The sequence below is a fragment of the Lacerta agilis genome, chromosome 17 (assembly GCF_009819535.1).
Source record: "Lacerta agilis isolate rLacAgi1 chromosome 17, rLacAgi1.pri, whole genome shotgun sequence".
Lineage (NCBI taxonomy): Eukaryota > Metazoa > Chordata > Lepidosauria > Squamata > Lacertidae > Lacerta > Lacerta agilis.
The window spans coordinates 38,138,537-38,282,715 of NC_046328.1; the positions used below are offsets into that span (position 1 = coordinate 38,138,537).

The 144,179-nt window shown below is 45.9% G+C and overlaps 3 protein-coding genes across 3 annotated transcripts in view; 2 read left to right on the forward strand and 1 right to left on the reverse strand.

Annotated features, from left to right (window-relative positions):
• The first annotated feature begins 16,976 nt into the window (after positions 1–16,976).
• LOC117061456 (extensin-1-like) lies at positions 16,977–67,218 on the forward strand. The gene is made up of 3 exons (XM_033174295.1): positions 16,977–17,458; positions 64,540–64,647; positions 66,197–67,218. Exons 1-3 carry the CDS (start codon positions 16,977–16,979, stop codon positions 67,185–67,187), a joined length of 1,581 nt encoding a protein of 526 aa, XP_033030186.1. The 3' UTR covers positions 67,188–67,218.
• Positions 67,219–73,976: 6,758 nt separating this feature from the next.
• LOC117061415 (claw keratin-like) lies at positions 73,977–74,371 on the reverse strand. Its single transcript, XM_033174223.1, has one exon. It carries the CDS (start codon positions 74,355–74,357, stop codon positions 73,977–73,979), a length of 381 nt encoding a protein of 126 aa, XP_033030114.1. The 5' UTR covers positions 74,358–74,371.
• Positions 74,372–139,385: 65,014 nt separating this feature from the next.
• Positions 139,386–144,179, forward strand: part of LOC117061457 (shematrin-like protein 2) — a 12,415-nt gene continuing 7,621 nt past the window's right edge. The window contains exons 1-2 of the mRNA XM_033174296.1: positions 139,386–139,393; positions 141,571–141,895. Of these exons, the coding sequence (XP_033030187.1) occupies positions 141,607–141,895 (289 nt within the window). The 5' untranslated portion in view covers positions 139,386–139,393; positions 141,571–141,606. The remainder of the gene's footprint in view (positions 139,394–141,570; positions 141,896–144,179) is intronic.

The window sequence follows — 144,179 nt, forward strand, 5'->3', positions numbered from 1 at the left end:
ATTTTCCAGATAATGTCCGGAAACCCAAGCTTGACCTGCATTGCATTGGCCACAAAATATTTTGTCTTTGCAGGGCCGGTCCCACCATTAGGCTTCAGGCATCAAACATTGTTGGGTAACAGCATTTGAGCTGGTGCCACAGCACCAAAATATTTGCCTGCTATTAGCAGTGGTGGACTTTGGGCTCTCAAAATTTAGCGGCGCCCCATCTGACGATAAATTGGGTGCCCCCAGAGGTGTAGGAAGCCTCTCGGGCACCCGGAGCAGCAAACGTGATGTGCATCTGGGGGCGGAGTGTCACTACGTAGCACGCATGTGCAGCGTCACTACGTACGACACATGCACGCTACGTAGTGGGCTGCCGCCGCTGCCGCTCCAGCACTGTACGGACGATGCCGGGATCCTCTGCTCGTGGCTGCAGCCGCAAACAGAGGATCCTCTATATGCGTCAAACCGCATGCCTTGTCACCCTCGGAGACGTGGCACTGGGAGCGCCCCGCACCCACCGCACCCACGTTGTTACGCCCCTGGGTGCCCCTCCACCTCTTGCGTCCTGTTCTATGGCATTGTGGCAGCACCCCCTGCAGCATGGTGCCCAGTCTGGACAAAGCAGTTGCCCTACTCTAAAACCACTTCTGATTTTAGCCTTCATGCGTGTGATATAGAACAAACATCCACAAGTATTTGAAATCTGACAAGGGTTTTTATCACCGCGGGTTCTCTCCAACTGAGTCCCAGGCAGAGCAGACCCAATCAAAATAATGAACCTAAGCTAGCCAAGCTCATTAGTTCCAAAGGTTCTACTCAGAGTAGGACTTACAACGTCTACAAACCAAGGTTGTTGCTTTCTTTTTCAGATGATGGCATTTCTCCGCTTCATTTGAAGCCATGGTTGACATCCAAGCGTTGGTGCCTTAGCTTTCTAAACATTTTAAGGAATTGCCAGTCAGTTCATAGGGTTTCTGAAATCACCAGAGACTTAACCAAGAGCTTTCAGTTAGCCTTGAGATTTACTGGTATATTCTGAGATTTCCCACTGGCTTCCCTAAAAAAAGTGGGGGTGGGAAGGCAATAAGCATGAATCTGCTTGGCTTCAGTGAGAACAGGATGCTTGCTAGACAAGATTGGCCATTGGCCTGATCCAGCCTGGCTCTCCTAATGTTCTTAAGCATGAAGCACTATGACATGGCACCTAGAGCATTGGAGAAGGGAGAGCAAGCGTCAGGGACTTACTAAAAACAAACAAAAGCAAAGCTTACTCAGAGACATTGGAGAATTCTTGTAGACTATCCTAACTCATAACATTGATGTGAGGCTAAAAGACGGAAGGACCATTTAAATGCTCCTGATACCATCAGAGGAAGAGGAGTATAAATATCAATTTAAGGAAGTGGAGTATAAATATTCAAATCACCATGTCAACATTCCTTATGGGAAATGAATTGGTCAGAGCAATATTCAGTTGCTAAATGCCCATATGATCTAGGCTTAACATCCAGCAGCATGCTAATTGACCAGGCACTTAAGCCCTGTAAACCAGCAAGCGATCTTAATTTGCTCTCAGTTCAGATACATTGCAATCTTTACCCTGGCACATTAAAATGTTCTTCCAACCATGGCGGTGAAGGAAAATTCCATATTATAAACGTAAATGCCTCTGTGAATCTGGAGAGGTAGAATCAATATATTGTGTTCTTCCTCATTGCTCTCTTGATCGTGATATCCGTAAGAATTTTAGTGAACTCATTTTTAAGTGAAATTCCCAAAACGATTGGATGCATTTTGTGCTTTCCCCTTTCAGATCAAAACACACACATCTCCTCCAGGATGGCTAAAGGTTCTACTGCTACCTTTCAAACTCGCCAAGAACTAATTTTAGTAAACTTATAATTTTGCTTTCCGGTGTTCTATAGAATGAAACACTTCTTAGTAATTTTAGTGTAAGGTAAAGGTAAAGGGACCCCTGACCATTAGGTCCAGGCGCAGATGACTCTGGGGTTGCGACGCTCATCTCGCTCTATAGGCCAAGGGAGCCGGTGTTCGTCTGCAGACAGCTTCTGGGTCATGTGGCTAGCATGACAAAGCCACTTCTGGCAAACCAGAACAGCGCACAGAAACACCGTTTACCTTCCCACTGGAGCGGTACCTATTTATCTACTTGCACTTTGACGTGCTTTTGAAATGCTAGGTGGGCAGGAGCTGGGACCGAGCAACGGGAGCTCACCCTGTCGTGGGGATTTGAACCGCCGACCTTCTGATCGGCAAGCCCTAGGCTCAGTGGTTTAGACCACAGCACCACCTGCGTCCCACAATTTTAGTGTAGTGGTTCTCTATTTTGCTTTGTTTGGTGTTATTGTTGTGGGCTCAGTCTGGATGATGCTCTCTTTCAATTCTTGGGGTCCTGCACTCAAGGAGGTTTAGAATCTAATATGGGAAGTTGACAAATGGGTCAGACAAGTTTCTCTGTAAGACGATGATCTCCACTGGCCACTTAAATGTACTCATCAGCATCACAAAATAATGAGCTAGGTTGCTGAAAGTACAACTAAGTGATGGTTACCTCTAGCCCAGGCACGTCCAACTCCCAAGAGACGATTCCCAATATTAAAAATACTGGCAGTGATCTACCCACAGTTGTTCAGCTTTTTTTGGGGGGGAGGTGCTGAAGCCTACTAAGGTTTCCACAATCATCATCAGCATACTACAATATAGGGCACAATTTATGTGACAGAGAGAGGGGGGCGGGGGCGGAGACAAGAATTCAACAAAAAAAATTTCCACGAGGTCATTATGTAGCCCATGATCGGCAGCGATCGGCCATAATCTTCAGGGGATCTTCCTGTCAATCGCGGTCAACCAGTTGGACATCACTAATCTAGCCTTAATGGCTCAGCCTTTTGTCCCCCACCCACCCAGCTGATAGGTAGTAGAATAATATCCAAGCAGTGTTGGTGACAAAAATCAATATAGTTAAAGCTATGGTTTTCCCAGTCGTGATGTACGGAAGTGAGAGCTGGACCATAAAGAAGGCTGATCGCCGAAGAATTGATGCTTTTGAATTATGGTGCTGGAGGAGACTCTTGAGAGTCCCATGGACTGCAAGAAGATCAAACCTATCCATTCTCAAAGAAATCGGCCCCGAGTGCTCACTAGAAGGACAGATCCTGAAGTTGAGGCTCCAGTACTTTGGCCACCTCATGAGAAGAGAAGACTCCCTGGAAAAGACCCTGATGTTGGGAAAGATGGAGGGCACAAGGAGAAGGGGACGACAGAGGATGAGATGGTTGGACAGTGTTCTTGAAGCTACCAAGTCTGACCAAACTGCGGGAGGCAGTGGAAGACAGGAGTGCCTGGCATGCTCTGGTCCATAGGGTCACAAAGAGGCGGACATGACTAAACATCTAAACAACAACAAGTGTGGCTGAGCTGAGCTGAGATGTGCTTGTTCTGTGTTGCACCCAAAGCTGTGACCAAAGAAGAAGCAAAATCTGTTGGGGTGTTAAGGCTGTGAGACCACCCTATGCCCAGCTTTTATATATGTGTAAATAAAACCATATATTCTAAAGACACCACCATCTCCACCAACCTTCATTCCTAGGAACCCAAACCTGGGTAAGCACCTGGAACAAAATCCGACACTCTATAGATTTGGTGACACGCGACATTATTTTATAAATTTGTTCAAAGGTTCTGTTTGGGTATGGGTCATTGACTGCAGTTAAGAGATAGATTGATTGAATGAATGTCAGCATTCGTTGATTTATTGGGGATTACTGCTAACGCGGCCAATATGTACACCGTTTTGTGATAACCATGAAAGGGAATGTCCAAATTGGTTTGAACATAAGCATCTTCTTTCTCATTTTTTTACATTGATATGTGAATTTTGAGGCAGTGTAGTATAGTGGCTACAGTGCCGGACTAGGACCAAGGAGTCTACGGTTCATATACCCACTAATAAATGGTTTTCTCCTGTGTTCCCATTTCCATGGCATGATATCAAAGAAAATGCATAGGTTAGGTGTGCCACCATAGCCATAAATATAAGTGTCCTGCCCTATGAGAAATATGATGGAGTAATCTATTGGATGGGTTACTCATTCCTGCCCTTAACTAATGGATTGTTTCGTAACTGCTAGGCTGGGAGCCAGCGCATACAGAAAACTCTCAGGTGACTTGCAAATGTACCTACCGGTGAAACAAGATTGGCAAGATGAATTGGGTGGGGCAGCCAAGGCCACCCCTGTTAAGGGCGCCTGGTCAAGCTTCCAACTGAGTGACATCAGCTTCCTAGGGAAATGGGATGCCAGAATGGGGATTGGAACACTTTTTGCTCAGCAGTGGTTGAAGGCGATTAATTTCTGGCAACCCCCAGCAAAGCTGCTGTGTTGGCTGAATTTCGGCTGCTCCAGAGACAATATTCAGGCTCCGTAGAGCAGTGGCAGATTCAGAAGCACAGAGTCCGTTCAGAACAGCGACTGGTGAGAAACCAGTGTGGTGCAGTGGTTAGAGCGTGGGACTAGGACCTGGGAAGAGACCAGGGTTCAAATCCCCTCTCGGTCATGAAACTGTGTGCGACCTAAAGGGACAGCTGCTGCCTCTTAGCCTGACCTACCCTGCAGGGTTGTTGTGGGGGTTTAAATGAGAAGAAGGAAAACCATACATGACACCTTGAGCTCCTTGGAGGAAAAGATGGTAAATAAATACAACAAACAAACAAACAAACAAATGCATTCATTTATTTATTTAACAGACACACACCCTTCTAAGATTATTTAACCTTCCAAGATCATACAATTATCTTATAATTATGCTATTATACAATAATAATAAATGGGGGTTGCATTGCAACACTCAATATAGAACTCCTCGTGTTCCCTTTCTGCTAAATCTGCCATGTTCTGTGCACATTCACGGGCAAACGATTTGGAGTTCTTCAACATCTACTTCTGGAGAGGAGTGACTTCTAGATTTGTGTGGACGTTCCAAAACTTGCACGCCGTTCTCTTGCAGCTGAAGCACCTTGTGTTTCTGCTGTTCCCAAATGCTTAGCTTTGGAGCATACAGAGAATCTGCTCCTTAGCAGCTTTTATCTCCCCCCCCCCTCCACCTGCTCCAGAGTGGCCCTCGGAGCCCATCCTTTGTGGCTGATTCCACTATTTTCAGCTGGATGGGCTCTGATTGGCACAAAGGGCGAGAAGAGTTCCTAGTGGCTAAAAAGGTCCCTTTTCAAGCTGATCTGGTGGCTCTAAGAGAATGGAGACAGGGACCTTGCAACATATACCTCCAGGTATAGGGTATAAATTGAAATAATAATAATAATAATAATAATAATAATAATAATAATAATAATAATAATAACAACAACATAACATGTCTTCAACCCCCTGTGCCCCTCAAACACTGCACTACTGCTCATGATTATTTTGTCTGTCAATGAGAAATGTTATCCTTAGTTGTCTCCAGCTAAGTTCTACCCATTGAACTTAGTTGAAATTAGTCCTGTCTATTAATTTCGGAGTAAGACTGTGGGCTACAACCCAATGTTCCTAACCCTGAAACCTTAACTGAACAATGACCAGTTCTTTCACCCCTGTCATAACCAGTGTGGTGTAGTGGTTAGAGTATCAGACTAGCACTTGGGATACCAGGATGTGAATTATTATTATTATTATTATTATTATTATTATTATTATTATTATTATTATTATTCCCCACCCATCTGGCTGGGTTTCCCCCACTCAGCCATGAAGCTTTCACTCGGGTGGCCTTGGGCCAGTCACTGCCTCTCAGCCTAACCTACCTCACAGGGTTGTTGTGAGATTAAATGAAGAGGGGGAGAACCATGATTTCTCCTTGGAGAAAAAGGTGACATATAGAAGCCCTGAGTGCTCACTGGAAGGGCAGATCCTGAAGTTGAGGCTCCAATACTTTGGCCACCTCATGAGAAGAGAAGACTCCCTAGAAAAGACCCTGATGTTGGGAAAGATGGAGGGCACAGGAAGAAGGGGATGACGGAGGATGAGATGGTTGGACAGTGTTCTCGAAGCTACAAACAGGAGTCTGACCAAACTGCGGGAGGCAGTGGAGGATAGGCGTGCCTGGCGTGCTCTGGTCCATGGGGTCACGAAGAGTCGGACACGACTGAACGACTGAACAACAACAACAAATAGATGCAAAAATAACCAACCAACCATGAGCCAGTGTGGTGTAGTGGTTAAGAGCGGTAGACTCGTAATCTGGGGAACCGGGTTCGCGTCTCCGCTCCTCCACATGCAGCTGCTGGGTGACCTTGGGCTAGTCACAATTCACTGAAGTCTCTCAGCCCCACTCACCTCACAGAGTGTTTGTTGTGGGGGAGGAAGGGAAAGGAGAATGTTAGCCGCTTGGAGACTCCTTCGGGTAGTGAAAAGCGGGATATCAAATCCAAACTCTTCTTCTTCTTCTTCTTTCTGATTTTATGATAGCATGCCATGAGATTCTATGGTGACTCAATAAATACTATTTAAAAATGAGTAACATTTCGGATTTCACTTCTTCTTCCTCCTCCTGCCCCTCCCATGTGGGGACAGAGAAACCAGCTCCCCAGAAGAGCTTAGAGGCCAGCCCTGCTAGTGTTTACTCAGAAGTCAATATCCACTGATTTCTATGGGGCTTACTCTTGAGGTGATGTGTACAGGATTGCATCCATGATAGCATGCTCCACCTCACACACTGAACTCTTTCACCTTCCCCTTGGACAAATCTGGTACCCAGACGCAGACACATAACATTCATGCTCTTGCAGCAGGGTTGCATCAGGCAACAGCCGCCATCTACGGTATTTAGGGCATCAGATCATTCCTGAAGAGTGAAACAATCTTCTTTTTTGATAATGTTATAGGTTTCTAGGTGTTAGCATTTCATCAAGGCTTGAGCGTTAAGGCCGTGTATCAGACGCCCACGTGTTAAAATGTAATTAGCCCCTTTTAATCCTCTGGAATTAGCATGTGTGAAAGGCTGAACAAGCTAGGCACACTTCTTAAACTGTGTACCAGACACATCACTAATCCCTTGGAATCAACATGTGTTAGAAACTAATTAAGTCAGATAATTTCCTTTTGAGGGGTAGCCTGGGGACGAGTCATTTAGGCAACACAAAGGCTCAAGGTGAATCTCATTTGCAAATGAGTGGGTTTCCTTCCTCTCTCACCTGAGAGTTTAGTTTAAAAGACAATGCCAGTGTTTTGGGTGAGAGTTTAGGGATGACAGTGGGGAGTTATGCAAAGGAATAAACAAGCAACAGGCTGGAGAGAGAGCCTGGGACCAATGATGATAGCATAAAGACACCACAGTTTCTGGGAACTCCCTGGAATCTGGGACTGTTGAGATGGTGTGTGTGTGTGTGTGTGTGTGTGTGTGTGTGTATGTGTTGTTGTTGTTGTTATTGTTGTTGTTGTTGTTGCTGCTGCTGTTGTTGGAATCCATCTGTTGCAAGAGACAATGGAAGAGTACACCACCGGGGGGGGGGGCAAATTCGAACCATCTGGAGGTTCCAAAACAATGACAAAAGAGCTTGGCTCCCGAATCAGGCCAAAGTTGTCCCATTTACCGTAGTTGAGCATCTTGTTCTCACAATGGTGAACCAGATACCTAAGTCCAAAAGCAAAACAGGGAATCTCCCCTTTTGTGAATCCCAGCCACTGATATTCAGAGGAATGATGCTTCTGTCGATGGAGGTAGAACAGAAGATGGCCAGAAGATGATGATTTAAATAGTAAGTTTTTTTTTCTCTTTCTAATTCCCCTCAAGATCTCTTCTGGTGTTTTCCGCACAGAGGAGACAGTCTTTACTCTCCATGCTGGTGAGTTTGCTGTTGCAGGCTTTGATCCAGCCAAAAGACCATGTCATGATCAAAGTGTGTGGGTGGGAGAGTGGGGAAGCTCTGGGTGGGTTGGAACACAGAGGCCCACGTCCCAGTTCTCCATGTGGGGAACTCAGAATGGGATCGTTGGGATTCCTTCCATCTCCAAAAGATGCTTTGACACGGCATTTAGCTTGAGCAATCATGGAAAGTTGTGAGAGTTAGACTGGTTCTTCCTTGGAGAACATCTCAGAGGCATCCCTAATTATACCCTCTCATCCAAAAGGGCTTGTCCTGTCATGCATTTTGCAGACAAGCACTCCCTCTGGTTTTTGGAAGCCAGTACTGTATTTATAAAACCCACACAGGCCATGTTTTGATCCGGCTGAGATCCCTGCATTTCAGGGTACCCCTTCCAACTCTACAATTCTATGATTCTATGTTTGAGATAAGTTTGGTTTCTTTGCAGTCACAACGTAATATCTTCCAGGTGCTTGAATTCTAGGTGTGGAGCACCTTACCAATGGGAAAAGTATAGGGAAGTAGAAAGTGGCCTTATCCTGAGTCAGAAGCTTGGTAGCTCAGTATTGTCTACCTTGACAAGCCATGGCTCTCTAGGGTTTCAGGCAAGGGACATTCTCAGCCATGCCTGGAGATGTTCAATACAGGGACTTTCTGCCACTGAGTTACAGCTCTTCCCGGGAACAAAGGAAGCTACCTTATCCTGAGTCAGACCCCCCCCCCCTTTTAAAATCAAGATTCCAAATCTCATGAATCTGGGTGGGAAAGTATGATTTAAATAGGAATCTGCCTTCGATAAAGTCAGGCCATTTCTCAGTCTGGCTTAGAATTGTCTACACTGACTAGCTGTGACTCTCCAGAATTTCAGGCAGGGTTACGGTAATGCAATTATTTTCCAAAAGTTAATTTAATTCATATATATAATTTATTAATTTTTCCATTTTAACAATCCAATAAAAACCACATTAAAACATTCCAAATTATAATACAATAAAAAAGCCAAATATTCAATGCCAAATTATATATCTTTCGGGTGGCTTCCCATGCCCTGAAGTTCCGAATGTTAATTTCACTAATATATTCATTTTAATGAAAACTTCCCACTAATATGAGCATCTTTGTAAGCATTTTTTGTTTAAATTTGAGAACTGCTACGTTCTGCCTCCGCTGTCAGAATTATTCTGAGTACCAATGGCTAGGAATCACAAGTAGAGAAAGCTGCTGTTTTGCCTGCTTGCAGTCTTGCCATCGGGGTATCTGGTTGGCCACCGTGATAACAGGATGCTGGACCAGACGGGCCATTGGCCTGATCCAGCAGCTTCTTCTTTTGTTCTTATATACACACACCAGTGCTTCAAAAATTCATTTTAGAAAGCAATTAGTTCCAGTTCCTTCTGCTCTTAATGTGTGTGTGTTGGCGTGTTTGGGCAAGGACACAGAAGTAGACAGCTGCCAAATCTCCAAGAAAGGTCTCTGCCACAGAAGCTTAATTAAAATGCATGTGGCTTCCTCATGGTCAGGTCCACCTAGTTTTTCTAGGTGCATACAGTGCCAGAGAGAAATGGAATCTGGCCCAAAGGATGAGCCACAGCAGGTGGAATGCAGGTATATGCACCTTGAAGTCATGTTGAACAAATGAGGACGAGAAAGGGTGGAGAGAAGTCAAGGGTAATAATAAAAAGAAGAAGAGGGCAAGCCATAATCAAGTAATCCAGGGTGAGGCGCGCCCTTGAAAATCTCGTTCCACAGCTCCAGATGGTTACGAGGAAGCTCATTCCAGGGCTGGGAGCAACTCAGTCCCTGCCCAGTCCATGGCTTCCCTAAGGGAATGTGGATCTGGAGAGTTCTGCCGAGAAAGAGTGAGAAGGCCCAAAGGAAGTGGAGGCTGGAAGACAACTCGAGTTATGTCACAGGGTTGTTGAGCATGTGTTGCATAGAAAGAATCAGACACACAGAATCGTGGGGAGATTGCCCAAGTCCCATGCATCAACACTAAAGTAGCCTTCCAGGATCAGATCTGGCCCAGATTCTTAGAATCATAGATCACATTCACACTGTACATTTAAAGTGCTGTGATCCCATGTTAAAAGGGTCCCCCCCCCCAGTTCCTAAGTTTATTGTTCCAGCCATAGGTCAAGAGAAGCACCATTAAGCAATAGTATTAATAAAACTAGGTGCATTCGTATTAATAAAACTAGGAACCAAAGAATTGATGCTTTTGAATTATGGTGCTGGAGGAGACTCTCGAGAGTCCCATGGACTGCAAAAAGATCGAACTTATCCATTCTCAAAGAAATCAGCCCTGAGTGCTCACTGGAAGGGCAGATCCTGAAGTTGAGGCTCCAGTACTTTGGCCACCTCATGAGAAGAGAAGACTCCCTGGAAAAGACCCTGATGTTGGGAAAGATGGAGGGCACAAGGAGAAGGGGGCGACAGAGGACGAGATGGTTGGACAGTGTTCTCAAAGCGACTGGCATGAGTTTGGCCAAACTGTGGGAGGCAGTGAAGGATAGGCGTGCCTGGCGTGCTCTGGTCCATGGGGTCACGAAGAGTCGGACATGACTGAACGACTGAACAACAACATTAATAAAGCAATACAAAACTTACATCCATAATATAAAAATCTGTAAAGACTTTGAGTATTAAAATACAGCTTCCCTTGCACATCTCTGACAGCTCCAATTCTAGTACTATTCTGCATTTTAAAAGTCCAATTGCCAACATCCATGTTGTAAGAAAGAAGTTACCAGAGATGCCAACAAACTCAAATCCAGCTTCCTTTCAGATTAAACCTCTGAATCGCCACAACCATTTACAGCAACGTTATCTAGCTCCCTTTTCTTGATTTTTTTCTCCCAGCCAGTACATAGAGGGTAACTCTCTGTGTTACAAAGTTATCATTGCCACTCAAAAGAAAGCAATCTACAGTGGTATCGTGGTTTACAAATTTAACCCGTTCCTGAAGTCCGTTCTTAAACCAAAGCGTTCTTAAACCAAGGCGTGCTTTCCCATGGCAGCGGGAGACTCAATTTACAAATGGAACACACTCAGCAGGAAGCAAAACATGTTCTGTTTCCAAAGCAAAGTTCATAAACTAAAACACCTACTTCTGGGTTTGCAGCGTTCTAAATTCAAGTTGTTCATAAACTAAGCTGTTCTTAAACAAAGGTACCACTGTATTTCTGCTGGGGTGTGCTTGCTTGCTTTGTGTGGACAAGGGTCTCAGAAAGTGATCTACAGTGGTGCCCCGCTAGACGAATGCCTTGCTAGACGAAAAACTCGCTAGACGAAGGCATTCGTCTAGCGGAAGGCAGCCCCGCAAGACGAAAAAGTCTAGGGGGCTGCCTTGCAAGACGAAAATTTTTCGTCTTTTTTTTTCGTCTAGCGAAAGCGCGGCTTGCATTGCCGCTTCGCTAGACAAAAGTTTTCGCAGGACAAATTATTTTCGTCTAGCAGGGCACCACTGTATTAGGTCTCTATACACTCTACATCCTCAGGTTAGGAACTTAATTCGTTCTGGAGGTCTGTTCTTAACCTGAAACTGTTCTTTTTTTAAATATTTTTATTAAAGTTTTTCTTTATTTACAAAGGTAGTGCAATGTCTCTCTCATATTTTTCCATATAACATTTTTACAAATCAGTTTTTGTTGTTGAGACATTAGGAAGAAAAGGGGGGGGAGAGATGGGTGGGACGGGGAGATAGGTGGGGTGGGGTGACGCTGTTTCTTTTTTACTGGATATGACCTGAAACTGTTCTTAACCTGAGGTACCACTTTAGCTAATGGGGCCTCCCGCTGCCGCCACACCGCCGTTGTGCGATTTCTGTTCTCATCCTGAAGCAAAGTTCTTAACCCGAGGTACTATTTCTGGGTTAGCAGAGTCTGTAACCTGAAGCATCTGTAACCCGAAGCGTCTGTAACCCGATGTACCACTGTGTAAGAGGCCAGCTAACAGATGATCATGCCTTCCACCGGAGCTTGACCACAAATACAAAGTCTCTCTGTGCTTCCTGCAACAGACTCTGGGAAGTGCAGTTTGTTGAGAGTCGTTATGCGACCCTTAAACCCCCCCTCAGAAAACTACAATTCCCAGAGCTCCCTGGGAAGAGGGATTGATTGCTAAACCACACAGGGAATTGCAGCTCTGTGAGCGGAAAGGTTTTTGAAGCGATTTAAGAACATAAGAGCCTGCTGGGTCCATCTGGTCCAGCCTCCTGTTCTCACAGTAGCCAACCAGTTGCCCCAATGGGAAGCCCAACATCTCCCAGAAGTTTCAATGAACTATGGTTCCCATAATTCTTTGAGGGAAGCCATGACTCTTTAACATGGTATTATAGGGCTGCAATGGTGTGTTAACTTTATGAAACAAACAAACAAACAAACAAACAAACAAACAGACAAACAAACAAACAAGCCATGATAGTTAAATGGAACCTCCATGGCCAGAGATGGTCTACCTCTGAATACCTTTGAGTGGCGGGTGTTCTTCTGATGTTCTCATGACAAGAATCTCAACTTATTTTTATACTGGTTATTTCTTTCCAGCCTCTTTGAATAATTCAAAATATGTGTGTGTTTTCAAAGAAGATCTAGGATTGTTGGGTGGTTGGTTTTTTTTGGTGGTGGCGGTGGGGAACTTCTGGGTGGGGCGAGGCAGGCTTTTCAAAGGTACAACTCAGAAACATATGTTTTCTAAACATGCCATGCTTGGGAGTTTTCTGTCCTTGGAATGGCCCAAACTGATAATTTGAATGAGCTGACGGGGTTGCAATGCATTCCGAAGTAAAAGGGTATGTTTGACTCACTGAAACGGCACCCCAAACCCCAAACTGTATAAAAAGGATCACTCTCTTATCTTCCCCTCCAGAAACAGCTTTGCGGCGACAAAGGACTCCCAGTTTGACTTGAGGGTTTGGGTAAGAATGATACTATATACCTTTTGCTATTTATTCTAAGGTCAACTTTGGACAACCAAATGGGGAGGAGAAGGAAGAAACCCAACAGGGTGTCATTGCAGCCTGGTGCCCTTCATATCTCCCTGGACTTTGACTTCTGCCAGCCCCTGCCAGCGGGGCCAACACTCAGGGATTCTGGGAGTTGTAGTCCAGTGACATTCGCAGGGCACAAGGTTGCGGAAAGGTGGACTAGACTAGCGCTCTTCAACTTTGGGTCCCCCAAATGATGTTGGACTACAGCTCCCACTATTCCTGACCATTGTCTAGAATAGCTGGGGATGATGGGAGTTGTAGTCCAGCGAGGAGCACACCAGGTTCTGGATGGGTGGGCTAGAGCAGATGTCGGCAACCTAAGGCCCATGCGCCAGTTCCGGCCTGAATGAGTTCTGGATATGGCCCACGGATGGTCCAGAAATCGCCCCATGGTTCTGATTCATATTGTTTGGGCTGTACCATTTTTACTCTGAAAATCGCATCTGCGCAAGCTTGGTTTTCGGCGTCTGTCATGCGCAGATGTGATTTCCGGCGTTGCGCTGCGCTGGCCCGGCCCGTGGATGATCTCCACAGGAATGATCTGGCCCATTCCCGGTAAGCCTTGCTGACCCCTGGGCTGGAGAATGTTCTGCAGTGGGTGGTTGCATCATGTATTGCAAAACCTCTATTGTTCAGCAGTTGCAGTGCAGCCTTCCTCAGCCTGGTGCCTTCCAGATGTTGCTAGACTACAACTCCCATCAACTTCAGCCAGCAGGGACAAGGGTCAGGGAAAACAGAAGTCCAATAAATACCTAGGAGGCACCAGCACAGGCAACAATCATTTTAAGGCTTTCTACTTTGAATGCGTGAAAATTCATTATACCCAAGCTTGGTAGAGAATTTCAAGAGAACATCACCTGCATGGTCAGCCACCCTCTCTACCTTAAAGGTAAAGGTAAAGGGACCGGACCCCTGACCATTAGGTCCAGTCGTGTCCAACTCTGGGGTTGCGGCGCTCATCTCATTCTATAGGCTGAGGGAGCTGGCGTTTGTCCGCAGACAGCTTCTGGGACATGTGACCAGCATGACTAAGCCGCTTCTGGCAAACCACAGCAGCACATGGAAACACTATTTACCTTCCCGTTGGAGTGGTACCTATTTATCTACTTGCACTTTGACATGCTTTCGAACTGCTAGGTGGGCAGGAGCAGGGACTGAGCAACGGGAGATCACCCCATCGTGGGGTTTAACCCACAGTGCCACCCACGTCTGTACCTTAGTTGACCAGTCCCCCTTCTCCTTTCCTAGTGAATGGAGGCAAGTTGTCTTCCCTCTCTCATAGCGCTAGAACTCATGGCAATCCAATGAATCAGAATATCGCTAGATTCAGGACAGATGGACAAAATGACTTCTTAATGCAGAGCATAAACTATGGAACCTGCTCTCACGGAAGCCAGCGATGGCCCCCAACGCAGATAGCTTAACAGGAGGATTAGGCAAATTTGTGGAGGGGAGAGGGCTATCAATGGTTACCAGCCACAATGGCTGTGTTTTATCACCACTGTCAGAAGCAGTAATGCATCTCAAAACCAGTTGCTGGAAATTGTAGAAGAGAAGAATATTGTTGCATGCAGGTCCTACTTGCAGGATTCCCATGGGCATCTGGTTGACCAGATGCTGGACTTGATGGGCCACTGGTCTGCTGATGTTCTTACGGTCCCTTAAACCACATTGAACTGGCTGGGTTAGACTCAGCAACACCCCAGAAGATGGCGGACTCTTCTTCATTGATGGCTCTTAAACAGCCTTTGGGTGCTCACCTGTCAGGGATGCTTCAGCTGAGATTCCTGCTTTTCAGGGCGTTGGACAAGATGACCCTTCCAACTCTGCAACTCTGTGACTCCGTAATTCTAAAAGTAATGGCTCTCCACATGTGTGGTGGGGGAAAGAGGGAGGTCTCTCCTCTCCCCCCCACCCCGAAGCACTGCAGAGCAGTATGCAGAGGACTCAGGAACCTTAGTGGCCCTTGAGAACTGTAAACATCACACTAGCATCCAGGTTAAGGTTAACAGATTCCCCCCCCCCAAAGAATCTGGGGACATGAGAGAGAGAGAGAGAGAGAGAGAGAGAGAGAGAGAGAGAGAGAGGTTATTTTTTAAAAAATCATTTTAAAAAAAGTAATATCGTCTCTTCTGGGTCTCCTCTGTCGCCTTCCTCCGGGCCCCGGTCTGATCTCTTGGAGCGCTAGCCACTGTGGTGTAGGCTTGGATCAGGCCTCGGTTCGGCCACATGTCCTTACCCTCCCGGTGCTCTCCTACCTCTCTTCCTCAGTGGCAAAGCAAGGTCAGGGCTCCCCTCTTTTTTCTCCTTCCTCTTTCTCTCTCTTCCTTCTCCTTCTCCTTCCCTCCTTCTCCCTGAGTCAGCTCCTGGGTTTTTACTGGCCCTGGAGTGCCGCTGGGCAGTCGGCCAGGTGGCCGGGTGCTCTCACTTCCATCTCAATTTGGGTCATGGGGGGGGATCAGCGGTTCCCCCAGTTGACACATCGGGCATCCCCGCTTCTCTCTCAGCAGCGGCAGCAGCAGTTTCAGCAGCCCAGTGCCAGCCTGGTAGCGCAGTTGGCTCTGGCTGTCTTCAGGAGCTGCCCGCTGCCGTGGCGCCCGCCATTTTGCCTCGCCGGAAATCCCCATATGGTGTGTCTTGTGCCGTTGAACCAAAAACGCAACATTCACTCCCTACTAATAAATCTACAGCACTTAAAATATAAATCCGGGGACATTTAAATGAAATCTGGGGACATTCTGGGGACGGATTTTGTACGGGGACCGATTTGTAAATGCGGGGTCTGTCCTCGGGAAACGGGGATGTCTGGTAACCATAATCCAGTTGGCTCTGTTTCTCAGCAACTGAAGTTTCTGAACCACCTTCCAAAGCAACCCCATATCAAGGGCATTACAGCAGTGCACTTGGGAGATAACTAGGGCATGGCTTGAGGCTATAACCATGGGGAAGGGCTGTAGCTCACCGGTCAGACATCTGCCTTGCGCACAAAACGTCACAAGTTCAATCCCTGGTGTCTCCAGGTGTGGCAGGGAAGTGCTCCTTCTCTGAAAGGCCGGGGAGGCACTGCCAGTCAGAGCAGCCGACACTGAGCTGGAGGGACCAAGAGTCTGACTCAGTGTAAATCAGCTTCTTACGGGGAACTGAGGTCAGGTTGGGCTGACCCAGATTGAGTACCTCTAGATATGTCATTGCTCTGCCTAACCAGGTTGGTTGCATGGTACTGTGACATCCCGTTCGTTGTGTGATCCCTGACTAATTGACCTATTAGTCATGTCTGTTAATTTCAGTCAAACAACTCCGAGTGGGACTAGCATTATATTAGATCTATTTTTATCATTTTAATTTTATTTATTTGGTTTTTCGGGGGGGGGCATGACTCCAAGTGACTTATAAAATCATATAAAACATTGAAAATGAGTATAAAAGAAACGCAGAACAAAATGAAAAACTAAAAACACTATAGTGTGTGTGGGGTAGAACACAACTGATCTACAGGTATACGGCAATATGCAAATTTAATAAGTAAAAATGCAAATAAACAAAAATTAAACGATAAGCAAGAAATAGGCTCAGATACTTTCTTTTAGAACAATCCTGATGTCATTTTATTATTGTATTTCCACTTGGTTGCAAATCACTTAGAGATGTTTTGTGGGTATGTTGCCAATGGTGGGAGTGATGTCCACATTTAATAACCTAAACTAAGATCGAAACAAAATAGGAAATTCTTTCCAGTAGCACCTTAGAGACCAACTGAGTTTGTTCTTGGTATGAGCTTTCGTGTGCATGCACACTTCTTCAGATATCTGAAGAAGTGTGCATGCACACGAAAGCTCATACCAAGAACAAACTCAGTTGGTCTCTAAGGTGCTACTGGAAAGAATTTTCTATTTTGTTTCGACTATGGCAGACCAGCACGGCTACCCACCTGTAACTAAACTAAGATGTTGCTATTACAAGTTTTTATCCCCTTAAAAAAAACAGATTTGGAAAATGTCTGGTGCAGCTATCAATGATTTGCACTGCCCTGCTTGCTCATTTTGTGGCAAGATTTATTTATTTTTCACTACCAGTATTTACGAAATGTTGTTGCTGCCTCTTCCAGGTTGAAATAAGAGTTGGAAGATGTCGGCAGAGCAAAGCCATCAGCAGCGGAAGCAGAGCCCTGCCCTGCCCCATGCCCTGAGCAAGATGGTTCCAGATCCCACCCTAGAACCAGAACTGCTCCACAAACCTGAAGAAGACCAGGAACATGACCCCCCAGAAACCAAAGAACCAGAAGATCTGCTCCAGGGAGAGAAGGAGCCCCAAGAAAGGAAGGAGCCATCTGACAAGACTCCAACATCTGACATGGACAAGGAAGATAATCCAGAGTCCAAGCAGGGACTTCCATCACGAAAGGAGAAGGAAGGTCCACCCCAGACTCAACAGGAGCACAAGGATACTCCAGCTTTGCCCCGCGCTCTGAGCCAAGAGTCCCTGAAGCCAACACATCCTCCTCTCCCTTCTCCTAAAGAAGCTGAAGGCCACATCTACACCCAACCTCCTCCTCCTGTGGAACAGCACCAGCACCAGCAGAAGAAGCAGCCATCCCAGTGGCCCCCAAAGTAGTTCTCCTACAAGGGAAGGTCAACGGAGATCCAATATACACATTATGATTTCTGATATGGTTGATTGCCCCTCCTTAGGTGTTCCTTCAACTGTTTTTCTGTTATTGCCATCTTCTTAAGGCAGTGCTGTGGGGTGGGATTTCTGGAAGCTGGTGCTGGGGAAAGAGATTCCATGGACAGACCATTCATGGAGCTGTCCAGTGTATGAAACTCATAGGAAAACCCATACAAGGCAGTGGGTTGTGTGAATCTGATACTAAATGCAAGATTCCACCTTTGGCATACCAAAGTGGAGAACGTTCTCCCCCTCTATTTGATGACTTCTTCTTCTTCTTGTTCTTGTTCTTGTTCTTCTTCTTCCTCTTCCTCTTCCTCTTCCTCTTCCTCTTCCTCTTCCTCTTCCTCTTCCTCCTCTTCTCACCTTTGTTCCAAGGTGCCCAAGGTGGTATACATGTTTTTTCCCTTCCTCATTTAAACCCCCACAACAACCTGTGAGGTAGGTTAGAGAGAGAGGCAGGGCCTGGTCCAAGGTCACTCAGTTGGCTTCATGTAGCCAAGTGGGGATTTGAACCCTGATCTCCCAGGTCCTTGTCACAGCACTCTAACCACTGCACCACACTGGCTCTCCTACACTACAAAAGCTTTCATAATGGGTTCTTTCACAGGATCTTCTCCAAAACTCTCCTCTAGTGGGGAAACTTTACACCAGAACTTGTCTGATATCGCTTTGCTACCTGGTTACCCAACAACCAAAGTAAGTCTCTCTTGAAGAGACCTATGAACGAGGTGGGGTTTGACCTCCCTGACGTTGTTCAGTTCAGAGTGTGATGCGTTATCTCCCTCTAGTGTCCATGGTGGATAAATTTGTATTAGCAGAATCTACTTGTTGAAACTGATCCCATTCAAACAAGTGTATTGCTGCAGGAATGTCTTCTACTATGGGGCGTTACACTACAAATGTAGCAGCAGTAGTGGTGAGAACAATAGAAAATAACAATAGTGAAAACATCTGTTATCACCAATCACAGCTGTTGCAATTGGCTGCTATGCTTCTCTGCTATGTACTTGAACTTTGCATATAAATTGAATAGGCATTAGCCCTTGTCAGGCATTAAATAAATGGGCGAGGGGAGGGCAACAGGGATGTGCAAGCATGCTAACTCTGCCACACTGCTGTTGCAATAGCTCTCCATGATTTGGAGGGTACAGCAGAGACTGATCTTTTAGGACAAATGGGGCACTGACCCACCAATCTCAGTCTGCCCTCATCCAGACCCCACTTGCCTGCCTCCTGCCTTGTGTCCAGTCCAGGAGACAGCACTGCTGCTCACCTTCCTCCTCCTTAGTCTCAGTGTTGCCCTTGGCAGAACTCAGCACCAAGGAGGAGCAGGATGGGGAGAAAACTGCACTTAGTTGGCTTTGCCTGCCATTGGCTCTGGTGCCCTCAACTGTCACACTCCTTTCTCAACACACGATGACTCTTAATTGAAAGTAAGGAAGAGATTTTCAGGTCAATAGGAGCATGGGATGGGCAGCAAGAGCAAGATACAGAAGTCAAGATTCCAAGGAACATGAGCAAGGCAAGAGGTTCATTACTGCAAAGAAGCTACGAAGATGTCCCAACAGTTGACACAGCCCTCCAGCCAAGTTTTTACAGATGAGGGTGAGCTCACTCTCTCGCCTTATGGTCTTGCTGCACACACACACACACACACACACACACACACACACACACGTGCACTCCATCTGGATGGATGCATCTGATCTCACCTACAAAGGTTGCACCAGACTGTGTCCTGGCCCTATTCCCCCAGCTCTGTAGCCACCTTCTCCTCCCTGTCATGAGACTCTGCACAGTGCAGGAGGGGAGATAGAGCATCAGAACATAAGATGAAACTGCTGGCATCCTTTTCTCATGGTGGCTAACTGGATTCCTTTGGAAAACTTGCACAGGGTCCCCCAGAGGGTTCTGTTCTATGTCTCCCATCTTCCCTGGGACTGATGGAGTTCAATGACACATGCAAACGTAATGAAGCCAATGATAAGAGAGTGCTTTAAATTGTTAAACTGGAGCAAGCAGATTCTTAGAATTTCATAAAACACCCTCCACCATCTTCCTCCAGCTCCCCACCCCCATAATACAGAGGCCACACACCAGTTCCTCTCCATTAATCCATCGATCCAGAGTGAGGACTATCAAATGCTGGTTCATGATCCTAAATGTGGCCTACTACAGGGACAGGATATTCTGTGGCTCTGCAGTTATCGTTGGCCTTTGACTCCCAACAGCCTTAGATAGATTGGCCAACTCTTGGACATTTATTTTTTAATTACATGTATATCCCAAAGGAGCCCAGGGCAGCAGCTGTACTTTGCTCCTCTGATCAGCAGGTGGTGCTGAAGATGGGAGCTGCAGTCTAGCAACATCTGGAGGACCACAGGCCTAGAAGAATCCCTGCTTCACATATAAGAATGCCCTATCATGAAGCAGTAGATATATAACCCAGATTTGCAATTACTCCCCGAAGGTACTGGTCCCACAAGTCATTTAGTGGCTCATCCACTCACACCTTCCATTGGTGGCCTGTGTGATTGGTGGTTGCTTGGAGGTGATCTTTGATCTGCATGGTTGACCAAATAAGCATCCATTCACATGCTTAATAGAACCCCCATTTTCAATCACCCTCATTGGCTAGATCCAAAGACCGCCATTGTGACATGGGAGATACTTCCACAGGGTATGTTCTCTGTCTCCCACAACACACTGGGAATAAGTTTACGGAAGAACCTGTACTTGAAGGAGAACTTCCTCCTGGCTCTACCTGCTGGTCAGAGGAGGGAACTACAATCCATTCCATCCAGCAGCCCACAAGTCTTTTTGGTCCTGGGAATCAGGTGCAGTGGGAAAGCCAATTGGATGCAACTGAAGGATTTAAAGACTCACTTATGAAGTAGGCTGTTGTGAGCATACAAGGGGAGCACTGATGGGGAAGGCAATATGCAGTTGGAAGATTTTGACTCCTACAGACCCCAAATCCCCATAATCAAAGAAGCAACACACTCCTGGTTCAGATGATGCCTAATTGAACAGTCCACCCCTCCCCAGATGAAACAAGGTGGACCCCATCGAGCTCCACTGAGATCAATAGAGAACTTCAACATAATAAAATTCGGTACTGCAGTTCTGACCCACTCCTGATGTTCTGTCTGCAGATGTATTTCAACTCTACTAAGTTATCTCAGGATGAACATATGATGACAACATCAGTGCCATCGTCTTTCTTTTCTGTCCAGTGTTATTTGTGGTTTCCAATAAGCGTAATCATAAACCCTGTAATTTAATCTACCCTTCCTTCTGAAAGAATGATCAATAAATCACAGAGTATCCCCTCGTTTCTGGCTCTCTTTGGATGCACTTCATTGCTTTGTGACCCACGGTCGTGCCAAAAGCTTGGGGCTCAAGGTGCAGTTTTGCTCATGTTTCCCTCCCACAAATTGAGACGATACCCAGGGGCAGCTTCATTTGAGCGTCAGAAGATAAAAGTCTGCTTGATCACCTGATGCCACGGTAACCCAGCATCCTATTCTTACAGTGCCCACCCATATGCCTGTGGGAAACCTGCAAGCAAGGCTGATCACAAATGCACTCTTCCCTTCTGTGGTTTCCAGCAACTGGTATTCAGAAGCATTGCTGCCTCCAACGGACGCGCGTGGCGCTGTGGTCTAAGCCACTGAGCCTCTTGGACTTGCCGATCAGAAGGTCGGCTGTTCGAATCCCCACCACGGGGTGAGCTCCTGTTGCTCGGTCCCAGCTCCTGCCAACCTAGCAGTTCAAAAGCATACCAATGCAAGTAGATAAATAGGTACCGCTCCGGCGGGAAGGTAAACAGTGTTTCTGTGCGCTCTGGTTTCTGTCACGGTGTTCTGTTGCGCCAGATGCTGGCCACATGACCCGGAAAGCTGTCTGTGAACCAACTGCGAACCCTCAGCCTGAAAGCGAGATAAGCGCCACAACTTCATAGTCGCCTTTGACTGGACTTGACTGTCCAGGGGTCCTTTACCTTTTACCTTTACTGACTCCATCCATGGAGGCAGATCATAGCCATCATGGCCAGTAGCCATTGATGTTGTTGTTGTTCAGTCGTTCAGTCATTCAGTTGTGTCCGACTCTTCGTGACCCCATGGACCAGAGCACGCCTATCTTTCACTGCCTTCTGCAGTTTGGCCAAACTCATGCTAGTCGCTTCAACCCTTGATAGCTTTTTCAAATGAATTTGTCTAATTTTCTTTTTAATCCCAAGTTTGTGGCCACTCCTACCTCCTGTGGCAGCGAGTTCCATAGTTTAACTCTGTGCTTTCTTTTATATGTCTCGAATCTTCTAACATTCAACTTCATTGGATGCCCAGAAGTTTTAGTGTTGTGGGAGAGGGAGAAAACCTTTTCTTTAGGCACTTTCTGCAGGGATCATTTTTATAAACTTCCACCATATCAACTCCTGGGATCCTTATTTGTTTTTATCTTTTTTATAAAACAACAACAACAACAACAAAACAACAACTACATTTTTAAATTTGGTTTTTAAACAAACACAACAATATTTTTTAAATACTGAAGTTCTTTGGCTCCACCTTCTGTCCAGACCTGGTAGTTGATGCCAGACTGGGATATCCGGATTCCCAAGGTTATGTGGTTGAATCATAATTTTCAATTACTCCAAAGTTGCTGATCCCTTTTTCTCAATTAAAAGGGTGGTGGCAGTTGATGTTCTCAGATCTTGAAGGACATCTCATCACCTTCTGCCACTCCCCTCTCAGGGGCGTTTTCACAGTTCTGCTTCTCATGGTTTGCTCAGAAGCTCAGCTGTGCTTTGATCTGCCTTGTTGTTCAGTCATTCAGTCGTGTCCGCCTCTCCGTGACCCCATGGACAAGAGCACGCCAGGCACGCCTATCCTCCACTGCCTCCCGCAGTTTGGCCAAACTCATGCTAGTCACTTCGAGAACACTGTCCAACCATCTCATCCTCTGTCGTCCTCTTCTCCTTGTGCTCTCCATCTTCCCCAACATCAGGGTCTTTTCCAGGGAGTCTTCTCTTCTCATGAGGTGGCCAAAGTACTGGAGCCTCAACTTCAGGATCTGCCTTACGTTGGCTGATCTCTTTTTCTTTTAGAACTAGCTAAATCCCAACATGCCAGGTTCCACACAGCCACAAAAAGATGTGACAAAACCACAAAATGCACAGGGATTCTTCCCTCTATGGGGAAGGGTCAAAGCTCAGTAGTAAAGCCTTCGCTTTCCGTGAAGAATGTCCCAGGCTCAATCCTGGCACCCCTAGATAGGGCTGGGAGAAACCTCTGAATGAAATCCTGGAGAGGCTGTGTAGAGAATACCTGGAGATACTGGGGATTGAACCTTTGGCCTTCTGCATGCAGTGCAGATGCCGTACCACTGAACTCCAACCTCAATGCTTGCAGCACTCCATCTTCGTCCCTGTCTGCCTCCACTACCGCGGTCCCTAATGCTCGGTAGGGAGATGATATCTTGAGCTGGAAACAAATCTTCTGCCAGTTTCCCAGCTGGTAGAAACATGCTTCTTAGTATTTGTACTGGTTATGTATTTGTTAGAAAATTGACTTTACAAAGAATAAAGTGTACTGGGTAAAAGAGAACCTATGTAATGTAACAGCTGCAAATCTTGTGACTCTAATTAAGGTCACAGAAAGGCTGGATCATTGCGTTGTCAATTTGCTAGCTCTTTTAAAAGTGAGCATGCATGTGTCGTAGGTAGTGATAAGAGGAGTTGGAGTTTGAGGTTGGCTGCTTGTTCTTTTGCAATTGTTTTGCTGAGTGTGGAAACTCCAATAACATGCTGCCTAGAGGTGTTGGTGAGGACAGACAAGCTGTAACTCATGGACTGCTTTGAAGAAGTTTTGGAAGCAAGAAGCAGGAAGACCCTCTCTTGGGCTCAAGGGAGAGAAACACATTGCATTGGACTTGATATGCACATCTGTTAATCTGACCTTAACAGATTAGAGAACTGGGCCAGAGCAAACAAGATGAATTTTAACAGGGAGAAATGCAAAGTACTACACTTGGGCAAAAAAAAATGAAAGGCACAAATACAGGATGGGTGACACCTGGCTTGAGAGCAGTACATGTGAAAAGGATCTAGGAGTCTTGGTAGACCACAAACTTGACATGAGTCAACAGTGTGATGCAGCAGCTAAAAAAGCCAATGCAATTCTGGGCTGCATCAATAGGAGTATAGCGTCTAGATCAAGGGAGGTAATAGTACCACTATATTCTGCTCTGGTCAGACCTCACCTGGAATACTGTGTCCAGTTCTGGGCACCACAGTTCAAGAAGGATACTCACAAGCTGGAACGTGTCCAGAAGAGGGCAACCAAAATGGTCAAAGGCCTGGAAACAATGCCTTATGAGGAATGGCTTAGGGAGCTGGGTATGTTTAGCCTGGAGAAGAGAAGGTTAAGGGGTGATATGATAGCCATCTTCAAATATATAAAAGGATGTCATATAGAGGAGGGAGAAAGGTTGTTTTCTGCTGCTCCAGAGAAGCGGACACGGGGCAATGGGTTCAAACTACAAGAAAGAAGATTCCACCTAAACATTAGGAAGAACTTCCTGACAGTGAGAGCTGTTGGACAGTGGAATTTGCTGCCAAGGGGTGTGGTGGAGTCTCCTTCTTTGGAGGTCTTGAAGCAGAGGCTTGACAGCCATCTGTCAGGAATGCTTTGATGGTGTTTCCTGCTTGGCAGGGGGTTGGACTGGATGGCCCTGGTGGTCTCTTCCAACTCTATGATTCTATGATTCTAAATAACACTGCTTGTAATAGTTGCCGTCCTGCAAGTAAAGAGTCATCGTCCAAGTCTTGTGTGTGGAGCCTTCTTCATCACTAGGGCTTCGGGGGCGAAACGGCTGCATCACTTTGCATGACTCAGAAAAGTAGCCAACACTGCTGACCAAACATGAAGCAGACTTCTGGTTGGACGTGGGGAGTGGCTCTGTGGTAGAGCGTTTGTTTTATATGCAGAAGGTCTCAGTTGCTATCCTTGCCATCTCTGGGTAGGGTTGGGAGAGGCTTTCTGTCTGAGCCACTCCCAACCAGTGTAGGCAGCACTCAGCTAGATGAACCATTGGTCTGATGGTATAAGGTGGCTGACGATGCTCTTGTTCTGAAAGGGTGGCATATCAAGGAGAGAGCAATTTATTCAGCAATGGAACAGTGTAAGCAACAAATTTGCAGGGATGAGCTCGGTGGCACGGCATCTTCTTTACATGCAGAAGATCCTCAAATTCCTGGCTTTTCCAGGTAGGTCTGGTTAGGACTGCTTCTGAAACCTTGGAAAGCAGCTGCAAGTCAGTGTCATAGAATCATAGACTTATAGAAACATAGAAGCATAGAATTGTAGAGTTGGAGGGGACCCCGAGGGTCCCCTAAGTCCAACCCCCTGCAATGCAGGAATCTCAGCTAAATCATACTTAAAAGATGCTTAAACACCTCCAAGAAAGGAGAGCCCACAAACTCCAAAGGGAGTCCGTTCCACTGTCAAACAGCTCTTACTGGTTTTAACATTTAAAGCTCTATATGGCCTAGGACCTGTGGCGTTTGCCCTTCCTAGGGTATACCTATAGGAGAAGGAGTAAGTAAGGGGTTAAGTGGCTGGCCCTAGGCTAACCAATAAACAGAGGGGGGAGGAGCTAGGGGCAGCTGAAGGAGTCAGTTAGAGTTAGAGAGCGAGGAGTTAAGGGAGTTGATGAAGAGCAGTTGATCGAGAGAGTTGGTTGGTGGGTGGTTGTTGATTGTGAGGGTTGGTGGTGAGGTAGAGTGGTGAGCGTAGGCAGGGTTGTAACCATTATCTTAAGTTGTTGAAGTTTTTAAATAAACACTTATTATTTTGTTTAAAATTGCACCCTGACTGTGAAAGTTATTACCAGGGAGGGGATCCTGGTTGGTGGCAGCGAAGCGTGTGGTGGCACAGGGATCAATAGTCCGTCAAACGACCGGGGACCCTGTGTGATCGCCACAAAACTGGCGGCAGCGGCGGGATAAGATCAATACGCCAGCAGGAGACATCAATAAGCCCGTGGAGGGATATTGAAATCGTTGTGCCTGTTCACCACAAAATTGGCAGAAGCAGCTGGGGGTTAAACAAGACACCTGGAAGGGGAAGGGTAAATCTGTGAAGTGATAACCTAGCCCGGGGGGGTGTAGTTGTGGTTACCCAAGGACGCTGCAAGGCTAAGATAACAAAAGGAGAAAAGAGAGCTCACAAATCTGTTCTGGCAGAGGGTTTTGACTTGGGGTCGGGGGAAGTAAGCTTAACGGGTAGAGAGAAGACCCATAGCAGAACTTTGAGACCCGAGTCTGGAGAAACCTAGCCAGGGGGAACAGTGCTGAGAGGAGATTTCTCTTATTTTGTTAATTTAACTGTCAATCCTCAATCACACAATATGCCACCTAAAAAGACAAAGAACCCTGTGAGGGAACCAGCTCAAGATAGCTCTGAAGGGGAGGAAAATGGGAATCCTCTGAGGGAAGAGCAGAGCTTAGAAGATGAAACTAATATTGTACCTGAGGCGAGAGAGCCACAAGTTTCTATAGAATTAGAAAAGTGGAAACTAGAACAACAATATAAATTAGAATTAGAAAAAGAAAGAATTCGAGCTGAGCAGGAAAGCAAAAGGGAGAGCGAAAGAATTCGAGCTGAGCAGGAAAGCAAAAGGGAGAGCGAAAGAATTCGAGCTGAGAGGGAAAGTGAGAGCGAAAGAATGCAATTTCAGTTGGAAATGAAGAAACTAGAATTAGCAGCAATGGAGAATCAAAACAACAGTAATAACACCAGTAGTCAAACAACAGGGAAGGTAGATTTAAAGCGTTTCCCTGAGTTCAAGGAGAAAGATAGCCCAGAGGCTTTTCTGATATCATTTGAGAGAGCCTGTAAAGATTTCCAAGTGAAGGATGAGGAGAAAATGGTGATCTTAAGGGCTAGAATTAGTGGGGTACTGGCAGAAATATACGCCCAAATGACAGAAGAACAGTCAACAGATTTTGAGATGTTTAAACAATTAATTTATACGAGGTTTGGAATTACCTCAGAACAACTAAGAAAAAAATTCAGGAGTGTGACAAAGTTGAGAGAAGAAACGTATGCTCAGTTGGGGGCAAAAATTACGAATTACCTCAAAAAATGGTTAGAGCAGGAGGGTGCGGATTCAATTCAAAAAATCAGAGAGGTTATTGCGTTGGAGCAATTTTATGCCACCATAACTGGGGAGCTGAAATATCTTGTAAAGGAAAGAAGTCCTAAAACCATCCAGGAGGCAGCAACCCTAGCTGACCAAATTAATGAAATTAGGGACCATGGATTTGATAGTCCAAAATTTGGCGGGAAATTGTGGGGGAACCCCAGAAACCAATTTCAATATGCTAAAGGAAGCTCTTCTCCGATAATAAAAAAGGGAAACATACCACAGTCAAAAAGCCCAAGTGACGTGGGTCAAACTAACACCCATACCTCTGAGGTAAAAGAAAATAAATCTAATTATATTGGGGGAAGAGATATGAGGTGCTGGTCGTGCAATAAACTGGGCCACAGAAGCTTTGAATGTAAGACTGGTGAACAAGTTAAATCTGGGAGCACAAACACTCAAAAACACTCTTATTGTATCCACTCAGTAGGGCAGGGTGAGGCTAAGCAGGTTGCCACGGAAACCGAAGCTTTAGCTAGGCCTGAGACAGAGGAGATTCCTGAGGCCTCAGTAATACACTGTTACTTGATTAAACAGAATGATTTGCTCTTGAGAAAGTCAGGAGAAAATATTTGGATTGAAAACAAAAAATATCTAGGGTTAAAAGATACCGGATCCCAAATCACAATTGTTCATCCTGAGATAATCAATCCTGAGAGAATAATTCCAGGAAAAACTATAGAATTAAAAGGAATCGCCAAGGAGCCAGTTAGACTCCAAATGGCTGAGGTAAACATTAAGTTACATGACTGGAGTGGAAAGTGGCAAGTGGCCATTTCAGAGGAAATCCCCACTGCGGTGCTTATCGGTTGGGATCTCCTGGAGCATGTACAGAGTGCGTTTGTTATTACCCGCTCCAAGGGGGGCCAACTGTTAACTGATACTGAGGGAAGTGAAACAGTTGCCAATGAGGGCAGGACTCAAAGTCCTCAAGTTAAAACTTTGAGTGAGCCAGGCTTCCTAATACCTTTTAAAAATACTCAAAAGACTAATTTCTCTCAGGAACAAAAGAATGACATGGGACTAAACAGCTGTTTTGAGGCAGCAAAATCTACTGTTCCATTAACCCCTGATTGCCCAGAGAGGTTCTGCCTAGAGGAGGGGCTGTTATATCGTGAAGCCCTTAGCACACCTTATAAAGGGGGAGGAGGAAACCGCAGACAACTAGTGGTTCCTCACATGTACCGAGAAAAAATCATAAAGCAAGCCCATAATAGTATTTTTGGGGCACATATGGGGATAACTCGGACCAAACGAAGAGTGGCGCAAAATTTCTATTGGCCAGGAATGGGGAAGCAAATTAGAATGTATTGCCAAGCCTGTGACATTTGCCAGAGGCAGGGATCAGGTCAGGACAAAACCAAGGCAAAACTGTGTCCTTTACCTGTAATCTCCACACCAGCCCAGAGTTTAGGACACGACGTGGCACAACCCGTGCCTAGAGCAACCAAAAAGGGGAATGAAATGCAACTAGCCTGGGAGGAACCATCCCAAATCGTGTCCAAAATAAATAATGCAAACTACCTTATCCAGCAGGGGGATGAGGGGCGCAAGGTAGTTCACATAAACATGATTAAGCCTTACCAGAGAAATGAAAGCTGGGCTCTCTGTGCTATCCGAGAGGACCCAGAAGAAGCAGAAATACCATGCTGGGAGGGAAGAGGGGAGCAAGAATGTAATATACAAGAAGTTAAGCTAGCCCCTACCTTAACCCATTCACAGCAGGAGGAAATAAGAAAAATCCTACAAAATTTTGAAACGATTTTCAGTAATACTCCAGGACTAGAAAAAGGGGTAGTCCATCACACTGACACCGGGATTGCAAAGTCTTGTGATTTCATATTTGTTATGCCGTATGATGAACAGAGTCAGATGTGGTCGCAATGCATAGCCAGAGCCAATGCTCCGTATAGCCACACCATAATGGAATATGAAAAATACATTCACATGGGCATTAATCCAAAGAAGATTGTAATGGGTGTTCCATGGTACGGCTATGATTATACCTGTCTAGGCTCAATTAAGGCCCATGTTTGTTCAATTGCAAAAGTTCCTTTCCGAGGGGCTCCATGCAGTGACGTGGCAGGACGTCAGCGCCCATATAAAGTAAACATTGATCTAGTAAACAGTTTTATTTCCGGGATCCTGTGGGATGAGGAACAGGAAGCCCCATATTTAGAATACAAGGTCTTTATGTTTGACATTGGGGGGCAGGCCTGGAAAGCTTATGACTGGTCACATATTACCACAGTGGCGATTTGTGAAAAATATGACCCTGAGCTTATGGGTTATGTCCATTCAAGAGGAGTCAGAGTTGTTTTAAAAAGTGACCTATCTGTGAGATCAGTTAGAACAACTATTCAAAGTTATGATAAAACATTCATCAGTTGGAAATATAGAAAGAAAAACATACTGAAAGTTATAGTTGCCAGGGTGTCCCATCAACTTTCTATGAAAGTGAAAGTGTTTCCTACACTAGAGATTGTGTGGTGGGAAGATGGGTACTCTGCTGCTCATGCAACACAAATAAACGCCCAAGATGAACGTGGTTACACAGCATTAATGTGGCCACCACGTCAAAGACATAAAAAGTAGTCTTCAAATTGCTTGAAGTGGGAACTGATAATTCAATACAGACCGAAGATGGACTGACAGCAAGGGAGATTGCTAACAGCAATAGGCAATCAGAGCTTTTTAGTCTACTTTCATTGAGTAAACACGTTTGTCCAAAAAGCTTCAGCAAGCTGACTAAAAAAGAAGCTATCCACAAACTTCTGAAAGCAGTTCCCAATGAATTCAAAAGCCAGACAACCAGTTCTTATGCAGCTTTTGGTGACATGGAGACGTTTGTACAAGACCTCAGGCTTCAACACTTAACAGAGATCCTGAAGGAGAGAGAGGGTGACCCAAGAGAGCTTTTGACCCTGAGAAACAAAGACTCTACACAGCTTGGAATCCACAATAGTTACAGATGCATCGACTGCAGGGATCGGAGTTGGACTGTGTCAACTTGCATCCAACTTGCATCCACTCACGTGTGGCAGAGAAAAGACTGGTGCCCAGAGAAAGACACTTCTTGTGGCGGTTAAGGACAATAAGGAGCGTGAAAGGATCCTGGACATCGTTGCAGATGCCTTATCACGAAGACCCGAAGGCAAAGATTAAAATGGACAGTTACAAATTTTCTTGCAGTTAACTAAAGGTTTAATATTGCATGATCTATTGTATATAATGTGGAAAAAACAATTATTAAGCCAGTATAAGATGAGGAGTTAAGGTTAGTAAACATAGAAAATGTTTGTTTGAATTTATGTGTCACGCAGTTTGATCAGGAGTATAACTCTGTCCAGTTATCCCTCCTGAATCAAACTTATTTAAGGGGGGAGGTATGTGGCGTTTGCCCTTCCTAGGGTATACCTATAGGAGAAGGAGTAAGTAAGGGGTTAAGTGGCTGGCCCTAGGCTAACCAATAAACAGAGGGGGGAGGAGCTAGGGGCAGCTGAAGGAGTCAGTTAGAGTTAGAGAGCGAGGAGTTAAGGGAGTTGATGAAGAGCAGTTGATCGAGAGAGTTGGTTGGTGGGTGGTTGTTGATTGTGAGGGTTGGTGGTGAGGTAGAGTGGTGAGCGTAGGCAGGGTTGTAACCATTATCTTAAGTTGTTGAAGTTTTTAAATAAACACTTATTATTTTGTTTAAAATTGCACCCTGACTGTGAAAGTTATTACCAGGGAGGGGATCCTGGTTGGTGGCAGCGAAGCGTGTGGTGGCACAGGGATCAATAGTCCGTCAAACGACCGGGGACCCTGTGTGATCGCCACACCATAGCTGTCAACTTTTACCTTTTCTTGCGAGGAATCCTATTCAGAATAAAGGAATTTTCATTTAAAAAGGAGGGGGGGAGTTGACAGCTATGCCTAGGACCCTCGTACCTACAGGACCGCCTCTCCTGGTATGCCCCACGGAGGACCTTACAGTCCACAAATAATAACATCTTGGAGATCCTGGGCATCAGGGAGGTTAGGCTGGCCTCGACCAGGCCTGGTGGAATGCTCTGCCACAAGAGATCGGGGCCCTGCGGGATTTGACATCTTTCTGCAGGGCCTGCAAGTCGGAGTTGTTCCTCCAAGCCTTTGGTCAGGGCTCAGCCTCACTCCCCTTCTCTTCTTGTATAAGAACTAGTGTGAAAGAAAAGGAGTGTAGGAAGGGAGGGGCGGAGGGGGCAGTTCACCCCTGTTCTGCCAAGGGGCAGGGTTCTTATGGGATCTGGATCCAATGAACACACCAATGGAAGAAGAACAAATATGCTTTTATTTCTACATACAATCAACAGCAGACAAATGTAGCATACCTGATAAAAGCCCAAGCACAATCTCCCCTTCTGCCGCCCGGGGCCCCAAAGGAGCGGCGAGAGAGACCCCTCACGCCAGGAAACCCACAGCACCCGGTACCTGGTCTGTGGCGAAGCCCAATCAGTCCCCTCCATTCCTTCGTTTATATAGTTAACTTAATAGGTTTGATTGTTTCCACCTGGCTATCAGGTACCATTCCCGACTGGTCAGGCACCTGGGTGTGGCTTGGCTAAGGCCATAGGCAGCTGAAGGTGTTCTCAACTAATTGTATCTTCCTCACCAGCAACTTTACTTTGCTAATTTCAAGACTGAGGATGGAAAAGGGAGGAGGATATGCAACCTGACTCCTCGTGATTACAAAGATCTTCCTACAGAGTGCGCATGTGCAGCATTCCATACGGAGTATGCACACGCAGGATGCCGCACATGCGCAGCCCGTACGGGCTGCGCCGCCCCGGGTGCCGGAGAGGGTTCCTCCGCCACTGTGAAAGAGGCCTCCCAGCATTCTCACAGGCCCATATAAGAACAGCGTAAACAGTTGGGCCTGATGAGCATTTACTGTTCCCAACCCTAATCCTGCGGAAAGCCATCTAATTAGCTTTTAATTTGACCCTGACTTGTTTTTAGGAGATAATTTAATTTTTGTTTGATTTTATACCAATGTTATATATTTGATGTTAGCTGCCCTGAGCCCGAATTTGGCCGGGGAGGGCGGGATATAAATAAAAGTTGTATCATCATCATCATCATCATCAGAAAGTTTTTCCTGATGTTTAGTCAGAATCTCCTTTCTTGTAACTTGAATCCATTGTTTCAGGTTCCAGCCTCCAGAGCAGGAGAAAATAAGCTGGCTCCATCATCCACGCCACGGCCCTTTAGATATTTGAAGACGTCTATCATATCTCCTCTCAGTCTCCTCTTTTCCAGCCAAACATCCCCAACTCCCTCAACCGTTCCTCATAAGTCTTGGTTTCCAGACCCTTGGTCATCTCGGTCTCCCTCCTCTGCAAAAAGTTCCAGCTTGTCAATATCCTTCTTAAATTGTGGTGCTGGACACAGTGTTCCAGATGCGTCAACAGCTCTGAGCTAGATGGACCAGTTGTTTGACTCACTAAGGCAGCCTCCTATGTTCCTATGAATTTTCAGTGGGAGAAAGAAAAGGCGATTGGGCAATAGGGATAAATGGCCTGAACTTTTTACGTGACTATGTTCCTGGTGTTCACAGCAGCTGCGGCTCTCACCATCTGCCTGTCCCATGGGCTGGTCTCACACATCTCTGTCCCTTTTTGTGTCTGAAGAGGGTGCCGGGGGGGGGGGGCGTGGCAAGCATTCCACAATGTACAGAAGTCACAGGCCCATCAAAACATAAGGGAAAACTGGTGGATCAAGCTGATGGCCCATCTAATCCAGCATCCTCTTACAGTGACCAACCAGATGCCTCTAAGAAGGTCTCAAACAGAGGGCTCATCAACACTTACATTTTATACTGCAATTCTAGGCAAAGCACTGTGTCCAAGTGCCCCCCCTTTTGTTTTGCCATGACACTTCCCCTGCAAAATCCCGCCGTTTAACACTGGACCAGAACAAATGTTAATTCTGGTTTTCTGCACTTTGCTCTGATTCACCTGTAAAAAGCAGGTTTCCATGGGGAAAGTGTTGGGGTGGGGAGTGCTGAGTCACAGTACTTTGAAGCTAGGATCCGGGTCTAGAAATGTGGCACAAAAGGAACTCTGGATGAGCCCGAAGTCATTTTTTTGTTTCAGTGTCCTTGTCATCTACTGGCAAGAAGCTGAAGTGTGTGGGACTGAATGGAATTGCACATTATTTTGCTTCTCTCTTGTTCTCTCCATCCCATCCCTTTGTTGTCACCTAAGAACATCAGAAGAGTCTCAAAGAGGACCTATCTAGTCCAGCATCCGGTTCCCACAGTGACCAACCAGATGTCACTTGGAAGCCCTCGAGCAAGACACAAGTGAAACAGCTCCTGGCTCAAACTGCAGATGTCCCTCAGGTTCATCAGTAGGCTGGTGTAAGAGCTGCAGATCTTAACTGGCAATGTACTCTGTGTGTCAGTGTTGTAATCTGAGCTGATGCAACCTAATGATTTGGTTTGCACCTCCTCACGCCGTGACATGACATAATGGCAGCTCCTGAGCCACGTGGTCCTTGCATTCCAAACCAGAGCATCTTGAGGTGAAGCCATACGGACATGGCAACCATACCACTCAGATAGCATCAATAAGAGGAGGGAGGAAGCGGCCATTTGATTGTGGGTCAACAGCCAAGCACTTCCTTCCCATTCTTCTTCAGAACTATCCTCCATCCGCACCTGTAAAAGCAGTGGTGGTCTAAGCAGTGCCCTGCAGATGTTGTTGGGTGTCTTCAGCTCCAGCCAGTATTGACTAAGGTCAAGGGTGTTGGTAGTTGGGCCCAAAACATCGGACAGTGGGGGGCAGCAATGGTCTCCCCATATGTGTTCTGGACTATAGATTCCTTTTTGAGATGAGTGGTAGAATTTCCAAAGAGAAAGTAAAGGTAAAGGTAAAGGTAAAGGGACCCCTGACCATTAGGTCCAGTCGCGGATGACTCTGGGGGAATGATGGCAGTTAGCCAAGCGTGGTTTTATTCCCCTTCTTGAAAAATTGCTTAACATCCTCATCTGAATACGATATGTGCCAAAAATGGTTGGCGCACAGCAGCACAGCAAATTGATGTCTCCGTATAATTGCCAAGGCACGAAACTCAAGTTGTAACCCCAACTTAGCATACAGAATAATGTCTCTTCAAGGTGGCACAAGATAGTAGCCTAACTACTGTTGCCTGTGCTCTGGTAACCTCAAGGTTAGATTACTGCAATGCGTTATATGTAGGGAACTCCCCAGGGAAGTCCGCCTGGCGCCTTCATTACACACCTTGAGGTGCCAGGCAAAAACGTTCTTTGGTTGATTTGATTGACATCCTATGCCCTTTTAAAATGTGGAGTTTTTTTGCAGGGGGGTTATTGTGTTTTTGTGGTGTGGTGTAGTGGTTAAGAGCGGTAGACTGGTAATCTGGTGAACCGGGTTCGCGTCTCCGCTCCTCCACATGCAACTGCTGGGTGACCTTGGGCTAGTCACACTTCTCTGAAGTCTCTCAGCCCCACTCACCCCACAGAGTGTTTGTTGTGGGGGAGGAAGGGAAAAGGAGAATGTGAGCCGCTTTGAGACTCCTTCGGGTAGTGAAAAGCGGGACGTCAGATCCAAACTCTTTTTGTTCTTTTATTTTGATCATTTTTTTTTTGGTTTTATATTTTGATTTTATTCTGTGGACCACCCTGAGACTTCTGGGTATAGGGTGGTATATAAATTCAAAGAAGGAGGAGGAGGAGGAGGAGGAGGAGGAGGAGGAGGAGGAGGAGAAGAAGAAGAAGAAGAAGAAGAAGAAGAAGAAGAAGAAGAAGAAGAAGAAGAAGAAGAAGAAGAAGAAGAAGAAGAAGAAGAAGATTGCCCTCTCTTTGCTTGCACATGTTTCTTGTAAATTTACCCTGTTGTGCCAATACCAAATATCCTGCCTTTCAGGATGCAAACCATTCAAAGGTATCTATCAAATTAAACTACATTAAAAAAAAGCAACACAATAAACCAGGGGTTGACAATGTGTCAGCTATAGGAGTCAAGGTCGCAGGAAAGAGCGCGAGAGACAGTTTGCTCTTCCTTCTAAGTTCTGCTAATCCATCTGGGAAAGCCTGTCAAAACAGAAAGTATCTTTATCATTTCCAGAAAACACAGATAGTCAGTGCCTGCCATCTCTTGACAGGAACGCTGTTCCATAGAACCAGGGTAGCCACACTCAAAGCCCTGCTGTGAGTTGTTGCATAGTGGGCTTCTGAGACCTTTGGAAACTGCAGGAGAGACTCTCCTGCAGACAGCGGTGATCTACTGGGTGTTTAAAGGATAAGGTGGTCTCTAGGGCAACCACACTCCCATGGGAGTTATTTTCTCACTGGTGGTGGTCATGGCAGTTTCTCAATATTCAAAATATGCCCACCCCACCCAAATTTGCCCCCTGCCACCATATCATAGTGGTTGTATCTACTCAAAGCAGACACGCTGGAATTAATCAACATGGTAAACAAAGGTCCGTTGATTTCAATAGGTCTGTAATAACAGCACTCCTGCTGGATTGGGCCACTGGCCCATAGAGTCCAGCATCCTTTTTTCATAGTGGCCAACCAGGTGCAGATGGGAAGCCCTCAAGAAGGACTTGGGTGCAACAGAAGCTTTCCCCATCTGTGCTTCCCAGCAACGGGCATTCAGAAGCTCACTGCCTCCAACAGCGGAGGTAAAACTTAGCCATCAGGATTAGTAGCCATGGATCTCCTCATCCTTCATGCATTTGTCTCATCCTCTTTTTAAAGCCATCCAAGTTGTGGACCACGTGTAGGGTTGTCTCCAGTTAAGTCCTACTCAGGCTCGACCCCACTCAAACCAATGGGCATCCATCGTTGTCAATGGGTCTGTTCTGAGTAGGACTTACAGAAAGCAATCAATTCTGATAGATAAATATGTAAATTAACCACCGATGTTTGTCTGGGCTGTTTATAGAGTCCCATTGTCTGGAACCCTTTGATCTCCTGCCTCTTCCTCCTGCTAAACAGCTGCAGGGTGTGACCTCCCCAGCACCTGCCAATTAGCCGTGACATGATAATTAACGATAACACAAGTTGGGCTCTACGTTCTCTCCTGGCGAGTCACTGGGTCTACAGCAGCAGGCAAAAATGTCTGTGTAAGGCTGAGAGGAATCCCATTTGCACATGCAGTCATCTCTGCCTCGTGGCCACAAGACCGTTGCAGGAAAGCTGCATAAATTCTCTGCCCCATCACCCTTGCTCCTGTGTTCTGGTCTGTGTGTCCTCCTCTCCTCCTCTCCTCTCCTCTCCACTAAGCAGGGTAAGTGTGATCTTTCCTCTACTCTTAATTGCTCGTCTGCGCCAGGCAGACTGTTGGATGTCAGTGTGGAGCCGTCCAAGTGATTTTCCTGCTCCATTTGACTTTATAATGTCTGTCTGGAGCTGCAATGAGAGTGATGATCGTTTGGGTCTGGCTCCTTATGCACACGCATGCCTTAGACAGAGGTTCCTTCCTCTGGGATAGCCCCGAGCTTCAGGCAAATGAGCTTGTCCAACCGATTATGCATTGGTAGTGGCAAAAAAAGTCCTGTCGCCAGGATGAGTTTTTGTAAACTGAATCGAGTTTTTATGGCAATGGAATATATATATAAGATAAGTAAGTCAATAGGGTGAGTTTGGTGTAAGGATTTGATGCTGCAAAGTTATCTTGAGGATGGGTGCTGCGGGAATACTGTATTTTTCCATGTGTTAGACAAGGTTTTTTGAATAAAAAAATCATGTCAAAAAACGGGGGTTGTCCAATACATGGATAATGGCATGGGGGGGGGATGCCTGCCCGCCCGCCAGTTGGAGGGAGCGCAACTTTCCCTGATGCCACAGCGAGCAGGAAACAATCTAGGGAGTGTTTCCTGCCTGCAGCTTTGGCCCATCTCCCCTCGCTTTCTTAAAATTGAGTTCCCCCAAATAAGGGGGGGGGTCTTATACATGGGAGCGTCTTATAGACGGAAAAATAAGGTAAGTTTTCTGTCTGAACTTGGTGTCTTCAGGCATTAAGAATTGCCTCTCTTCTCTCATCTATATAGCCTGAGTTTTGCTTTTTGGTCACATAGGTGTGTGACAGAATGTTGATAGTTCACTTTCTTTCCTTCTTTCTTTCTTTCTTTCTTTCTTTCTTTCTTTCTTTCTTTCTTTCTTTCTTTCTTTCCTTCCTTCCTTCCTTCCTTCCTTCCTTCCTTCCTTCCTTCCTTCCTTCCTTCCTTCCTTCCCTCTCTCTCTCTCTCTCTCTCTCTCTCTCTCTCTCTCTCACACACACACACACACACACACTTGTTCTCACTTACCCTCCATCATATAATATATTCAACCCAACCACTGGAATTATATTAATATCATTCTTAATTTTTTAGGATGTTATCCACTCAAGTAATACTCAGGGTAGATTTGAAACACAGCCGTACCTTGGTTCTTGAACAGAACCAAAGCACGGCTTCTGATTGGCTGCAGGAGTGTCCTGCAGCCAATCGGAAGCCAGGGAAGCCGCACCGGACGTTCAGCCTCTGAAAATCGTTCAAGAACTGGAACGCTCAGTTCCGGGTTTTGATTGTTCGGGAGTCAATTTGTTTGGGAGCCAAGGCGTTCGGCTTCTAAGGTACCACTGTAAAGGAACTTGTTTCTTAAATAACATGAATTGTTCATTTAACAAATTGTTAATGAACATTAAAGTATTCTAGTTACCAGGCCTGTTTTTTAGTTGGAACTCACTGGAACTCAGTTCCGGCATCTCTCAGGTGGACGCAGTTGCCGTTATAAGAGAACAAGGGCAAGTTCCGGTGCCTTTTTTCCCCTTTTTCTAGAAAAATAGCACTAATTATTACTGTGATCATGATGCTATTACTATACTTCGACGATGATGATTTCTTACAAAAGGTCCCAGGGAGGGTTACAATCTAAAAATAAAACAGTAAAACCAACTATCACAATTTACGTTCTGAAGAATTGGGTGGTTTGGTGCCTTCAGCCCTCTAATTAACCATGCAGTGGGAGGAATGGGGTAGAAATTCTTTTTATATATATATATAAAGATTTTATTATTTTCCATATATAAACAAAAGAAAAATACAAAAATACATAATTAACAATAAACAATAAACAACAACAATAACAATGACAATAACAATAAACATAAGAAAAAACACATATACATACCTAAACATACACATATCTCAATCATCTTCTTTTTTCTCTATCTTCTTTGCATACATTGAGACTTCCCCCGTTCCCCCCACTGCATTCAAAATTAATATATAATTTGGGTGGCTTTGTATCTTTTCCCATAAACCTTCACCATATCTCTCAATAAACTTTAAATTAATTAAACAAATATAGTTTCTCACTTAAACTCAATATCTTTAGATATTCTTAAACATTTATAACATTCTCATCTAAACTTCTTCTACAGGAATGGGGTAGAAATTCATTTTGGTTTTGATGTAAATCCAGATTTTCTGGATTCCTGATTGCGTTGAGGAGTGTTCCTGCTAGAACCCTACTCCAGGATATTCCATTCCTCCTCCCATCCGGTTTTCCATTCCTTGTCATGCAGGGATGGTGTTTCCTGCTTGGCAGGGGGTTGGACTGGATGGCCCTTGGGGTCTCTTCCAACTCTATGATTCTAGGGTGGGGGGACCCTGCCAACAGTCAAATCAGTATCCTGTCACCACTGACCGACTGGCAGGATAGCTCAGTTGGTACAACATTAGATTCTTAATCTCAGGGTTGTGGGTTTGATCCCCAGGTTGGGCAAGAGATTCCTGCCTTGCAGGGGGCTGGACTGGCCTTGTGGCCTTGTGGCTGCTTCCAAGTATACATGTCTATGATTCTATGGACATACTCAGCCTTCATTGGGAGCTATTCTACAGGGAGGGGGTTCTCCAGCAAATCTTGGGGAAAATCTGGAGGCAATTTCTCAAACAAATTCTTTCCCCAGAAATTTGGGCTCTGAAATATACTCAGAGTCGAGTGTGGATTTCATGCTCTTTATTCAAGTCATTGTAGCGGGGAATGCCAGTTTCCCCGAAACGTCTGCTTTATATACACTATTTACACAAGGGGCCCCACGTGATTGGCTAATTCCGGGATACTCCTGTATGCCAATCAGGCTGCGGATTCACTTCCACCTGGAGCTGGATTGGGTGGCTCCTGCGGACCAATCAGTCTGCTGCATTCTGGTTCCTATTGTTCTAGGTCCAATCAGACTACTTCATTCTGGTTCCTATTGTTCTAGGACCAATCAGTCTGCTGCATTCTGGTTCCTATTGTTCTAGGTCCAATCAGACTACTGCATTCTGGTTCCTATTGTTCTAGGACCAATCAGACTGCTGCATTTTGGATCCTATTCAGCTCAGTACATAACAGGCTCACTTCTCACTTGAGCAACAGACCAGAGGACGTGGTGATGGGGGGGGGAGGTAGGAAAGTAAGCATCTGCCTTATACTGAGTCAGAGCATTGGCCCATCAAGCTCAGTATTGTCCACACTGACTGGCAGTAGCTCTTCAGGGTTTCAATGCAAAGTCACAAAAATATGTATCAATCACCAAGGACAAATGCTCCACAATATGGAGTATAGACAAGCAGACAAATATAGACGTATTAATATTAATATTTCCCAAGGGAAGAACAGAAAGAGGCTCTATCTGTTTGTTAGGAAGGCTAACAAACAGAAGGCTGAAGAGCCTCTTTCTATTCGTCCCTTGGGAAATGTTAATACAGGCACAGATTTGTCCAGTTTTCTAAGCTATTGCTTGTTTACTGCTTAGACTTCAGTGGGCAGCTTGATTATTAAGCCCCTTTATGGGAAGAAAAGCTGAGTTTACCGGAACAGCGTCCGGGTCTTGACTTAGGAGTTGAAGTTACTTCTATGAAATACACAAGAGACTGGAAAGAAAAAGACTATGTCTATATTTGTCTGCTTGTCTATACTGTTTATTGTGGTTCTTGGTGATATATTTTCCTGTGACTTTGCAGTGTGGTGTAGTGGTTAAGAGCGGTAGTCCCGTAATCTGGTGAACCAGGTTCGCATCTCCACTCCTCCACATGCAGCTGCTGGGTGACCTTGGGCTAGTCACACTTCTCTGACGTCTCTCAGCCCCACTCACCTCACAGAGTGTTTGTTGTGGGGGAGGAAGGGAAAGGAGAATGTGAGCCGCTTTGAGACTCCTTCAGGTAGTGAAAAGTGGGATATGAAATCCAAACTCTTCCTCCTCCTCCTCCTCCTCTTCTTCTTCTTCTTCTTCTTCTTCTTCTTCTTCTTCTTCCATTGCATTGAACTATTTCAATTGCTTTTGTTTGATTTGCTCATTGCAAATAGCTAGAAGTCTGCCAGTCTTCATAATAAGCCTGAATCATTTCAATTGCAACTGTATGTTCTGAGCATCTCCTGTTTTCTCTCACTCCCAGGTTGCCTGCCGTTGAACCACAAGCCCCTAAGATGTATTGCTATGAGCAGCAATGTAAGCAACCATGCCTACCGCCCCCCATATGCCAACAGAATACTGGCATCAAAGGCACAAAAGGATACAGACCTCAGAGCCAGCAGCCATACATACCGCCATGCCCTCCCCAGTGGCAAGATTCCGGCACACCGGGGTATCTCCAGTCCCCTTATGCTCCACAGAGCCCGCAGAGCTATGCACCAGAATACATACAGCCATGCTCTCCCCAGTCCCAGTCATGCTATGCACCTCAAAGCACACAGTCTTGCTCCCCACAGACCTATGGCACACCATGCATGCCAGTCTGCTGCCCACAGGGCCAGAAGGCTGCGCCACCTCAGTGCATCCAGCCCTGCTATCCGCCACAGCAGAAATCGCTCAGCTCTTCGCCGTGCATCCAGCAGACCTGCTGCCCCCCGTGCAAATCGGCCACTTTTAGCTGCCAGCAGTCATGCACTGCCCAAACCACACAGCAGTGCACCCCGAAAGGCGGAGGGCAGTGGGTTTCCCAGCAGAGCACGATCCAGTGTTCGCCGGCGTGCGCAACGAAAGGAGACTGGCTGTGCACGACCAAAGGGGGCCAACGGTACGCGGGTCAACAGTGCATCCCCAAGGGAGACCCAAGTAGCCAGCAATATTCCAGTCAGTCTTCTTTCACCATGGGGAGCTCTGGCTATGCAAGCAAGGGCCAGCAACAGTGGTCAAGTCAGCAGGGTGTGACGAAGGGAGGGCCGGCCTACTCCACAAAGACCGGCCAGCAGTATTCGAGAAAGGGAGGCCAATCCTTTGGGCCAAAGCAATGCAAAACCCAGGTGAAAATATCGAGCAAGGGTCAGAAATATTGTTCCGCTGGTAAGTGGCCCTTTTAAGCAAAGGCAAGCTGGGAACTTTTTGCAGCCAAAGGAGAAACGTGTTACTATGCACTTGGAAAAGGGCTTGCTCGCCTGACGCATCATTCGCTTGTGGAACTCAACACCACAGGATGTGGTAGCATTCACTGGCTTCAGGGTTGTTGCTGCTTTTAAATAAATGAGTGCAGTGGCACCTCGACTTACGAATTACTCGACATACGAATTTTTCGACTTACGAATGAAAAAAGTGCCCACACGCCTACGAATTTTTCGACATCCAAAGGACATCCGTTGGCGGTTTTAGATGGGGTTTACTCGCCTCATGGATTTTAGATGCAGTTTACTCGACTTACGAATTTTTCCGAATTTTTCATTTCCAATGCATTCCTATGGGGAAATCACTTTTTTCGACTTACGAATTTTTTGACCTATGAATGTGCATTCAGAATGAATTAAATTCGTAAGTCGAGGTACCACTGTTTTTTAATAAAGACTCATGATGTTACAATAGGTTGAAAGCAGCATAAAGTTTATCATTATCATTAAATGTATCATTCTGAAACTTTACAAAAAAATATTTTTGCATAAGCCTGTTAGGCTCGTTTTATATGTATTGTTAGTTTAGCCTAATAAGTATGTTTAGCCTGGAGAAGAGAAGGTTAAGGGGTGATATGATAGCCATGTTCAAATATATCAAAGGATGTCATATAGAGGAGGGAGAAAGGTTGTTTTCTGCTGCTCCAGAGAATAATAATAATAATAATAATAATAATAATAATAATAATAATAATAATAATAATAATAATAATAATAATAATAATATTTATTATTTGTATCCTGCCCATCTGGCTGGATTTCCCCAGCCACTCTGGGCGGCTTCCAACAGAAATCAAATACAAAAATATCAAACATTAAAAACTTCCCTAAAAAGGGCTGCCTTCAGGTTTTTTCTGAATGTCAGGTAGTTGTTTATTTCCTTGACCTCTGATGGGAGGGCGTTCCACAGGGCGGGTGCCACTACCGAGAAGTGGACACGGGGCAAAGGATTCAAACTACAAGAAAGAAGATTCCACCTAAACATTAGGAAGAACTTCCTGACAGTAGGAGCTGTTTGACAGTGGAATTTGCTGCCAAGGAGTGTGGCGGAGTCTCCTTCTTTGGAGGTCTTTAAGCGGAGGCTTGACAGCCATCTGTCAGGAATGCTTTGATGGTGTTTCCTGCTTGGCAGGGGGTTGGACTGGATGGCCCTTGGGGTCTCTTCCAACTCTAGGATTCTAAGATTCTATTCTATGATTCTAGTTTAATCATAGTTACTACAGTTCAGATTTCGATACAGTAGGAGATAGGCTTTGCCAGTTTTTAGCGACCTTAATCTTAGCAGCAGTTATAAGATTAAACACTGCTTCTGACTGGCTTCGGTGGTTTTGACAAGGGATTTGACAAAGTCTTGGAGAGCTTTAAAGGGGAATTAAGCAGATTAAAGGGCACATCTTCATCTCAATTAGTGGAGGTAGTCAAACTGAGCTTCTGTGTTAAAAGGCATGTTACCTTTCATATTCAGGAGATAACAGAGGGGTGAGTTGCCGCTTTCACAACTGGCTTGTGATGTTCCCAGCGGCACCTCTCTCCTCTTATACATACTGTGGCAAGTGGACCTGCGTTAGGAGGGGGAATTATTCCATTGGGCCATGTCAGGTTAGCTCATCGTCTAAACCAATGATGGGGAATTTGTCGTCCTCCATATATTGTTGAAGGGACGTCGTTGGCGCTGTGGGTTAAACCACAGAGCCTAGGGCTTGCTGATAAGAAGGTTGGCGGTTTGAATCCCCACAGCGGGGTGAGCTCCCGTTGCTCAGTCCCTGCTCCTGCCAACCTAGCAGTTCGAAAGCACGGCAAAGTGCAAGTAGATAAATAGGTAACGCTCTAGCGGGAAGGTAAATAGCGTTTCCGAGAGCCAGTGTGGTGTAGTGGTTAAGAGTGGTAGACTCGTAATCTGGGAAACCGGGTTCGCGTCTCCGCTCCTCCACATGCAGCTGCTGGGTGACCTTGGGCTAGTCACACTTCTCTGAAGTCTCTCAGCCCCACTCACCTCACAGAGTGTTTGTTGTGGGGGAGGAAGGGAAAGGAGAATGTGAGCCACTTGGATAGTGATAAAGCAGGATATCAAATCCAAACTCCTCCTCCTCCTCCTCTTCTTCTTCTTCTTCTTCTTCTTCTTCTTCTTCTTCTTCTGCTCTGGTTTGCCAGAAGCGGCTTTGTCATGCTGGCCACATGACCCGGAAGCTGTACGCCGGATCTCTCGGCCAGTAAAGCGAGTTGAGCGCCACAACCCCAGAGTCGTCCGCGACTGGACCTAACCGACAGGGGTCCTTTACCTTTACCTTTAAATACAACATAAACAGTTCCCAGTCTTTTTAAAAGTCTCTGTTGTCCTTGTCTCTGTGTCTACCCTCTCATCCTGTGGTCAAGCAGTTGCTTTCAGGAAACCATAAGAAGGAGACGAGCGACACAGCTTGGGTTCCCGTCTTCAAACTCAACCAAAGTAAAGAGAGCAGGACATCAGCAGATGAACACATATTCTTGGCTGGGGGACGGAGACAGGATCCTCAGTTGAACTTGCTACTACATCAATAGGTTTCTTTTGGCTAGGATATCTGGGTGGTGGACAGCTGCCCATCGAAATGCAGAATGTTACTACTGTATTTTTCCGCCTATAAGACGCCCCCAATTTTGGGGGACTCAGATTTAAGAAAATGGGGGAAGATACATATGTGTGTATAAGACACCCCCCCTAATTTTTGACATTATTTGTAAGGGGGGAAACCTAGTCTTATACAGGGAGAAATACGGTATGTAATTGCTGCTGGACTGAGTTGGGATGGGATGGAAGGTGGAAGGTGGAAGGCAGCCAACCAGCTGATAAAAAACTGATAAAACAGGAAACTGGCACAACACTTAATTTTATTCTGTCAAGAGGCTCATTTTGATAACATTTGTGTAAAGGAAAAGTACATGTATTTGTGTCTGCATTCCTGTTTTGACTTTGACTTTTTTTTCTGTTTGTGTCTCGCCTTTCCGTATTACTTTATGCACTAACAATGTCCAAACCTGTGTTAAATTTAATTTCATTCAAAGCCCATTGTTGTTATTTTTATGTCCCCTCAGAATATAATGTTGACGAAGAGTCTCGGCACCATGTTTGGGGCCCCATTTGTATTATTACTGGATTATTATTATTAGGGTTGTTGTTGTGATGCATCCCATCATTCCATATTCACGCGGGCAAGAGCTTGGGTTGCAAAACACATTCCTTACACACAGATGCTTCCAGGTTTGATCCATGTGATCTTGTTTTTGCCGTTGAACTTACTGTTTTCTTTCCGAACATGTCATTATCATCATTTCACGGTAATGAACTCAGTTGCTCAATTAAACAAGCTGCACAAACTCTGTAGCAATGAGAAAGCGTAACATTTGGCAAATCGCCCTTCTTGAAAACACCTCACCTAAGCTAAAGGGGGCCTGGGGTCAAAGTGACACTTAGACACACACACACACACACAGAGAGAGAGAGAGAGAGAGAGACACACACACACACACACACACACACACACTCACTCACACAAACACACACAAACACAAACACACACAAACACACACACACACACACAAACACACACACACACACACACACACACACAAACACAAACACACACACACACTCACACAAACACAAACACACACACACACAAACACAAACACACACACAGCAGGTAAGGGGCGTATGCCTGTATTTAGCCTAGTCCGGGGGTCTGCAACCTGCGGCTCCGGAGCCGCATGCGGCTCTTTTACACCTTTGCCGCGGCTCCGGGGCTCCGGGGCGGATACGCCTGTCCACTTCTCCAGCTGGCCAGCGGCAGCGGCCGCCCTCCAGCTGGCCGGCGGCCCGCCCTCCGGAGGCTGAGGGTGCTGCTGCTGTGCTGCTCTGCTCATGCGTCGTGCCTCGTTTCTGCCAGCGCAGGCGCAGCAGCAGACAGCAGCAGTTTCCCTCCAGAGGTGTGGAGCTGCTGCTGGCTGCTGCATCGAGGCGACCACGAGGTAGGCAGCTGTGGGCTGGGCCAGGGGCGGCGGGTGGTGGGCGAGGGCGAGGGGGGAAGCCCTCCTTTTAAAAATGGTAAAGGAAGCTGCGCCTGTTTCCCTGCCACTGCCTCCTTCACTCCTGGTTCCGCTCGCAGCCTCAGACCGCGCTCTCGCGGGCGCGCGTCTCTCTCCGCCCCGGAGCAAGGCCGGGACTCGCCCTTGCCCGGGACCCGCTTCTCAGGAGCCAATGGGTGCATGTGTCGCGAGGGGGCTTGGAGGCTCCTAGGAGCCCAAGCACGCACAGCAGGGACGTGGCTGCATCAAAAGGCTGCATGGAGGAAAAGGCAGTTGTGCGTTCTTCCACAGCAGCGTCGAGCGGAGCCGCCGCCGGACCTCACCAGGCAAGGTTAGTCACGTCGCCCCCGCCTTCCAGGGCGCAAAGCTGGGCTGGCTGGGCAGAAACCACCGTCGAGCTCTCTGCCTGCCGTGGGCGGGGGGCTTTGAAACCCCCCAACGAGTCCCTTGGGGTGGGGGACTGGGACTGGGGAGGGGGAGTCCAAGTTGGCCGCCTGCGCCGCGCCCTCCGGCTGTGGCCTCTCCAAAGTGGCCTCTCCAAACGCGCGGCGCAAAGAGCGGCGCCTTGGCTTTGCCCCGGTTTGGTTGGGCAGCCTGTGGCTGGAGGAGATCCGGGGGATTCCTCCTCGGCGGCTGAAAGAGGGGCTTGTTCTCCCGCGCTTTCTTTTCTCCCAGTTCTAGGTCACTCGACCCACAATAGCACTTCTTTAGTCACCTTGCCGCACGCGCTCTGGCAACTTTTCAGGCTCCGGCTTGCGTAAAAACTGGGAAAGCTTTCTCTCGCTTCCTTCCCCCCTCCCCCTCTTATTTCCTTCCCCCCTCCCCCTCCGATGCTGCTCTCCAACCACCTACCTGCTTGTCACAAGTTTTGACCCCCCCCACTCCTTGGAAGGGTTTCATTATTGGAGCTGAGCTTGTCCCCTGCTGAGGTAAATGACTTATTGCTCTGCTTCGACCGGGGTGGGTTGGTAAAGAAAACCAAACCTGAGTAACTTATGCAGAGGCAGAATTTACTAGGTGAGGGAGAAGCCCCTGTCGTGACTTCCAGGTGTTTGGAAGCACGGACAGCCCACCAAAAAGAAAACTTGTGAAAATGCTTCCTTTGCGAGGGCAAGGAGTAATAGGGGTGGAGATGGGCCGAAAGTCCAAAGGAAATGATTTCTTGAAGGGGGAGGATGTACTACGGGAGGCAGAATAAAGGGCTGGTTCTCACAGAGACATGGGTAGGAGAATGACGCCCCAAAAGGTTGCAGTTTTTCCTCTGTCCTGAGTGTGTGTTAGGGGAGCCTTGACAAAGCACTTGTTGGCGTGGAAGAGAGGAGTCCTAACTTGGATCTGTGTTCATGTGCAAAATCTATTGCCATTGTCATTAAGGGGGCAGGGAACTCCCCTAAAAAGGTTTGAACACTACGAACTACTACAGCCACCTGTATGCAAGTCAGCACAAACATCACAGGCTTCTCTGGTGCAATTCTGTGCTTTATTTAGCAAGAGAGGAGGTTGGAAGAGGTGAGCATAGCCTCTGGTCTGGAATATTAAGGGTAAAAGACACTAAGATTATTGTAAAAGCCAGCAGTCTTCAATTAGACATGGGACAAACATTTAACACAAGTGTGCAGTTGAGGACTCATTTTTTAAAAAACCAACAACAAATCAAATATTTGTATGCTGTTGCAACCCACCTTGGATCAGGCTGTGACCTGGTAGTGGTCCCCAGGTTGGATAAAAATGAATGATTTTTAAAAAAAATAATAAAAAATGGATTTTTTAAATTTAAATCAGATTTTTTTATTTAAATCGGATTTTTAAAATTTAAATCGGATTTTTTAAAATAAAATGCAGTGTTATATTTGTCTTAAATGTCGCAGTGGTTTTGCGGCTCCCAGTTTCTTTTTTTTTCTTCAGAAACGGGTCCAAGTGGCTCTTTTTGTCTTAAAGGTTGCAGACCCCTGGCCTAGTCCAAGGTTATTTTTTTAAAATCTTTTTTATTATAAAAAATGGTGGTTGTTGTTACAGATTACTGATAAAAAACAAGAACAGCTAAAAGTAAAAAAAAATCCTATTTCTTTTAATTCAGACTACAGGACCCTTTCCAATTATAGACCACACAGCTTTTCCCTATTGGTATGTTTTATTATTATTAAAATCCAATTAAAAAAATCTGAAAAAAAGAAAAAGTAGAACATTTGTTGTTGTTGTTGTTTTCTGTATGCATTTGGTTGGTTATTCAAAAGAATCCACTGCTCTGCTTCCCTACTCATTTATTTACCTGCGCGCAGATCAATGCTATTTATTTGTCAGTTACAAGCAAAGGCATTCTGACCAGCCAATGTCAAGCCCATGGTATGCTTTCAAGGACTCTAGTTTGGCTGAAGTCTGGAGCATATTTTGAGTGGAAAAATTGACTCCCTCAGTGAATAGGCTTAAGGTAATTGCAAGCAAGATACATTTGTGGGAGGAAAGTCAAATACACAAATCTCTCTCTCTCTCTCTCTCTCTCTCTCTCTCTCTCTCTCTCTCTCTCTCCACATTTACCAACTTCAACTTCTGCATTTCTAACACAGGTTCAGGGTTTCCAGGTCTATGTCTGAATGTTTCTGTTCTGTTCTATTTATTTTTTTATTTTATTTCAGCGCTGAATTGGAGCAAACGGCCACCTGCAGAAAACCCGAATTGCCATTCTCATTCAGTGTTAAATAGTGAGTTTTCCTGGGGGAAATGGCAGGGCAAACCAACCAACACCCAGGCACTGACTGTGAACCTGTGCCTAGAAAGTATGGGATAGAAGATAAGTGAGGAAATTATATTATATTCTTATAAAATCCACTGGATCACTCCCATTTTTTCCCTTTTGTTATTAAGTTGATTGCATCTCTTTCCACTTATCTCTGTGTTAGAGCATTTGTAGTTGTTATTCGAGTCTTCTGTTTGCTAAGAGATGAATCAGGAGTTCGTTGCTGCCTTTCTTAAATGATGGCTCTTAAATAAATCATTGCTGCTTCATTGTGGCAGGAACACTCTTCTATATTTTCATCTGATCTACTTTTTTTAACACTGGTTATGTACTTGAATAAAAAGAGGGCTGCATATCTGCTATTAAATGTTGTCTCCCACACACATCGCCTGCCTCCCAGGAGATATTTTGCTGGGTATTATTCTATATAATAATACCTGGACTGATTTTTCTGGAACATCACAATATCGCACTGCTTCCCTTCTGGCACTTCCTGTTACCTACTCAATATTTATTTACAGCAAACTCCCATCTGAAAGGAGGACAAAATACATAAATGCCTTGCTTGTTGCTTAGGCTCATTGGGTTTACGAGAAAGGAAATTAGCCGGAAGGCCAAGGTTGTTAATTTTGGCAAAATTGCTCTTTACTGAAATGCCAACTGGCTTAGGATGTCTGCTTATCTGACCCACTTTATTTTCTAATGGGAAACAGCCCTGGGGGGATATCTCTCCCATACAGGAGTTTTCACAGGAGGCATTGGGTAGGTCAGGAGGAGATGAATATTATATTTTGTTGGACATAACAGGAAGCTGTTATGGCAATGCCAGGACCATGAATCCCATGAACCAGAGCAGGGAACAGGGGCTGGAAATAAGGTAGGTGCTCACAATCATGAATGAGCACTCACACACTTTATATGTGGGTGTCCTTTGCAGGATCGCACACGGGGCTACAGTTCCCAGGGAACTTGCTAGAAAAGGGGGGCTGGCTTGCTTCTCAGTGTTATTGTTCAGAGGTTCACGCCCAGCCTCAGCGATCAAGTTTCTTGCTGGGAGGTGGTGCCAGTCCCAGTTTAATACAGAGATTCACCCTCCCTACTCTCCCTTTGTTTAATGTTTTATTGTTTGCAAATTAACTTTTTCTTCCTGTTTAGTGGGCGCTGCCGCGGTCTTTGACTGGTTGCTGTTGAAGGACCGGGAAGAAATTTTCATGCATTGGCAGGTTTTGTCTTCCCCATAGCAGGTCGTCACAACTTTAGCTGTTATGGCCTTGGGTGGAATCCTTTAGTCTTTTCTTCCCTACATGGCAGGGTGTGTGTTTGTGAAGTGGTGACTCACCCCCCATGCGGTGGCAATTCCAGGGTCCTGTCTTAAAGGGGTTGTAACATGGGTGTCACTGGCCATACACTGAAAGGTGGTCAGTGAACTACCCTGCGTGCGGGAATATGGGCTCGGCTGCCTGCCTACACTGGCAGAGCACCCCCATATCCCATTTACCCTGTTGTGCCTCAGTTCCCCCGGTTGGGGGGCTGGGAGGGATACACGCCCAAGGCTTAAGCCAAGGTCTTCCTACATTCAGAAGTCTAAATAAAGTTGTGGCCTAATTTTAATTCCATAACACATTGTCAGAGTCTTTATTCCTTTCTTGTGACCCCTGGGGGCTGGGGCTGTCGCACCTGGTCATGCAACGAAGGTCCTGATATGGCATAATCCATTGGAGAAATGACAGCTGGGAGGATTGTAGAGAGAAGAAGCACCATGGTACAGCTGTAGCAGCACATATAGATGCCTTCATCTGCCCCAGCTGCAACAAAACATGTCTCTCCCATATCAGTCCATACAGCCACAGCAGGGGCTGTCACCTTCCAACAGCTTGACCTCACCCCCGAAGGCACACTCCTCCATTACCTCCTGAGACAGACTGATGTCAACAACCAATGGGCGAGGAAGGCGGGCCTGATCTCACCCAACTCTACCCACCTAGATCTACCCACCCATGTAGGACTATGGAAGACCAAGGGGTGGGAAGGTCTCTGTAGGCCATGAGACCTCTCTGTCCATCACCAGGAAATTGTGTCAGGAGGTGGACTGGAGGTCTTCTATCTGCTGCTGTGTGTGTTTGTGAGAGAGAGACAGATTGCCAGTGCTCAGCCTCCATGACTGAATCAGCCTGGAGTATTTCATCGTATGTGGTATTAGAGGATCGGGGGGGGGGGGGACAACAACTATTTTTCTTGGTTAATTCACGATGCGCTCACCCTTCCATTGCCTTAAAGGTTGGCCCAGGACTTAATGGCCTCCAGTGATGACCATGGGGTGAACTTATGTTATCATTGGTCAACCACATAAAGCCAGACATAAGAACAGCGGCAGACTTTGGGCTCTAAAAGTTCAGCAGGGCCCCATGCAACGCTAAAATTTGGGTCTCCCTGCCTCTCACATGCCATCCTACAGCATTCTTGTGGTGACCCCTGCAGCAAGACACTGAGGGCAGCCGCACCAGCCGCGCTACCCGAAAACGGCAGCTACACTGGTGACTGGGAGCGGCCGCCAAGAGCATATAACACCGGTCCTGAAAGACCGAGATTGGCTCCCAGTACGTTTCCAAGCACAATTCAAAGTGTTGGTGCTGACCTTGAAAACCCTAAATGACCTGAAGGAGCATCTTCACCCCCACCAGTAAGCCCGGACACTGAGGTCCTGCTCCAAGGGTCTTCTGGCGGTTCCCTCCCTGTGTAGAAGCAAAGTTACGGGGAACCAGGCAGAGGGCCTTCTCGGTGGTAGCACCCGCCCTGTGGAACGCCCTCCCATCAGATGTCAAGGAAATAAACAACTATCTGACTTTTAGAAGACCTCTGAAGGCAGCCCTGTTTAGGGAAGTATTTTAATGTTTGATGAATTACTGTATTTTAATATTTGCTGGAAGCCACCCAGAGTGGCTGGGGCAACCCAGCCAGATGGGTGGGATATAAATAAATTATTATTATTTGTTGGGCTTTTGGTTTTAACTGGAAAAGCCTCAAAACCAGTTTAGCACTTGGAGTGGTGTCCAGCTACGCTTCCTCTGTGTTTTCCTGCTTCTCTGGTGCTTTTGCAGAGTTGTTCAAACTTCTTCTTGCGCAACGGTATGTGTGCCTTTTGTGCCAGCAATAAATTCCACAAAGTCTGGCTTGTTTCAAGTCAAGCAAGCTTTAATTTAGGTAAAGGGACCCCTGACCATTAGGTCCAGTCGTGTCCGACTCTGGGGTTGCGGTGCTCATCTCGCTCTATAGGCCAAGGGAGCCGGCGTTTGTCCGCAGACAGCTTCCGGGTCATGTGGCCAGCATGACTAAGCTGCTTCTAGCGAACCAGAGCAGCGCACGGAAACGCCGTTTACCTTCCCGCCGGAGCGGTCCCTATTTATCTACTTGCACTTTGATGTGCTTTCGAACTGCTAGGTGGGCAGGAGCTGGGACCGAACAACAGGAGCTCACCCCGTCGCAGGGATTCGAACCGCCGAACTTCTGATCGGCAAGCCCTAGACTCTGTGGTTTAACCCACAGCGCCACCTGGGTCCCTAATTTACAGGCATATAAATCACGGACACTCCCGGGCTGACGGAAGTCATCTCCGCTCCCGCTCCGCTCAAAAGCGAAAGTAAGACTGACCAGGAAATAAACGGTCCATCACATAAATCACAAAGACATTGCATACAGCAGATACCCCGGATATTGTGACACATCCTCCCTGTGGGAGGGGCGTACTGTTGAGCTTATTTAACGCTGAAAGCTCCAAACCTCACATTATTATTATTATTATTAATATTATTATTATTATTACCACCTCTGATAAGAAGAATCTGCTGCATCAGGACCATGGCCCATCTAAACTAGCATCCTGTTCTCTAGATGCAGGACCTGGGCGCAACGGCAATCTCTGCTCCTGTAGTTTCCAGAAACTGCTATGCTCAGAGCATTGCTGCCTCTGACCATGGGGCCAGAGCACAACTGCTATAGCAAGTAGCCAGTCGTATACGCTCAGTTTAGTCTTTCCTCCTATAGCAGAATGGGTGATGCAGTGATAGGGGACTGGACTATCCCAGTTGTCATGGTCAGACCATGAGGAAGTTTGGGTTTGTGGTGGCATTTTCTCCCTGTTGGGATGAGACACCTGTGGGGCGCGGCTCATCTTCCTTCAGGCACCCCAACCAAACTACCTCCTTTTTACATCAAGACCAGCTTTGACCCCGACCGCCCCCCCGTTTAGCCTCTTCCTCCTTAGTCAGAGTGTTGTCCCTTGTGGAACTTGGGGGGGGGGAGGGGGAACTAGAATTCGTAGCCTGTCAGGCTTCAGGGAATCGGCTTCTTCCCCCATGGCCGTAGATAAGCAGAACAAAGGGAAAGGAGTCTTCTTACCAGTTAGAAAATGTAATAATCACAGCTAGAGAACCAAGAACACATCTCTGGGGCTGTCACCTTCCAACAGCTTGACCTCACCCCCGAAGGGACACTCCTTCATTATCTCCTGAGACAGACTGATGTCAACAACCAATGGGCGAGGAAGGCGGGCCTGATCTCACCCAACTCTACCCACCTAGATCTACCCACCCATGTAGCACTATGGCAGACCAAGGGGTGGGGAGGTCTCTGTAGGCCATGAGACCTCTCTGTCCATCACCAGGAGATTGTGTCAGGAGGTGGACTGGAGGTCTTGTATCTGCTGCTGTGTGTGTTTGTGAGAGAGAGACAGATTGCCAGTGCTCATCAGCCTCCATGACTAAACCAGCCTGGAGTATTTCATCGTATGTGGTATTAGAGGATCAGGGGGGGAAACAACAACTATTTTTCTTGGTTAATTCACGATGCCCTCACCCTTCCATTGCCTTAAAGGTTGGCCCAGGACTTAATGGCCTCCAATGATGACCATGGGGCGAACTTATGTTATCATTGGTCAACCACATAAAGCCAGACATAAGAACAGCGGCAGACTTTGGGCTCTAAAAATTCAGCAGGGCCCCGTGCAACGCTAAAATTTGGGTCCCCCTGCCTCTCACGCCATCCTACATCATCCTTGTGGTGCCCCCTGCACCAAGACACTGAGGGCAGCCGCACCAGCCGCACTACCCGAAAACAGCAGCTAGACTGGTGACTGGGAGCGGCCGCCAAGAGCATATAACACCGGTCCTGAAAGACTGAGATTGGCTCCCAGTACGTTTCCAAGCACAATTCAAAGTGTTGGTGCTGACCTTGAAAGCCCTAAATGACCTGAAGGAGCATCTTCACCCCCACCAGTAAGCCCGGACACTGAGGTCCAGCTCCAAGGGTCTTCTGGCGGTTCCCTCCCTGCGTAGAAGCAAAGTTACGGGGAACCAGGCAGAGGGCCTTCTTGGTGGTGGCACCTGCCCTGTGGAACACCCTCCCATCAGATGTCAAGGAAATAAACAACTATCTGACTTTTAGAAGACCTCTGAAGGCAGCCCTGTTTAGGGAAGTATTTTAATGTTTGATGAATTACTGTATTTTAATATTTGCTGGAAGCCACCCAGAGTGGCTGGGGCAACCCAGCCAGATGGGTGGGGTATAAATAAATTATTATTTGTTGGGCTTTTGGTTTTAACTGGAAAAGCCTCAAAACCAGTTTAGCACTTGGAGTGGTGTCCAGCTATGCTTCCTCTGCGTTTTCCTGCTTCTCTGGTGCTTTTGCAGAGTTGTTCAAACTTCAAACTTATTCTTGCGCAACGGTATGTGTGCCTTTTGTGCCAGCAATAAGTTCCACAAAGTCTGGCTTGTTTCAAGTCAAGCAAGCTTTAATTTAGGTAAAGGGACCCCTGACCATTAGGTCCAGTCGTGTCCGACTCTGGGGTTGCGGCGCTCATCTCGCTCTATAGGCCAAGGGAGCCGGCGTTTCTCCGCAGACAGCTTCCGGGTCATGTGGCCAGCATGACTAAGCTGCTTCTGGCGAACCAGAGCAGCGCACGGAAACACCGTTTACCTTCCCGCCGGAGCGGTCCCTATTTATCTACTTGCACTTTGATGTGCTTTCGAACTGCTAGGTGGGCAGGAGCTGGGACCGAACAACAGGAGCTCACCCCGTCGCAGGGATTCGAACCGCCGAACTTCTGATCAGCAAGCCCTAGACTCTGTGGTTTAACCCACAGCGCCACCTGGGTCCCTAATTTACAGGCATATAAATCACGGACACTCCCGGGCTGACGGAAGTCATCTCCGCTCCCGCTCCGCTCAAAAGCGAAAGTAAGACTGACCAGGAAATAAACGGTCCATCACATAAATCACAAAGACATTGCATACAGCAGATACCCCGGATATTGTGACACATCCTCCCTGTGGGAGGGGCGTACTGTTGAGCTTATTTAACGCTGAAAGCTCCAAACCTCACATTATTATTATTATTATTAATATTATTATTATTATTACCACCTCTGATAAGAAGAATCTGCTGCATCAGGACCATGGCCCATCTAAACTAGCATCCTGTTCTCTAGATGCAGGACCTGGGCGCAACGGCAATCTCTGCTCCTGTAGTTTCCAGAAACTGCTATGCTCAGAGCATTGCTGCCTCTGACCATGGGGCCAGAGCACAACTGCTATAGCAAGTAGCCAGTCGTATACGCTCAGTTTAGTCTTTCCTCCTATAGCAGAATGGGTGATGCAGTGATAGGGGACTGGACTATCCCAGTTGTCATGGTCAGACCATGAGGAAGTTTGGGTTTGTGGTGGCATTTTCTCCCTGTTGGGATGAGACACCTGTGGGGCGCGGCTCATCTTCCTTCAGGCACCCCAACCAAACTACCTCCTTTTTACATCAAGACCAGCTTTGACCCCGACCGCCCCCCCCCCCGTTTAGCCTCTTCCTCCTTAGTCAGAGTGTTGTCCCTTGTGGAACTTGGGGGGGGAGGGGGGAACTAGAATTCGTAGCCTGTCAGGCTTCAGGGAATCGGCTTCTTCCCCCATGGCCGTAGATAAGCAGAACAAAGGGAAAGGAGTCTTCTTACCAGTTAGAAAATGTAATAATCACAGCTAGAGAACCAAGAACACATCTCTGGGTAATTGCGGTGCTCCCAATTAAGACGCCCACCCCCTTCGGTCCCTATGAACCTATGTCACTTCTACGTCTCATAATTTGAGCTTGTCCCCTCTGTGCTTTCTGTTCTGCCACTTTCTGAGCCCTTCTCGACTTTGGGGAGGGCAATGGAGGAATAGTGTCTAGAGACTATGAATCTGTTAACCCTCTCCCTTCCAGTGCTTCTTCTGCTAGCTCAGGGGTCAGCAAACTTACCGCGCCTCAGGCCAGTGTCTCCAGCGCCGATCACGCGGCGGGCCAGATGGCAGAGGAGTGCACGCCCATACGCGTGCGCACACACTATTTCCGGCGCGCTTCCGGGTCGGAGGAGCACTGGAAATAGCTTGTGTGCATGTGCATCTGCCTCCTCCGACCCAGATGTGCACCAGAAATAGTGCTTGTACATGCATACAAGCTATTTCCAGTGCTCCTCCGACCCAGAAGTGGGCAACTGCACAGCGCCGTGACAGTAAGAGCGGGTGGTGGCAGCAGGCGGCGGGGGTTGCTGCAGGCCAGATAAATGAGTCCATCAGGCCGTATCAGTTTGGAGACCTCTCCTAGCTGTTCCCCATCCAGTATTTCCTAGCTTCTGCCTTCTGAACTATGCCCCTCTGCAAACCACTGTTCCAAATCTATACTGTCCTCCTGCTCCTGGGAAGATTCAGGACCTGGATTAGGAGCATGGGAGGAGGCTCCCCCCATTCCTTTTCAGTGCACGGTCCCTGACATTGCCTCTTCCTCCCATTGGCACTCTGGCGCCACCTACTGTGGGCCTCCAGGTCTCCCAGCCCACCATCCCCAATGGGCACCAGACACCATTGGCTTCAGTGCTACCCTTGTGGAACTCAGCTGCGAGGAAGAGGATGGGGACAAGACTAGAATTAGCTGGCTCTGGCTCCACCTCCCTGCCTGTCACCCTGCCAATCTGAAGGGGCACCACCCACCATTGTGTATGAGAGCAACCTTTCCCATAGGGCTGACCTGTTTGTCAAATCTATGGGACGCTTCTCCCAGTGCCTGACATTGCTGGCTACCACGACCTCCTACAAAGGCAGCAGTGACATGTAAGGCATAGGAGAAAGGGCGGGAGAGGCAGGGAGAGTGGATCCAGGGCAAACAGGTTGGTGACGCTGGCCTTAACGAAAGCCCAAGTACGCCCTTGTGTTTACTCTCTTCTTGAACGCAGCAAAGGGCTATTTTAATTCCTCCTCCACCTCTTCAAACGAAAGGGCTTGGCCTTCCATTTGGGGCTAGATTTTAATCAAGGGCAAATCAATAGTGCTTGTTTTGTCCTGCTTTTTCATTAAAAAGGGAGGAGGAAGAGAAGGAGGAGGAGGAGGAGGCACCAACCATCCTCCCATTGTCTCCCGGGGTTGGCAGGTACGCAGGTGTAATTTAGTAGTAGTGAGGCTTGAAATTAAATTAGCTCTATCGGAGAGTGGCTACGGGGAACCACTGTTCCTTGAAGAACAATGGAGCTGTCAAGGCTCCACTGTTGGGGAAAAATAAAATACAGATTAGTGGCAGACACCCTGTTACTCTCAGCTGCACAGGGTATTAATAACATCATGGAATCCTAGAGTTTGCAGGGACTTTGAAAACCATCAAATCCAATGTTCTTCAACACTCAATGCTCACCTTGCATGCAGAAGGTCCCATATTCAGTCTCCAGCGTCTTCCAGATAGGGCTGAGGAAAACCCCTGCTCACAAACCTGGAGCGCTGCTGCCAGTCAGTGTCAGCACAACTGACCTAGATGAACCAATGATCTGACTTGGTATAAGGCAGCTTCCCACGGCCCTGTGTCTCAAGGGAAGAGGCACAGTTCACTGGTAGAGGATCTTGCTTGACATGCGGAAAACTTTCCATATAGGAGCTGCCCTCTATGTTCCCTCACTCACTGTCTTCATTGGCCTCCTCTGGAGAACGTTCAAGAGGCATTGTGGCTGGACTTGGTCAATGCGTTCCCTCAGATTATCCATAAACTTTGTCAGTGGGTTGCCTTGGATTACCGTATATTCCGGCGTATAAGACGACTGGGCGTATAAGACGACCCCCAACTTTTCCAGTTAAAATATAGAGTTTGAGATATACTCGGCCACAGATTTTTCCACCCGGCGTATAAGACGACCCCCGACTTTTGAGAAGATTTTCCTGGGTTAAAAAGTAGTCTTATACGCCAGAATATACTGTATATATAATCTCTGTTTAAAGTGTTTTAGAAAGGTTTGGGGGTGGTCTTAGACCATGCTTCTTTCTGTTTTATGTCAAAGAGAACAACAACTAACAGAGTCAAAACAAAATAAAATAAAAAATTCCTTCCAGTAGCACCTTAGAGACCAACTAAGTTTGTTCTTGGTATGAGCTTTCGTGTGCATGCACACTTCTTCAGATACCCTGAAGAAAGCTCATAACAAGAACAAACTTAGTTGGTCTCTAAGGTGCTACTGGAAGGAATTGTTTTTTAATTTTGATCCTGAATTAAATTAAAGGTGCTTCCTGGATCGACATGAATATACATCCCAAGGATTAAGATCTGGATACAATTCCTGCCTTTGTTCTCGAGTAAAAAATGTTCAGATTCACTGGTTCTTATTGTTCCCGTGTTTATACTAATGAGTGAGAGGGGCTTAGTCACCACACTTAATAACATGTCCTGGTTACCCCATGGAGCCTAGGCGAGGTTCTCTGGGATGAAAGGAACTCCTGGGGCTTTCTGAATGTTAATTAAAACCACTTAAATACAAAGCACGATATTATCATGGATGTTAATATCTCTGCATCCTCAGCTGGACCCACGCACCAAGTAAGAACATTATTTAGGGAGGTTTGGGTGCAGGCAAACGTTCATCTCAGCCTTGCTCTGGAATTAGCTGGGGAAAGATTCGTGCCACTATTAGTAAGTTATTTTCCCCAGAGCTGTTTTTGAAAAGCAGAACGAAAACAAAAGGTTTTCCCTCTTGTTGTATCTCCTGTTCCTGGCTGGTCCCAAGTAACTCTGGATACTCTCTCTGTCCCTTCTCTCTAGGCCTGTCTCCAAGGAGTTGGGGTGCCAGACCTCCAGGACTGACCTGGAGCCTTCAAGTGGTCAGTGTACGGCATGAATCTTCAGTAGCTGAGAGCACCTTTAAATATGTATATTTTAAGAAGACTATGCATGCAGCTTGCAAGCTTCTGCCCAGCAGAGCCAGCTGGAAATTAATGCACGGATTGTCTGGGAAATCTGCCCTCTTCCACTCTCCCAATTAATCTGACATCAAGGTGGGCCACCCACATGACATTCCTTAGGTCTCATTCATGGGCCCAGAAATTGCAGGGTCTGGCATGCTTCTGACCTGGCAAGCCTACAAAGAGATGATGAGGACATATGCTTCCTGGACCCTAGGGGGGGGAAATACCCTCTCTCAGTTCCGCCATGAATTATCATTCCAAAATTCTACCCATATAATGCACACCTTGATGGCAGAAAGTGAGGAGGAAATGAAGAACCTTTTAATGAGGGTGAAAGAGGAAAGCGCAAAATATGGTCTGAAGCTCAACATCAAAAAAACTAAGATCATGGCCACTGGTCCCATCACCTCCTGGCAAGTAGAAGGGGAAGAAATGGAGGCAGTGAGAGATTTCACTTTCTTGGGCTCCGTGATCACTGCAGATGGTGACACCAGTCACGAAATTAGAAGACGCCTGCTTCTTGGGAGGAAAGCAATGACAAACCTAGACAGCATCTTAAAAAGCAAAGACATCACCTTGCCGACAAAGGTTAAAGCTATGGTTTTCCCAGTAGTGATGTATGGAAGTGAGAGCTGGACCATAAAGAAGGCTGATCGCCGAAGAATTGATGCTTTTGAATTATGGTGCTGGAGGAGACTCTTGTGAGTCCCATGGACTGCAAGGAGGTCAAACCTATCCATTCTTAAGGAAATCAGTCCTGAGTGCTCACTGGAAGGACAGATCCTGAAGCTGAGGCTCCAGTACTTTGGCCACCTCATGAGAAGAGAAGACTCATTGGAAAAGACCCTGATGTTGGGAAAGATGGAGGGCACAAGGAGAAGGGGACAACAGAGGATGAGGTGGTTGGACAGTGTTCTCGAAGCTACTAACATGAGTTTGGCCAAACTGCGGGAGGCAGTGAAGGATAGGCGTGCCTGGCGTGCTCTGGTCCATGGGGTCACGAAGAGTCGGACACGACTGAATGACTGAACAACAACAACAAATAATGCACAATCTATCTAATTTGTATTTGCTGAAAGAATACATGAACTGAATCACAGCTGTCCTTTGAGTTACAAACTTCTGCAAATCCAATCAAGATATGTGGGAAGCGATGCAAATATTTCATAGCATCATAGAATTGTAGAGTTGGGAGGGGTCTCAAGGTCAATCTAGTCCAATGCATGAACCACAGATGAAGAATCACTGACAGATAGCCATCCAACCTCTGTTTAAAACCTCCATTGCAGGAGAGTCTACCATCTTCCAAGGCCGTCCGTTCCGCTGTCAAACAGCTCCTGCCATCACCAAATTCCAACCTCAGTGGCACCCTTTTCAAATTCTGACTCTTAAAAAGTGTTTGCTAAACTGTTGGGAGTCATTTGTTCAGCTTGTGCTTGAATGAATGAATGAATCTTTGTTTGTGTCAGCCATCAGCCAGAGCGACAAAACAGCAATGCAATATACAAAGAACAGAAATAAAAAGTCGATTACATAAAACATACTTTAGGGTCCTGAATCAGCAGTCAAATAGTGACCCAGCTAAAAACTTTGCAACCTTTGCTGTCACCTGCTCCTCCTGATCTGCCAGGAGAAAGGACACTGTGTCAGTGGTTGGGCAACCCAGAACGGACAACAAGAGAGGGGTGATAATTTCATTCCTCAAGTCTTTATCAAGAGTGCAAGCCAGAAGGGCATGCACCACTGATTTGGTACTGCCATCTCCACAGGGACATAAGCGTTTTTCATGTGGAATCTGTTGGAATCGTCCCTCAAGTACAGCCGAGGGCAATGCATTCAATCTTGCAAGGGTAAAAGAGCGCCTATATTTTGGGAACTTGTGCTTGTTTTCTGTCCTTTCTCAAACAACCCCAGTACCAGCCTTAAAAAAAAAAAAGAATAGATAGATGGCTGTCCATTTGTTTGTTTGTTTGTCTGTTTATTATTACCAATTGGTAACCACAAACCATCAACCATAAGAAGGACTTGATTGGATAGAATGAAAGCCCCTGGAGTTACTCATCTGTACTTTGGGAGAGTTAATCTCCTCTGTAGGGGCCACCAAGTTTGCCAACTTCATATCCCTATGTGCAAAAGCAAAAACTTTATGTCCATCTTAATTTTAAAACATTGTATATTTCAGATGTGTCTAGTATGAAAAGCCATGGAACTACCCTTCTGAAATTTGGCAAGGTGAATCTCCTCTTGAGGGGCTATAAAGGTAAAGGTAAAGGGACCACTGACCATTAGGTCCAGTCGTGTCCGACTCTGGGGTTGCGGAACTCATCTCACGTTACAGCGTCCGGATCATGTGGCCAGCATGACTAAGTCGCTTCTGGCAAACCACAGCAGCGCACAGAAATGCCATTTACCTTCCTGCCAGAGCGGTACCTATTTATCTACTTGAACTTTTGACGTGCTTTTGAACTGCTAGGTAGGCAGGAGCAGGGACCGAGCAACAGGAGCTCACCCCGTCGTGGGGATTCGAACCGCTGACCTTCTGATCAGCAAGTCCTAGGCTCTGTGGTTTAACCCCAATTTCATGTCCCTATGTAACCATCTCCCCAACAAAAACCTCCATCATGTTTTCATTTCACAATGCAGACCAATAGGATTTCTAGAGATTTGTAAGATCCTGATTCAGACCCAGATCAGGTGAGACAGGCTCTGGATCATTCTTGACCAGATTGGTCCTCATCTAGATTTACAAATTTGAGCCACAAATCAGACCAAGGGGTTTAAGCACAGGCATACCCTAAATCCATTTTAGCCTGGGGGGGGGGGGCTATTGGCACAGGTATTGGTAAAAAGAATTCCATACACTAATGATGTATTGCAGTATTTGAAGTGCAGAAAGCTTGCTCTCTTTTGTGCCAGAGGCCATGAAACTGTAGCGAAGCAGATTACGGCGCAAACATTAGGCGCAAACATTAGGCGCAAACATTAGTTTATCCTAAACTTCCAAGACTGAGTGACAGAGGAGAAATCCAATTCAGTTAGCCTTTAAAGGTGAACCTACCTAATTTGGACTTTTCGAAACAACCTGCAAACTGAAAGGCGGGCATCCTTCAAAAATTCTCACGTCTCTGAATGTTGCAAAGCTGCTCTCCAGCCAAGTGACGTGTACAAAAACATGTCTGATGTTGCACAAGAATGCATATATTCGTGAAAACAAAAATTAAAGAATCGAATAACTCTGGGCAGGCGGGAGATCAACTTTAAAGTCTCCAAACAGTTTTATTAATATAGAAGCAAATTCCAGTCAAAATAAATTCCAGGACAAGGCCCTGTTTCGCTAATTCTTCCTCAGCTAGATTTTCATGCTCAGGGTGTACTAAGGGCATACAGAGAATTGGTACACCTTGACCATGAAAATCTAGCTGAGGAAGAATTAGCGAAACAGGGCCTTGTCCTGGAATTTATTCCGACTGAAATTTGCTTCTATATTAATAAAATTGTTTGAAGACTTTAATATTGATCTCCCGCCTGGCCAGAGTTCTTGGATTCTTTAATTTTTGACTTCTGGGTATTACCAAGAACTCCAATTTCTACAATATATTTGTGAAAACGGCATAAGGAAATTTGTGTTGTATTTGGGAAGATTGCATTGCAAAGGAGCATATATTAGTCAAGATTGGGTTTTAAGAACGGGTATATCAGGATAGTGTCTCCTAACCATTCCCCCCACCCCATTCCTCTTGAAAATCACTGAGGGTCTTGGTGGAACACTTAATTATTCTTCTCCCCGTTACAGCAACAGTAATATGCTGTGCTCAGTGCTGCATGGTTTTTACCTGTACAGTGGTACCTTGGTTCTCGAACGGCTTGGCTCCCAAACTAATTGGCTCCCAAATGCCCCAAACCCAGAAGTAAGTGTTCCAGTTTGCTAACATTTTTTGGAAGCCAAACGTCCGAAGTGCAGGAAGCTCCTGCAGCCAATCAGAAGCCGCGCCTTGGTTTTCGAACAGTTCCGGGAGTCGAACAGACTCCTGGAACGGATTAAGTTCGACAACCAAGGCACCACTGTATTTTTATATAGATGCTGCTGACTACCTGAATGAAGCTCGTAGACCACTGGTTGTCCACGGTCTTGGGACACCTGCATTGGGAGAATTTTGCACTGAGATGCTGGTGAATTTTCACGAGACATTAAAAAAGCAAACCCTTGTGAAAATTTGGATATCTTAACTGGAAAAGAAGAAATGGAGGGAAATTGAAACATCTCTAATAAGAGCTTCCAGATGGTGGAAAAGACTGGTGGGATCTCCCTTGCTGAAGACCTTGAAGCAGGAAGTTGCCTTCTGCTCTATAGCCCCTCCAATGTTTGTAGGGTTGACTAGATGACATCTGAAGTACCTTCCAGCTCAATAATGCCATGAATTCGGACCAGCAGGTACAAGCAGCTATTGCTGATCGGTGGCATGCATTTTGCATGAGGCACAGCCCTGCTCGTAAGCTGCAGGACTTCCAATGGACGTCTTTGCAATTTAATTTAATGTTTTAGGAGGAGGAAGAAAACAGCCGTCATTTGGAAGCTTAGCATATTCCTTCAGATCACGATTTGCAGGTTGCCAGTGACGTCGCCCCAGCAGAAGTGGCTCACGTCCCTCGGGGGGATTTTTTAAACCACATAAAAAGCTCTCCTCATCCCAAGCCTTTGCTGACACTTCTGTCCAGACTTGCTTGCGTCTGGAAGTCAGGTAAGTTAGGAACCTGTTTACCCCCTCTCTGTGCACACTCTGCTACTGAATTTCTGGACATTGCTTCGAGACAAACTAAATGGGACATGGATGCCTGAAGGTCTAATCATCTGCATCATCATGAGACTCTCATCCTGAAAAATTTGTCCAAACTGGAGCATTTGATGGAATTTTGCTATTTGTGAAATGTCACATGTTGTGAATTTGGTTGTATCCTTGGCTCTGGGAGGAAAGATCTGAACGATTGCAAAGAAGCGTGTGTGCATCGTGGAAGTTTTCAAGGTGGAATACAAAAGAGGGTCTTTGCATGCTTTTTCTCCCAGCAGAGGATGCTGAGAATGAAATCGGAAGCAATTTTGGATATCTCTTAGGCAACATATCAGTGAGAGAGAAGGTCTGAAGCCCAAATTCTTGGCACAAGCCTCTCAAAATCTCACAAGGGTGTGTGCCTGCCTCTTGCACAATTTTATGTTGTTTGTCAACTGAGCCTAAGGTGACATCCAAAATATTATTTGACATCCTTCCTTGGGGGAAAAAAAACAAACATCTGAGGGATTTCTCAGAAGCCTAAAAGAGATTTGATGAGACTAGCAGTGATGAGTTTTTTCCCCAAGGATTTTGTCCCCGGTGTAAACCTTCGAGGATGGGTCTCAAATACCCTTCTCTGACCTCATTTTCTAGTATGTGGTGGAGGAACAGAGGGGTAGTCAATGGATTGTATCCAACTGAGTCCTACTCAGGGTAGACCTATTGAAATCAATTTATTGAGTCATGGTCATTGAATTCTTCACCAGCTGAATTTTCTGAACCATCTTCAGAGGCAGCCCCAATGTATATAACATGTTGCCGTAGTCTAACCCAGAGGTTAACAGAGCATAGATGACAGATTGTGCTATGATTAGCTGGTGGGATGATTTTATTCCTCTTGATTTTTATTGTTTGGTATTATTATTATTATTATTATTATTATTATTATTATTATTATTATTAGTTTGTCATTTTATTATTGTATTGTTGTTGTAATGTGCCTTTTTGGGTAATTTAAACATTTATCTGTATCATGCCCTGATATCCCCCCCTTTTTGAGAAAGATCCATTTATAGCTTGTAAACAAACAAACAAAGATAATTTGGAACACGGTTCCTATCAGAATTAGGTATTTTGTGGCTTGATATCTTGATTTTATTCTGTGAACCGCCTTGAGACCCCCCGGCTATAGGGTGATATATTATTATTATTATTATTATTATTATTATTATTATTATTATAGGTGGGTAGCCGTGTTGGTCTGCCATAGTCGAAACAAAATAGAAAATTCTTTCCAGTAGCACCTTAGAGACCAACTGAGTTTGTTCTTGGTATGAGCTTTCGTGTGCATGCACACTTCTTCAGATACCAAGAAAGCTCATACCAAGCTCATACCAAGAACAAACTCAGTTGGTCTCTAAGGTGCTACTGGAAAGAATTTTCTATTTTATTATTATTATTATTGTTATTATTATTGGTGATATGTGTGATTTGTGTAGATAGATATACTCAAATAAATAAATGAAGCAGTCAATAAATGTGAGATTTAGTTATGAAAGGGGGGGAAGCAGAGAAGGACTTGGAATTATGGAATTCTGCTACCCACTCACCCCTTTATAATTTCAGGTTGCTACGTAACTTTCCCCCAGTAACTCCCAGTGACTTTGTCTCTGCTCCTGATTTGGTGCACATGGAGGATGCCGCCCCAGGTCTTCCACTGAACTTCTCCCATCGGTAAGCAGGCGTGGCTCTGGGAGACAAAGGGATGAGATCAAGGGAAAGCCAAGCTCTCCAAATCCTGCTCAGCTTCTTCTCTTCTCTTTTTTTTTGCTGTTCAAGATTCGTGATGGTTTTAATTTTGAACACCACATACAGTATCTAACATTTCACTCGGGGTTCGGGAGAGAAAATCCCTTTTCTCAACTTAAAGGTGGGGGGAATGGTGGAATGCAATTAAGCTATTTTTATTTTTGAAATGGATTTTTATTTGATTTTCCAAAACATAAACACACAACAAAATCAATTCCGATCTAGTTATCGAGATTACTCTGAATCTCCTGACTTCCCGTCATCCCTTCCATGGGTCCTATTGATTCTATTTTTAACTGCATATCAATACAGTGGTACCTCGGGTTACGAACTTAATTCGTTCCAGAGGTCCGTTCTTAACCTGAAACTGTTCTTAACTAGAGGCGCGCTTTCGCTAATGGGGCCTCTTGCTGCCGCTGGGCCGCCGGCACACGATTTCCGTTCTCATCCTGGGGCAAAGTTCTCAACTCGAGGTAACTCTTCCAGGTTAGCGGAGTTTGTAACCTGAAGCATTTGTAACTCGAGGTATCACTGTACTTCTCCAATTTTTCATCTTCCTAGATTATCAATACATTCTGTTACATTACAAGTCTGTTTAAAATCCTGCTAGTGTTTTGACCTGTTTACAATAATTTTGTATATACATTACAAACATCTCGCATCCTTAGTTTTGTCGTTTCAGTATAGTCCAGCATCTTGATTTGCCATTCTTCTCTGGTCAGGGTTGTTTCTTTCTTCCATTTCTGGTCTACTAATGTCTGAGCGGCCGTAAAATCCTGCTCAGCTTTCTGACCAAGTTAATTTGCTCCTTGTTATTTTCTTCTTAAAATACTTAGGCCAGGTATTCAGGAGGTATCCTCTGACTCATCACTGAATAGCTGGTATCGGCAGATAGGAACTGATGAAGCTGTCAATCAATTCCTTTCTCTGAAAATAAAAAAAATAATCCATCCAGTAGCACCTTAGAAACCAACTAAGTTTGTTATTGGTGGAGGAGACATGCTCAGTAGCATAGGAAGGGTGGGCCATAGGGGCACTGTGCCCCCGGTTCCAGGGGAGGGGGTGACACTCCCCAGCCCCTCCCCCGCCACCCGGCACCCAGCACCCCATCCGTGCTTCTTTACAGACGGGGCTGCCCAACCCACCGCTCGCTCGCCGGCTTGCAGCAACGCCGGCCGGATCCACTACGCATGCCCGGAAATTCCAGGCATGTGCAGTGCATCCGACGTGTCGTGGCGTCATGACGCACACGCCGTGATGCCCTGCCCCCAGGGGGGTGCCTCCATGCTGCCGCCCCGGGCAGCAGCGAGGTTTCCTCCACCGCTGGACATGCTGTTGTACTCTCTTCTGGTGGGTTTCCCATTGGGGCATTTGGTTGATCACTGTTAAGATGTTGATCTAGGTGGGCCTGATTCAGCTCCAGGACTCTTCCGATGTTCTTAGAGGAGATGACCTTCTCAATTCCTTCTTGCAGGTATCGACGGTCCAGCCAAAAGGTGCCGTATTATGGATACACGTCTGGCCGTCCGTTGCCACCCTTTGTCTCGAAAAGGCTACCCAGGTCTGGCTCACAATACTACCCGTTCTATGGGTCAAGATATCCTGCGTACAAAACCCTTCCACCACGTGGGAAAGCTCCTTGCGCTCAGCTCTACTCTCCTCCTGGTGTGACTGGTTATCAACTGCGAGGTGCAATGGTCTACCCAGATCCACACACAGCCAGGTACTCGAAGCTAAACAAGAACCCGCCGCCGCCACACGCAGCTATCTATCAGAAACCTTTGCCAACCCAATGTCCATATAGTGGCATGACCAAAGGCCGACATGGCCCCATTAACAAGGGCTCGCTACCATGTGTCACTGGTGCCCCTCTACCCCGTGTGACCAAAGGTCCGGTGCTGTATCCCACCAACGTCTCTCAACCGTGCTTAAACAAGGCCCCTCTACCCCGTATGACCAAAGGCCCCGTGCTGTACTCAAGCAAGGACCTATTGCCACATATTCATGACCCACCACCACGCGTGGCGAAGGGACCGCTACCACGGATGACAAAAGGCCCTGTATTCTACGCAACCGAAGACCCGCAACCAGGCCTAGGCAATGCCCCACAAGCAAATGTGACAAAGGGCACTCAGCCGCACCCGGCAAAGGGCACTCTTCCACGTGCTACCAAAGGGCCTCGCCTCGTTGTGACCAAAGTCCCCCGGTTCAGCGCACTGAGGGCCTCGCGGTACTTCCTGAAGAGGGCTTCGCGGCCCAACCTGGCGAGAGGCTCTCAGCCAAGCTTGGTCAAGGGCTCGCGGCCGTCCCTGGCAAAGGGCTCCAGGGTCTCTTTGACTAAAGGGTCCCAGCCCAGCCTGGCTCGGAACACCACAAACATGGCGGCCTCAAAGAAGCTTCCCAAAAACGTCAAGATCGCAAGCACTGGGAAGAAGTACTGCTCGGCCACCAAGTGGCCTTTCTGAAGGCGACAGGGATGTGGGAGAAACTCGTTGGACTTTCGCACACTGAGGAGCCGGGCACACGTCAGTGGCGGTGGACGGACGGACGGCTTGCTTGCCTTCCCACCCAATCCACGGGGAATCTAAGCCAGTGACTCAATGTGACTCCTTATTCTGCAGACAGATTTCACTGTTCATAGCAAAAGTTCCATTTTCTACAGTGGCGTGTGTGTTTTGATCCATTTTTATTTGATTTTAGGATCCACCCTAGTCTGGTGACTAATTTGTTTTGAGCTGCTTTTGAAGTCGGAGTTGCCTCCAAGGTTAGGCTTACTCAGAGCAGACCCACCAGCAGTTTCAGTGAGCCATTTCTAAGTAGTTTCAGTAATAATAATAATAATAATAATAATAATAATATATTTGTCCCTCCAGCCAGTCTGGGCAGCTTCTGACTTAGATTGTTGTGACCTCTCCTTGGCGCTTATGGTGATCTGCAGATAATGCACTAAATTAATAATGTTAATAGTTTTTCGAGACTGGGCTGGGTCAGTTGATGCAATCAATTTTAATGTTATTCGTGTAATTTATTATCCTCCCATCATCAGTCCTACTCAGAGCAGACATGTTGAAATCCATGGACTGAGAACTAATAGCTTTGGGTTGTATCCAACCACGCAGAAGAGACCTATTGAAAATAATGGTGCTAAGTCGCGTTCATTAATTTCTGCAGATCTACACTGGGTACAGCTAATATTGGACACCACCCGTTGAAATTAATGGACCCAAGTTAGTCATGCCCATCACTGGGCCTACTCTGAGTTGGTTTAAGTGCCCTGTTTTTCCTATGTATTTTATTGTATTCATCCTTTCCTTTGAACTAAAGGATTCTAGTCCCACTCAGAGTAGACCCTTTGAAATGAATAACATAGGTCCATTCATTTCAATGGGTCTACTGTGAGAAAGAGTTAGTTGACGGCAACCCTACATTCCCCATTTTACCTCTTTCTGTTCTCAGTATGAGTGTTAAGCTTCTGTCTCGAATTCAAAGATTGTTGTATACTTGTTTGTATCATCAGGCTTCTACTGTCCTTAAAAAAATATTGTTGTTCTGCAAAATACAATCGTTCTGTTAATTGTCTCCCTAACTGTGTAGCTCCTTCCCCTTCTGTTTCATTTATGTAAACTCCCTGTTCCCCCTCAATAGACTGGGTGTACGTGTGTGCGTGTCATTTTTATACCTTCAGCGGCAGAACTGGGTTCTACGCAATGCTTTTTTTTCTAGAAAAATAGGGGCCGGTATTCACCATAAAGTTGTTACAGTAAGAGCCAGACTTTTTAACAACAAGAAGAACAATGGTATAGTCTTCATGAAGGAAAACTGGAAGTCAAAGGGAAGAAATCGGACAGGCTGTAGCATACACCCCCTCTGCTATTTTCTTCCAAGTTGTTCCAGATCTCCCAGTTGTTCTCTTCCTCCTGAATGAGTACAGGTGACACTCCACTTAAGCGGGGGTTACGTTCTGGGCCCCCATGTGCATAAGTGAAATCTTGTGAAGTGGCAAGCACTTTGCTGAGCTCATGAATAAGAGGGAGTGACAGAGACTCTGATTATATACACAAAACTACAGAGACATGGGTTCGAGGTAGAACCAATAGCTTAGACCAGGCATAGGCAAACTCGGCCCTCCAGATGTTTCGGGACTACAACTCCCATGATCCCTAGCTAACAGGACCAGTGGTCAGGGATGATGGGAGTTGTAGTCCCAAAACATCTGGAGGGCTGAGTTTGCCTATTGTTGTTCCGTTGTTCAGTCGTGTCCAACTCTCCGTGACCCCATGGACCAGAGCACGCCAGGCACCCCTATCCTCCACTGCCTCCCGCGAGTTTGCCTATGCCTTCTCTAAATACCCTTTAAATGTCCTCTCTTCAATCTATACAACCCCCCCCCCCACTGTATCCAAAAATACCCCCAACTAGAATTATGGTTCTGGGTCTGGCAGGAGGCTGCAGGACACATGGGAAAGCAGCTGCTGCTGCTGTGCTACCCTGCGCATCAGCTGTTAGGCGGGGAGGCTGAGCAGCCTAAACAAGCCCCACTGCACCTCAGGTCTCTTCAGGGCTTCCTCCACCCTCACTGACGTCCTCTTTGGGTTCTGGGGAGGGTCACCTTGTGAGCCACGAGGACACTCCAGCTCGCTCCCTTCATTTCTGGGTATGAATCAAATTATTTCCCAGCGCTGTGCGTCTACACGGTCGCATGCAAGTCAACCACCCATTTGCAAGTGGTAGGTGTTGTAGAGTGGGGTTAGTGATTTCAGTAAGTGATTTCAGCTTTCTGACATAGCAGGCAGGAGACAGCTTCTTCATGTAACACTCTTTATTCAGGCAAACAAGACTGGAGACTGAGGAGAGGGAAGCTACATTTATAGGGACAGAAGACTGGCTAGAAAGGATACATTTTGGAGGGAACTATCTCAAGCAATCACAAAGCTGCCTTTTGGTAGGAACCAATAAGACTGAGGATCCAAATGCAGCAGCTTAAATGAACCAATAGTAGCTGTTCCTTTTGGAACAGGAAGGCAGTTACTTTACCCTAATGCGAATACAGACAATAGTAATACAGATATAAAAACCATTGAATCAATACACAACAGTAGGATTCCTGTCATGTAAATCCCATTTCTCATATCTCTCGTTTGCATCCCTCCAGACCATCTGACATCCAAATCGAGGCCTCGGGCCCTAGTTTGGGGACCCCTGCAGTACATCATGTGGATAATCCCAACCAATCAGGGTCACATAACGAGCAGGGGGATGCCACAACACCCCGGGGTTTGAAATGATTGGATGGTTCCATTACATCATAATAAGCTCTCCAACAAGTACAGACTCACAACGGCCAACTCCATTGCGTTGTGAAAGATCGCCACCTGGTGGCTCCTATGGTGACATACAGTATTCTTTAAAAAAAACAAAAAAACAAAGCAAAACCTTAAATTAAGCTCATTGGCTGGTCTTTAATGGCTGGATAAAATTCTCCGAGAATGAGTTGCATTATTATCATTCATTATTAGTGGTAATAGTATTACTTACCCTAAGACCCTTCACCCTAAGTCCCCAGGTCTTGCAGGATGGTTGGCCATCCGAGACAATGGAGGAGTGGGTCTCTGGAGTTGAAGTCAAACTGTTGGAAGGTTGCAGCACCTGCTGTGGCTATAGGGACCGATATGGGAGAGACATGTTTTGTTGCAGCTGAGGCAGATGAAGGTGTTCCGGTTCTTCTTCTGCTGCTGATGCACCAAGGCGTTTCTTCTCTCTGCACTGCTCCCAGCGGTCATTCCTCCTCTGGTCACTGCTATGAATGTCCGACCTGTCTGTCTCCAGGCACTGTGGTCATCTGCAAGGGATGCCCACATGGCGGTGTTGATACTGCCAGCCTTTGTTACTTACAAAATATTGCTCACAGCAGCAGATACAAGACCTCCAGTCCACCTCCTGCCACAATCTCCTGGCGATGGACAGAGAGGTCTCATGGCCTACAGAGACCTCCCCACCCCTTGGTCTGCCATAGTGCTACATAACGGATCCCGGTAGGTAGAGTTGGGTGAGATCAGGCCCGCCTTCCTCACCCATTGGTTGTTGACATCAGTCTGTCTCAGGAGATAATGGAGGAGTGTCCCTTTGGGGGTGAGGTCAAGCTGTTGGAAGGTGACAGCCCCTGCTGTGGCTGTAGGGACCGATATGGGAGAGACATGTTTTGTTGCAGCTGGGGCAGATGAAGGCTACCCGGTTGCGCTGCTGCAGATATTTTAAAGAGTTTAAAACAAACTACACAAAAACATAGGTTAGCTAAGGCTGAGAATGTGTCCACACTGTTATAGAAAAATAGGAAAATAATGAAAAGATCGAGCACACACTGGATATGCGTCCTTCAGATCTGGTTAGGAGGTAGAAATTCTAGCTGCTGTGGTTAAATTCTTTTAAAAAAATATTTAAGATTCTCATGAAATACAAAAGAACGTGCAATGTCTCTTTTTTTGGTACTGATTATAAAGTCTTTGGGTTACGTTCAGTGTGAGATGAATATGGTACCCGGAGGTAGGGGGAGAGAGTAGAGGGGGAGAGGGTGGGTGACAAACTTAAACACTTTTTTCATTTTTCGTTTTTCCAACTTGGCATATGTGCGAGGTTTCTGACTGGCTGACTGCAAGCTTTATTCATTTTATGACATTTCATTTCCTGATCCTTCAATCGTTTATTTAAAGCAAACAAACAACAGACGTCAACAAGAAAATGTATGCATGTGCTAACAAGCACGTATAAAACGTTGTTCCATCTTGCTCAGCGTTTTCTACAGTGACTGAAGGGAAACAGGCGAGGTGAATTGAAATCCTGCCCTGGTTGCAAGCCCTGTTTAGGATAAAAGAATCATAGAGTCATGGAGTTGCAAGGTACACCAAAGGTCATCTAGTCCAACCCCCTGCAATGCAGGAACCACGGTCAAAGAATTCCTGATAGATGGCCACCCAACCCGTTTAAAACCATGTTGCTCCAACCTCTTGATATATATATATATTTTTTTCTGAACAAGCCTTCTTTGTCTTGCACTGCACCAACTCGCCAGAAGATGGCAAGAAGGACTGCTTTATTTCCTCTTCTTTCTACATGGGCGGGTGTATTAAGAAATCACTGCAGGGAGTCATTCTGATGGCTTTTGAGGCCACCAGTGCAGCTGGTAGGAAAGTGTGGTTCTTCAGTCTCTGGTTTCGACATCATTGAAGTCTCATATATGAATCCAACAGAGCACCATTGGCTGTCTTAACCAGGGTTGGCCAAGATGTTGCCCTCCAAATGTTGTTGGTCTCCAGCTGCCATTGTCTCTGACCATTGACTTGCAGGTACTCCTGGACTAAACTGGTGGAATTATCCATAGCAGCAAACTAGAAACATATATAAAATGACAGGCTAGCGCCCATCAGTACAGGACCATTCTGTCAAGCAGCCTGTTCCGCTAGTGGCCAGTCAGATGTAAACAGGACCTGGGTACAACAACCCACTCCCCATTTGTGATTCTCAGCAATGGATATTCAAAGGAATGTTGCCTCCAACAGCAGAGGGAGAGCATCATGTTTGATACCTGTTCTCACCCATCTAGGTGTCCGCATGTTAAAAGAGACCGAGAGAGAGAGAGAGAGAGAGAGAGAGAGAGAGAGAGAGAGAGAAGGCAGGGAGAGAGAGAGAGAAGGAGAAGGAGAGAGAGAGAGAGAGAAGGAAGGGAGAGAGGGAGAGGGAGAGAGAAGGGGGGAGAGAGAGAAGGAGAAGGAGAGAGAGAGGAGGAGGAGAGAGAGAAGGAAGGGAGAGGGGGAGGGGGAGAAGGGAGAGAGAGAGAGAAGGGAGAGAGAGAGAGAGAGAGAGAGAGAGAAGGCAGGGAGAGAGAGAGAAGGAGAAGGAGAGAGAGAGAGAGAGAAGGAAGGAAGGGAGAGAGGGAGAGGGAGAGAGAAGGGGGGAGAGAGAGAAGGAGAAGGAGAGAGAGAGAAGGAGGAGAGAGAGAAGGAAGGGAGAGGGGGAGGGGGAGAAGGGAGAGAGAGAGAGAAGGGGGAGAGAGAGAGAGAGAGAGAGAGAGAGAGAGAGAGAGAAGGCAGGGAGAGAGAGAGAAGGAGAAGGAGAGAGAGAGAGAAGGAAGGGAGAGAGGGAGAGGGAGAGAGAAGGGGGGAGAGAGAGAAGGAGAAGGAGAGAGAGAGAAGGAGGAGAGAGAGAGAGAGAGAGAGAGAGAAGGGGGGAGAAGGAGAAGGAAGGGAGAGGGGGAGAGAGTGGGGAGAGAAGGTAGAGGGAGGAGAGAAGGGAGAGAGAGAGAGAGAGAGAGAGAGAGAGAGAGAGAGAGAGAGAGAGAGAGAGAGGGGAGAAGGGGGAGAAGGAGAAGGAGAGAGAGAGAGAAGGAAGGGAGAGAGGGAGAGGGAGAGGGAGAGAGAAGGGGGGGAGAGAGAGAGAGAAGGAGAGAGAGAGAGAAGGAGGACAGAGAGAAGGGAGGGGGAGGGGAGGGAGAGAAGGGAGAGAGGGAGGAGAGAAGGGAGAGAGAGAAGGGGGGAGAAGGAGAAGGAGAGAGAGAAGGAAGGGAGAGAGGGAGGGAGAGGGAGAGAGAGAAGGCAGGGAGAGAGAGAGAAGGAGAGGGAGAGAGAGAGGGAGAGAAGGGAGAGGGGGGGAGAGAGAGAGAGAAGAGGGGAGAGAAGGAGAAGGAGAGAGAGAAGGAAGGAAGAGAGGGAGAGAGAGAGGGAGAGAGGGGGAGAGAAGGGAGAGAGGGGGGGAGAGAGGGGGGCACAGGGAGCTGGATTTTGGTCCTAAAAGCAGTGTAGGTACCCGTGAGGTCCCTTTCAGCTCCATGATTCTATTTTAAAAAATGTGGGTGTGTGCATTTCTTCCCACTAATGTGGAGGATAAATTCTTACTATCTTAGTGAGAGATCCTATGCAAGTGAAAACAAAACCAGAACACAGGTCATATGAAGCAATATTTTGTTTAATGATCTAGAAGGCATATACAGGTTGTGTCAGAGACATAAAGGAAAATCAAGAAGTAACCATGGTTTGCATTTGAAGAAGAGCATAGCAGACACTCAGGGGGGGGGGATGGAGCATAGACATGATAAGGAAGTGTGGAGACCTGGATTTCAGAGGTACTCAGGGCGGCCACGATCAACCTCATCTGGAGATCGTGCGCGCTCATCGTTTCTGAGAACCAGGCTCAGAAGCTCAGCTGCAGAACTTTTGTCAAAAGTCCATTGCTGGGTCATTTCTTGTGTTGGTCTAAGCAGAATCTCACCACCCCCAGCAACCAGAACGGCATCCACGGCCACCCCAGCCTCCATAACCACCCCAGCTGCCATAGCCGCGGCCGCCCCAGCCGCCCCAGCCCCCATAGCCGCCACAACATCCACGGCCACCCCAGCCCCCATAGCCGCCATAGCCGCCATAGCCGCCATAGCCGCCATAGCCCCCATAGCCTCCATAGCCCCCATAGCCTCCATAGCCCCCATAGCCACAGCAAGGTGCATCAGTTGACACGGCGCATGAATCGTCAGCGCAGCTCATGATGGGTCCCGGGACGGTGATGCAGAAGGGGGGAGGCTGGATCAACACGTGGTGTGGGGGGCATTGCGATTCGCAAGTGAAGCCGCAGTGTCCGTAGCCGAAAGTCATCTTTCCGCAATGAGTCGGGGTCTGAAAGAGCAAGCGAGGGAGTCGGGTAAACCAAAAGGCAAGGAACACAACAGAGACTAGGTGCACAATGTTCTTACATCATTAGATATCGGGCTGAAGAAAGGGAACCTACGAACTCAGCCTAGGTGGAAGACTCTTCGGTTTTGACTTCAGAGCAGCTGCAATGAAGTTGAGACTGGTCTAAACAATAGCTAGAATCCAAGGGTTGTAGAAAATGAATTTCTACTCAGAGTAGGCCCACTGGAATCAATGGCCCACACTTAGGTTCCACCAGGTCTGTTTTTCAGCTGGAACCTGCTGTGGGCGCCATTGCCATTCTAAGAGAACGAGAGAGAACCATTCATGGTTCTGGCACATCTTTTTCTAGAAAAACAGCACTGGGATGCATTGAACTATATATCTAAAGCCGTATCATACTATGTGGAACAGTCAGCTTCAGGTCCACTTCAGTTGAACTGCCTTCGGCTGATTAATCTAAGCAGGACAGGAGCTCCCCAATCCCACATTTCAGCTTAGGGGGCAAGAATGTTACCTTCAAGGAAGTAGAAGGATGCAGGCTAAATTTTGGTAGAAAAAGCAGCAGTTTATTAATCCCACACACAGTGCAGAGATTCTGGGGGAACACACTCCAAGGTCAGGGTGTGAATAGGCAATAATGGGGGGAATGTGTGAAATCACGAAGCTAGAAGTTTAGACACAGTGGTACCTTGGGTTACAGAGGCTTCAGGTTACAGACTCCACTCACCCAGAAATAATACCTCAGTTTAAGAACAGTTTCAGGTTAAGAACGGACCTCCAGAACGAATGAAGTTCTTAACCTGAGGTACCACTGTAATGGTGTTCTAAGCAGACCATTAGGAAGCATGGGGCATCCGAGCACAGTACGTTTTCAAGCACAATTCAAAGTGTTGGTGCTATATACCTGAAGGAGCATCTCCACCCCCATTGTTCAGCCCAGACACTGAGGTCCAGCTCTGAGGGCCTTCTGGTGGTTCCCTCGCTCTGAGAAGCAAAGCTACAGGGAACCAGGCACAGGGCCTTCTCGGTGGTGGTGCCTGCTCTGTAGAACGCCCTCCCATCAGATGTCAAGGGAATAAACAAATACCTGAATTTTAGAAGACCTCTGAAGGCAACCCTGTTTAGGGAAGTTTTTAATGTTTAATGCTGTGTTGTGTTTTAATACAGTGGTACCTCAGGTTAAGAACTTAATTTGTTCCGGAGGTCCGTTCTTAACCTGAAACTGTTCTTAACCTGAAGCACCACTTTAGCTAATGGGGCCTCCCGCGGCCGCTGCGCCGCCAGAGCACGATTTCTGTTCTTATCCTGAAGCAAAGTTCTTAACCTGAAGCGTTATTTCTGGGTTAATGGATTATGCAACCTGAAGCGTATGCAACCCGAGGTACCACTGTATTCGGTTGGGAGCTGCCCAGAGTGGGCAAACTCAGCCAGATGGGTGGGGTATAAATTATTATTATTATTATTATTATTATTATTATTATTATTATTATTATTATTATTATCCATCTCTGTCTCCACTCAGCCATCCCTCACCATGCTGACATGGAGTGACCATGGCTGTCTGCATCCTGTCTCTCAGGCCGAATATTGCCTTCGTAGAACTCTATAGGAAGAGGTGGGGGAGAAAGCTAGGATGAGCTGGCTTTGCCTGTCATTGGTTCTAGCACCACCTACTGTTGGACTCCCTGCCTTTTGTCTCACCAGTCCCAATGGGCACCCAGCCAAGTCTGATCCTTGGTGACAGGGATCAACATAAGCATGAGATCCCTTCCACCTGACCTCTGGCTCATTTTGTCTTCTTCTGACCTCATATTCAGCTTGATGGTATTAATGGCGCCATCTATCTTGGGGACAGGGTCATAGCTCAGTGATGCAACATCTCTTTTGCAACATCTCTATGTTGGAATGAGAGATACTTCTTCCCGAGACCCTAGAGAACTACTGCCCTTCAAAGCAGTCAATACTGAGACAACACTGGTCTCAGGCAGCTTCCTATCTATAAGGCAACTGGATTAGATCAGAACATACCTGGTTCTCCAAGAAGAAGATGCCACAAGATGCTCTTTCCTGAGTGAGGAGAAGCTGATGGTTAGGTCCTGGATGGAGAGCTCTTTTATACTCTCCACCTTGGATGTGACACACCCTGTGGGCAGTTCCAAGTTCAAATTGATTGCTGGCTTCCAGATTATGGTTGGGCCTCACACCCAAAATCACTGCAATTGTTCTGACGCTGCAGTTTGGGAGATGCCAAGGATGCTTTCTGGCCTCCTCAAGCAAAGGGCAATGTGCCATAAATGGACTGAACATGCGATGCAATTGTGGCTTACACAAAGGTGCAATTTCAAGAAGCGCCGTGGTGCTTGTGGAATTCTCCTTACTCGAACTTTGGCCTGGTGGTCAGAAGGACATAAGCCATCGACCCATCTAATCCAACATCCTGTTCTCACAGTGGCCAACCAGAGGCCCCCATGGGAAGCCCACAATCAGGATTCGAGCACAATAACAACTCTCCCCTCCTGTGGTTTCCAGCAACTGGTATTCAGAAGCATTCATGCCTCCAACTGTGTAAGGACAGTCGAGCCATCATGGCTGAATCCTCTGGATGTCCATACCTTGTTGCCAAAGTACCACTGATCTGATTGTTCACCTGACATTTCTTCCAGTTTTGGAATCTCAAGTAATGTTCGTAATACCCAGAGTAGATCCATTGAGTTGTATCCATTTGAGTTCTACTCATGGAAAACCTGTTGAAAATAAATGGGCCAAAACTAGTCATGTCCTTCCTTTTTAACAGGTCTCCTCTGAGCAGGATTAACATTGGATACAACCCATTGAAATTAAGGTCCCATCTGCACTATACATTTGAAGTGGTACCATACCACTTTTCTTCCTCTACAATATCCTTTTCGAGGGGAGGCAACAGAACAGAACAGAACATTTTCCAAATGCAGCTGCACCAGTGATTTGTCTAATGACGTTCCCCAACTCTCACTCCTCCAACCCGCAACTTAGCCATGTTCCCCGATACATATGCACATGCTTACATCAGTGGCTCCCAATTAGCTAAGTACTGCAGACCCCCGTTTTTCAAAAGTCAAGCCACAGACCCCTTACTTTTGAAAATGTCAACATCTCTGTGGTATATTCTATTATGCAAACGGTGCCACCATACCCTCCAACATGTTCCTGCACAAAAGTGGGATGCACATGTTCTGGGCTGCGCGCCCATGTGAGTCATGTTACCAGCACAAGAGCATGGTGCCCCAAAACATTTGTTTCTGGACCTCATGTTCTCTCTCAAGACATGGCCCTGCCACAATCTCACACATTTTGGGGTGCCATGAAAGAGCACGACCCCTCAAAACTGGATGCCCCAGACAATTGATGGGTACATATGTACCATGGACTCCCTGGGTGTGTTACTCGGACCTCCAGGGTCCACAGGCCACCAGTTAAAAAACACTGGCTTGCAGCCCTGTAGAAAACGCCAACAGGATATCCCACATCAAAAGGCTAGAGGGGAGTTGAGAATCTGAGTGCTCAAATACATGTGAGTCAAATCAAGGTGGAAGGGCAGAGCATCTGCAGAGCATCTGCTTTCCATACAGAAGGTCCCAGGTCCATTCCATAAGGGCACATCTCTGTAAGGATAGATGAGACCTCCTTCCTGAAACTCTGGAGATCTACCACTAGGCCATAGTTCAGTGGTAGAGTATCTATGCAAAAGATCCCAAAATCAATCCCTGGCATCTCCAGGTAGGGCTAGGAGGGAACTCTGCTTGAAACCTTGGGGAGCTTCTACCAGTCAGAGCAGACAATACTGAACTAGAAGGACTGATACTCTTGACTTTAGCCCATCATGGGTATAGAGTCCTGCAACTGGTATTCAGAAGCATTACGGCCTCTGGCCGTGAATGCAGAATGTAAGCACCATGCCTGGTAGTCATTGATAACCTTGATGAATATGTCTCATCCTCCTTAAAACCATCCAGGTTGGCGGCCGTCACGGACTCCTGTCAAGGAGAGCTCCATGGTTTAACTATATGCTGTGTCAAGGTGATAGTGTTCTTTAACCTCAGTAGGTCTACTCTGAAGAGGGCTGGCAATGGATGCCACCCACATATTTGAGAGCAGAAATGTATATAAGTGTGTGTGTGGGTATTTTTTGGGGGGGGGAATGCATAGGAAAAAACTGGACAATTTAAATGCACACTATTAAAAGGGACGCGGGTGGCGCTGTGGTCCAAACCACAGAGCCTAGGGCTTGCCGATCAGAAGGTCGGCGGTTCGAATCCCCACAACAGGGTGAGCTCCCGTTGCTCGGTCCCTGCTCCTGCCAACCTAGCAGTTCGAAAGCACATCAGAGTGCAAGTAGATAAATAGGTACCTCTCCAGCAGGAAGGTAAACAGCATTTCCATGTGCTGTTCTGCTTTAGCAGAAGCAGTTGAGTCATGCTGGCCACATAACCCGGAAACTGTCTGCAGGCAAACGCCAGCTCCCTTGGCCTATAGAGCAAAATGAGCGCGCAACCCAGAGTCGTCTGCAACTGGACCTAATGGTCAGGGGTCCCTTTACCTTTACCTTTTATTTATTAATTTAACCAATAGAAAAGAAAGCAGAGGCATATTTACTAAGTTTATTAGGGAAGTATATACTTCAGGAAAAGAAAACAATCTTTCTGTATACCATGGCAGCTGCCAGAATAGTTCTCGCCAGTAAATGGAAAGGTGAGACAATACCCACAAAAGAAGATTGGACATGTAAACTAAGTGAATTTATAGAATTGGCTAAATTAACAGCAGCCATAAGGCTCCAGACAAATCAAATATTAAGAGTAGAATGGCAACGTTTTGAGGATTATATGGCAAGACACTGCTCTAAAAGTAATATGTTGATATGCATGGATTAAGTATGTAAAGTACAAGCGAGAATAATAATTAGAAATGGATATAAGAGATTTATTATCCAAAGATTGCAATGACCATATTTAAATTTGAACTAAAGGAAGTCGAGTTGTGGTGGAGGAAAGTCACGGGGGGGGGGTAGGGTTTGTGTTGTGTAGGGTGTGTGTGTATTGTTTCTTGTCTAACTTTGTATCAGCATTTGTTTGTTCATTTCATTTTCCATATCACTTATGAAGAAATAAATTAAATAAAGAAAAAGAAAGAAAGAAAGAAAGAAAGAAAGAAAGAAAGAAAGAAAGAAAGAAAGAAAGAAAGAAAGAAAGAAAGAAAGAAAGAAAGAAAGAAAGAAAGAAAGAAAGACAATCTGCAGAGTGGGCTCTGAGCAAATGCAGAAGCCAGCATGGAGTGGAACACATGCAGAAGTGGCACACAATGGAAATGTGCTGATCTGCCCATCTGTAGCTTAGGGTCATGTCCTCAACCCAAGGCAAATGTGAGCCCAAAACCAACCTTCCACATTCCACAAGTCCTTGTGCACCTGCATCTTAAACAAGGACAATGATGCCCATGTGTAAAAGACACAAAGTGTTGCAAAGCCACCCCCGAGTGGAGGCTTTCTCCGAAAGGCTTCACAAACAGCCATTAATGTTTAATATGCATCATTGTTGTGATGTACGTTGTTCTTCTCGGGGCATTTAGCATCGCTGATTAAGAGCGTTGTTTGCAAGGGTGTCCACCAAACTGGCTCAGGTCTGCAATTTGGGTCATTATACGAGCTCAGAAATGGATGCCAGCTTTTCAGTTGGAATCACGAGGATGTGGGTTTATTTTATTTTTCCTGTGCACATAATTGCATGCAGTTTTGACCCATGATTAATCACGGCCACATTCCTATCATAAAGACTGTCCAGAATCTATAACTTTCAAGTGACCTTGGGATATAGATTTGTTCTAGTAGACAGGGCTTTCCTTCTAGGAAAAAAAAAAAAAGTGTGGGTGCTGCGTACCCTTGAGTACCCCTAGAAAACAACAACACGCTGCTAGTAAAAAAACAACAACGTAAAGGACCCCTGACCATTAGGTCCAGTTGCGGACGACTCTGGGGTTGTGGCGCTCATCTCGCTTTACTGGCCGAGGGAGCCGGCATACAGCTTCCAGGTCATGTGGCCAGCATGACTAAGCCGCTTCTGGCGAACCAGAGCAGCGCACGAAAACGCCGTTTACCTTCCCGCCGGAGCGGTACCTATTTATCTACTTGCACTTTGACGTGCTTTCGAACTGCTACATTGGCAGGAGCTGGGACCGAACAATGGGATTCAAACCGCCAACCTTCTGATCGGCAAGCCCAAGAGGCTCAGTGCTTTAGACCACAGCGCCACCCGCGTCCCCGTACGAATGGTCAAATCTGTTCATTTCAGGTTCTCAAGTTGGCGTTGTGGTTACAGTGTCAGGCTGAAACCAGGGAGGGACCGGGGTTCAAATTCCCAACCGACCCCCTTGCTGGGTAATTGTGGGGATTAAATGAGAAAGAAAAGAGACTAAACGAGAAAGAGGAGAGCCGTGTACCTCACCTTCAGCTCCTTGGAGAGGAAAAATGCAATAAATAATGAAATTCTACGATTCAGCTGTTCTTGCTAGTCTGTTGCAGTACTCATGCTCCCATCTGCTTGGTAGACTATGTTGCAACTGCCAAACTTCATTTACAGCAGCCACCCAAAAATGTTGGAAGTTTCCAGTTGCTAGTAGGCACCAGCCAACAAGGTCATTGAGCCATCATCAAATAAAGCTGTGCAAGGCAATCCTGCGTGTCCAGAGAGGATGCTTGTGACATCACATGAAATTAAAGGGTCCTCCAAGGAGGAGAGAAGTGCCTCTAATTTGGAAATAATGGCAGACCCAGCGGCAAAGCAAGCCTATTGGCACCCAGCAATTATAACCCGAAGATCAGAGCTCACAGCCAACAAATCTTGGCTGGTAAATAATTGCATAAACCCTAGAGGGCATTCCTGTGCTGTCTTCCTCACAGTATAAAAAGGGCTGCCGTCAAGCAGTCCCTCCATCAGTTGCTCTCACATCATCTCTCAACCACATCATCTCTCGTCTTCTGCTCCTCAGAGAACAGGTGAGCTGGAGTTATTTCCTTTTAATTAAATATAAAAACAAGTTCAAATGGGTTCAGAAAAGGGCAAGGGAGATCACCAAGGTTCTAGAGAACAAGTCCACGAGGAAAGGTTGAAGTAACTGGGTTTGTTTCACCGGAGGAGGAGAACAGGAAGTTCGTAGGGGGAACATGGTAACACCCGAAGTGTTGTCACATAGACAGCATTGAACATTTGTTCTCTGCTGGCCCACAATATAGGGTTGTCCTACCCAGAGGTGACCCATTTAAACAATGGAGACACAGCTAGCTACCTTGGAAGGTAGTAGATTCTGCTTCACTGGAGGTCCATTGGTCCCAGTGGGCCTACACAGAGAAGAATTTATTTTTCTACAACCCTTGGATTCTAGCTATTGCTTAGACCAGTCTCAACTTCACTGAGACTGCTCTGAAGTCCACCCAGGCTGAGTTCGTAGGTTCCCTTTCTTCAGCCCGATATCTAATGATGTAAGAACATTGTGCACCTAGTCTCTGTTGTGTTCCTTGCCTTTTGGTTTACCCGACTCCCTCGCTTGCTCTTTCAGACCCCGACTCATTGCGGAAAGATGACTTTCGGCTACGGACACTGCGGCTTCACTTGCGAATCTCAATGCCCCCCGCACCATGTGTTCATCCAGCCTCCCCCCTTCTGCATCACCGTCCCGGGACCCATCATGAGCTGCGCTGACGATTCATGCGCCGTGTCAACTGATGCACCTTGTTGTGGCTATGGGGGCTTTGGAGGCTATGGGGGCTATGGAGGCTATGGGGGCTATGGGGGCTGGGGAGGCCATGGCGGCTACGGCGGCTATGGGGGCTGGGGTGGCCGTGGATGTTTTGGCGGCTATGGGGGCTGGGGCGGCTGGGGTGGCCGTGGCTCTGGGGGCTGGGGTGGATACGGAGGCTGGGGTGGCCGTGGGTGCTGTTGGTAAGATCCTGCCCAGACCAAGGCCAGATGGAGCCCATAGAAACCCAAGAAATGACCCGGCAATGAATTTTTGACAAAGTTCTGCAGCTGAGCTTCTGAGCCTGGCTCTCAGAAACGACGAGTATGCATGGTCCCCGGATGAGGTTGATCATGGCTTCTCTGAGCATCTCTGAAATCCAGGTCTCCACACTCCATTACCCTACATTAAAAAAAAAAAATCTCTTTACTGTCTACTATGCTGTTCTTCAAATACAAACCATGGTTGCATCTAGATCTTCCTTTATGTCTCAACTTGTTCTGACACTCTGTACATATGCTTTCAATATCATTAAAAAAAATTGTCCTTCATGTTTCCTGTGTACTGGTTTTGTTTTTGCTGGTGTCGGGGCTGCTACTAAACAGTAGCAAGAAGTGCTGCAAAGCAAACAAACCCACGGCCAAATTTATCAATAGAATTGTACGATTTGGAAGGGATTGTGACTAGCTCTTGTCCCTTTCCTTTAGTGTGCCTTGTGTTGAATCCTCAGCATGCAAATAGGTCTGAGAGCTTGGTGGGGATTGATAAAATGGTTTATGATTTCAATATCATTTAAAACTGAGCTTTGTATCACCTTAGTTAAAACAAACTAACAACTGGTATAAAGGGTAAAGGGTAAAGGGACCCCTGACCGTTAGGACCAGTCGTGTCCGACTCTGGGGTTGCGGCGCTCATCTCGCTTTACTGGCCGAGGGAGCCGGCATCCAGCTTCCGGGTCATGTGGCCAGCATGACAAAGCCGCTTCTGGCTAACGAGAGCAGCGCACGGAAACACCGTTTACCTTCCCACCGGAGCGGTACCTATTTATCTACTTGCACTTTGATGTGCTTTCGAATTGCTAGGTGGGCAGGAGCAGGGACCCAGCAATGGGAGCTCACCCCATCGCGGGGATTCGAACCGTCAACCTTCTGATCAGCAAGCCCTAGGCTCTGTGGTTAAACCCACAGCGCCACCTGCATCCCTAACTACTGGTATAGGAGCTACTATTAAGGTAGTAGCAATTTGCACTCCAGGATCACATATATTCGTATAATCAGAGTTGGAAATGATCTCAAAGTTCATCTCCTCTGATTCCATAGACTTGACTCTGTACAACATGCTAGTCCTTTCTTGTTTCTTTTAGTGTGCAACATGTTGGTTGCTGGGCATGCATCCCAATGGGGACAAACGTCAGGTTCTGCACTAAGGCAGGAAGCACCAGATGCACCAGTATAAGACAAGGAAAACCTGGTTTGCCAGCAGTACCTGTGAAAAGGATCTAGGGGTCTTGGTAGACCACAAGCTGAACATGAGTTAAAAGTGTGATGAAACAGCAGAAAAAGAAAAAGAAAAGCTAATGGTATTCTAGGCTGCATCAACAGAAGTATAGCATCCAGATCAAGGGATGTCATATTGTTGTTGTTCAGTCGTTCAGTTGTGTCCGACTCTTCGTGACCCCATGGACCAGAGCACGCCAGGCACGCCTATCCTTCACTGCCTCTCGCAGTTTGGCCAAACTCATGTTAGTAGCTTCGAGAACACTGTCCAACCATCTCATCCTCTGTCGTCCCCTTCTCCTTGTGCCCTCCATCTTTCCCAACATCAGGGTCTTTTCCAGGGAGTCTTCTCTTCTCATGAGGTGGCCAAAGTACTGGAGCCTCAACTTCAGGATCTGTCCTTCTAGTGAGCACTCAGGGCTGATTTCCTTCAGAATGGATAGGTTTGATCTTCTTGCAGTCCATGGGACTCTCAAGAGTCTCCTCCAGCACCATAATTCAAAAGCATCAATTCTTCGGCGATCAGCCTTCTTTATGGTCCAGCTCTCACTTCCGTACATTACTACTGGGAAAACCATAGCTTTAACTATACGGACCTTTGTCGGAAAGGTGATGTCTTTGCTTTTTAAGATGCTGTCTAGGTTTGTCATTGCTTTTCTCCCAAGAAGCAGGCATCTTTTAATTTCGTGACTGCTGTCACCATCTGCAGTGATCATGGAACCCAAGAAAGTGAAATCTCTCACTGCCTCCATTTCTTCCCCTTCTATTTGCCAGGAGGTGATGGGACCAGTGGCCATGATCTTAGATTTTTTTTGTTTTTGTTTTTGATGTTGAGCTTCAGACCATATTTTGCGCTCTCCTCTTTCACCCTCATTAAAAGGTTCTTCAATTCCTCCTCACTTTCTGCCATCAAGGTAGTATCATCAGCATATCTGAGGTTGTTGATATTTTTTCCGGCAATCTTAATTCCGGTTTGGGATTCATCCAGTCCAGCCTTTCACATGATGAATTCTGCATATAAGTTAAATAAGCAGGGAGACAATATACAGCCTTGTCGTACTCCTTTCCCAATTTTGAACCAATCCATATCCAGTTCTAACTGTAGCTTCTTGTCCCACATAGAGATTTCTCAGGAGACAAATGAGGTGATCCGGCACTCCCATTTCTTTAAGAAATGGTGTCATAGCACCACTCTATTCTGCCTTGGTCAGACCACACGTGGAATACCGTGTCCAGTTCTGGGTGTCACTGTTTAAGAAGGACATAAACAAGCTGGAAGTGTGCAAAGGAGGGCAACCATGATGGTAAATGAAACCAAGCCTGATGAGGAATGGTTGAAGGAGCTGAGTATATTTAGCCTGGAAAAGAGGAGACTGAGAGGAGATATGAGAGCCATCTTCAAATATCTCAAGGGCTGTCACACGGAGGAAGGAGCAAGCTTGTTTTCTCCTGCTCTGGAGGGCAGGACTTGAACCAACCAAGAAAGGAGATTCTGACTAAAACATCAGGAAGAACTCTCTGACAATAAGTCTAAGAGGTCCGTGGGAATTTGTACAATGGCTGCTGGTGTCTTGATGGCACTGATGACTGCTTAAAAGTAGAGGGGAAGTGATATTTCTCTGTAACGGAAGTGCCAATTGGGTTTGTCCTAATCTCATCACTATGAGACAGGGAGTGTGGGGCCACAGTGATCAAAGTGGTTAAGATCTGGGACCACAGAAGTTGATCAAAAGAGAGATGTGAAGGATCCTCACATGAAAATGTCAGTTAGACAGAGTGAGGTGTGGTGGATTTCCTCAATAAACATGTCACTGTGATGTCTTTCGTGTGCATAGGTATCTGAAGAAGTGTGCATGCACACAAAAGCTCCTACCAAGTACAAACTTAGTTGGTCTCTAAGGTGCTACTGGAAGGATTTTTTATTTTTATTTTGTTTTGACTATGGCAGACCAACACGGCTACCTACCTATAACTGGAATTATTTTTTATGTCACTTCACGCTATCCAAGCATATACTATAATTTCCACTACAACTGCTTGAAGTTCCCCCACCTTAAGGTCACCTATAGGGCTGCAGTCATCCAGCATTTTGCAGCTCATGCCAGTCCTGAAGTTGATGAAAAACATGTCCTGAAGCAGCACAGGTTATAATTCATATGACTCATCAACGGAACAAAGATAACATATCTCTCTCTCTCTCTCTCTCTCTCTCTCTCTCTCTCTCTCTCTCTCGAAGAACCAGGGGCGGCCCATCCCATTTCACCACCTGATATGAAATGAGAAGGTGCCACTCTGTGCATTTGCCATACACCACCCACCCACCTTGCCCCCACCCCACCAAAGCCTCACTTACTGCGTCACACTGCTGAGGATTCCAGCAAGATCTCGCAAGAGCCCTGTAAGATCTTGTGAGAACATGCAGAGGCCTCTGAAGGTCTCATGAGACCTTCCTGGCAAATATGACACCTCCCTCACTTTTGCCTAGCTTACCAGGGTCTCAGGAAGGTCACAAGATCTCACCAGAACCTGCAGCTTCTCTTTGTTTTTCCGGCAGTAGCAAGGGGCCTCTGTCTGTCTCATGGGTGGGGTGGCCCTGAGAAGACTCCAATCCCACCTCCCTTTATGAAATGCGGGAAAACGGAAGCACAATGAGCTCACCATGCTGAAAGATACCCTGTGGGCATTTATGGCAGAGAAGAGTCACCTTTGCAGCTGGCTTGGAAGAAGACGTGCCTGGCGGTGTCCTGGCTTTCTGACATTCTTATGATTGATTGATTCATTCATAACACTGACATGTCATGAATGGATGAATCATAAGAATGTTAGCTGCAGGGGAGAGTTGATGGGAAGCCATTGATTTTTAGTTCCCTTAATTTCCCCCCTTTCCCTACCTTAAATTCAGCTCTCATCATTTTCATATCTTTGCTATTTTTTAATTATTTTTATTGAAGAAGAAGAGGAGGAGGAGGAGGAGGAGGAGGAGTTTGGATTTGATACCCCGCTTTTCACTACCCGAAGGAGTCTCAAAGCGGCTCACATTCTCCTTTTCCCTTCCTCCCCCCACAACAAACACTCTGTGAGTTGAGTGGGGCTGAGAGACTTCAGAGAAGTGTGACTAGCCCAAGGTCACCCAGCAGCTGCATGTGGAGGAGCGGGGAAGCGAACCCAGTTCCCCAGATTACGAGTCTACCGCTCTTAACCACTACACCACACTGGCTTCTCTATTACTTTTTATCTCAACAATTAATTATTACCATCCAAAATTATTTCCATAATATTTCCTAAGGTTAACCTTACAAAACTTCCTGCAAGCCTACTAGCGTGATTTGTTGATCACAATTGTCTTTCAAATATTTCTCAAACTTACTGGACTGGTGGAATGTTGGAGGGGAGACCGGTGGGAGAAGGGAAAGGTAATGGGAAGGGTGAAGATGGTCAGGAGGGGGGTGGGGTAAAGTAGAAATTAATGGGGATATTATGAAGGCTGACTACGGTTCTCTGACACCAGAGGGAAAACGGTTTATGAGAATGGAAGAAATGTTTAGGTATTTGTTAAGATGCAATATTTTATATATATATGAAATTGGAATCAGAAAAAGTATAGGTTACAGTATAACAAAGTTAAGGGAGGATAAAATAAGTTAAGATGTGGAACCTGATGTTTTATTAGATAATAATAAGATTTAAAATTTAAGATATTTTGATTATGATTGTTAAATTAAGATTAGATGTAAGAAAGTAGATTCTATAATGTTACAAAGTTACTAAAGAAGATTAGAAATGAACGCAAAAGAGAGGATGCGAGGAAGTCCCAAGTTTAGGATTATAAAGAAGATCAGGATAAGTAAATAATTGTTTTGTTTGTGTCTATTTTGTGTAGTTTATGTAGTGTTTGTATTTGTTTTTTGTGTATTTTTATTGTTAAAACCCAATAAATTCGTATTAAAAAAACCCCAACACAAATATTTCTCAAACTTAGTCCAATCCTTCAGGAATTCCTGGTCCCGCCAGATTCGAATTCTTCCTGTCATCTTGTCTAGTTCTGCATAGTCCATTAATTTTATCTGACATTCTTCCTTTGTCGGTAATTCTTTTTGCTTCCATTTGTTTGAAAAATTGTGAGTGATGGGCCAATGGCCGTAATAATAAATATCTATCTTGCTTCCATTTCTGTGCCAATAACATTCTTGCTGCCGTTGTTGCATATAGGAACATTTATTTTTTTATCTTGGCTATTAATCTCTTTTCCTACAATTCCAAACAGCATTTTCACATCTTTGCTAAAATGGTCTGCATGGTTTATCATCTTTTAATCCCTACAAAAATAAATAAATAAATAAATAAATAACCTATTAGGCTGAGAGGCTTTGAGCTTCACGTGGCCATGTGAGGATCAAAGTGGTCATGAAATATCAGCAGAAGCTTAGTGCAAATTTAATAAGCATTTCTTTTTGGATTTAATTTCGCACAATTCTCACAAGGTACAGTCTTCAGATAGGGCTGGAAGAGACTTCCTGGCTGAAACCCTGGAGAGCAACTGCCACTCAGTGTAGGCTATGCTGGGATACATGGATCTAGGTCAGCGGTTAGCAAACTTTTTCAGCAGGGGGCCGGTCCACTGTCCCTCAGACCTTGTGGAGGGCTGAACTATATTTTGAAAATAAAAATAAAAATGAACGGATTCCTATGCCCCACAAATAACCCAGAGAGGCATTTTAAATAAAAGCACACATTCTACTCATGTAAAAACATGCTGTTTCCTGGACTGTCCGCGGGCCAGATTTAGAAGGCGATTGGGCCGGATCTAGGTTTTTGTTTGTTTGTTTGTCAGGCAAAGGCACTTGAACAGAGCACAAAGCAGAGTATTGATAGGTATAGCCTGGGGAGAGACACAAGGGCCAGATGGAGGGTCTGAAAGACCAGATCATAGCTGTCAACTTTTTCCTTTTTTAAAGGGAAATTGCCTTATTCCGAATAGGATTCCTCTCAAGAAAAGTGAAAAGTTGACAGCTATGGACCAGATCCAGCATCTCAGTCTATTCCCCCCCCCCACTTCTGCTCAGAGTGGTCATTTGCCCCCTTCCCTGACTGTGGGGCCCTGGACTTTGATCCCAGTGTGCATCGCTGGGAATGGGATATGGGGCTGAGTAAGATAGAGGGACAATAGGGACGGATGGACACCCCCCCCCTCTAATGGACAACACCACAGCATGGTTGTTAACTGATTCTAATTGTATGGTCTATGCTTCACCCATCATGGTCAAACTGCTCTGACTGCCGTTTTGCTTCCAGGCTCAATTTGTCACTCAGATTCTTGTCTATAAATCAGAGGTGTGGAACTGGATGGGACCAGTAGACCAGATTGTTATCTTCCCCACCCACCACAGGGCTAATTTGGCAGATGAGTGGCGTCACCCTCCTGTCCAACACATGGCATCACAGTGACACCAGGTGACTCTTTTTGGACCACATGGCTTGAGATCAAACCACGTGGACAATTGCACAAATGACCCACAAAGCACCATTCAAAATGCTCTGTATGACATGACAGTCAGCTGATTTTCAGGAAGCCTTTGACAAGAGTCAGCAATAAGCCAGGTCTTGTGTAGCCCATTGCGAAGCTCTCCAATGTTTCTGAGGGTCAGAGGCCCTGTCATTACTGACTCTTGTTCCGAACCGCCTTGCCCACCCTGTATTTGGGTCCTGGTACTACAAAATAGTAGTGCTGGATACCTAGTAAGCTGCCATTTAAAACTGCCTTCAGTTCCCTGGAGTGATGCCACAAGCAGTGGTGTGAAGCTCACTGGGGCACTGACATTGGAAGGTGCATGACAAGGCCACTTTATCCTCACACCTGCATCTGGCCTGTGGTCACTATTTCCTGCTTAACAGGAGACCTGAAATGTGCTCTGTACTCCCCTTTCATCATCAGGCTGCTCCCCTGAGGTGTCAGTCACCACCATGTTCTTGTCAGGGTTTGGGGAATCAGCTCCCCCCCCCCATGGCAGTAAAACAAAAATCAAATGAAAGGAGTGTCTTACCAGTTGGAATTTTTAATAATTACAGCGAGAGAACAAAGAGCACGTCTCCTAGAAATGGCGGTGCTCCCAATTAAGGCTCACACCTCCTCCTTCCCTGTTAGACAATGTCACTCCTACGTCTTGTAATCTGAGCTCGTACCCTCTGTGCTTTCTGTTCTGAGATTTTCTGAGCTCTTGGGGAGAGCGGAGGAACGCTGTCCAACGACTGTCAATCTGTTAACCCTCTCTCTTCCAGTCAGGGCCAGCTTTAGGTTTGATGAGGCCCTAAGCTTCTGAAGGTAATGGGGCCCTTTATATGTCCAGCTGTCCTTTGTCAACAACAAATTGTCACTGTTTTTTGGGTTGGATATATGCTATATGGTAATTTATGGGCCTAATAGGTATCTAAATCCATTTGCTTATCACAAAATATGTATTTTATCAAAGTAATTGTTGAAAAGTCCCTGCAGAATGTAGGCACCCTATATACAGAAATGAGCAAACCAGTGATATTTTAGAGAGCAGGCTAGCAGGCAGGGCCTGTTACTTACATCATAGGACCCTACACAACACAAAACACTGTTGCTGTGCGTAAGTTTTATTTTATTTGTTTTTCATCTTATATTTTGGAAATGTACACCCAGGTTTTTTTTCCCTTTAAATTTTTTTGGGGCCCCCAAGAGAGTGGAGCCCTAAGCTATAGCTTGTTTAGCTTATACGTAAATCTGGCACTGCTTCCAGTGTTTCTTCTCCTAGCTGTTCCCCATCCAGTATTTCCCAGCTTCTGCATTCTGAACTATGCCCCTCTGCAAACCACTGTTCCAAAGTTATACTGTCCTCTTGCTCTTGGGAAGATTCAGGAGCAGGAACAGGGGGAGGGGGTTTCTCCCACCATTCCTCCTGAGGGCAGCCCTCCTCAGCACGGTCCCTGACAGTTCTCCCCTCTGACCAGCCTGGGGGTCTCATCTCTCCAAGGTAAGCACTGTATCTCACCAGGTTCCAATCTGTTTCCTACAGATGCACCACCCCATAGCTCATAGGTTCCACCTTCTGAAACTCGCAGGAGGGATGCCATCTTTTACTCTCAGATGTTTTCTTTGGTGGTGTCAGGATCTTCCCCAGTACTGCTCTTAAGTAACGACAGAGCCTCTTTTGAAAACTAAAGCTATTTATTGAGCATTGCTATTTACAAGCTGAGATAGTCAAAAACATGACCGTTCAATCACTATCAGAATCCGGAAGTACATTCTTACGGCTTCCCGCCCAACACCAAATTTTCGGCACCCTGAAACGATGTCTCCTGGGTCCCCTAGCCCTCCTGCTCTGTGCCTGTGTCGGAAGCTGTGAGCTTCTTTCCGATCTCGTCTGGCTGGTGGTGCTGGGTCTTTCTGCAGCATCACGGAACCCTTGCTCCGCTCCCTCACTTGGAGAAAATTCCTGGGATAGCCTGGAGGAGGAGGAGTCTGTCTGCAAAAGGGGCTCAGGTTCCCTATAGCTTAGCTAGCTATCTTCCCTTGAAGAGCAGCTCTCCCTGCCCTGCTCCTGAGCAGGACTCCCTCTCTCCCTCTCCTCGCGAGGAGCCGGGCTACTCCTGACAGGTGGCTACTCCAGAACAAGGCCTCTGAACTGCTATCTGTATTACAACCTCCAGAGATCCAGAGAATGCCAGTTTATTCAATACATACCACGGGAACCAAAACAACAAAGAAATGGACAAAAGCAAGAGACAACTTCTACATGAATGCCATGACAAGTTTTATTGCGGGGGGAGGGGGAGAGAAAATAAGTTCACAGACAGAACAAAAAGGTATACATTTGGAAAGGTATCACTCATTCAAGGGAGGTTGATCTACCCTGTGCGTATGCAATTCATTCACGCCGATCAAACAAGGATAAGTCCCCAGAGGTGTATCTATACGGAAGCATTTGCAGGGAGTAAAATATGGGCTGATGGGAGTATGAGCCACACAACCCCCATGATACATAGGTACAGCCACTCATAGAAACCTTTGGAAAGCTTCTACAGCACACCAAGGAAATTCTGGGTGACACAGACAATGCAACAAACTTTGGGTATGATATCCCACAAGTCTGAATTTGCAAGCATGGAACAAGGAGCCTGGGGGATTCCCTAGGAAATGGCGCACAAATCGAGCCTATGAATTTGTTGGTATCTTATGCACACAGCTGAGGGTGCATTACCACCAACTGGTAACACATTCCCTCACCCTCCCCCCCAGGGAATTCTGGGAAGCCCAGTTCAGTGAGGGAAGGGCCCTTGTCAAATGAGAGTTCCCAGAATCCTTTGCAAGAAACCATGCCACGCAATAATACTTGAGACGGTAGAAGAGGAGCTAAAAAAAAATGTAATGAAAAAAGCAGTGCTCAGGAAAGAAGCATTTGTGAGCCTGGCCTTCAAAGACGATGCGAAGGCCCACAACAACTTTCATATAGGTTGCGGGATCCAATCAGATGTAACTTGGCAGAATTCTTTGTTGGTGAGCTCGTTTCTTTATCCATTGGTGTCTTCTGTCGTGGTCAAAGCTCTCACCAGCAGCCACCATAGCCACCCCAGCCACGGCCGAAGCCACCCCAACCACCACCATAGCCACCACGGCCTGCACCGTAGCCATAGCCATAACCACATGGTGCTGTGCAGGACACGGCACATGAATCATTGGCGCACGACATGATGGGTCCTGGGACTGTGATGCAGAAAGGCGGGGGCTGGATTGGCACGTGGTGTGGGGGGCATTGGGATTCGCAGGTGAAGCCACAGTTTCCAAAAGCCATCCTTCTGAAATATCTGAAAAGATAACATTTGAAAGTGTGGTTAATGGGACACTATCGGTAAAAAATTTGATGGATTGAGAGCGACCAAGCTGATGTCGCATGGACATTGATTAAACACAACACAGGAATGCACAGAGGTTCTTTTGTTGCAGTGTTTAATTTACATGCAGATTTAAGAGCATTAGAAGAGCCAGCTGGGTCAGGCCAATGGCGCATCGAGCAGCCTGTGACAGTCCATTTCTTTAACCTACATAAAGATATGAGAGTTGTTTCACACTGGGTCATACCATTGGTTGATCAGTCAGGATAGGCCGGGAGTAGGCAATATGGTGTCAGGCTTCAGGGAATTGACTTCCCACCCCCTTTGGCAGTAGATAAGCAGAACAAAGAGAAAGGCGTCTGCTTACCAGTTAATGATCACAGCAAGGGAATAAAGCATCCATTTCCTAGGAATGGCGGAGCTCCCAATTAAGGGTCCCACTACCAAGTCTTGCAACCTGATCTCAAACCATAGTGCTTTCTGTGCTGCTACCTTATCTGCTCTCCTTGACCTTGGGCTGAGGGGATGAATGCTTTCCAGCGACAGTGAATCTGTTAACTCTCTCCCTCCCCCAGTGCTTCTCCTCCTAGCTGTTCCCCATCCTGTACTTCCCAGCTTCTGCCCTCTGAACTATGTCCCTCTGCAAACCGCTGTTCCAAATCTATACTGTCCTCCTGTTCCTAGGAAAATTCAAGATCCTGATCAGGAGCAGGGGGACGGGGAGGCTCCCACCATTCCTCCTCAGTGCAGCCCTCCTCAGCACCGTCCCTGACATATGGCATCCTCTCGGTGTCGTTGGAGTACATTTCCCATCAGCCCAGTCACCATGGATGGTAAGAACATCAGAAGAGCCTGGCTGCTGGATCAGGCCGAAGTTTCCTGTTCTCACATTTCAGCTTCCTGTTCCAGCTTCCTGTTCTCACATTGACCAACCAGATGCTACAAAGGGAACAGGTGAGTATAAGAAGAATATGCTGGATCAGTCCAATGGCCTATCTAGTCCAGCATCCTGTTCTCACGATGCCCATTCAGATGCACAAGGAGGACCCAAGAACAAGAGCAACTCTCCCCTCCTGTGATTCCCAGCAACCAGTATTCAGAAACACAACTGACTCTGAACCTCTAGGCAGAGCATAGACATCGGAGCTAGAAGCCCTGAATAGCCCTCTCCTAATCCATGAATTTGCCAAATCATCTTTGAAAGCCATCTAGGTTGGTGGCCAAGGGACGCAGGTGGCGCTGTGGTCTAAACCACAGAGCCTAGGGCTTGCCGATCGGAAGGTCGGCGGTTCGAATCCCCGCAATGAGGCGAGCTCCCGTTTCTCAGTCCCTGCTCCTGCCCACCTAGCAGTTCGAAAGCACGTCAAAGTGCAAGTAGATAAATAGGTACCACTCCAGCGGGAAGGTAAACGGTGTTTCCGTGTGCTGCTCTGGTTCGCCAGAAGGGGCTTAGTCATGCTGGCCACATGACCTGGAAGCTGTATGCCAGCTTCCTCAGCCAGTAACGCGAGATGAGCGCCGCAACCCCAGAGTCGGACACGACTGGACCTAATGGTCAGGGGTACCTTTTACCTTTACCTTTATTATTTGTTATAGTTATAATCCTGTGAACACTTGCAGGATCTCACTCAACTTGAACCTGGAACCTTCTGCATGCAAAGTAGATGCCCTGCCGCTTGGCTACCAAACCAACCTTGGCACCAGAAAGATGCTCACGGAAGTGATAGCGGCCCCTAGCACATAGATCAGTTTTCACCAATACGTTGCCTTGCAGATGTTTTCGACTGGCTGAAGCTGAGGGGAGCTGGAGTCTAAAACACATGGATATGAGAAAGAGCAAAAAAAAACCCATCACACACGTACCTGGTGCTCCGGAGATGGAAATCTCAAGAAGTGATGCAGAAGTGAGGAAAGTTACCGTTTGAAAACTTCTGAGGCTGCCAACCCTTTTATAGCATCTCAGAGCGACATGCAGATGTGGTAGGGAGTCCCCGGCCCACACACAATGCAGGGATATAATTAGCAGCTGATCTCCGGTATCCCCCCCCCTTTCTCCAAAGAAAGCACCCTATAAATGTTGCATCTCTGTTTGTGATAATTAGGCTATTATCTGCCCACCTGCGATGCTCTCTCCAACCAAATAAATGCCTGCGGTTTACAGTTCAAAAATCTAATATTTAATGCAGGTTGGTGGAGACCAAAGCCAGAGCAGCATTTGCCCACATCAGAGGACCCTAAACAAAAAGATACGAGCGAAGCAGAACTTGTAAAATAAAAAAAAGAAGGGTTGGGAAAGGAATCCTGGGAGAGTAGCAATTAGTGATCGCAGTCACACTTACGACATCGTCTTGGCTGGAAGACCACGCCAGATCTGGGTTGCCCAACTTAGCATGGGAGTCTCCCTTCCTTTTTTGTGAGGGGTGGAGCAATTAAAATAAAGCATTGGTTTTTTTAAAAAAAAATATTAAAATGCAAAATAAGATTGGAAGGGTTCTGATTAGAGGAGGTGGTGGTGGAGATTAATTGATTGATCGCCTTCTACATCACCATCTCAAGGTGATTTACATATAATATTACTTTCATTTATCACATTTATATTACACCTTTTTTTCTCCAAGGAGTTCAAGGTGGTATATACATTGTTCCCATTTAATCCACACAGCAACCCTGTAAGGTAAACTAAGCTGAGAGGCAGTGACTGGCCCAAGCTCAAACACTGAGCTTCATGGCTGGGTGGGGATTTGAACCCAGGTCCTAGTCTAACACTTTAACCACTATGCCACACTGGCTTTCAGTTGAGGCAAGACTAAAACACGAGCAAGAGGCACCCATGCTAAAGACCCATTTGTCCACCTGGGAAGTGCAGATCCAGTGGGCATCTGTCGTTATCTCGACAGGGATGCTGTTCCACGGAACAGGGGCAGCGACAGTCCAACCCAGTGTGACCCAAATGGTTGTGCTCCTCTAGAACTGCCTTTGTCATATACTGGTGGTAGTTTGTTCTGGACCAGAGCATTGACTATTCAGGAATGAACGGATCAGACTGCTGATGGATGGATCAGTCTATTTAAAGGCTTCGTGGGTTCAATTGTAGCACTGTTCCACAGTTTTCCTCTATTAATCTGCAAGAAACCCACATGGACATTCCTACTGCTGCAGTTTGCTCTGTGTGGGACCACTCTTGAGGTTGGTCTGGGGGCTGCTGCTGGTGGAAAACATGGCAACCGACTTACTTGTGGGCACTGAGGTCCAGCTCCGAGGGTCTTCTGGCGGTTCCCTCCCTGTGGTAAGTGAGGTTATAGGGAAGCAGGCAGAGGGCCTTCTCGGTGGTGGCGCCCACCCTGTGGAACGCCCTCCCATCAGATGTCAAGGAAATAAACAGCTATCTGACTTTTAGAAGACATCTGACGGCAACCCTGTTTAGGGAAGTTTTTAATGTTTGATCTTTTATCATGTTTTTAATGTTCTGTTGGGAGCCACCCAGAGTGGCAGGGGAAACCCAGCCAGATGGTCAGGGTATAAATAAGTTGTTGTTGTTGTTGTTGTTGTTGTTGTTGTTGTTGTTGTTGTTGTTGTTATTGTTGTTGTTGTTGTTGTTGACAACCACCAGCATATAACACCTTGCTTGTGGGAATTGTGCTACCTGCTGATCTGCTACTGGGTCAGTTTCAAGGATTTTGTGTTACAGGTGGGTAGCCGTGTTGGTCTGCCATAGTCAAAACAAAATAAAAAATTCTTTCCAGTAGCACCTTAGAGACCAACTAAGAAGTATCTGAAGAAGTGTGCATGCACACGAAAGCTCATACCAAGAACAAACTTAGTTGGTCTCTAAGGATTTTGTGGTAGTGTATAAGACTCTAGTCCTCAAGGTGCTGAATATTGGGCTGATTAAAGTAAGAAGCTGATTAAAATGGGAAGCCCTAGGAAGGAGCTATGAATAATTTTAGCCCTACTGAAGTATTCAGGAGGCTAGAATAAGATATTATTTTTAGAGAATTTACTTAATTAAAATCATTCGGATTAAAATTACATGTAATTGCTTTTTTTGTGTAGGTATGTTGTATGTTTTATGTGTATTTGTATTATGTATTGTATGTATTTGTATACGTGTATGTGTATGTATGTATATGTAAGTTTGTAATTTGTTTATTAAAATATTAAAAAAATAAAATAAAGTAAGAAGCTGCTATATGCTGAGTCAGACCATCAGTCCATCTAGCTCAGTATTGTCGACACCGGCTGACAGCGGTTCTGCGCGGTTTTCAGGACAGGAATCTCTCTTGGTCTTAACCTGGAGATTCCAGGGATTGAATGCGGGGGTTTCTGAATGCCAAGCATATGCTCTACTCAGGGGCAGACTTTGGTCTTTCAAATTTCAGAGGTGCCCTGGGCGAGTCCAAAATTTGGCACCCCCACCTCTCGCCTCCTGTTCTGCTCAGTTTGCTGCGTTATAGCTTGGGTGGCTGGCGGCAACCCCTAGGCTTGGCACCCGGTGCAGTGGAACCAGTTGCGCCGCCCTAAATCTGCTCCTACTGTGCTGCTGAGCTGCGACACTCTTCAGAATCATTTGTTTGCTTACCGATGCTTTGCAGAAGGGCAATAACTCATTTTAGCAAGTGGCACGATGGGAGGTGGGAGTGCAGAAAAAGGTTGAAGGGCTGCGAGGCTTCCTCTAAATGAAAGCTTTCAACCAGCTTCATAAACAGTCATCAAACATTTATATGAGCTCAAATGCTGGGATTGTTTCATGATTTGTTTATGGAAGATTTCTATACCTGTCTGGCAGCAGCATCAAGGCAGGGAAAGTAAACACAACATATTTTTCTACGCATCCGCTAATTGGGTCACTGTTTATAGGCGCCTTATGTGGATATATATTTATCCTGAAATATTCCTCTGTAATAATTGCATTGCTGCTGTTGTTTCCACTTGTTTACAGGACCCCTCTTCCACTGGTTCGAGTTGATGCAACTGAGTCGAACGGGAGAGAAACTGAATTCAGTTGCACTGAAAGGTGAACGTAACCTAATTCACACTATCTGAAACAATGCACAGACTGAAAGCGCAACGATCTTTGAAATTTGCATTTCTCTGAATTTTTCAATGCAGTTCTCCAACTGAGTTATCTGTCCTAAAACTAGGCCGGTTCCTGCATAAAAATGAGTATCTTAGTGAAAATAACATACACAAATACATATTTTGCGGATTTGCAAAAAAAATGTGTATACGAAGCCAGATTGCATACAAAAATTAGTATACCTGGACAATTTTGCACTCAAATTCTGATGAATTTTCATGAGAATTATTTATTTATTTCACTTTTTCTCCATTGAAGTCAAGGTGGCACTCACAGTTTCCCCTCTCCTCATTTAATCCCTGCAACAACCCTGTGTGGTTAGGATAGGCTGAGATTCATTGACCAGCCCCAGGTTACCCAATGAGCTTCATAGCTGAGTGGGGATGTGAACGCTGGTCCCCCAGGTTATAGTCTGACACTCTAACCACTACACCACACTAGCTCTCCAAAATTGTTTAAATGCTGTGGAAATGTAGAGAACTGGACTGATTCTGGCAGAACTTTCCTGGAAGATTCAGGAAAGCTAAAAGAAAGGATGCTATTGCATATGTGGTGGCTATGCGAGGATATAAAAAAGTTTTGGTTAATGGTGCATACAGAAATGACAAAAAGGATGAAAAAATCAATAGTAAAGAAACCTGGGACATATTTGCTAGGTTTATTAGATGAGCAAATACCTAGTGGAAAGAAAAGTGTATTTTTGTATGCTAGCACGGCCGCCAGAATGGTGATAGTAGCTAAATGGAAAACACAAAAGGTCCCAACAAAGGATGAGTGGATAGGCAATTTAAACGAGTATTTGTTAATGGCAAAACTGACAGCAGCAATAAGAAACCAAACAAATCAAAATTTGAAGGAACAATGGAAGTGTTATGAGGAGTATATGGAGAAACATTGCTCAAAGAAAGAAGTGCTAATATGCGTGGAGTAAGAGATATGAAGGAATTTTAAATATCAATTCACATAAAGAATTAAAGATGATTATAGAAATATACAGAAACTAAGAATGTACAAATAGTGAACAAACAGCTTACAATGGAAGTCGAAAGAGTGACGGAGGGAAGTCAGTTGGTGGTGGGTGTGGGGATGGGATGGAAAAATGGGAAATGTATGATAAATATGATATTGTAAATGTGAGAATGTATTGGTTGTATTGTGTGTTAATCAATAAAAATGTTTGCATTAAAAAAAAATCTTCATGCAGCACACAGCTAAACTATGGAACTCACTCCCACAAGAAGCAGTGAGGACCAGCAACTTGGATGGATTTAAAAGAGGGCTGGATAAATTTCATGGAGGGGAAAGCTATTGGCGGCTACTAAGATAACTATGTTGTGCCTCTCCTGTCAGGGGCAAGATGCTTCTGATTACTATTTTCTGGGAATCTCAGGTGGACAATGTGCTGCTAAGGTCCTGCTTGCAGACTTCCAGCAGGCATCTGGCTGGTCACCGTGAGAATGAGATGCTGGACTAGATGGGTGATCAGTCTTATGTCCTGATCCTTTTAATGCTGTAAAACTACTAAGATACTAAGAGAAACCCGAATACATATGTTCACCCATCCCTAGCTGTATTGCACCCACTGTGTGAGACTAACCTGGCTCTTTCTTCCAAAGGTACTATCCAGAAATAGACATAGGAGAACTGGTATAGATTAGAGGTAGAGTACATGAACCCGGATTCAATCTCTAGCTGATTATTGCTTGAAATCCTGAAGAACAGGTGTAGATAATACTGGACTCAGTGGACCAGTGACCTGACTCATATAAGGCACCTTCCTGCTTAAATCAGCCCTTTATCCAGAACCTTGAGAACCTTGAGAAATCATATTTAGAGAAAGAACCAAAGTGGCCAAGCAGCTTTTTTTGTCATGCAGAAAGAGCCAGGTTCAATCCCTGACATTTCCAGGTAAGATTGGGAGTGCCTGAAACCCTGGAGAGTTGCTGCAGGCAAATGTGTAGGCAATACTGATATGTAAGGACAAAGTATATGACTTAGAATAAGTCAGTTTCTGGTGTCTATGTTCAGGTTACACCTGCACCAGCCAAACTCTCTGTAGAAAACACTTGGATGTCCTAGCCAATCAGGGATGTCTTAAATTCAGTTCCAGTAACGATACTGATGCATAAAACCCACTAAATCTTAAAATAAAGAAAACCTTGTCGTGGCACAGAGAGAGAGGTGGTATAATGGTTTCAATGTCAGGATGGGACCAGGGAGATCCAGGGCTCAAACACTCCATTGAGCCATGAAGCTCAATGGGATGGAATTTGGGCCAGCTTCTCTGTCTAGCCTACCTCACAGGGTTGTTATGAACATAAAAAGGGGAGGGGGACAAGTGTGCATGCCACCATGAGCTCCTTGGAGGAAAAATGGGATATAAAGATAAAGATAAACGAATCAGATGACATCCTTCCAGGAATAGGAGACAGACCCACAAACCCAACAAGCGGTGGCCCCCCACCGAACTCTTTGTGTCTCCAGCAACATCCATCCTGTCACCAATCTAGCAAAGCCTTTTGAGCCAATCCTAGAGTACAATGAGTAAATCCAGGGAGTGGAGGTTGCGGATAGGGGGAGAGAAAGAAAGGAACAGCTCATAAAAGACTTGAAAATTAAAGGACGGTGCAGGGCGGGATCTGCATGTATTGGTTAAGTCATGCCACCAAATAATTAGCACAAACAAATAGAGTAACAATTACATTTGTTTGGGGTGACAGGAGGTATACAGCCTCTGGATGGGTCAACCACGGTGACATTGCCTGCCCATTTGGCCACCTCAAATTCAGTATAAAAAGCTCCACCGATGTTCAGATTTTCCAACAGCTCCCTTGAGGAACAACCTCTACAGACTTCTTCTCCTTTGAGAAAGTAAGTCTAATTGAACCTTTGCAGTGAAGCTGAAGTCTTTGCTTTGCTTGAAGTAGGTTTTTTGTTTGTAAGAATGGGATATTTACCGGTAGGAAGCAAAGTTTGAAGCAAGAGGTGTAGGGTGGGGAAGAGAGCAGGACTTCATTGAATGGGCTTAATTTCTGCAGGGGGTGTTCTAGCACTGGTTTCCAGCCATGAACAGGGAGTTGACTAGATGACCCTGATATTGACAGAACCACCCATTCCATTTCAGACCTTCGTATCTCCTGGAAAGATGACTTACGGACACTGCGGCTTCACCTGCGAGTCTCAATGCCCCCCTCACCACGTGGGGATCCAGCCACCCCCTTTCTGCATCACCATCCCGGGGCCCATCATGAGCTGCGCCCGTGACTCCTGTGCTGTGTCTTGTGATGCACCTTGTTGCGGAGGCTGGGGCAGCTACGGAGGTGGCTGGGGTGGCTATGGAGGTGGCTGGGGTGGCTACGGAGGTGGCTGGGGTGGCTACGGAGGTGGCTGGGGTGGCTACGGTGGTGGCTGCTGTGGAGGCAGAGGATGGGGCTGGTGAGGGCCTTGGCCAAGGGCATCCCCACATGGTCACTTTTGGAAAGTAGAACCATCCAGCAATGGAAACCCACCTTGAGGATGTGTGCCTGAGCCTCTGAGCCAAGGTCTCCCATATCTCATTTGTTGAACTAATGTTCTTCATTGAGTTCCCTTGGGAAACCTGGGTCCTGGGCATTGTATTTTCTTTCCCCTATTACTGTGTTGTCTTCTCTTCCCGTCTTCGGAGATCCTCTTCCCCCACCTCCTCTTCATGTGAAAGAACCATATTGAATTCCCTGCAGGACTTCTGGAAATTTCTAAGCAGAGTAAAAGCCAAGTATCTAAAACCAGAGTCATGCTCAATGCACTACAAGATGTGATTTATTTATTTTTGATATCTCATTTGGTTCCATTGACTCCTTCTGCCCTGGTAGTTTTCCAAGCATGCAGCAAGGAGCAGGGCAGATGAGGATGGTGGAAATGTAGGTTTCAGCATCACGCTCTGTAACTCAGCAGCAGAAGAACAACAACAACTGCTGTGTCCTTCTCCCATCAGATGCTTTCATGATCTCTCTCTGATATTGTTGTTGTGATCTTAGCTATGAACCTTTGCATTTTCTCCTCTTCAAAAGAGAATTCATTTGTTGTAAAATCTTGTTTCCCAATAAATTTGTGTTGCATCTTACTTTTGGCCTCTCAGATTTTGTTTTGCAATCTGACTTCCTCACAGACATGACAACCACACATGCACACAAGCAAAAGCTTGTATCCAAATCTATTCCTACTCTGAGTGGACCCCTTGAAGTCAATGGTCATGACTAACTTAGGTCCATTACTTTAAACTGGTTTGCTCTCCGTACAAGCCTAAGAATGCAACTGCGAGTTGCTGGATTGGGGCATAAGTACATCTTGCCTTCAACACTATGTTCCTCATCAGATGCCCCAAGAATCCCACAAAGAGGTCATGGAGGACAAAGCCCTCTCCTGCTGTTGTTTGACCATATTTGGGTCACAGCCATCCCCTCGCTCTTCATTCTCCACATCACATCTTGGGAGGGACACATGGCTTGATGGGACTACCAATTATTTCTGTTATTATGCCTCAATGATGCTTCCAGACCAGCACACCTGATGCTTCTGTACCAACCTCAAGGGCAGCACCACACAGAGCACATTTAAGCAATCCAACTTCAATGTTACCCTTAGTCATGACGGCTTGAGTTGGTGGCTGCTGTAGCCCCACTCCATGTGGAGGGCAACAAATTTTCTCATACCTGATATTATGAATCTCAGGAAGCAGGAAATGATATCTGCCACACACCTTAGGACCAGCTGCTGGTAGATGCTATTCAGGGATGTTGAATCTCAGGCCTGGGATTCTCTCGTGCCATAATCCTCATAAAAACATCCAGAGAAAAATACACAAGGAAGGAGTAGGATGGAACAGGTCTGCATACTCCGGTAATGTTTCTTATTGTGTAGATAGTGGACAGAGAGTATGTGAAGATGGAAGCCTTAATTCACAAATGTGACATCCATTTTTGCTGTTCTATTTCCCCCCCCCCCTGCCGCCAAACCCCACCTGAGAGTTGTCCAGAAGGGAATACGGCCTTCAAGCTGAATAAGGTTCCCCACTCCTGGTGTAGATACTACTTGGGAGGAAGGACTAATCTGATTTGGTACAGGGGGTTTTCAATATTTGCAATCTCACCTCTATTCTGTCCATGGGTTTTAATTCTATATGGAGGACCCAAAAGTCAGTGGGGGAAGTGCATGCCATACTTGCAATCAGCCATTGACACCGTATCTTCTTATCAGTGTTAGTAATGCAGTTTGCCATATATTTTTGTCCATAGCGCTATCCAACAGGCCACTCATATTTCATGGTCTGTGGCTGTTTGTGGACCTCTAATTTACGTCTTTATGGTCCCATCAATTCACCATGGCAGAATCTGCCATTACTGCTGACATTGAGCCAAACAATAGTATGATGTTCTCTTACATAGGCACCTAACATAACTTCCTAAACTTATGATGTTATCTCCATATATTTCCTGATTGTTTCTATCCACCAATCAATGGGGGTTAATTTCTCATTGCATAGTCATCTGCCCGTAGCTATTGTTGGTCAGGGACATGGATGATGAAAGGACACAAACAGCACGACTTGGGTAATGCATACCATTACTCCTCCTCCTCTCCTTCCTTCCTTCCTTCCTTCCTTCCTTCCTTCCTTCCTTCCTTCCTTCCTCCCACCTTCTCTCCCTCCCACCCTCTCTCCCTCTCTCCCTCTTTCGTTCTTTCTTTCTTTCTTTATTTCTTTCTTCTTTACAGATAAGATAGATCAGAACATGTCAGGTCAAAGAAGGCGCATCTAGTCCAGCATCCTGTTCCCACAGTAGTCAGAACATTTTTGCAGAACTTCAATATTGTGGCTGGAGCAGAATATGAATCAAGGAAACACCACCCTCACCCACCAGCCCTTGTTACACACACACTTTAACTGTTGACCAGAGCAAAGCTCATTATCCTTAATCCTGAAGCCAAACTTCATTGGTTTCTCTAACTAAAGTAAGATTCTAGTACACAAAACTCTGAACAATGACATATGCTGACAAATATTGATCTTAAATGGGAAGCTAGTTGATAAAGACGGAGAGAGAGTTGGTCCTTCTAGCTCAGGATTGTCTACATTGAATGGCAGTACTTCTCCAGAGTTTCAGGTGTCAGGTATTCCTAGCCTACCTGGAGATGTAGGAGAGTGGAGAGCTCAGGGGCAGAAGGCACAGATCAGCCACCGTAGGGATGACGTATAATGGGAGAGATGGAGGGTGCGGGGTTTCACTCGGAGCAACACCATTACAGTGGTACCTCTGGTTACGTACTTAATTCGTTCCGGAGGTCCGTTCTTAACCTGAAACTGTTCTTATCCTGAAGCAAAGTTCTTAACCTGAAGCGTTATTTCTGGGTTAGCGGAGTCTGTAACCTGAAGCCTATGTAACACGAGGTACCACTGTACTACAAGACACAGCTTTTCTAAGCCTCTCTGTGAATATTGAATAAAAGACCTTGGTAAGAACTCTCCTTGTTTATCTATTCCTGGGAACCTACTGGGGGGGAAGGGATCGGATTCCCTGATGCCTGACGTACACTTTTCCTGGTTCAACTGCGAAGGGCAGTCAGTTTCCAGGCCCAATTCGAAGTGGTGGTTTTGACCTTAAATGGCTCAGGAGTGCAATATCTCAAGCGGCACCTCTCCCCGTATAAAACGACCCAGACTCTACAATCACCAACTGAGGCCTTTCTTTGTATGCCTCCTCTACAAGAGGTCTGGAGGGTTACAACGTGATAATTTGCCTTTTCTGCAGTGGCTCCCTGTTTGTGGGATGCTTTTCCCACAGAGCTCCATTTGGCTCCTTCATCATAGGTCTTTAGGCATCAGATGAAAACTTTCCTCTTCAACTGGGCTTTGGGCTATCACCCTACAGTATATCCTTTTAAATGTGTCTGTGAGAGGTGGTGGTGGGGGGGGGGTGAGATTATTGGTAGGTTTTGTTCTTGTTTTTATGGTGCACTTTGTGGTTTTATTCTGCATTTCATGCCATGGAACTCCCTGAGATCTTTAGATGAAGGGCAGTATACTTTTACAACCACTACTAATAATAGATGTAACTTGGGGCTTGCATCATGGAAAGCATGGGTTGCCCCTCTGAGCTTTGCATCCTCCCTTAATTGTTGTTGTTTAGTCGTTTAGTCATGTCCGCCTCTTCATGACCTCATGGACCAGAGCACACCAGGCACCCCTATCCTCCACTGCCTCTCGCAGTTTGGCCAAACTCATGTTAGTAGCTTCGAGAACACTGTCCAACCATCTCATCCTCTGTCGTCCCCTTCTCCTTGTGCCCTCCATCTTTCCCAGCATCAGGGTCTTTTCCAAGGAGTCTTCTCTTCTCATGAGGTGGCCAAAGTACTGGAGCCTCAGCTTCAGGATCTGTCCTTCCAGTGAGCACTCAGGGCTGATTTCCTTAAGAATGGATAGGTTTAATCTTCTGGCAGTCCATGGGGCAATCAACAGTCTCCTTCATGGATCACTTCCTTGTCATGGCGAAGGGGCTTGAATAACTCAGAGAAGCTATGAGCTATGCCGTGCTGCGCCACCCATGACGGACAGGTCATAGTGGAGAGTTTTGACTAAAGGTGATCCACCTGGAGCAGGAACCAGCAAGCCACTCCAGTATCCCTGCCAAGAAAACTCCATGGACAAAAACAACAGGCCTCCCTCAGTTAGGATGTGGATAATGAAAGCTGGGGGGATGGCACTGACCCACATACCACACAGGGAGAGCCAAAGGTTCCCACACCCATGATTCACATGAAGATGGGACCTGAGTGTTTCAACATGGAAAACATGGGTTACTCATCAACCCCAAGCTGGAATGGTCAGAACGAAAGTAGGGGAAGGGCCCTGAACCAAATACTAGAGGAGTGGGGATACAACAGCCACCAACTCTAGCCGTCATGACTAAGGGTAACCTCCAAGATGGATTGCTTAAATGTGCTCTGTGTGGTGCTGCCCTTGATGTTGGTACAGAAGCATCAGATGTGCTGGTCTGGAATCATCATTGAGGCATTAAAACGGAAATAATAGGTAGTCCCACCAAGCTATGTGTCCTTCCCAAGATGTGATGTGGAGAATGAAGAGCGAGGGGGTGGCTGTGACCCAAATATGGTCAGACAACAGCAGGAGAGGGCTTTGTCCTCCGTGACCTCTTTGTGGGATTCTTGGGGCATCTGATGAGGAACATGGTGTTGAAGGCAAGATGTACTTATGCACCAATCCAGCAACTCGCAGTTGCATTCTTAGGCTTGTACTGAGAGCAAACCCATTTAAAGCAATGGACCTAGTCATGACCATTGACTTCAAGAGGTCCACTCAGAGTAGGAATAGATTTGGATACAAGCTTTTGCTTGCGTGCATGTGTGGTTGTCATGTCTGTGAGGAAGTCAGATTGCAAAACAAAATCTGAGAGGCCAAAAGTAAGATGCAACACAAATTTATTGAGAAACAAGATTTTACAATGAATGAATTCTGTTTTGAAGAGGAGAAAATGCGAAGGTTCATACCTAAGATCACAACAACAATATCAGAGAGAGGTCATGAAAGCATCTGATGGGAGAAGGACACAGCAGTTGTTGTTTTTCTTCTGCTGCTGAGTTACAGAGTGTGATGTTGAAACCTACATTTCCACCATCCCCATCTGCCCTGCTCCTTGCTGCATGCTTGGAAAACTACCAGGGCAGATGGAGTCAATGGAACCAAATGAGATATCAAAATTAAATAAATCACATCTCGTAGTGCATTGAGCGTGACTCTGGTTTTAGATACTTGGCTTTCACTCTGCTTAGAAATTTCCAGAAGTCTTGTAGGGAATTCAAGGTGGTTCTTTCACATGAAGAGGAGGTGGGGGAAGAGGATCTCCGAGGACGGGAAGAGAAGACAACAGAGTAATAGGGGAAAGAAAATACAATGCCCAGGACCCAGGTTTCCCAAGGGAACTCAATGAAGAACATTAGTTCAACAAATGAGATTTTGGAGACCTTGGCTCAGAGGCTCAGGCACACATCCTCAAGGTGGGTTTTCATTGCTGGATGGTTCTACTTTCCAAAAGTGACCATGTGGGGATGGCTTGGCCAAGGCCCTCACCAGCCCCATCCTCTGCCTCCACAGCAGCCACCACTGTAGCCGCCCCAGCCTCCTCCGTATCCGCCCCAGCCTCCTCCATAGCCGCCCCAGCCACCACCGTAGCCGCCCCAGCCTCCGCAACAGGGTGCATCACAAGACACAGCGCAGGAGTCACGGGCGCAGCTCATGATGGGCCCCGGGATGGTGATGCAGAAAGGGGGCGGCTGGATCCCCACATGGTGAGGGGGGCATTGAGACTCGCAGGTGAAGCCGCAGTGTCCATAGGTCATCTTTCCAGGAAATTGGAAGGTCTGAAATGATAATGGTGAATCAGTCAATTTTAGGGAGTCTCAATTTCTGATTTTTTAAAATGTTTCCAGTGTCCCGCTTTCCTACATCAGTTTATGGGTTTATTTTATCTTTTTTTCAGAATAATAATATTAATAATTCCACACACCCTCATGAAAATGTACCTGCATTTTAGTGCCAATTGGAACTCATATTCACATTCTTGCAAACCCATTTTCCATAAAAATAATATATGCATATGGTTCTTATAGTCACTGATATATGCATTTCTTTGTATATACATTTGTGTATTCAGTAATCGACTGGAGAAGAGCATTGCAAAATTTGGAGCACTCTAAATTTCAAACAATGAATGTGTTTTAGTTCACATTTCCCCCCAGAAAATGACAATTGAGTAGGTTTGCCTTTGAATATGGACTGTACTGGATTTCTCCACCATTCCTAATCTGAGACCATCAGAGTGAACGTGTCATTCAAGAGATGGCACCATTGCTAGATATAACAGACTACAGTGGTGCCCCGCTAGACGAAAATAATTCGTTCTACGAATTTTTTTGTCTAGCGGTTTTTTCGTCTAGCGAAGCGGCAATGACAGCCGCGCTCCGCTAAAAAAAAAAAAAAAAAGACGAAAATTTTTCATCTTGCGAAGCAGCCCCATTGACTTTTTCGTCTTGCGGGGCAGCTTCCGCTAGACGAATGCCGTTCGTCTAGCGAGTTTTTCGTCTAGCGAGGCATTCATCTAGCGGGGCACCACTGTAATGGAAAACAGTGAACACTGAAGTTGTCGCTTTCCTCTACCCTCCCAAAACGCAAATAAAACAATTGATTGGGTGCTAAAGATCATGTGTTAAAGAACTGAACTATGCCCATTGCATATAATCCAGAAGTGCAGAATAAGCACCCAACCAGCCATAGGGAAGCAGATGGAACTTGCAAGGTCATCTAGCCCAAGTATCTCCAACCTTTTCAGATCCAGGACCCACTTTTAAACCCAACATGCATTTGGGAATACTTTTCTTAATTTGCTACTATATGTTTGCACAACGATAGTGCTCCTATTGCAATCCAGCTCGCAACAGATCACAAGCCACTAGAGGGTCCTGACCCACCAGTTAATCACCAGTGATCTAGTCAATGCATGGGCTCTCTGCAGGGGATCTAGTGTTTGAACACCCCCTGGAGAAGTCTGCCCAACCTCCACTTGAATCCCCCCACTATGGGACAGGCCATTCACACTCAAGGTATGTCTGGTTCCACTGTCAAATTGCTCTTTCCCTCAAGGGGGGTTCACCCACCAATGCTGGACCCAAGTCTACCTTCATGTCACTTGAAGCCCACGCTACACCTCCTACTTCAAACATTGCTTCCGAAATACCCAATTCTTACCCAAACCCACTCTGAGTCAAAGCAAAGACTTTAGCTTCGCTGCAGAGGCTCAGTTAGACTTACTTCCTCAAAGGAGAAGGAGTCTGGAGAGGCTGTTCCTCAAAGGAGCTGTTGGAAAATCTGAGCATCAGTGGAGCTTTTTATACTGAATTTGAGGCGGCCGAATGGGCAGGCAATGCCACCGCGGTCGACCCATTCAGAGGCTGTATACCTTGTGGCACGTCAAACAAATGTAATTGTCACCCTATTTGTTTGTTTGTGCTAATTATTTTGTGTGCAAGCAGATTCCGCCCTACACCGTCCTTTAATTTTCACGTCCTTTATGAGCTCTTCTTTCCCCTCTCTCCTTCTTCCCCAATTATGATTATTTTCATAATGTCCTACTGTGCTCTGGGATTGACCCGAAAGGTTTGGCTAGATTCCTAACACTATGGAAAGCTCTGGAGATGCAGCTGCTTCACTGGGATCATCTTTGGGTGGGATTGTCTAACTGTCTAATGGTCAGATTGTGTGATTTTGCACCACCAACCAGGTATAGCCACCAACTTGTGCAGCTTTAAAAGAGAATTAGAGAAATTCATAGAAATTCATATCAATGGCTGCTAGCTATGATGGAGCCTATGCTCTGCCTCCATGATTGGAAGCAGTAATGCCAATGAATACCAGAATGCTGCTGTGCTCAGGCCCTGCTTGTGGGTTCTAGCAGGGGCATCCAGTTGGCCTCTATGAGAACAGTGTTAGGGTGCCAACAAGTTGGCGTGCTGAAGTGCAGCAGTCAGTCGGATAAGCCGAGGTTGAACAGTCCGGGTCAGAAGCCAGCTGAAGTCAGGTATCACTACGGGGTCAGGAGAAGCCGAAGTCGGAAACAGTCCAAGTCAGGAACCAGCCTAGTCAGTCAGGAACAAGCCTGGAGCCAGGAACAAGCCAAGGGTCAGGAACAAGCCAGGAGTCAGGAACAAACCAGGAGCCAGGAACAGAACAAGCAAGAGCAACCACGCACTCAGCATAGCAGTTGCAGGTGCTAGTGAAGGGAGCAGCCAGCCTTTCTTAAGTAGCTGGCCTGCAACCACGTCTCTTACGAGTTGCAGCTGCCTCTAATTGTTCCCTGCGTCTCTCAGCTCTACGCTCTACAGCTGAGAAGGGAGGAGGGGAGGGGCCCTGCCGGTTTCTCTCCTCACAAGGGCCTGATTCTGGCTCGACTTCCTCCTCCTCCTGTTCTGGTCTTTCCCCCTCTCCATCTGACTCTTCTTCTTCTGAGGAGTGCCGCCACCAGTCTTCTCCAGGTACGAACTCCTCCATTTCCCCAGGTTCTTCCGTGGGTGCAGCCTCGCCGGGCCCATCAGATGTCAAGGGAATAAACAACTATCTGACTTTTAGAAGACATTTGAAGGCAGCCCTGTATCAGGAAGTTTTTAATGTTTGATGTTTTATTGTGTTTTTAATATTCTGTTGGAAGCTGCCCAAAGGGGCTAGGGAAGCCCAGCCAGATCCCCGGGGTATAAATAATAAATTTTATTATTATTATTATTGACTGCATTTGTGCATCTTTCCCCTAGTCAGGTTCAGAATCTGAGTCGGTGTGTTGGATCAGGTCCAATCCAATCTAGGATAACCCAGACCTGAGCTGAGTTGGGGGCTTTGCAGAACCTTAAGAATTTTAAACCCTAATTAAACATGAGTTTTGCATGAGGAATAATAATAATAAATTAATAAGAGTAATAATAATAATAATAATAATAATAATAATAATAATAATAATAACTTATTTATATCACATCCATCTGTCTGGGTTTTCCCAGACACTCTGGGCAGCTTACAGTACATATAAAAACATAGCAAAACGTCAAACATAAAAAAATTCCTGATACAGGGCTGCCTTCAGATGTCTTCTAAAAGTTATGTAGTTCTTTATCTCCTTGACATCTGATGGGATGGTGTTCCACAGGGCGGGTGCCACAGCCGAGAAGGCCCTCTCCCTGGTTTCCTGTATCCTCACCCTGAGAAGGCCCTTGGAGCTGTGTTTCTGGGCTGAGTGATGGAGGTGGAGACGCTCCTTCTGGTACACAAGGCTGAGGCTATTTAGGGCTTTAAAGGTCAGCACTAGCACTTTGACTTGTGCTCAGAAATGTATGGAGAAGAAGTCCAACTGCAGGTTTAAAAAGGCAAAGGGACGCCTGACCATTAGGACCAGTCGCGAATGACTCTGTGGTTGCGGCGCTCATCTCACTTTATTGGCCGAGGGAGCCAGCGTACAGCTTCCAGGTCATGTGGCCAGCATGACTTAACCCGTTTCTGGTGAACCAGAGCAGCGCACGGAAATGCTGTTTACCTTCCCACTGGAGCGATACCTATTTATCTACTTGCACTCTGACATGCCAAGGGGAGGTGGGAATACAAAAGATGACAGTCCATGCCTACATTCACACTATACATTTAAAGCACTATGATACCACTTTGAACAGTCGTGGATTTCCCTGAAGAATTCTGGGAGCTGCGATTCCCCTCCCAGAGCTGCAATTCCCACATTTCCCTCAGAAGAGGGATTGGTTGTTAAACCTTTCTGCCCTTCCCCTAAAATAAACAACATTCTAATTTTCATGGGTCTGAATTAAAGCTCAATTTATCTAGGTATGCATCGTCAATGCAGAATGGCAGCAGTTCTCCATTCAAATCATATGCTCTGCAAAATATTCCCCCAAAAGATGATCCCACTGTCTCCAGTGCCATCCATCATGTTAACAAACTAAGCTAAGGCTTTCAGATTAATTCCAGAATAGGAGATTCTGAAATGATAATAATAATAATTGGGCAGAGGGAAAGAGAAAGCTCATAAAACAGCTGGAAATTAAAGGACGGCGCAGGGTGGAATCTGCTCGCATTGCCACCAAATAATTAGCACAAACAAATAGAGTAACAATTACATTTGTTTGGGGTGACAGGAGGTATACAGCCTCTCGATGGGTCAACCTCGGTGACATCGCCTGCCCATTTGGCCGCCTCAAATTCAGTATAAAAAGCTCCACCGATGCTCAGATTTTCCAACAGCTCCCTTGAGGAACAACCTCTCCAGACTTCTTCTCCTTTGAGAAAGCACTGTAAGTCTAATTGAACCTTTGCAGTGAATCTAAAGACTGTTGATTTGAAGTGGATCTTGGTAAGAATGGAATATTTGGGAAGCAATGTTTGCAGTAAAAGCTTGTGTCTGTCTGTCTGTTTCTAAGTGCATTGGGAGGGAAGAACTCATTCCAATGGGTTTATATGACAGGAGAAAGATTTTGGTTGAACATGGAGCAGGAAAATGCTTTTGATGCTAGTAGGAATTTAAGTATACCTAGAAGTGGAACCAAGTATACCTAGAAGAGTGGTGGACTCGCTCTTCTCACTGGGGGTTCTCAAGCAGAGGCTGAACAGACTTTTGCAGGGGACATTCTACTGTTGGAATTCCTGCAGTGTGGAGAGGGATTGACTAGATTCACCTTACAATGATGATGCTTGACCTCCGAATTTACTATACTAAGCATAGCTTGGATTTTCTGAGCACATTATCTTTAGCACATGTTAAACTTTCTAGTTAGTATATTGGTTTTTTGAAGTTGGGAGTAAGTCTAGAGATGGGTGAATCTGTCCATTTTGGTTTCTCTCATTGTCTTAGCTTATCAATCTTTCTTCAGTTCTCTATATCACACACACACACACAGAGAGAGAGAGAGAGAGAGAGAGAGAGGAGAGAGAGAGAGAGAGAGAGAGAGAGAAATAAAAACATAAAAAATTGCCCAGTAGCACCTTAGAGATCAACTAAGTTTTTTTCTGGGTGTAAGCTTTCATGTGCATGTACACTTCTTCAGATATGAGAGAGAGAGATTCATCAACACGATCCCAAAACTTGCATGCAATTTTGCCTAATATGCACATTTTTGCAAAGCTATTCCCCTTTACACAATACATTGTTGTAAGTTATTTTTAGGAAATAGATACATTCATAAGCACACCTTACCTTAGTACATATATTCTTGTACACAATACTTTGCTGAAGAGATGCATTGCAAAATTCAGAGAAGTGAGAATTGCAAAGGATAGCTGGATTTCCATTCACCTATTGATTAAGAAACTGCAAATTAAGTAGGTCTTCCTTTAAATGTGAACTGAATTGAATTTCTCCCCCAACCCTTTAAAATGCTGTTCTCCAGTTGTCCATCCCAATGCCAAATGGTGTCCCTAGACTTATTCACACACCCTTTCCATTTCAGACCTTCTTTTCTCCTGGAAAGATGACCTACGGACACTGCGGCTTCACCTGCGAGTCTCAATGCCCCCCTCACCATGTGGGGATCCAGCCGCCCCCTTTCTGCATCACCATCCCGGGGCCCATCATGAGCTGCGCCCGTGACTCCTGCGCTGTGTCTTGTGATGCACCCTGTTGCGGAGGCTGGGGCGGCTATGGAGGTGGCTGGGGCGGCTACGGAGGAGGCTGGGGCGGCTACGGAGGAGGCTGGGGCGGCTACGGAGGAGGCTGGGGCGGCTACGGTGGTGGCTGCTGTGGAGGCAGAGGATGGGGCTGGTGAGGGCCTTGGCCAATGGCATCCCCACACGGTCATTTTCAGAAAGTAGAGCTATCCAGCAATGGAAACCCACCATGGCAAGTTGTGCCTGAGTCTCTGGGCCAAAGTTTACAGGAACTCGCACGCTGAACCATTTTTTAAAGTTTCTCACTGGGGTCTTTCAAGATACTGCATTTTCTTCCTGTGTTCTCCTCCCTTCCTCTCCTCTGAGATCTTCCTCCCTGACCTTCTCACTCATGAGCTACTCTATGCTTGATCAATTTTGTTTTCGTTCTTTTGCCCCAATCTGCCTTGGTAGTCCTACCAACATGCAGGTAGGAACTGGGTCAGATGAAGGTAAAGGAACGATAGACTCCGGTATCAAGCTCTAAAGCTGAGCAGAGGAAGGAGAAGTGTATCCCTATCTCATTTGAAGCTTTTGTGATGTTTCTCTGCTATTATTGATGTGATCTCGGCTATTCATTTTCTCCCGGAAAGCAAGATCTTCCATTGGAAATTCCTCTTTTCTTTCTCAATAAAGTGTTATTGTATCGAACCTTCAGCCTCTCATGTTTTACTTTTCTTCCTCGGTTGCATGAAATCCACACATGCACTGAAGGTTAGAATACAAAGGAGATTGCTGGTTCAGAGCAAAAGTTCAGTTGAGTTCAACTTCTTGCTCGCCCTGATGGCCAACCAGAAGGAGCCAGGATGTCCACAAACAGATCATGGAGACTAGAGCTCTCTTCCCATCTTGTTTGCCCCTAACATTTATTTACTTATTATTTATGTGTAGCATCTGCACCCTGCTCTCCAGCCAAAAAGGACCCCAGAGCAGTTTACACGCAATCTGAACAAGACAGTCCCTTCCCAGAGACTTATGATCCAAAAACAAACAAAGTACCACAGAGAAGGGGGAAATGACAGGGAGAGGAGAGGAAAATCAAAACCAAAACCCAATTTCTAATCAGTTGTTCCCTGTAATGGCATATCTCAAGGGCAGGACGTGCCTGATGGAGCTGGGCTTTTGGAACAGATGATGAATTGAGAAGGGCATGGAATGGATGCCCCCAGACAATGGTTGAGGGCAGTTGTATTTTTCTAGAAAAAGAGGTGCCAGAACTCACCATGAATGCCTCCCTAGTTGCGTGGCGAGTTCCCGACCCACCCCACCCCCCGGTAGAAATAATGACACATGACACAATTATTTAAGGTTAATGGGCTAAAAAAGGCCACAACTTTATTGGTTACAGGTGATGAGCGGTATTGGCTTAGATCTAACCGACTATATCTGACTCCAGCCTGTCTGCTGGAAGTCTGGGAAGGGTTAACCACTAGTAAGGGAAGTCCCACTGTTGCACATCAACTAGGAGCTCCTCCAGGGTCACCGATAGGGGGCGTGCCTTAGGCCCTAACCTCTCTAGGCTTCGGACAGCGCCATGCCCCCCGGAATCCTTTAACAGACTACCCTTCAATGTGTGGGGCAGGTGATGGCTCTACCTCCCCTCTTTCCATCTACAGAACTATTCCAATGCCTAACCACCAATACCATGAAATACCATCCTGATCAAGTTTGCAGATGACACCAAATTGGGAGGGGTGGCTAATACCCCAGAGGACAGGATCACACTTCAAAATGACCTTAACAGATTAGAGAACTGGGCCGAAGCAAACAAGATAATTTTAACAGGGAGAAATGTAAAGTACTACACTGGGGCAAAAAAATGAAAGGCACAGATACAGGATGGATGACACCTGGCTTGAGAGCAGTACATGTGAAAAGGATCTAGGAGTCTTGGTAGACCACAAACTTGACATGAGTCAACAGTGTGATGCAGCAGCTAAAAAAGCCAATGCAATTCTGGGCTGCATCAATAGGAGTATAGCATCTAGATCAAGGGAAGTAATAGTACCACTGTATTCCGCTCTGGTCAGACCTCACCTGGAATACTGTGTCCAGTTCTGGGCACCACAGTTCAAGAAGGATACTGACAAGCTGGAACGTGTCCAGAGGAGGGCCACCAAAATGGTCCAAGGCCTGGAAACGATGCCTTATGAGGAACGGCTTAGGGAGCTGGGTATGTTTAGCCTGGAGAAGAGAAGGTTAAGGGGTGATATGATAGCCATGTTCAAATATATCAAAGGATGTCATATAGAGGAGGGTGAAAGGTTGTTTTCTGCTGCTCCAGAGAAGCGGACACGGGGCAATGGATTCAAACTACAAGAAAGAAGATTCCACCTAAACATTAGGAAGAACTTCCTGACAGTGAGAGCTGTTGGACAGTGGGATTTGCTGCCAAGGAGTGTGGTGGAGTCTCCTTCTTTGGAGGTCTTTAAGCGGAGGCTTGCCAGCCATCTGTCAGGAATGCTTTGATGGTGTTTCCTGCTTTCCAGGGGGTTGGACTGGATGGCCCTTGTGGTCTCTTCCAACTCTAGGATTCTATGATTCTATGATTCTACGACAATTTGCTACAAGGTAGGCGAAAACGAAGTGGCTTGTGCCAATTTGCCAAGTGGAAAAATTCAGGCCCCTCAACGGCGACCAGCCAAAGTCCATAGCAAGGTGAAAGAAAGAAAACCTTAAAGGGCAGGAGGGTGGGAAAACCGGGGCAGCTGGAGGAGGAAAAGGGGGAGATTCCCAGCTGCGTCCTGCCTTTATGGGGCAGGCCACACACCCTGACCAACCCGATTGGCCGGCCAGGGGCGTGACACAGCCGGGAATCTCCCAGTCGTGCAGGGCTGGCCTCCACCACTGCACACATGTGGAGGTTGTCAAACCCACAACCCCAGAGTTCCAGCTGAAAAAGAAGCCCTGGTAAATGGGAGAGGAAGCCTGGTGGAGCCTGATTTGGACCACAGACCTCCCCTCACTTGCCATTATCCCCATCCCAACTGAAGAGACTCCCTGTCTGAAACCCGAGTGCGACTTCCAGTAAGCATATAGACAAATACAGAAATAGATGGAGCAATGGACTGACTCTTTATATGAGAGCACCCCATGATATTTACCGTACTTTTCTGTGTATGACTAGGTTTTTGTTTTTTTTACTAAAAAATAATGTTAAAAAATGTGGTCAGCTTATACACGGGGGCAATCTCTCCCCATTTTCTTAATTTTGAGTCCCCCAAAACAGGGGGCACCTTATGCATGGGGGCATGTTACACACGGGAAAAATATGGTATATATTATGAAGTAGTTCGTTTCGCTGTCGAGCAGCTCTTAGAGAAAACTTTCTGATGACAAGAGCAGTTTGACAGCGGAACAGACTATCACTGGCAGTATTTAAACAGAGGCTGGAGGGCCATCTACAGTATCAGGGATTCTTGACCTGTGATTCCTGCATTGCAGGGGGCTGGACCAGATGATTCCTGGGGGTCTCTTCCAACTCTACAATTGGATTCTATGACTTCTATGTGATTCTATGAATTCCATGCAATTCCCGTGAGTTCTAGCATGTGGATATGCAGGAACACCCTTAGGGTTAGCCCCTCCTGTGCAAAAGTTGCAGCCCAGGGCTACTCAGAGAAGGAATGAGACACCATCATTTTCAAATGTACTTTTTTATTGTTTTGATAACTCAAGCACATTCATGTACAAAAGCAAAAGACCCCTTGTTTGCTTTTAAGAGAGCTTGGGGACACCTGCATATTGAAAACGGATTGCTGCTTACAATTTGTCAGGAGGAATCTGAGAATGAATGAATGAATGAACGGCTTAAATTCCATCCATCGCTGATGAACCGCATCTACTCCCAGGGGCCTTGGGAAGATTGCAGTTTCCCCAGCCAGACCCCCAGTGGGAAGAAGTGCAGGGCCTCGGGTTGCCCCATCCACCGTGGCTCCCTTGGCCGCCAGATCCGCCGAAACCGCCGAAACCGCTATGGCAACCCATCCGGCCAGAGCCACCATATCCACCGCCACAGCTTCCACAACCCCTGAAGCCACCAGAGCTAGCATACGATCCATAGCTGCTTGGCTCATAGCATCTGGGCCGAGATGTCGTCGAACCAAACCAGTGGCCGGAGCCTTGGCTGGATGGCTCCCAGCCTGATTGGTTGTTGCTGCACGACGACAGTCCGCACGTCCCGTAGTTAGTCATCCCTGGGAGAGCAACCAAAACCTGGAACAGACAGAGCAGAGACAAATCTAATGCAGGGAATGTGATGTGAGGCAGAGAGAGAGAGAGAGAGAGAGAGAGAGAGAGAGAGAGAGAGAGAGAGACAGAGAGAAAGAGAGAGAGAGAGAGAGAGAGGGAAGCATACACACAGAAAGGAGCATAATAAGATACAGGTGTGAAAAGAATCAGAGGAGAATGGGGCAGGCAGGTCGGGACAAACATGCCCTTAATTCACTTGGACCAGGGATGCTAGTGCCAACTTGAATAAAATATAGACAATACTGAGGAATCAGCTATACATCTGCAAATAAAATGCTTTAAGCGTGTTGTAAAATGCAATATACAAATGTGACACTAGATGGCAGCAGTGAGCTATGCTAAATTCAATATATTTTTCAAAATGTTTTAAAAAAACCATTTCAAAAGCATTTTTTTAATATGTGTGTAGATTCCCCCCGAGCTTGCTGGACCAATGTTCTGGTTTGCTACGATTTCTCACCAAGCCAGAGAAGGCCCTATGGCTTCTTGGTGATGTAAACATCTCAGTGCCTCGTAAGGTTGCTCTTTTTTGCTCTGGCGGCCAAAAAGATGAGAAAGAAGACCCTGGACATCATAGCATTGAACTGTAAATGAGACATAGAGATCTAAGGGAGACACAGAGATCTAAGCAGAGGCTATTATTTGAGGCACAGCAGCCCTTTAATTGCATTTGTTTTGGATTCAGATTTGTCATGGCCAATGGCTAGCACAATAAAGTTATTTGGATTGGGTTTGCTAGGAGGCCGCTTCCCAACTCCCTGTTTAAATTGCCTCTTTAATCAGAAACATAAGGACTACAATCTTGCCATTATTATATTTAAGGGAAAGGTCATAGCTCAGTGGCAGAACAGCTGCCTTGCATGCAGAAAGCCACAGGCTCAACCTCCACTAGCATCTGCAGGTTCAGCTGGGAGATATTCCCTGCCTGAAACACCGAAGAGCCACTGCCTGTCAGTGTAGACAAAACCAAGCTAGATCAGGGGTCAGCAACCTTTTTCAGCAGTGGGCTGGTCCACCGTCCCTCAGACAATGTGGTGGGCTGGACTATATTTTTAAAAAATATATGAACGAATTCCTATGCCCCACAAACAACCCAGAGATGCATTTTAAATCAAAGCACATGTTCTACTCATGTAAAAACACCAGGCAGATCCCACAAATAACTCAGAGATGCACTTGAAATAAAAGGACACATTCTACTCATGTAAAAAGATGCTGATTCCCGGACCGTCCGCGGGCCGGATTCAGAAGGCGATTGGGCCGCATCCGACCCACGGGCCTTAGGTTGCCTACCTCTGAGCTAGCTAGATCGATGGTCTGACTCAGTATAAGACAGCTTCCTACGTTTCTCTCTCTCTCTCTCTCTCTCTCTCTCTCTCTCTCTCTCTCTCTCTCCATAATGCTCAGTTGAAAAATCAAATATCTCAAGCAAATACTCCTAGGGTTTTAAAGGCAGATTTAGTCAAGCTGGACTCACCCAAGTCTTCTTCAGAATGCAAAACGAGAGAAGCCAAGAAAATGCGTTTAGCAAATGCCTCGACTCCTGGACACTTTTATACTCTTGCCATGCACAGCTGTGCCGCTACAAAACACCTTCATTGTGCAACTTTCAGGGTAATTATAGGCCCAGGATTGCTGGAGGCTTCGCAGTGAGAAGTATCTCGTTGCCCCCCCCCCCTTGTCGCCTCAGTGTTTGTATGTGCTTATTAGCTTTTGTACTTCCTTGCTTTGTAGACTTAGCAGACTGCTTTCAACCTGCGTTTTCTTTACACATGGGGGTGGGGGGGAAGAGTCCCCTTGCGATCACACCCTGGAATAATGAACTGATACTCGAGTGAACTTGGGCTACGGTTTATTAGCTCCCACAGGGTGTGCAACTCAAGACACGCGGGCTTCAACGCTAACTCTCCGTTGCCCCTTCAAACACAAAAATGAAAAGAGCAGTGAGATGTTCAGACCATGTTCAGGACTTCTTATGAGGCAGGATGCTGAGAAATCCCCTACAGAACTGCCATTCCCAAAGCTGTTTATCAGTCAGTCCCAGAAACTCTGAGATTTGTAGCTCTGTGAGAGGAAGAGGAGGGTCTCCTCTTAACAAGTCCCAGCACCCTTAGGAAATCACACTTCCCATGAATCTTTGTGGGAAGCCATGACTGTTGAAGGCATGAAGGACACACTTCACCAGGGGTCAGCAAACTATTTCAGCAGGGGGCCAGTCCACTGTCCCTCAGATTTTGTGGGGGACCGGACTATATTTTGAAAAAAATAAATAAATGAACAAATTCCTATGCCCCACAAATAACCCAGAGATGCATTTTAAATACAGTAAAAGGACACGTTCTACTAATGTAAAAATACACTGATTCCCGGACTGTCCATGGGCTGGATTTAGAAGGCAATTGGGCCAGATCCGGCCCCCGGGCCTTAGTTTGCCTACCCATGCTCTTCACCTTTCCGGTTTCATCTGGGAAGCCTCTGAATGTTATTTCATCTCACAACCCATTCTATTAAGTCCAGCCGAAAACCCATTTCCAGAGGGTTGTCGTGGTCAAGTGAGAGTGGGTTTGGAGTCCGACTGAGAGACCTAGAGGGCTGAGATTGGCTCACAGGACGGAGGTTCCCCATGCCAAGATACAGCATCCATGTTTGGAGAAGAGCAACCAAACCAATCTAGGGGATGAAACTCCTCTCCGATGAATGAAGGTCGCAGCATTTGGGGATTTTTAGATCGGAGAAGAGGTGGCATACAATCGTACGTGACACGGAAACAGTGGAGAGAGAAAAATGGTTTCTGCCTCTCTCTCATAACACTAGAGCTTGTGGGCGTCATGAGAAGCTGAATGTTGGACAACTCAGGACAGGGAAAAGAGAGTCATTATTCATGCTTGTCAATGGCATCTATCTATATCGAGAGATTCTGGAAGAATATGCCATCGGGGGTAAAGTTAAGCTGTTGGGAGTGTTACAGTGGCTGTAGAGAGCAATACAGGAGAGACATGTTTTGTTGCAGCTGGGGCAGATGAAGGCGCCCAGTTTTGCTGCTACAGGTGCACCATGGCACTTACTCTCTCTGCGCTCCTCCCAGTGGTCATTTGGTTACTGCTGCAGATGCACAACCTGACTGGCTGTCTCCAGGCACGGCGGCCATCTGCAAAGGATTCTCATATAAAAGCTGTCTCATATTGACAGCCTTCCTGTCATGTTTGCAGACAATGGCTCTGCTCTGCTTCCGCTATTGGGGGCAGTAATGCTGCTTCCATGGGTGGCTCTGTGGTCTAAACCACAGAGCCTAGGGCTTGCCGATCAGAAGGTCGGCGGTTCAAATCCCTGCAATGCGGTGCGCTCACGTTGCTCGGTCCCAGCTCCTGCCAGCCTAGCAGTTCAAAAGCACACCAGTGCAAGTAGATAAATAGGTACCGCTCCGGTGGGAAGGTAAATGGCGTTTCTGTGCACTGCTCTGGTTCGCCAGAAGCGGCTTTGTCATGGTGGCCACATGACCCAGAAGCTGTCTGCGGACAAACGCTGGCTCCCTTGGCCTATAGAGCGAGATGAGCGCCGCAACCCCAAAGTCGGACACGACTGGACCTAACAGTCAGGGGTCCCTTAACCTTTACCTTTAATGCTTCTGAACACTGCAGGGGGGGAGAGATGCTCTTGTGCTTGCGTCCTGCTCATGGGTTTCCCACAGGCATCTGGTTTTGCCTTGTGAGAGCATGACACTGGAGTAGGTGAGGAACTGGCCTGATACAGCGCTGGTCTTTTCTTGGGCTCTTAGGCACAACATTCAAACAAAACACACCACAGGCAAAGCCAAGCTCTTAGGTGAGTTTCATGGTAGGTTTCGGGATCTTGGCTATGATGTACATATATTTATCCACCTATAAAACTGAAACATTAACAATGGGAAGAGAGAGGGAGATTTCCTCTGAAGAGAGTCTGTTTAGGAAAGGCTTCAGACTTACTGTAATTAGCCCTTCAGATGTGGCTAGGGTTGCGAAATGTGGGTTTTCCTACAAAACAAAAGTTATACGCTTGGGAAACAAAGGCTAAGGCTGGATCTCTAGACGCATCGAAGGAGCATTTCAGTTTCAGCTTAAAGCTTTGTAAATGTAAACAGGGAGAACAGGGAGAGAAAAACGGGACTCCGCGTAGCCATCTGCTGGCACAATGTTACATCGCACATACAACGCATATAAATCCGTGTTTAAATTTATAACGCTTTAAATTGAAACACTTCTTTGATGTGTCTAGATCCAGCCTAGCTGAATCCTAGGGTTGTTTTTTAAACAAAACAAAAACAAGTCAGTTAGGGAGATCTCTTCCCCATCAACTAATCAAGTAGAGAATTGATCACCCTGGTTATTCCACAAGAGGGAGGTGAAAGGTCTGTGAGTGCCCCCTGCTGGAATTTAAAGGAACATAAATGAGACCAAACAAAATAAAAAATTCTTTCCAGTAGCACCTTAGAGACCAACTAAGTTTGTTCTTGGTATGAGCTTTTGTGTGCATGCACACTTCTTCAGATCCATTCGACTCAAGAGTGAGTCCATTGAAACTAATGTATCTGAAGAAGTGTGCATGCACACGAAAGCTCAGGTGCTACTGGAAAGAATTTTTTATTTTGTTTTGACTATGGCAGACCAACACGGCTACCCACCTGTAACTGGAATAAATGAGACCATTTATACATGCCCTCTCAGATTCTGGCTCTGTCTTCCACTGCCTCATATGTAGCCTCCCACCCTCTGTCATTTGCTGTTGCTTTTATCTAGGATTTTTTGAAAGAAAGAAAGAAAGAAAGAAAGGAAGGAAGGAAGGAAGGAAGGAAGGAAGGAAGGAAGGAAGGAAATGAAAATAGAGAATTCAGTCTGTTCCAATGTTCTGTTCCTAAGCATGGTCTTTCCCTTTCAAATAAAGTAGAGCTTCTAGTTCCACAAGGTTCTAAATAAAGGGTTGATTGAAATAGGAAGCTGCCTTCTAGTGAATCAGTCCATGCAAGAGCCTTTTCCTGCCCCAACCAGAGATGTTGGGGATTGAACCTGGCTCTTCCTGCACACAGGAAACTCTGGGAACTGTAGCTCTGCGAGGCAAAGAGGGATAATTTGTCAAACTACTCTGAGAATTGTAGCTCTGTACAGAGAATAAGGGTCTCCTAATAACTCCCATTAAATGGGGATAGGTGATAGATGATAGATGGATAGATAGATAGATAGATAGATAGATAGATAGATAGATAGATAGATGATAGATAGATGATAGATAGATAGATAGATAGATAGATGATAGAGAGACAACATGTATTGTAAACCAGCTAATCAAAAGAAGTAAAAAAACAAACATCAGGAAAGGAGGGACAGGAAGTCACGAAGGGATTTTTTTGTATATGGCAATAAATGGAATATTTTTGGAAATTTATCTCAATCCTGGACAGGGAGGAAGTCAGCTGCCAAGCAAGAGGTATGGCTGAACTGAAATGCCTCTCTTGGGAGGGAGATTGTCTTCTTTCCCCTGCCTTCAAGAAAAAGAAGGCAACTTTTCAAACCTTTCTCAGAATATAGAGGGCTGTGATAAATCGGGTAAGGATAGGATTCAGTGGTTCCCTCCAGTGGTGCTGTGCCATCTAGCGACTCAACCACATAATGAAAGAGTGAGATAAAAAATGAAGGCAATGCAAATGATCTGAAGGAACTGCTCCAAGTGTGTGTGTGTGTGTGTGTGAGAGAGAGAGAGAGAGAGAGAGAGAGAGAGAGAGATTGTTAACATAGAACAGAGACTGGCATGCAACCGTTTTGAAAAACCACATACACATTCTACAGCCAGTTTGACTTTTACTGCAAACTAGTTTAACAACCATTCTCTTTCCCCACAGGGAAATTTAACAACTGCAATTCTGTCTGGGTATCTTATTATCTCAAGCACTGTCAACTACAATTCCCACCGGGGGGGGGGGGGAGGAAGGCACGCCAAGTGGCAGAGGCTGAGGGGTCTTCAGCCCCCCCCCCCAATTTTTTTCCAAGGAGTGAACTGGACTACCCCCAAACACTGTGGCCCTGCTCCACCTCCCTCAAATCCTCTCCTTTTAAACTCTCCCTCCTGGAACAACGGCCAATCAGAGGCTGCCGTTCATTAACCATTTGCTGGCAGGGAAAGACGGAAAAAAGAAACACTTGTTGTCAGCGGCGAAGCTGCATGCTCCGCTACTGGGGGCAGAGAGCAGGTGGGGGCGTGGCGCGTGCCCTAGGGGTGTGGCATGCCACCCACAGGGGTGTGGCACACATCTGGGGGCATGGCACACTGCCCGTGGGGGCGTGACACGCCACCCACAGGGGTGTGACATGCGTTCTGGGGCCATGGCGCACTGCCTGTGGGGGCGTGATGCCCGGTGCACGTGCGGGGTGGTGCACGGAGCATGTCCGGGGGGCTCACTACGATGGCACCCTACCGGAATAGCGGTGCCGGGGGCAGCCCGCTCCCTCCGCACTCCCGTTCCTCTGCCAGTGCTTGCTGTTCCAAATCCAACCGGTCTAGCAAAACCAACTTTTGGGTCACAGTGTGCAGCTCTGGTCTGCACTGAGATGTTCTCACCGAAGCCTTAAATACTCTCCGGGAGTGCTGACGACACCTGTGGTTGGGGTCACCTCCCCATGGCCTTGTCTATGTTTATGTCCATCAAGGTCAGGTCACAGCAAATGTCAGGCCACAAAGGGATGGGGCAGCGTTAATATCCCCACGCCACTCTGCTGTCTTATGACTCACATGGGGACTGAGGATACATGGCCCCATGCCTCCACTCCTTTCGTCAGGTGGCCTTTCTATAATAAGCGCTGATTCCAGCAAGCTGTGATTAACGTTTGGAGAACGCTAATTGGCAGAGTGGCATTATTTCAACCCCCAGCGACTGCGAAATCTAGGTCTGTGCCTAGATGTACCTTTGAGGGCATCCAAAGGGGAAATTTGCAGGGCATCGCACCTAACTCCTCATAATACAATGGTCTTCTGGATATGTCCTACCTTAATTTTTTGATGAATTAAAGTATCTCTGCATAGATCCAGTCGTATTGTTAAAACTGTGATAGGTTTTGCCAGTGTTCGAGAAGCAGTGTGACCCCAACGGCTAGATAAGATATATTTTTTTTAAAAAAAAAGATAAGCTTATTAAAAAAAATGAAAACCTCTTCTACATAACAACGTATAATCTAGAAATAAAACAAAATAAAATAAAAAATTCATTCCAGTAGCACCTTAGAGACCAACTAAGTTTGTTCTTGGTATGAGCTTTCGTGTGCATGCACACTTCTTCAGATACTTCTAGATAATCTATAAATGTTATGCTTGCATAGATTGCATCACTATCCCCTGAATTCAAACCCAGTCCCTAAGAATGGCAAGGGGGAAAATTCTGATGTTTAAAGTGTTCATAAAAAGAAGAATTACTGTTTCGTCTTCATTCGGACGGGGTGCAACCATCGAATCGAGAGTCACAAATCATTACCATTTGGGGGAAATTACCTGTGAAGCAATTACTGCATTTTTTGGGTTGCTGTTTTCCAAATGAGGCTGTTATTAAATCTGGGGTTATATAATTGCAAGAACGAATTAGGGGCATAACCCAACATCGCTTGACATGTGCAGCCACTAATGAATGCTTACAAGGAGCGCTGAAATCCTTTGCAACAAAAGAACCTAACGAAATCCCCTCCACCACAATGATATCATGTCGCTCTTTCTTTCTAACAGATGCACTCTGACGGGGGGCGGGAATCAGCAGAATAGGATCACTCGGGTCACCTAAAAGTAGATCCCATTAAACTCAATGGGTTGTCTCCAGAGTTAGTACTATTTAGAGTAGATCCACTGAGATAAATGGGCATGAGTAGCTCTGTTAATTGTAGTGGGTCTACTCTGAGTAGGACTAATCTTGGATAGAACCCACTGACATCTCTGAATAGACCATTATTGAACTGTGCTGTTAGACACTCCCCTCTTATTTCTTTTTAAAAACTAATATTGATTGCAATGATTCTCAAAATAACTGGCTCTGGATATGCCCTGTCATACGTTTGTGTTCTTCTTGAGTAAAAGACACAGCGGGTTTGAAAGAGCTGCAATGCAACGTTGCAGCATGAACCGCTCCTGCTCAGGGGGCCAGCCAGCCAGCCAAGACTTCTCCAATGTCATGGCCGCACCTTTGGAACTCCCTGCCTTTTGAAACCAAGCAGGCACCTCCACTGTAATCTTTTTGGCACCTGCTAAAAACATTTGTTTGCCTTGATGAAGTTACCAAGTTGTTTAAAAAGTTGGTGCAAGTTTCATTCTGTTTCTAGTCCGCTGTTACATTAACTTTTCAAAAGTCTTAAATTACTGTTGTTAATTTTTATGGGTGGGAATTTTATTGCTTTATCTTTTTTGTAAACTTCTTTGAGTTTTTCTTTAAGTAATCAATTAATGTATAAAATTTTATGAATTTAAATAAATAGATAACCCACATGGTCCTTTGCCAGTATTCCAACCTTCAGACTGTTTTCCTCACTTCCCTTTAACACTTTAAATACTGTTTTTCTTTATTTTCATGGTACCGAAGATCAATTTTGAGAAAACAGTTGTTACAACAGTAAACACCAAATAATTTGTCTCAATAAAATTACAGAAATTTTATCATGCCATGTGTTAAAGCTTCATTCGATTACTTGAACAGATCACATCACATTTTCCCATGAGTGCTGAGTGGATTCCTGCCACAGTCCAAACAATTTATGTATTCAATAATACGTTTGCCGTGCGTTATAAAAGGAATATGGATTGTGTTTGCCCTTTGCCACTCTCACCTGGCATGTTCGTTTTTCAGCCAATGCTGAAGAATCAAGTTTCAGCCCAACGAGGTTCTCCAACATCTGGCTATCTCCATAGGGCCATAGGAGGTCATATTTAGGATAATCATGAGAAGGCGGGATCCTAAGCCCAAGTTCACCTCCCCATTCCACTAGGACCCTCCTTGGGGTCGCTCAGCACCAATTTCCCCAGCTCCTCCCATTCCTCTTCAGGATTTGACCATCCTCTTCCTGACCACACCATGGGGCTCACGATGACACGGTCAGCAAACCGATGACATCTATTTGTGTCTTCATTCGGTGGTGGTGCTGGGAAGCCGGGAAGCAGACAATAGGGATTCCAGATCTCTCCACAAACAGTCATTAGTGTTTTATATGCTTGAAATATGTTCCTATTATTATTGTTGTTGTTATTATTGCCTCCATGGCTTGTCCCCAATCTTTATTGGCTGTGATGTTATTTTGGGATAATAGCCTCGCAAGAGGTCATCAACCACAGCGGAATGTGTCACAAGACTCCCCAGTTTACATCGTGGAACGTGACTGGGGTAAGGTGGACTTCTTCTGCTCCAGTTTTCCCGATTTATCTGTGACAGACCTAGTTGGCTAGTTGTCGTTGTTCAGTCGTTCAGTCGTGTCCGACTCTTTGTGACCCCATGGACCAGAGCACGCCAGGCACCCCTATCCTCCACTGCCTCCCGCAGTTTGGCCAAACTCATGCCAGTCACTTCGAGAACACTGTCCAACCATCTCATCCTCTGTCGTCCCCTTCTCCTTGTGCCCTCCATCTTTCCCAACATCAGGGTCTTTTCCAGGGAGTCTTCTCTTCTCATGAGGTGGCCAAAGTATTGGAGCCTCAACTTCAGGTTTTGTGTGGCGTTTGGGAGGTGCATTTTTTTTTAAAAAAAAAAACAACAACCCCAAATGGTACCCGCGTTTCCACACCATGTCCATTTCAAGTCCATTCCTGTGTGTTGTCTGAAAGTTAATCCTTTGTTTGTGGGAAGGGAGACACCTAGCCTCCATTGTGTATTCATGTCAAGGAACGCCCATTGCCACCAAGGACAGGCTCCAGAAAATTTATCAGGGGTCAGCAAACTTTTTCAGCAGGGGGCCGGTCCACTGTCCCTCAGACCTTGTGGGGGTCCGGACTATATTTAAAAAATAAAAATAAAAAATGAACAGATTCCTATACCCCACAAATAACCCAGAGATGCATTTTAAATAAAAGCACACATTCTACTCAAGTAAAAACACGCTGATTCCCGGACCGTCCACAGGCCGGATTCAGAAGCCGATTGAGCCAGATCCGGGCCCCCGGGCCTTAGTTTGTCTACCCACGATTTAGATGTTGCAGCAGGTGAGTTTCATGCTATCTTTACCTGCAGATGACATGTTTCTCAACAGCGATACTATCCAGTCATGAGGATTGGATTGCATGGCTCACAAGGATCATACATTTAAAACGAAAAGAGAATGGAGGTCTTGTATGTGTTTAGCTTCTATATGCTTTGGAGTCCATACCTTCCAACATTTCTCCAAGGAAAATAGGGACATCCTATGGAAAAGCGGGACATTCCGGGATCAAATCAGAAACCAGGGTGGTTTCTGTAGATCTAGGACTGTCCCTGGAAAATAGAGACACTGGGAGATTCTCGGAGTCTCTGGGTTTGTAATGCTTAACACATCTCCCCCACCTTCACTGGAAGACTGTTGTTTTAAATTCAAATCACTCTGAGGTGAGGGTTTGGTGGTTAGTTATTTGTTTGTTTGTTTTTTACAGTTAGGCAGTATATAATTTTAGCAACCAGGGGGGTGCAAAGGAAAGGCTTGGCAAGGGTTGGGGCTGAGGTGTGAATACATAGAATCATAGAATCCTAGATTTGGAAGAGACCCCAAGGGCCATCCAGTCCAACCCCCTGCCAAGCAGGAAACACCATCAAAGCATTCCTGACAGATGGCTGTCAAGCCTCCGCTTAAAGACCTCCAAAGAAGGAGACTCCATCACACTCCTTGGCAGCAAATCCACTGTCCAACAGCTCTTACTGTCAGGAAGTTCTTCCTCATGTTTAGGTGGAATCTTCTTTCTTGTAGTTTGAATCCATTGCTCCGTGTCCGCTTCTCTGGAGCAGCAGGAAACAACCTTTCACCCTCCTCTATATGACATCCTTTTATATATTTGAACATGGCTATCATATCCCCCCTTAACCTTCTGTTCTCCAGGCTAAACATACCCAGCTCCCTAAGCCGTTCCTCATAAGGCATCGTTTCCAGGCCTTGGACCATTTTGACATTTCTAAGCCTGATACCCCATGCGGACTGGAATCTTGTTTTGAAATGAAACAAAATTGGGGAACCTCTTCCCAGCCCAGCCTGCACATTCCTAACTCTGTGTGCATATCTTTGCAAATCTCCTAATTGGTTTTTTCTCCTGGGTTTATGCTTTGGTGATGTTTCTTTCAAATCATCACCGATGTTATGGCCTTCATGATTTGAAACATCACAAAATCAGAACACACACACAAGCGGAACATGGCACCTGGCCTAGACTTCAGCATCTTGAACGTATTTTTTTTCTTCATTTGCTTGCTAAGCACATACCTTTGCCCAGTGGCGTTGCTAGCCTCTGCACTGCTGGGGGCGGCGGCAGCCCAGAGGAACCCCCCTGGGGGAGGGGCACGACGCGTGCGTCGTGCCGTCATCATGACGTCACGACGCACATGGGTGCAGAAAGGGGAAATTTCCCCCTTTCCGAGGCTTTTTTCGGCAGTGGGTGGTGGCCAGCGAGGAGGGCGTGACAAGCGTGACACCCTCCTCGCTAGTCGACCCCCCCGCCGAAAAAAAGTGGCGGAAAGGGGAAAAAAGAAGCAGAGCCGGCGCTCTGCATTCAAGCCCCGGCTCTGCTTCCTTTCCCCGCCCCCCCCACAGGTTTTTGGGGCGGGGGGGGGGTCGACTAGCGAGGAGGGCGTGACAAGCGAGACACCCTCCCTCGCTGGTCAACCCCCCCACCGAAAAAAAGCGGCGGAAAGCACCCCTTCCAGGTGCTGCTGGGTGAGGGAGGGAGCGGCGGCGCGTGGGAGTGGCGGGAGGGGCCGCCGCTTGTCACCCCCACCCGCCGCTTTTCACCCTGTCACTGGGGGCACCCGCCCCCACCGCCCCTCCCCAGCGACGCCCCTGCCTCTGCCATGTTTTGCTTGTCCCTCAGTGGTGGACCATTTGGGCAGACGCTTGGGAAGCAAACCACTCCAATTGCATCCACTTCTGGTTTTAGTCCGATGGAAACAGTTGATTAAATGGGAAGGAATGAGGCCCATAAATGTATGGAGCAACCGGAACCATTGGGAACGGACAAGGATGTCCTCATTTTTATTTTTAACTCTGGTGCTCCTAAACAGAAGCGCTGTACCCATAGAGCAATTTGAGCCGTGATGCATGTGTGAGTTAAGTATGAGTTAGCTGCTAACAGGTGTAATGCCACACACATTCCTACCCATGAGGTGGCTCGGGAAACTGGTATAAAAGCCCTCAACTCTCGGGGTTCCTCCAAACACTCTTCTGGACTTCAGCTCCTCAGAGATCAAGGTAATGTAGTCCTGCATGGAAATATTCTGGATCTGGATCTGTGCTGTTAGAATTACAGTTTTATAAATGTGTTCGCTAGTAGAAAAATAGTTCTATGGGAAGGGCTGTAGGTCATAGAGTAGCTTGGGCAACCCAACCAGATGAGCAGAGTATAAATAATACTATTCTTATTATTCTTATTATTATTGTTAACAGAGTACCTCCACTGTTAGAGATGCTTCTGAATACCAGTTGCAGGAAACTGTAGGGAGGAAGAGTTGCTGTTGAAGTCAAGTCCTGCTTGCAGTTTGGTTGTCCACTGCGTGGACATGGTGCTGAACTAAATGGGCCTCCTTTGGCCTAATCCAACTGGCTCTTCTCATGTTCTTATGGATAAGGCTCCAGGTTCAATTCCCAGCATGAGGACTAGAATCTTACTCTTAGGGGATGGGGCATGGTGTGTTACAGGGAACCAGGCACAAGTTACAGGGCACCCGCCCTGTGGAACGCCCTCCCACCAGATGTCAAAGAGAAAAACAACTACCAAACTTAGACATCTGAAGGCAGCCCTGTTTAGGGAAGCTTTTAATGTTTAATAGATTATTGTATTTTAATATTCTGTTGGAAGCTGCCCAGAGTGGCTGGGGAAACCGAGCCAGATGGGTGGGGTATAAATAATAAATAATAATATATTATTATTATTATTATTATTATTCACGCAGAAGGCCCCGGGTGGAATCCCCAGTAGGGCTGGGATACACCCCTATCTGAAGCGCTGGAGAGCCACTGTCAGTCCATATAGACAACACTGAGCTGGATGGACCAATAGTCTGACTCAGTATAAGATCTTATGTCAAAGGCTGGGGATAAACAATTAGTGAACACCATGAGTTCGTTTCATTACTTCAAGAAGTAATGACGGCCACCAACTTGGATGGCTTGAGAAGGGGATTCAGCATATCGATGAGAAATAAGGCTACCAGTGACTATTAGCCATGGTGGCTATGTTCTGCCTTCACCATCCGAGGCAGTGTTTCGGGAATCACAAGTGCCATTGTGCCATTGTGCTGAGACTCCGCTTGTGGGCTCCCTGCTGGAACCAGGTTGTCCCTTGTGAGAGCACAATGCTGAACTAGACAGGACACTTTCCATGTCCTTAAACCCTGCTGGTGGAAGTTTAAGGTTTTGTGGGTGTTTACTTGGCTTCTCAAGCCATGCCTTGTTTCGCTTTTGCTCCCAGCCTGCTCTGCTTATAAAGCAGAACTAATGACAAGGCATCTCTGGGGTTTATAGCCCTGCACATCAAGATGAAAGCACAAAAACTGGTTCCTTAAATGTCAGCCTGGGCTTTCATGAGGATTTGTTGGTTGATGTTAATTCGAGGACAGAGATGGTGCAGAGGTCTGACAGTGAACGACTCTAGCCTCACATACCCAAACACAGCTTCCTACCAGAAACATCCACAGAGGTGTGTCTTGCACCTTCATGAAACAGCTTTTGCAGAAGGCTGAAGGTGTGCCTCTTTACCCAGGCTTGTGACACTTGAGGTGCACATCTTTAGGACACACCTTATTTTTTGCGGGGAAATCGTTTCTAATATTATATTTTAATATTGTAACCTGCCCTGGGATCTTAATGTGGAGGGCAGATAAATCTTCATCACCATGAATTTTCTAGAAAGGGTCAAGAGCTTTCCACTGGCTCCCTTTAAGCATATAGCTACTTCCATGAGGACTAGAAGCATTATTCATCAGTTAGGTTCCTGAAGTGGCCAAGATGCTTTAACGATCTCTGAACTTTTAATGCGCTTCTTTCAGAATACTCACGAAACCAAAACCCTGTCCCTTAGACACCCATAGCCACTGGGACCTGGAAAGCTGCAATCTCATTCTCCCCTTAGGCCTGAGGTTTCCCACCCTTTATTGAGACCCAGCATTGAGCCAGGAGGCTGGGCTACTTGGCCTTTGAAATCCCTTGCAATGCCACAATTCTAATCAGGCTCCTTTTGCTTCCCAGTACTTTGTTTAGGAAATCCACCACCACTACTCACACGATGGTTTGTGGCTACGGAAACTGCTGCAGCCCCTGTGGCTACGGAGGATGGGGAGGATCCCGAGGATACGGCAGCGGGTGCTGTAGCCCTTGTGGCTATGGCGGCTATGGAGGCTACGGCGGCTACGGAGGCTACGGCGGCAACTGCTGCGGCAGCAGATGTTGTGGCGGTTACGGCGGCTATGGAGGTTACGGCGGCTACGGAGGTTACGGCGGCTACGGTGGCAACTGCTGCAGCAGCAGATGTTGCGGCTGGGGGTGGTAATTCTCCCTCACCTGCCACCTATGTGAGAAGCATCTGAGCAAAGGACTTGCATCCAATGCTAGCCCTACTCAGAGTAAACCCAATGAAGTGAACGGACATGGCCAACTTAGGCTCATTCATACCAGTGGGTGTACGATGAGCAGGACTTGGTCGGATACAACTCAAGGTTTTCCTCCAAGTTGAGTTTCCTGGAAGCTCCCTGAAAAAGGTCCTCGAGGGTCTCAGTCTCCAGCTCAGATGCCTGCCTTTGCCCTGCTGTTCCTCACTGTTGCTTCCTCATCACTCCACCCTGTATGCTTTGGTCTTCTCCGCAAGAGGACATCCATCCCCTTCCCCATCCTCTTTGTACCTTCCTTCCTACCTGTTCCAAATAAAATATCATACTGCATCAGAACCAATGTCTACTGAGTTTTCGTTTCCACTCTCTTTTCCTTTGAACCTAGCTGAAATTCCCGATTTGCAGCAGTTGGGTTTCATGGAATTCTACTCAGTATTGATCCAGAGCAGATTCCAATGTGTAGTTAGCAGAGTCACAACTTAAACACATTGCAGGATTCCCAAAAAATAGACCAGAGGCAATTAATATTTCATCCAGCAGAGCTTTACTGCTACTGAAGGCAAATGAACATAATGGTCACAAATCCAATACATTCAGGATTGGCACAGTCCATAAGAAATCCAGTTGCAGCAGACTTAACTTAAACTTACAATAACTTATAATAAGACTAAACCTTAACACTTTATACACAACACAACACCAGAAGGAAAGAGAGACAGAAAGTGAAACACAGGCTCCTTCTGGCCTCTTATTATAGTCAGCATGACCTTGACAGAAAGAGATAAGAGAACTAGTTCAAACCAGCTGTACTCAGCTTCTCTGAAGGAATAACCCAAACATCATGAACCTTCTGCTTGCTTCTTTCACACAGAGAAGCTTCCAGAACCCTCTTGAATTAAGTAGAATAGGAAAGATCTCTACACATCAGATCAATACTTTCTGCATTAAGAAATGCAAACTGACAAGATGGTCTTTGGGATCCCTTCCAAATCTACATTTCCCTCTTCCATGTGACAGCCTTTGAGATATTTGAAGATGGCTCTCATATCTCCTCCCAGTCTCCTCTTTCCCAGGCTAAACGTACCCAGCTTCTTCAACCATTCCTCATCAGGCTTGGTTTCCAGACCCCTGATCATCTTGGTCGCCCTCCTCTGCACACGATCCAGATTGTCAGCATCCTTCCTAGACTGTAGCGCCCGGAATTGGACACAGAATTCCAGTTGTGGTCTGACCATCCCACTATTCCATCCCACCATTTCCCAAACTGTTGATTTCTATCTTTTATTTATTTGTTTGTTTATTAAAACTATTAGTCACTATCTACCTGAAGAGTTCTATCTTAGGGTTGCCATACAATTGGTTTTTCAACCTCAACTTTGATGTTGATTTCCCAAACATTTTGTGTGTTTACTTTTACTTCTTGAAATATGACAACCCTATCTAAGTGACTTATATTAAAGAAAAATATATGCACATGCATAATAACATAGGAGGAAGAGCAAGGGATCATATAACACATTAGCATTTCATATACAAGACTGTGGTGTTGTTTTTCCATAAACTGTTACAATCTTCATTGGTTCATTTACATGCAATTAGTAGAGACATTGAAACTGGATAAAAATAATTTTTGGAATAGAACAAGAAAAGAAAGACTTTGAAATTCAGCCGTACACAGATGATGAAGATGTTATTGCAAAAATGTATAAACTCTTGTTCCAATTCCAATTAAACTTTTTATTGCACTAGCCATAGGCCATGGCATCATTAAACTCTTGTTGAAATTCAAAACCGAGGAAGAACTGGTTAAAGAATGCATGATTAAATGGGCAGAAAATTTTGGTTATAATATACAGATAGAACAGTGGGAACATATGTGGACTAAGGGGTTAAAATCTACATTGTGTTATGATCTTAAAGATAATTTTTATACAATGATGTAACACTGGTATTTAACTCTTGGGCCCAGTCTTATTCAACATCTTTATCAATGACTTGGATGATGGGCTTGAGGGCATCCTGATCAAGTTTGCAGATGACACCAAATTGAGCTCTGGACTTGAGCAGCTCTGAACGAAAACAGGGTTTGGAAGGAAGGTACAAATATTTTGGGAACGGTTTGCTCACAGTCAAAGAGTCCTAAGACTATAATCCCTATTCTTTTGCCTTGAGGAAAGTTATAAAGAAAAACTGTCTTTTATATAAGTTGCACTCTCTGGGTCCTATGAACGGGGGCTCTCTCTGGGAGAGAGATTACCTTAACGTGTAACACAGGCTTGTAACCAAACCGGAGGATTTTGAGAATAACGAATAAGAGCTGGAGGTGTTAAAATACTTTGTGACTGCACTGTCTCAGACTCTATCGTAAGAAGGAGTAAAGAGATAATGGTAAGGGGGTAAAAGAAGAGGTTCTGTTCCCTCCACTCCAAAATCTTGGAAATATTATGACTGCGAGGTTTGCAGGCTAGAACAGAGGCGGACTTCGAGCCTCCTCCCACCCCACTTGTAAAAACTATTGGAGTGAAAGGGGGAGACTCATCGGGATGTTGACGTGTGGTGCAAACTGAAGTGTGAATATTAAAAAATATTAAAAGGAATTTATGAACTGAGGTACTGTCTGCGGCTATTTTAAGAAAAGCAAAGGGAGGAAGAAACACTGCTGAATCATCTAATTAGCTGCAGAGGTAGAGGAACCGACCAATTTCCGTTAAGAGGAGTTGTAAAGACGTGAAGTCTACAGTGACACCTAGAGGGCATCTCCTGAACTGTAATCTAGTGGGGCTTTTAGCTAATGTGACTGTTAAATGTTGTTGAATTGAAGACATAACATCCTCTGGACAACCTGAAAATCTGTGGGTGGTGGATTGTTGGTTTGGATATATACTTATAAGAATTGTTGGTGGATGAAAGTTTCGAACCTGGGACATATTAGTCAAATTTGGGGTGGTAAATAAGAGTTTGGGTTACCCCTTCCTTAGCTTTTCTATTTTTATTTTCTCTTTCTCTACCCTCTCCTCTTTCCCCCTTTTTTGCCTTTTTCTTTGACAATTAATCTTCTCTTTATCTTTTTCTTTTTTCTTGTCCTCTTCCCTTTTCTTTCTTTGATTTTTCTTGTCTTTTCCCCCCTTCCCCCCTTTTCCCATATTAGGGTCCCTTTTCCACTGCATCCCATCCTTTCCTTTCCCTTATTCCTTCCTGTTTATCGATAGCATTTGTTACTATTTTTTATTATTATTAATACTTCCCCCTTTTTTTCCTTTTCCTTTTCCCTCTCCCTCTTTTCTCTCTCTCTCTCTCTTCTCTTTCTTCTTTCTTCCCCCTATCCACGTCTATTTCTGCTAAGTGATAGTGGGCCACCGGAGTTGATTTAAGCTTGGCCACTATTAAGACGATTGGAAAGAGTGGACTGAAGGGGGAATAATAGTTTGTCAAATACAAACAAGAAACTTACCAATATAGCTGCACCAACTACCTCCACTAATCAGGGTAGAAGGAATTCGGGACTTGAAAGTGAAGTAAATATGGAAATGAGAGATTTAATTTTGGGATTGAAGAAAGATATCTCTGAAATGAAGAAGGAAATGAATGATAATGCGAAAACTACGGATCAAAAGTTGGATAAGATGGGTACAAAAATAGATGATAATGTAAAGATTGTGGTTGAATTGAAGGGGAAGATGAATGAGCTTATGGTTAAGAATTTGGAACTGACAAAGACTGTGCAAGAGTTAAAAGGTAAATCAATAACTTTAGAGGAATCAGTGAGGAAATCTCAAATAGAGAATAGAGAACAAAAAAGGGAAACAGATAAGATGAAAAAAGAAATCACGGAAGTGAAAGATACATACGAAGCAGTGCTTGACACAATTGCTACGACTGAGATGCACAGAAGGGAGAAGACCTTGAGGTTTAGAGCGATCCCCGAGGAACCAGGGGAACGGTTAGATCAGAAAATAAACTCAGCACTGGCAGGCTGGCTCCAAATTGATGAACAGGAAATGGCACAAAAAATAGAGGGAGTTTTTAGAGTAAGATCTAGAATTGCCAGAATGAACAAATGGCCAGGGGATTGCTTGGTAACCTTTGTAACAATGGAAATAAGAGACAGAATATAGCAAGCTAGCAGTAAAAGTAAGCTCAAAGTGGAGGAGAATGACATTATCATACATAATCCCAACCAGATTGCCTAGAAAAAGGGACAGCTATAAGCCATTAGTGGAGGCTCTAAAGGGGAAATCAATATCACACAGGCGGGAATTCCCAGAGGGCATCTCCTTTTTCTTCAAAGGAAAGAGAAGGAGGTTCACAACATGGGCAGATGCTGATACGTTTTGGAGGACTTACAGGAAGGAACTAGGAGGCTCAAAATATATGGGTGGAGGAGCGGAGGAGACGGAAACACCGACAGAGACTGAGGGAACTTGAGAAGTAAACCGGAATAATCTATCAATCTTTCATATTTGCTTTTCTGTACTAATGTATTACCTTTACTGCATTGTTTGAATTCTTATTGAATATAGTAAACTTGGCCATTTTAACAAAACAAAAATAAAACCATAAAAAAACCGAAACAGCATATTGAGTAAAAAATAATAAAGTTTATGATGAATCTAAAAATTTTGACATGGAATGTGAATGGGCTTAACGATAAGGCAAAAAGAAATAGGGTAGAACACATCATTACGAAGCAAAAACTTGATTTAACATGCCTGCAGGAAATACATGTCACACAAAAACATATAAGGATCCTTGCAAATAAGAAATTAGGAGTGGAATTTGTATCTTCAGATAAAGTAAAGAAAAGAGGGGTAGTAATATATGCGCGCTCATAGTTAGAACCAAAAATGATAGATAAAGACTCCGAAGGAAGAATAGTGATAATAGAAATATGAGTGCAGGGGAAAAAGATAAAGGTAGTAGGCATCTATGCTCCAAATACGAATAAGAAGGAATTCTATCAATCATTAGAAAAGAAATTAATTGACTATGTGGGAGAGAGAATAATCTTGTTGGGAGACCTTAATGGTGTGACCACTCCAGAATTAGACAGAACAAAAAAAAAAGCATGGGAAACAAACAATCCAAATTGCCAACTCCCTTTTTTCGAATGATTGAAATGCATAACTTAAATGACGCATGGAGAGTACGGCACCCATTAGAAAGGGTGCAGCCACTAATGAATGCTTACAAGGAGCGCTGAAATCCTTTGCAACAAAAGAACCTAATGAAATCCCCTCCACCACAATGATAACATGTCGCTCTTTCTTTCTAACAGATGCACTCTGACGGGGGGCGGGAATAACCCACATGCTCCTTTGCCAGTTTTCCAACCTTCCAACTGTTTTCTCACTTCCCTTTAAATACTGTTTTTATTTATTTTCATGGTACCGAAGATAAATTTTGAGAAAACAGTTGTTACAACAGTAAACACCAAATAATTTGTCTCGATAAAATTACAGAAATTTTTATCATGCCATGTGTTAAAGCTTCATTGGATTATTTGAAGAGATCACGCCACATTTTCCCATGAGTGCTGAGTGGATTCCTGCCACAGTCCGAACAATTTATGTATTCAATAATACGTTTGCCGTGCATTATAAAAGGAATATGGATTGTGTTTGCCCTTTGCCACTCTCACCTGGCATGTTCGTTTTTCAGCCAATGCTGAAGAATCAAGTTTCAGCCCAACGAGGTTCTCCAACATCTGAACATCTCCATAGGGCCATAAGAGGTCATATTTAGGATAATCATGAGCAGATGGGATCCTAAGCCCAGGTTCACCTCCCCATTCCACTAGGACCCTCCTTGGGGTCGCTCAGCACCGATTTCCCCAGCTCCTCCCATTCCTCTTCAGGATTTGACCATCCTCTTCCTGACCACACCATGGGGCTCACAATGACATGGTCAGCAAACTGATGACATCTACTTGTGTCTTCATTCGGTGGTGGTGCTGGGAAGCTGGGAAGCAGACAATAGGGATTCCAGATCTCTCCACAAACATTCATTAGTGTTTTATACGCTTGAAATATGTTCCTATTATTATTATTGTTGTTATTATTATTGCCTCCATGGCTTGTCCCCAATCTTTATTGGCTGTGATGTTATTTTGGGATAATAGCCTCGCAAGAGGTCATCAACCACAGCGGAATGTGTCACAAGACTCCCCAGTTTACGTCGTGGAACATGATTGGGGAAAGGTGGACTTCTGCTCCAGTTTTCCCGATTTATCTGTGACAGACCTAGTTGGCTAGTTGTCGTTGTTCAGTCGTTCAGCCATGTCCGACTATTTGTGACCCCATGGACCAGAACACGCCAGGCACCCCTATCCTCCACTGCCTCCCACAGTTTGGCCAAACTCATGCCAGTCACTTCGAGAACACTGTCCAACCATTCATACCCAGGATCATACATTTAAAACGAAAAGAGAATGGAGGTCTTGTATGTGTTTAGCTTCTATATGGAGTCCATACCTTCCAACAGTTCTCCGAGGAAAATAGGGACAACCTAAGGAAAAGCGGGACATTCCGGGATCAAATCAGAAACCGGGGTGGTTTCTGTAGATCTAGGACTGTCCCTGGAAAATAGAGACACTGTGAGATTCTCCGAGTCTCTGGGTTTGTAATGCTTAACACATCTCCCCCACCTCCACTGGAACATTGTTTTTTTTCAAGGGTTTGGTTGTTAGTTAGTTGTGTTTTTTTACAGTTAGGCATTATATAATTTACAGTTAGACAGTATATAATTTTTTACAGTTAGGCATTATATAATTTTAGCAACCAAGGGGGTGCAAAGGAAAGGCTTGGCAAGGGTTGGGGCTGAGGTGTGGATACATTTCTAAACCTCCTACCCCATGAGGACTGGAATCTTGTTTTGAAATGAAACAAAATTGGGGAGCCTCTTGCCAGCCCACTGCACATTCCTAACTGTGTGCATATGCTTCACAAATCTCCTAATTGGTTCTTTCTCCTGGGTTTATGCTTTGGTGATGTTTCTTTCAAATCATCATTGATGTTATGGCCTTCATGATTTGAAACATCACAAAATCAGAACACACACACACACACACACACAAGCAGAACATGGCACCTGGCCTAGACTTCAGCATCTTGAACATATTTTTTTCTACATTTGCCTGCTAAGCACATGCCTTTGCCATGTTTTGCTTGTCCCTCAGTGGTGGACCATTTGGGCAGCTGCTTAGGAAGCAAACCAGTCCAATTGCATCCACTTCTGGTTTTAGTCCGATGGAAACAGTTGATTAAATGGGCAGGAATGAGGCCCATAAATGTATGGAGCAACCGGAACCATTGGGAACGGACGAGGATGTCCTCATTTTTATTTTTAACTCTGGTGCTCCTAAACAGGAGCGCTGTACCCATAGAGCAATTTGAGCCGTGATGCATGTTTGAGTTAAGTATGAGTTAGCTGCTAACAGGTGTAATGCCACGCACATTCCTACCCATGAGGTGGCTCGGGAAACTGGTATAAAAGCCCTCAACTCTCGGGGTTCCTCCAAACACTCCTCTGGACTTCAGCTCCTCAGAGATCAAGGTAACGTAGTCCTGCGTGGAAATATTCTGGATCTGGATCTGTGCTGTTAGAATTACAGTTTTATAAATGTGTTCGCTAGTAGAAAAATAGTTCTATGGGAAGAGCCGTAGGTCATAGAGTAGCTTGGGCAACCCAACCAGATGAGCAAAGTATAAATAATACTATTCTTCTTATTGTTAACAGAGTACCTCCACTGTTAGAGACAATATGCTTCTGAATACCAGTTGCAGGAAACTGTAGGGAGGAAGAGTTTCTGTTGAAGTCAAGTCCTGCTTGCAGTTTGGTTGTCCACTGCGTGGACATGGTGCTGAACTAAATGGGCCTCCTTTGGCCTAATCCATTGGCTCTTCTCATGTTCTTATGGATAAGGCTCCAGGTTCAATTCCCAGCATGAGGACTAGAATCTTACTCTTAGGGGATGGGGCATGGTGTGTTACAGGGAACCAGGCACAAGTTACAGGGAACCAGGCAGAGGACCTTCTCAGTAGTGGCACCCACCTTGTGGAACGGCCTCCCACCAGTTGTCAAAGAGAAAAACAACTACCAGACTTTTAGAAGACACCTGAAGGCAGCCCTGTTTAGAGAAGCTTTTAATGTTTAATAGACTATTGTATTTTAATATTCTGTTGGAAGCTGCCCAGAGTGGCTGGGGATACCGAGCCAGATGGATGGGGTATAAATAATAATAATAATTATTATTATTCATGCAGAAAGCCCCGGGTTGAATCCCCAGTAGGGCTGGGATACACCCCTATCTGAAGCGCTGGAGAGCCACCGTCAGTCCATATAGACAACACTGAGCTGGGTGGACCAATGGTCTGACTCAGTATAAGATCTTATGCCAAAGGCTGGGGATAAACAATTAGTGAACACCATGAGTTCATTTCATTACTTCAAGAAGTAATGACGGCCACCAACTTGGATGGCTTGAGAAGGGGATTCAGCATATCGATGAGAAATAAGGCTACCAGTGACTATTAGCCATGGTGGCTATGTTCTGCCTTCACCATCCGATACAGCGTTTCGGGAATCACAAGTGCCATTGTACCATTGTGCTGAGACTCTGCTTGTGGGCTCCCAGCTGGAACCAGGTTGTCCCTTGTGAGAGCACAATGCTGAACTAGACAGGGCACTTTCCACATCCTTAAACCCTGCTGGTGGAAGTTTAAGGTTTTGTGGGTGTTCAAGTAAACATGCCTTGTTTCGCTTTTGCTCCCAGCCTGCTCTGCTTATAAAGCAGAACTAATGACAAGGCATCTCTGGGGTTTATAGCCCTGCACATCAAGATGAAAGCACAAAAACTGGTTCCTTAAATGTCAGCCTGGGCTTTCACGAGGATTTGTGGAGTGGGAAGGAGGTTGGGGTAAGAACCTCCCCATTGGGATGAGAGGCGACTCATTTGGTTGATGTTAATTCGAGGACAGAGATGGTGCAGAGGTCTGACAGTGAACAACTCAAGCCTCGCATACCCAAACACAGCTTCCTACCAGAAACATCCTCTCAGAGGATGTGATTGTCAGGGAGGGTCCTCCTGGTAGTTCCTTCACCCCAGAGGCTCAGAGAGTGGCAGCCCATTAGAGGGCATTTTCTGCGGTGGCCCCTAAATTGTGGAAATCACTCACCACAGAGGTGTGTCTTACACCTTCATGAAACAGCTTTTGCAGAAGGCTGAAGGTGTGCCTCTTTACCAAGGCTTGTGATACTTGAGGTGCACATCTTTAGGACACACCTTATCTTTTGGTTGGAAATCGTTTCTAATATTATGTTTTAATGTTGTAACCTGCCCTGGGATCTTAATGTGGAGGGCAGATAAATCACCATCACCATGAATTTTCTAGAAAGGGTCAGGAGCTTTCCACTGGCTCCTTTTAAGCATATAGCAACTTCCATGAGGACTAGAAGCATTATTTATCAGTTAGGTTCCTGAAGTGGCCAAGATGCTTTAACGATCTCTGAATTTTTAATGTGCTCCTTTCAGAATATTCACGAAACCAAAACCCTGTCCCTTAGACACCCATAGCCACTGGGAACTGGAAAGCTGCAATCTCATTCTCCCCTTAGGCCTGAGGTTTCCCACCCTTTATTGAGACCCCGCATTGAGCCAGGAGGCTGGGCTACTTGGCCTTTGAAATCCCTTGCAATGCCACAATTCTAATCAGGCTCCTTTTGCTTCCCAGTATTTGTTTAGCAAATCCACCACTACTACTCACACGATGGTTTGTGGCTACGGAAACTGCTGCAGCCCCTGTGGCTACGGAGGATGGGGAGGATCCCGAGGATACGGCAGCGGGTGCTGTAGCCCTTGTGGCTATGGCGGCTATGGAGGTTACGGAGGCTACGGCGGCTATGGAGGCTACGGCGGTTACGGAGGCTACGGCGGCTATGGAGGCTACGGCGGTTATGGAGGCTACGGCGGCAACTGCTGCGGCAGCAGATGTTGTGGTGGTTATGGCGGCTATGGAGGTTACGGCGGCTACGGTGGCAACTGCTGCAGCAGCAGATGTTGCGGCTGGGGGTGGTAATTCTCCCTCACCTGCCACCTATGTGAGAAGCATCTGAGCAAAGGACTTGCATCCAACGCTAGCCCTACTCAGAGTAAACCCAATGAAGTGAACGGACACGGCCAACTTAGGCTCATTCATGCCAGTGGGTCTACTATGAGCAGGACTTGGTCGGATACAACTCAAGGTTTTCCTCCAAGTTGAGTTTCCTGGAAGCTCCCTGAAAAGGGTCCCCGAGGGTCTCAGTCTCCAGCTCAGATGCCTGCCTTTGCCCTGCTGTTCCTCACTGTTGCTTCCTCATCACTCCACCCTGTATGCTTTGGTCTTCTCCGCAAGAGGACATCCATCCCCTTCCCCATCCTCTTTGTACCTTCCTTCCTACCTCTTCCAAATAAAATATCATACTGCATCAGAACCAATGTCTACTGAGTATTCATTTCCACTCTGTTTTCCTTTGAATCTAGCTGAAATTCCCGATTTGCAGCAGTTGGGTTTCATGGAATTCTACTCAGTATTGATCCAGAGCAGATTCCAATGTGTAGTTAGCAGAGTCACAACTTAAACACGTTGCAGGATTCCCAAAAAATAGACCAGAGGCAATTAATATTTCATCCAGCAGAGCTTTACTGCTACTGAAGGCAAATGAACATAATGGTCACAAATCCAATACATTCAGGATTGGCACTGTCCATAAGAAATCCAGTTGCAGAAGACTTAACTTAAACTTACAATAACTTATAATAAGACTAAACCTTAACACTTTATACACAACACAACACCAGAAGGAAAGAGAGACAGAAAGTGAAACACAGGCTCCTTCTGGCCTCTTATTATAGTCAGCATGACCTCGACAGAAAGAGATAAGAGAACTAGTTCAAACCAGCTGTACTCAGCTTCTCTGAAGGAATAACCCAAACATCGTGAACCTTCTGCTGTCTTCTTTCACACAGAGAAGCTTCCAGAACCCTCTTGAATTAAGTAGAATAGGAAAGACCTCTACACATCAGATCCATACTTTCTGCATTAAGAAATGCAAACTGACAAGATGGCCCTTGGGATCCCTTCCAGCTCTACATTTCTATAATTCATGTGACATAAAAGCCACTTCTTGAAATAGAATGAAATATAGCAGTGGCGAACCTTGGGGTCTTAAATTTCAGCGATGCCCCACGCAGTGCCAAAATTTGCCTTTATGACTCTCATCTTCCATTATACATCATAGTTGTGGTGCCCCCTGCAGTATCCCTGTGCCCGGTGCAATCAAACTGGCTAGGCTCACCTAAATCCACCTCTGAATACAACTCCAGCTATGAAGGAACCATCAAGGCCAGTGTTCAAGATTGATGAGTGTTGCAGTGCAGAAACATCTGCATGGTAATAGATTCCCATCTTTTCTTCTGCCCTGACAGGCAGTGATTCCATTGGGTTTTTAGGCAGGGGTCGAACCTGGGAACATCCACATGCAAGGCAGATTCTCCACCGCTGAGCTGCATCCTCACTCTTCCACCAGATGACAAAAAGTCACCAAGCGATGAGTGAAGTGAATCTCCCAGACCACAACAGTTCATTAATAGAATCATAGAATTGTAGAGTTGGAAGGTTCCCCAAGGTTCATCTCTAGTCCAACCCTCTGAAATGCAGGAATCTCAGCTAAAGCATCCATGACAGATGGCCATCCAACCTCTGCTTAGAAACCTCCAAGGAGGGAGAGTCCACCACCTTCCACTGTCGAAGTTCTTCCTGATGTTTACTCAGAATCTCCTTTCTTGCAACATGAAGCCATTGCCTTAAGTCCTGCACACCAGAGCAGTTCCCTCTTCCATGTGACAGCCTTTGAGATATTTGAAGATGGCTCTCATATCTCCTCCCAGCCTCATCTTTCCCAGGCTAAACATACCCAGCTTCTTCAACCATTCCTCATCAGGCTTGGTTTCCAGAACCCTGCTTGGCAGGGGGTTGGACTGGATGGCCCTTGTGGTCTCTTCCAGCTCTATGATTCTATGATCATCTTGGTCGCCCTCCTCTGCACACGATCCAGATTGTCAACACCCTTCCTAGATTGTAGCGCCCAGAATTGGACACAGAATTCCAGTTGTGGTCTGACCATCCCACTATTCCATCCCACCATTTCCCAAACTGTTGATTTCTATCTTTGTATTTATTTATTTGTGTGTTTATTAAAACTATTAGTCACTATCTACCTGAAGAGTTCTAGCTTAGGGTCGCCATACACCTGGTTTTTCAACCTCAACTTTGATGTTGATTTCCCAAACATTTTGTGTCCG

Excerpts from the sequence above, each read along its gene's own strand:
- LOC117061456 (XM_033174295.1), top strand. The coding sequence starts at position 16,977 with ATGTCGGCAGAGCAAAGCCATCAGCAGCGGAAGCAGAGCCCTGCCCTG. Across the intron at positions 17,459-64,539 it reads CCATCCCAGTGGCCCCCAAA|GTTGCTACGTAACTTTCCCC; the intron begins GTAGTTCTCCTA and ends TTATAATTTCAG. Across the intron at positions 64,648-66,196 it reads CCACTGAACTTCTCCCATCG|GTATCGACGGTCCAGCCAAA; the intron begins GTAAGCAGGCGT and ends TCCTTCTTGCAG.
- LOC117061415 (XM_033174223.1), bottom strand. The coding sequence starts at position 74,357 with ATGACTTTCGGCTACGGACACTGCGGCTTCACTTGCGAATCGCAATGC.